The sequence below is a fragment of the Tachypleus tridentatus genome, chromosome 3 (assembly GCF_004210375.1).
Source record: "Tachypleus tridentatus isolate NWPU-2018 chromosome 3, ASM421037v1, whole genome shotgun sequence".
In the NCBI taxonomy this organism is placed as follows: Eukaryota; Metazoa; Arthropoda; class Merostomata; order Xiphosura; family Limulidae; genus Tachypleus; species Tachypleus tridentatus.
Genome location: NC_134827.1, coordinates 70,775,344 through 70,906,876, shown reverse-complemented (window position 1 = coordinate 70,906,876; position 131,533 = coordinate 70,775,344). Strand labels below are relative to the sequence as shown.

At 33.0% G+C, this 131,533-nt stretch overlaps 1 protein-coding gene across 8 annotated transcripts; it reads right to left on the bottom strand.

Moving 5' to 3' along the window:
* Positions 1-10,170: 10,170 nt before the first annotated feature.
* Positions 10,171-130,419, bottom strand: LOC143247123 (solute carrier family 12 member 9). Of its 8 annotated transcripts, none has more exons than XM_076494652.1 (13): positions 130,202-130,419; positions 93,798-94,188; positions 76,618-76,752; positions 62,975-63,109; positions 47,907-48,200; positions 47,103-47,210; positions 45,990-46,101; positions 41,008-41,165; positions 38,233-38,318; positions 30,233-30,357; positions 24,677-24,869; positions 23,004-23,246; positions 10,171-14,215 (listed from the first exon to the last, which is right to left on the bottom strand). In XM_076494652.1, exons 2-13 carry the CDS (start codon positions 94,177-94,179, stop codon positions 13,355-13,357), a joined length of 2,832 nt encoding a protein of 943 aa, XP_076350767.1. In that variant the 5' UTR covers positions 94,180-94,188; positions 130,202-130,419; the 3' UTR covers positions 10,171-13,354. The 8 variants fall into 8 exon arrangements, with proteins under 8 accessions (XP_076350767.1, XP_076350764.1, XP_076350769.1 ...); XM_076494649.1 differs by lacking the exon at positions 130,202-130,419 and adding an exon at positions 128,816-128,892; XM_076494654.1 differs by lacking the exon at positions 130,202-130,419 and adding an exon at positions 126,581-126,598.
* Between the last annotated feature and the right edge of the window lie 1,114 nt (positions 130,420-131,533).

Below are 131,533 nucleotides of genomic sequence, written 5' to 3'. Positions count from 1 at the left end.
TATTGATATACAAATAAGTAAAGTAAATGACCGCTTCACAACCTAAAGACATTAAAAACACGAGTAGTTTATATACTGCTAAAATAATTAATTAAAAGCTGATGTTTTGAATTATCGCCTTTCTTCAGACCAAAATACAGACAATTAAAGATTTGAACAAGAAATTATGAGTAGCACAAAGAACATCATTTGGTGTTAACTGTACTACACAGGTCAATTACGTTATATATTAAAACCTGTAATAAAGAAAAGAATAAAATAACATTGAACTGTATAACAAAAATACTGTGATAAGTCTCACGATCATATAAACGTGTGTCAATGCTAAAATTAAATAAAGAAAAAAAATTCATTTAATCTGTGAGGATGAGCGTCCTCATGTTATAAATTATTCTGTTTTCAATTCGTTATCTTTATACAGAAGCAGATGGTGCATATTTAAGACCCACTAAATAGAAGATATCTATGTTTTATTCCTAGCTATTGATGAAGTGACTAGAAAATGGTCTTTATCCAATCTTCAGCTGTGACTAAGATCTTCTATTTTCAGTTGTACGTTTATTTATCTGGTACCGCTACTACGCCAAACTTAAAGCTGATATTTAACTCCCTAAGATTTAAAATGTTGCATTTTTTTAAGTTTTTCAATAAAACTGTTTTGAAACAAGGTTTGTTACGCTTCACTATCATTTTAACGCACGCTTAATCTATTTAATAGCCATGCTATTTTAATGAGTATCTGTCTTCGTAAATATTTCACCTCGTGATTTTTCAACTTAACTTTCACTCACCATAGTTTGCACTTTGACTGTTGACAATAAACTTGTTAAGTGCTCAAAATGTCTTAGATGGTATACTTTGTAGAATACGTTTACGAAAGGTCAGTCATGTTAGGCTAACATAAAAAAAAATAGAATAATCTCCCAAAAAGGAAGTCAAACAATAGAAGACAAGAGATATCAAGAAAGGTTCCACTGGTCCTGCAACTTCCACTAGAAGAAAGTATACGTGTCTCTGTGGTCTAAATGAACGTGGTTCACAGAAATCCAGTTTCCAAAAGCAAAAGAGCCTTATATACAGGAGCATAAAATTTGGTGACAAGACATTTCACATTTTCCCTATTAAATGCTAAAAAAAATATATATTTTTATTTTCCCTTTTAATATTTTCATCTTTCGAAGTTCTACTCAAATAAGTGGTTGAGTCTAACAACGCAAAATGCATATTTTTCTTTGTGTTCATTGGCCTTAAGATTTTGGCTAGCAATGTATCTGAGCCCACATACTCGAGACACTGAAGGCAAAGGGGACTGAAAGGAAAAGGTGGAAGTGAAGAGAAGGACAAATAAGCTGTGGACGAAAATTAATAACTTAGCTGTTGGACAGATCAAATGCTGGTGAAAAGAGACAGATAATCCTCCTGAGGCCTAGATCTGACAGAGTCATCATTTGGTTTTTTGGCGACTAACCTCTATCTCACCATTCTGTTCTTGTTCCTAGGCCCTCTGAATCTATGTCTCGTCTTCCCATTTCAGAGGGCATAGAAAGAAGAATAGAATGGTGAGATTGAGAAAGAATACAAAAAGTTTTAAAGAACGAGAACTGAAGCTAGGGCACCTCAATCGAGGTCTACAGTAAGTCAGAAACATCCTTGAAGATCTCTAGGCGAAGAAGTGGAACCAGGCAAAGAAAATGGAGAGAAGAGAGTAGGAAACATTTATCCACTATAATAATATCCCATCCCAAGCTCAAACAATAGAGGAATAAAATAAGGAGGAGCAAAGTAGAATCAGTAGTACAGGCCAATGTGGTGACAAAAGAAAAAAAGAGAACAAACTCTCCACAAACCCCTCCTCTGTAACATGGTGAAATGCCTTAGGCATAAAATAAAGAGAAGAATGAAGAAGAAAGAGATGAAAGTGCACAGAATGGTCATTATATAGGGAAATAGAAGTAAAAATTGAGGAACGGAGATGAGAAACAGCTGTAAATCAGGACAAGTCAACCAGATGAGAATGATGAGGCACAGTAGAATGGTTGTGTAATTGTTTGAGAAATTTATCTGCATGAACTATAATATCAGGAAAGACAAAGTACTCTTGAGTATGGGATTCTTGCCTGTGGAAATGGAGTTAAAAAAGGGTGAAAAGAAAGAACATACCTTTAAAATCTTATCAAGTAAGCAATTAGAAAGTTAGGATTTTTTTAAAATAAAGCTAAACATAGAGCAAATTCTGATGATGGTGAATTTACAGTCGAATTATTATCACTCTCATCTTATTGAAGTTGAAACCAAATGGACAGGAGAAGAAGATCCTTTGTGTATACATTCAACAACGGTTATCACATCTTTCACGGAAACAACCCCAGTAACCACAATCGAGGTCTAATGTTATGCATATTAGCACTACCATGGAACAAATTCTAAGTTACCATAGCTATGGAGTTCATAATGGATAAGCAGAATTTTTCTTCAATAATAAAATAACAACAACGTAACTAATTAATATTTAAAGCACATTCGTTCTAGACAATGCTAAAGAAAAATTTTTTTCGAGCAAACTTACTTAAGGGGAGTTACTACATTTGTGTTTGTTGTCTATTTTGGAGGGCATTGTTACATGACGTCATCGTGGTCTAACACAGTTTCCATTAAGCACGTGATTTTTAGCGAAAAGCTGAAGGATCAAGCTATTCTGTGTGAAGAGGTAATGTATCGTTTTGTAAAGTATATTTTATAAAAATTATTTAAAACCTAATATATTTATTTTTCTTTATAATGTATATAACTTCACAAAAGGGATGTATTTAACAAAATATTAAGTATATTTATCGAAGTAATTAATAGTTATCTATTTTATTTTCCGAACCCGTCATGATCAGGAATTTCCTAGATAAGGTTCTGCTTAAACAGCTTACCTTCTCAGGGATTCAACCATCCAACAAAAGCCTGTGATAGGCAGCAATATATAAATGAAAGGAAATCTATATAAATAAATAGCAATGTGTGTGTTTATCTGCTCTTTATACATTTCCATATTTCTTGATCAAACAACACCGAACATGTTACAGTGATACAGGACGAGAAAGAATGTTAGGGTTGGTTGGTTGGTTTAGTGTTTTATGGCGCAAAGCAACTAGGCTATCTGCGCCAAACATCCGGTAAAAAGGTGGGCCCAGCATGGCCAGGTGGGTTAAGGCGTGCAACTCGTAATCTGAGGGTCGCGGGTTCGCATTCCCGTCGCGCCAAACATGCTCGCCCTTTCAACCGCAGGAGCGTTATAATGTGACAGTCAATCCCACTATTCGTTGGTAAAAGAGTAGCCCAAGAGTTAGCGGTGGGTGGTGATGACCAGCTGCCTTCCCTCTAGTCTTACACTGCTAAATTAGGGACGGCTAGCGCAGATAGCCCTCGAGTAGCTTTACGCAAAATTCAAAAACAAACAAACCGGTAAAAAGTTAAAGTAAAATTATAAAATTCATAAAAGGAAATTAAAGTAAAACAAAACAAAGTTTGATTTTTGAATTAAAATCATAAATAGCATTATATCCAATTTTTACATCAAGTCCACAGCGATAACAGAAAAACTACAGTAACACAAGTTGTAAAGGACATTCTATAGCATAATTGTAATTATCATAACTCGCCAGGAAGACAAACAGGTAAGTTCAAAAACCACTGTTAGTCACCTAAAGTTGGCCTTGCCAGTTCTGGTTTCGATTTATTTGACGTTATGACTATTTTCAAAAAGTAAAGTAATAAAAGTTTCAAAAGACATGCAGCAAAATTTTAATTATAACTCGACAGGATGACTAACGGGTTGTTTAAACAGCAGCGTTAGTCACCTGAAGTTGGTCTTCCAGTACCGGTTTCGAGTTATTTGACGTTATTCAAATCAAACTGGATGTACTTTGATTCTTAAAAGGGGATAACGTTACAAAAGATCTAATGTATAACTAAAAAAATTTAAATAGCATTAAAATGATTAATGGCCTTTAAAAAACTAAAAACATTTCTAAAATGGACTGTGTCACCATCGCCACTAACACTATCTAATATTATACGGATAAACCTTGAGACAGAACATGTTTAAAATGGTGCCGTTGTTGGGGGACATAACAGTGGTAAGACAGTGAAATGTGGTTTATTGCAACCTGAGTGTCACACAGACAACACATTGGTGCATCAGTTCCAGATAAAAGAAAACAATAAACTAAAAATAGTGACCAATGCGTAGTTCGAACAACATCCTCTTTCCTATCCTTACGGAAGCAAAACGACCAAAGCCAAATAGAGGGTTTTATTTGGAAAAGCTTGTTTTCACGTTGCTCACTCCAAATTGACTGTCAACTAGCACGGAGTCGAACCTTGAATATAAAACCATAATCCATGTATGGAACAGGCACAGCAATGATTGTGCCAGAGCAGAGAGACTTAGTTGCGGTGTCAGCGAGCTCTTTCCCACGAATACCAACGTGGCCCGGTATCCAGAAAAACTGGATAGAAGTAGATGTTAAAGAGAAATGGGCCAGTCGGTTTTGAATATCAGCGAGAACAGGGTGTAAACTAACGTGAAGGGCCAGTAGAGAACAAAGCGAGTCAGTATAAACAGTGAAATTTGAATACTGCTTAGCTTCTATGTGATCAATGACAAGAGAAATATCGTACAGTTCAAGAGTGAACACAGAAGATGTAGAGGAGATTCTGCATACAACCACCGAACCACAACAAACCATGGCAGAGCCAATACAATCACCCAATTTCGAACCATCTGTGTAAATAGGAATGGAAGGATGGTTCAGAAGATGTTCAGTAAATAACATACAGTATTTCCAATCGGTAGTGTCTGCTTTTCTCAAATGACTTAAAGGTAGGTCAAATTTAAGAACTGCAATACGCCATGGTGCGATGGGCTAACCAGTGGATACAGCAAAGTTATCCAGGGACCCAACTGCACCTGGATATGAAGGCCAAAAGGAGCAATGGCAGATCGTCTGTTCTGAAATAGTATGGCCCACCGTGGAAGGAAAGTAGAACCCCAGGTGGGATGCTTTGGAATGGAACAAAGTTTCGAAGCATATAGTAAAGACAGTGCAAACGGCGAAGGTGTAAAGAAGGTTCATGAGACTCTATGTATAAGCTCTGAACTAGGGAAATTCGGAAAGTCCCGATGTAGAGCCTAAGTCTCTGATGATGAATGGGGTCCAGCATCTTTAAGGCCGAGGTCCTGGCAGAACCATAGACCAGTGATCCATGGTCAAGTCCAATCAAGCAGTCCACAGTGGAGCGCTGTCGTTGGAACCCACACTGGGTGGGCTAGAGGGGGTTGTTTGATTCGAGGAACCAAACAAGACGAGCATTAACCCTCCCATCTAAGGTCTTACAGAGACAGCTCGTCAAAGCAATTGGGCGATAGTCCTAAAGAATCTTAGAATCATTCCCAGGCTCAGAGAAAGGTAGGACAATAGCCTGGCACCAGGCATCCGGAAAAGCATTCTCCTGCCAGATCTGATTAAAAACAATCAGAAGAATAGCAAGAGAAGCAGGAGATAGATGGCACAGCATTTCATAGTGTACATTTCAGCTGCGGTACTAAAAGACCGATGAAGGGCCAGTTTGATTTCCACCAGTGTAAAGGTACAATTGTAGTCACAGAGACAATCAGCTCAAAACGAAAGAGGTGATTGCTCTCTCTGAGTCTTGATGGCTAAGAAGGTGAAGGAAGAAGCAGAAGTTCTAGATACCTGACAAAAGTTTTCACCTAGAGTATCGGTGATACTCCGGGTATCAGCTACTTCTTGGCCATCAGAGAGCAAGATCGAGAGGAGGACAGAGTTATATTGCCCAATGAACTTTTGAATCTTGTCTCATAAGACTTTGCAATTGGTGGTATGAGGTATGCTGTTTGTGAACTTAATCCAAGTTTCCTTCTGGCTTTGACATCTTACCCACCGAGCATGGGCCTGCTGGAAAGCAATGTGGTGTAAGAGTGTGGGATACCTACGAAAAGATCTCAGGCCCATTTTTGAGCCTTCCATGCCATGTGGCAGGCAGGATTCCACCACTTACGAGGATATCGTGTAAAATGTGCCGAAATGTCAGGAATACAATGAGCAGCTGCTTGTATAATACAGTCAGTTACTGTTGCCACACAGTCGTTTATTGATGGCTTACAGACGATGGCAGGACCAAGTTCTACAAAAGCAGTGAAAAAGGGCCAGTTTGCTTGATCCAGCTTCCACTGGGGCACGTGGATCGAGTGGTATCGACCACAGCCAGTCTATCAAAATTATAGGAAAATGATAACTGCTTGGTGGATTATTTATTGTCAACACTCCATGAAAAGTGAGAGAATAGTGAAGGGGGCAAATTGAGAGATCAATAGCAGTAAAGAACAGACCAGGTGCATGAAAGTAAGTATAAGAACCAGTACTGAAAAGAGAAAGATTGTGATCTGAGAGTATACGCTCTATGAAGCAACCCCTCCTATCAATATCAGCACTTCCTTAGAAAGGATTATGCCCATTAAAGTCCCCCAGGACTAAAAAGGAAAGCGGAAACTGTTCAATGAGAGCATCAAGGTCTCTCCTGGAGACAGGTAGAGAGAACAAATAATGATAGTACGACCCAAGGAAACACGGATGGCTACAGCCTCCAAGGGTGTGTACAAAGTAAACCACTGAAAGTGACTGTATCAGAAGGTTTCAGAAATGTTTCCTGTAAAGAAAGACATAGAGGATGGTAGGAAACAGTCAGTGCTTTGATGTCATCCAGATCTGAACGTAAATCTTGACAGTTCCATTGTATCAAGGTGGCCATTTTTATTTATGTGTAGGCGAATTGGATGGAAAGCCCTTCTTTTTATGACCACCTCCGTGGATCCTGCCCTGGGTTGATTGGGCAGGCCTTTGCTGTTGGAAGAGGATTTCAGTAACTGAGAATGTGAATGAATGATCGTTTGGCATCTTGGGGTGGGAAAAGAAGATGTACTCGAGGAACCAAAGGAAGTAAATCTTAGGGTTTTCTGTAACATTTTTAACCATAGAGGTGAAAAGACTATTAATTTGGTTTGAGAACGATCCTTTTGAAGCACAGAGAGATTCGTCTACGCTTTCACTGTAGTAGTAGAATGAAGTGCAGCAGCATATGTCCGAGATGAAATGGTGAACAGCAACTTTCGAACTTCAGGGTAAGTAATGTTTATCGTTTTCTAATGCTGCCCCACTTTTTTCCAACCATTTATGGCAAGAATGAAAGTAAGGCGGTTGGGAACCACTGAAATTGATGCAATGAGGGTTTCTTTCACATTCATAGGCATCTTGATCCTTGTCACCACAATGAATACACATCAAGGAACCACGACACGATGTCTTCGAGTAACTGAACTGCTGACACTGGAAACATCTGAGGGTTTGGAATGTATTACTGAACCTTGCAATTAAGATAACTTGTCCTTATGGTGGCAGGTGGACGTGGTTGTGTAAATATCAGAATGAGGACATTGGTCAGCATTGTAATTCCATCTTTGCAAGTAGAGATGCACCTCACTGCACAAACTCCTTGAGTGGAGAAACCAGCGAGAATCTCTGGTTCGTAGATATTCTTCAAATTCCTCTCAACAATAACTCCTCATGATGAATTTAAAGTTGCATAAGGTTTAACCTCAACAGGTATATCCCCAATCGCCTTTGAATGCCAGAGGAGTTTACTGTGTTGAGATGTGGATGTTCCCACCAATATGTCACCATAGCAAAGCTTCTTTACTGACTTTGGAGAGCCAGCCTAAATGAAAAAGGGAGACATCTGTCCTAAGGGGTTGTCTGTTACAGATGTTGAAGATTGTTGCTTAGAATCTTCAAGATGCAGTCTTTCACCTATGGACTGTTTTTTAACTATTTAAATTATTTGGAGAATCCATAATAATAAAAAAAATATTTCAGTGCCCACTGACTCCACCCACCATGGAGCCCTACGAGGGGACCCACTACAATGCCAAACAAGGACACTGCCGAATGCCAGGGTTTTGTGAGCACTATACCCAAACACCTAGTCAAAGTGGACCAACCAACTGACCAAATTGACAGAAATTCAAGACCAAAATGGTGTGTTAGGATTGGACCCCTCAACCACCAGGATCCTCTCCTCCCCTTCACAGGCCATCACACACAACAAACACATGTGTGGATGTTTAGATCCCAGAGGGGGTAAACTGAAAGAACAGAACCTTCCCTAGGAGGTCCCCTCACCACGTACAGGAATCCACACTGAGGGGAGAATGTTAGGGAGGAATGCTAATTTAGGAAGATTATCAATGTTGTATATCTGTCAGCATTAGAATGAATGATGTTAACACTATTGTCAGTTTTTGACAATATCTTTCATTTCATTTCAATATCTGTATTTTTATATATTTTATCGTATGTTTTAATGTTTATTATGTTAAGAAAAAATAGAAACACTATTTATTATCCTTTGTTTCAGACCTTTAAATCCTGAACCCTTAAGAATGGCTTTTAAGGTGCTTTAAATCAAAAACTATTCTTTCACTTTTCCCATGTCTTATTATCTTATCCTTCTCTCAGTGTCAAAGGATCTTTTATCAAAAAGAATATTCTCTGAATTTGTTAAAAATTTTAGCCAGGGGAATTCTTGAAACATTTAATGCTAGGGAATGAAAGTTTTACTTCCACCACACTTAGATGGATCCCAGTTGAGTTCACTTTTCCATAACAGCTTGAACTTCTCTAGAGGAGTAATTATCACAGCTGGTCATTTCAGTACCTAAGAAGAAAAAATTAATTCCAAACGCACAATCAGAGTGTTGAATGACTGTCAGGCAGAAATATGTGAGTAAGAATCAGAAATATTTGACAATAATGATTCTCTTTCTTACCTTTCCTTTGTCTCCTTTTTATGCTGATATCAATGTAGGTTATATGGATTGTTCTGGGAAACACATATTCCCAATCCATTATGATGTTTCAACTGCTAATTTCAGGCCTTCTTATCCTGAATTTAAAATCTGTGATCATAACAGTAGTAAAAACCAAACTCAAAGTAAGTGATTGCTGGCAACTATCAAAGTTCACATGTCCTTCTTATTTTTGATGATGGTCCTTAAAGGAAATGAAGCATAAGATATTAAATAACATGCAAATTAGCTATGACAAATTTGCACCAAAATTATTCCACTATTACAGTTGGGATACAAACATCTCTTGCTATATTTTACCTGAAAGCATCCCTCAGATCTGTTTGCTGATAAAAAATATCTTCACAAATATAGCATCACTAAGTACTTGAGACCTGTCCAGTTTGTTACTGCTTTCTTCACACATTTTCTGTAGTCATTGCATTAGAGGTGGGTAGCTAGCTGTCTGTCTATTTGCAGGATTTTTCCATTGAGGTTTGATCAGGGGAGAAACACAAAAATAAATGAGGTAAAACATGTCACTATATATCAGTTTTGGAGGCACCCTTTTTTTTCACACCTAAGGCATTTTTGATTACATATTATGACTTTTGTCGATACACACCAACAAACCACAGCAAGTAAGAAAGTGACACACAGAAGTAGCCAACATTAGCTGTAGACTTGCAACCATGTTATTTGGAGTAGACCAAATACTTTACAGTTCTATACTTTACAGAACCAATCAGATTCTTCAAAATAGATGGTGGTAGTTTTCCCCTCTCTGAAATAGTGTTAATAACTTCCTTTATAGTAACACCATAGAATACAGATTAAAAATTTCTTGCCATCAAACACATGCATTCAGCACAACTGTACAAAGTATCATTATTTAAAATAACTGCTTAAGCCAATATCATGTGATGCTAAATGTTCTTTAATTAGGAGAATTTCATAAATATAGCAAAATTATCTTCAAAAGTTAGATAATAAATAATGGATGTTTTTGAAAACTTGAGCTAGAAACTAATAAAATGCTCTTTTGTCACTAAAAAATATATTACATATTTTTACATTCATTGTGTTATTACTTAAGGATACTTTACACACTTTTAGTGTATATTCCAAATTTGACAACAATCATAACAGGTAAAAATCTGATCACAAAAAAATGCAATATATGTGAAAGCATTTCCCAAAACAATATTAATATATATGCGTGTGTGTTTATGAAAAATAAATAAGGAAAACTATAAAACTTGAATAACAACTGAAGAATGTTTTATTCAAATTTCTTTCTATTACACTGAAGTAAAGATTAGTTTGAAAATAAACCTTGACTGTCAACAATTATCTTAAACCTTCAAATACATTTTGTGATATTACACCTTCATACATTATTAAATATAATTATATGCCTACTACAAAACATCTGCAAGAAACTAATTTACTGTTTGGCCAAAGACCCAAAAAAATATAATTTAAGCACAACTAAAATTCTCAGCAGAAAAAAGAAATTTTTATTCAAGTTCCTTAACACATTAAGAATAAATCATTAAATATAATTAATTATTTACAGTATAATATCCTCTCCATATTTCCAGAATATGAAATACAGCAGAAAGTCAGTATATAGGATCATCATGTTTTAACTGCCTACTGACTGAACATTTTCAGGTCCCTTTACCTCAGAACTAATACAAGTGTATTAAAAACAAATTATGATACAACAATAATGTAAAAACTTACTTAAACTTATGAAATATTTTACAATCTTAAATATTTATGCACAACAGATCCAGTAAGACATTTGCATGCATTTTGGTTTTTCCAAATTGAAGAGATTGCTGAACAAATGAAAATAAGCCAGTGGAGGTAACATTTGTGTTGGTATTTTGAAATTTTATCTTTTATCAATAAAACCACACACCAAACGAAATTTAAAAACAGGAATTAAAGAAACATAACCAGATCAACAAGCAAAAAGAATCAGAATATGCATATTAAAAGTTAGTTATAATATTTTAAACTTGAAGTGTATATTGTATGTTAAATATTAACTGTATTTTTTATTTCATCCAACTTCAGTAGTAGGAAAAACAAACAGAAAACTATTAATTGAAACTTAATGTGTTGCTTCAAAAATTGCATAGAAATAGCAGATCATCCTTGTTTGAATTAAGATACAACTTAAAATAAATTTACATACGTATTGTCTACATCATGTCTATTAATCCATACAAATCATTCAAATTCAAGGTTGATCAACAAAACAGAGAAACAACGTTGGGTGTAACAAGCAATATTTTAATATGATTACTAAAAATATAACAGTATAATACATCACAATAAGTTAATAAGTATCAATTTGTATACTTTCATAAGGCAGGTTTACATGTAAAATAAGTTGTACAGAACTCTTTTCATAATTAACTGAAATTACTAACATATAAAAATATTTAAAGCAAATCAAAACACAACAAACAAGTGCCACCACATACCAACCACCATAAACTTACTTCTAAGTGAAAGGTATAATTTACAACACATTACAGTACTATACATAATTCTAATAACAACAACATTCTTTCAATAATTTTAAAGAAATATCAGAAATTAACTATCAAGCACTAATGAAACAATAATTTTTCCTTACAAAATAAAATATTGCTTAATATTTCTGCATGAAAAAAAGTAGTGGAAATAACATCATATACACTATATAAAGTTCCTACAAAATATGCAAATATGTTAATAATTTTACTAATTGTTACTGTCACAAGTTGGAAGACATTATAGGAAGGAATGATATTATAATGAAAGAAACTGATTTCTTACATTATAGTCACTTTCATTCCTCTAAAGTCTTCCAAATTATTAATGTCACAAGTTGAAAGGCATTAGAGGAACAAAAGTTACTATAATGTTAGGAACTTATTGTATTTTCGGAAGAAATGGAATAGGATAAAATACTCTTACTAATAAAAAAAAAAAAAAGCTAAAACCATCTATGTAGAAAGAGTGAGTAGACAAAGTTTATTAGAAAAAGTGGATGCTTTTTGCATATTGTTACTAATGCTTGACCTCTAATGAAGGACTTGTTTAGTTTTAAATTAAAACTGGTCACAAATTTGTCCTACTCTATAAGAAGCATTATTTAGATTATTATTAGCATAAAATACTCTTCTAAACAATTTCTCAACTAATTTAACACAGTGAAAAGTCTGTGACTAGTGTTCATATCATATCACTAAACAGAAAATTATATCTTCCATAAACAAACTGACAAAAACCAGACAAATCAACTACTGCAACACTAATTATTTCATTTTTATGGGTGAGTATTTAAGGACAATCCTATTCTTTTATTACAGGCTATATGCATTCTTAGTCAGTATAACAGTCATAATTTGATAAGCTGCAGTCAATGTCAAAACCTTAAGTCTCTTACCATTCATGATATTAATGATTTCCTTGGGACAACTAACTGTTTTACATAACAAAAGAATAATTCAAAATATTATACAAAACATAACTAAATGGACTTATTCAAAGTACATCTTCTAATTGCATGCATCATAATTCAAGTAAACAAACATTTTCTATTTGTTTTCAAAAACTAATGCATGGTATAAAATCCCTAAAGTGGGGAGCAATGAGATATTTTAAGCCTAATAAGAGATCACAAATCATGACTAATAGTAGAGGTTTTTACATCAGACTTCTCTTTACTACACTTTCAGGGATTTTTTTTTTTAATCAGAACCTAGAAGTAGAATTTCAGACCTATCTTTCCTTTGACACTGAAAGCTCAGGGTGCCTTACATTCAATAGCAGAACTTATCAGCTGAGCTGGAAAATGGCAGTCTAAACTGCATTCAGTGTACTTTCTGGTGTAAAATATATCTACCTACAGTATTTGTAAATGCACTTTTAGTTGTCATTATACAATTCAGCTACAAGTTCTTAATTTTTACAAATATTTAATTTCTACTCTAAGTGTACTATGTTCAATAGTAATAAAACAAGAATAAAAAGCTGTTTCTGCATTATCCAAAGAAATAGATAATAAGCATAGGCAGGATCTTCCAATAAAAAATCTATTAAATTCACAAAATGTTTTGAAAAGAGGTTACAAAAAGATTTTAAGTAGAAAACAAAAATAACCACACACAAAGAAAATATTGCTTTAAATAACAGCAATATTTCATTTCAATCCAATTAATTTAGTAAAAGGTTATAACTGTTTTAGCAAAAGAAGGTTAAATATCTTAAAATTAAATCTCTTTGATACAACACTTACCTTATACACAAGAAATAAGCACTTCTCTATATATTTTTTATATTATTGTATTCAGAACAAACTAAATCCTAATAATTACATCTATGGAACTCCACCTATACTAAACCATCTTGCTAATATATGCTAATAAACCTTGGTCCTTAGAGAGTGGTAGAAGTAACTGGGCTGATCCCATGAACCAAGAGTGTTGGTGGGAGATTTTCTGTCAGTATATCCAATCTCTCAAGGTAAGTCTTATTATCTTCTTCTTTAGCTGGAGGAGGTGGGAGATGGACAAAAACTACTGCAGTATTTTTGCTTTGCTGTTTTATCATTGCATTAACACTACGGAGATAATCAGTGTGGAGCTCTGGATTTTGTCCGTTTTGGAAGTCCAGCAAAGCAGTTACATGATCCCACAAAATGACGCTTATTGCAGCATTAATCCTCAACATTTCCAACATGTTTTCCCATTGTCGTTGACGGGTCTGAGCACTCTCCATTTGGGCATTCATGCACATGAAAACTCTTAAAACAGTAGAACGCTTCCAGTCACTTACCATGTTCAAGATACAAGCAAGTTGCATAATAAAAAGCCAAGAGTTATCAATGGTAGTAATGGAGCAAGGATGAAAGAAATTCATTGGCCATACATCAATATAATTAACAAATTTTGCTTTCTTTACCTTATTCTTGTCCAACTTCTCAAAATGACGAGCCAGACAAATATTCTTTTGAAGTCTGAAAATACTGTCCCGAATCATCTGCACATATTCACTGGCAGTTATCATTCTGTTTCTTTCTTCTTCTCTCAATTTTAAGAAAACTTCATTTCGAATAGTCACTCTCTGTAAAGACAAAAATGCTTCATCCTTCTCAAAAAAATCAGTTGGAGTGCTTCTGTCAAAAAACCCAAATAAAATTGTGTTTGGTTTCATGGCTCCAAGTCCTGATACTCGAACCAAATGATGAAATCCTTCTTGGACTGATCTAGCTAAGGTAACTTCCACAAAGGCTTTAACCTGAAACCAAGAAGAAAACACAAAATAGTACTAAAAACTTTATTTAATAAATGGAACAGAAATACTGTATTCTCAAATATTTAAACCTAGTTACAAGCTAACTCTCAAGAACATGGATAAATTCTGTTGTGTTCATAAAATACAATTTCAGGATTTAATTAATACCAAAATATAACAACAGTAACTTTTACAGCAGACAAGTCCTGATTTTAATAAACACGATGTCATCATCAGATAGAAATTACAGGTAAATATACATATCTACACCTCCATATGTTAAAGTAGGAACAAACATAACAATGAACAACACACTTTGATGTTATACATCTCAAAAACCATCAAGTGTTGTATGTTATCCTGCCCATTACTACCTTATTTCCATAATTTTTGATACTCCCATTCCTACTTTCTAATGTTTTTATTCACACATTTGTTTACATTTGTCTCAGTTTTTTGGTATACAAAATCTTGCAGAATTTCTCAGTGCCAAGATTTTTTTTCTCTAACCAGAGCCTTTTCTTTGGTTGGATTAACAGTCGAGGTTTGTTTTGCATATTTAGCATTATTGTTTCTAACCTTATTCTTTCAGTAACACTTTCTTAACTGGGTTAAAAACTTTTCAAGTTTATCAATATAAGGTATTTCTCATTTTCTCTAATTTTGTTCCCTTTAAAGACATGTTTTAAAAATTGTACTGTTTCAACAACAACCTTAGGTCACACAGTTTGAAAACAATGCAAAAGTAAACTATACAACTTATCACTTTTATTTTTGGTCTAGACCACTAAAGCAAAACCATGTCAGTCTTTGGTAGTGGTTGCATTCATCCTCACAAAGGATTTATCATAGATACCAACTGCTATGATGGAATTACTTTGTACAACAAAATACCCTTGAGTCAGATGTACAGAACTGAACAATTTGCCTTACAGTGTTAGGACCTAGCATGCTCAATATGCATGAATGTTTTATATAGATGATGTATCTGCAGACTGATTATGTAGTACATGAGTATAGGCCACTGCAAACCCACACAATATACTAGGATGGTTTGTTACTTAGAAACTCATATGGCATGCTCATAATTGCATAAATATAGCTAGTAGTGTATTGCTAGTGGATTAGTAGTACTGCAAAATAGATAGTTATTACTTATTACCAAGGTTACAAGTAAAACTAAGAAAAATGCTTTTAGTCAAGTCCAATTTAATCATGTACATTTAGATTTGCATAAGGTAAAGATGGGACAAAGATTTGATTTTCTAACAATGTAAGCCAGCCAGACAGTCAGATTGAGAAATTTGTGATTTGTGGTTTTTTTTTTCTCTACCAACATTTTCAAGTGCTTTGGTGGCTTGTTACTCTACAGTTGGTTGGTTTACTACTTAATAGCGTGTGTAAAATGTTTATAAAGTTTTGTTTAGATGCTGTTTGTAATGTGTTTGAGAGGGTTCTCTCAGTTTAATACCTTGTATCAGGCATCCAGTTACTGACAAATCAAGCTAAAAGAAATGAGCAAGACTAATACTGCTTTCAACACAAGAAATGGTCTGTATGAATTTCACGTGATGTGTTTTAATCTATGTAACCTACTATTTTTGTGTGGTTGATGGGGCTTATACTCAAGGGATTGCAATGGAAGAGGTCTATGTTGATGAAGTTTTCACATTTGGCTGAACTTGCAAGTCAGTATCTGAAAACTTGATAATAGTATTCCAGTGCATACAAAATGCAGGCTTAAAAGTAAAATCAGAAAAGTATGTATTCATGCAAATGGAAGTGTAATTTCTCAGTCACACTTTAGGGAGAGATGGAGCATCAACAGCCCTGTCCAAGATAGCTGTGATGAAGTAAGAAACCTACAGTTCCTTTGTCTTGCATAATACTACTGATGATTTGTGGCAAGCTTTTCAAAGATAACAGTATGACGATTGGCTTTTATGAAGTGGGTAAAAAACTTTCGATGAACTGCATAATGTGATCAGGCATTCTTATTCATAAAGATTGTTTAAGTGGATGCAGTGCTGGCCTATCCCCATCAGGATTGAGATTCTCAAAGATACTAAGATTAGAAAAAAGAGAGTCCAAATGGTGTTACAGTAATTGCAGGACAGAGCAGAACATGTAATTGCATATGCCTACAAATCTTGAATGCAGATAGAGTACAATTAGGAAAGCACTGCTTGCTATAATCTTCATAAAACACTATCACCACTACTTGTATGGTAGAAAGTTCACCAACAGAGTTGAACACATTTCACTGAAGTCATTAGTAAACTTAAAAAATTCAGAAGGGATGATAGCATGTGAAATAACAATGTTGCCAGAATATAACTTTGCCACAGTTCATCACATAAAAACAAAACAGGAAATATGGTTGGATTAACACCCTACAGTAAAACTGTCTGTTTGTGGAATGTCCTGACCCTGAAAACTGAATAAAGGTTGAAACTATGACTAGTAAAGGAGTATTGAAAAGAATACAACTAGCTTGTGGCACCTCTGTGCAGGTTGTGCTGTAGTACTGTGCTCAGCCCATAAGTTGAGCTACTCTGATAGTGTTGCAGGTAGTTGTCTTCAAAGTTCAGTGGCAACAAAATACTCCAGACACTGCATAAACCAAAGACTGGAGCACACCAAATTGTAGCCTGCACCTATTCTGCTAATCAACAATGATTCTTCTGGCCATAAATTAGTGGAAATGCTAATGCAAACACTGTATACAATATGTTCCACCCAGAGAAAAAACAGGTTGTTACACAGATATGGTTGTCCATCACAAAGAGAAGTCCCTCTGTATCCCCAAGAGAATGAAGAATAGCTTCGATCAAAGACTGCCAACACACAACTTTTCCCAATAACAATTTCAGTAGTTAGTCAACTGAAACAGAAAGTGCTATGTTCAGACAGCAATCAAATGGATATTCAATGTGATGACTGGGTGTGGTACTTTATGGCTACATAAAACCATCTGAACCTGCTGAATGGATCCATACCTGATAGTCTTATAAGTTTGTCCTCTACTGCACAAACTACAGTATATGCAAGATGCAGTAAAGCATGAAATATGTCAATAACTGCATCTATGCATCACATACAAGTCCTTGGTGTACCGGATTGTTAAGGAGTCTAGAGAGGAAACCAATGAGTCAGATGAGGCAAATTGTGTACTTAACGTACACAATTTGGTAAATTGAATGAAGTTTTGTTAGAAAATGAAGTGACCTCCAGGTCTAAGAGGCAGGCAAAGCATCAAACAAGTGATGCACTCTGTAATGTATGCACTATATTTTGAGACTTCCACCTGATTATTGCCATCTATGATCATTATATTGAGAGACTAATGACTGACAAGTAACAGCATTCCTAGCTTTCTGAGCTATCAAGTAATAACTTCCACCAGAATGTATGAATTAATTTTGTGCATTTTACAAGATTACTAACAGAATACTTAAGATCTGTACAATCATGAACTGAACTTCACAAGCTGTCAATTGATACTGACGTGCAGTTTATGTAGTATGCTGTAGAACTATCTCTTGATCATTAACTGACAGGACTTTCATGTCACTGAAAGAATGTTGCCCCAACCTAGCTTTCTGAGACACAGTGAATTTTTTGGCAGGAAAAGTAGTCCAATGTTTCAAGAAAACCACTCTAAAAAACTAATTGAGTGATGAGAAATCTGCAGAGTACATCACCCAGATATTTTGAAAATAGGTTGAATTTAAAATCAATGAGGGAGTTCAGTACCCTTGAATGTGTACTGAAGTGCAGTAGTAACTGCAAAAATTTTAATTTATTGAGGCTTTTATTTCAAATCTTAATTTTTCCTAATATTCCTGGCAATTATTTATTTCACAAACTAAGTCTGTCTTTTTTGTACACAAAATATCAAATGTTTAGTATATTTAATAAAGCTTTCTCTGTGACTTTATCAAGTTTTTTTTATAGCTAGTCCAAATGCAAAATGAATTTCATGTTAATATTAAAAAGACTTTTCTTTGCCTTAAATATCTCAAATTTCATTTGGATAATCTCTAAATCCTTCTAAATAAATTTCAAACATTTATTTTCAATAAAACTTTGTATACTTTATGTTATTTTCTCTACCCTAACTCTACACAGTTGGTTAATCTGATAAACATCACAAATAAAATCAAAATAAATCTTACCTTTTTCCTTTCTACAATGGCTTAAAACTGTAACATCAAACTACACTTGATTATTCTAAATAGCTTTAAACTTTTAATAGTACTCATCTACTTATACATAAATTTTATTGTTTTATTGCCCTCTGAATCATGTTTAAATGATATTTGTGCCATACAACTTGTAAATCACATAGCAAATATGCAGCTTACATTATGATATAAAATCACATAATGCAACGTCTACTCACAAGCATAATCATGAAATATTATCATCATTATTCTTTATGTTACCTTAGTTAAATTTAAAAATTTCCAATTTTATCATTCTAGTTACTTTTATAATAATAAATAATACACACAAAAAATTATAAAAAACACTTATCTAGGTTGTTGTTTTTTTATGACATTGTTTGTTGATAACATTTAGCCATAATTTCTGTAAGCTAATGGTACAATTGCACCAAATAATTTTATATTCAATTAAACAATGCACCAAAGAACACAGAATAATCACAGGGAAAAATCAGACAATGTCCTATAATTATCATAGCTTTTCGTTTTTCTAACTATGGAACAACACCCAGTAAAAATTCAACTAAAGTAAAAAAGGTGCAGAGAAGAAAGGACATCAGTTGAAGCAGAAGGTGGAAGAAATGACACTCTAAAACCCAAGATAAGAAACTTACAGATCATGGGAGAAACATTCCATAAAATAGAGGAATGTGTTACAACGTTATGAAGTCAAAAGGAAATTGCAACAACAAGTCCAAGGTGATTAAGTACATTCCATATGTTAGTACATGGAAAAGGCAGAAGAGTATTAGGAGTATAACAGCTACATAATCAGAGAGATGTGAAAATATCACACACAGATGGCTGAAGAGGAAAGTTGAGCTGACTTAAAGCAGAAATAGATATCAGGAGGTAAGCACTGCACAACTGAACAGCTTTTACACTGAAATTCAATCAGAACCATTATCTGGAAACTACTGAAACTACAACACTATTCAATACCATCAGGCACTACTGAAATAATGGAATTATGGTGTATATATATATATTAGATATACATCAGATCTAGTCTAGGATTTCTGGATTAGACCATATTATTGGTATTAAGACCTTATATATAGGCTTACTAAGCACAGAGCCAAGTAAGCCTCCTTAGTACCTAACCTTACCATGCTTACTGTTAATTGTTAATGCCAAATTAAAACTGTTTAGTTTTATGAGTTCAACTAAGTCATTCACAAGTTTAGGTCTATTAAAGACAAAGTAAATATGGATCTAAATCGAGTTTGATTACTTTTATGACTGTGTGTGGGAATTACTTTGAAGGGATCATTGTTAAATTGGTATGTAAGTTGTGCACAACACACAAAAATCTCAAATGTTCAACAATAAACACGTGTCTGACATGATGTAATACGTCTTCACTTTGAAAAAGCATCAATCAACCATATTACTAAAATAAACCTGCTGGTTTACAGTACTGTAGAGGTTTTAAGAATTTGCATACTGGTAAATGTTTATCTGAATGTTTCAAAGTAAGCACACACTAAAAGCAGTCATTTTTCCAACAGTTTTGGGTATTGGTATTAAGAAGTTAATTTTTTATTCTTCCAATTTATGTTTCTCCAACTGATGGAAATCCATCCTGAGACAGAACTCTACCTTCCTTGTCCCACATGCAATGACAAAGGGATATCATATCCTGAAGACAGAAAATGTGTGAGGGTAGATCAGAAGGGATGAAAATTGGGAATGAGAAGATAGGACTGGGACTTGAAGAGGTGAATGAATGGAAACAAGATTGGAATACTAAAGGGATACATTAATGCATTCTGAAGCAGAGCAAGGAAGTGAACAAAGAGATGGAGAAGAGGACATACCTAATAAAAAGAGGCATAATAAACTAAAGGTATAGATAGCCAGATTTGAGGAATGAGGCATAGAAGACCAGAATTAAGGAAGTTAGCAAAGAAGGGTATGGTAAGGCAGCAAAAGGAGGAGGAATAATGACAAAGTAGAACAAAAAAAAAACAGCCTACAAGAACATGCAGCACACACAAAACATTAAAGATTAGGAACGTATCCGAATGACACAGACCCAGAACCAAGTATGAACACGATCTGTCACACATATATGTAAAGGAATAGGCAGTCACATCTAAAAATTTAATTACAGGTAACACTGTATAGAGCAAATGATTATATCTAAACCCTATCTTCTCATGGAAGATAAAGTAGTAAGTTACCAGATCAAATCATTATAGTCTATGTGGACATTACATCCAGTATCAACAACAGTCAACACTATATGAAACACAAAAATCTGTTAGTGAACAAAATGTTGGCCCAACTCCCATTATATGTACTGTGTTCACACTTAACATCATTCAAATGTAAGAGAAAACAAAACAATGTCACGTGATAAAATATTGCACATATTTTAACCGTTTCACAATAGGTAGATCAAGGTACACATATTACAACTTTATATTACTTTAAAACTTTAATTAAAATACCGTATCATCACTGTATATAAATAAATTGGCCATCAAAATATAGTTAACCCTATCACCAAAGGCATCCTTCACTGCACATGGCACATGGTTTTAGTGACTTACATTCAAAATTTAATTAAACTACCTTTTGTTTATATCAGTTAATGCAGCATAAAATAATAGCTAATAATCTATATTTTAATAGTGTATAAGATTTAAGTTCTTAATTTTATAAGGCAGTATTTCAAAAAATCTTGAAATTCCCCTTATGTAAGAAATGTAAATTTTTTCTAAACATCCACTAAAAAAATTATCTTTGCCCATACAAATCATTACTTTTTATGCCCTTCAAACCTGTTTGGTAACAGAACAATCAAATAGAAAATCAGACCCCCTCCTACCACACACACCTGTCATATCCTTTCACTTTCTTTCAGGATTTGTCAATAGTTCCCTCTTACTCTTAATATTATGTATAATTAATAAAAAAAAAAGTTTTCATCTATCAAATGATATATTATATTACTTTGTTTGCTGAATAGAAAATTGTCATTTTCTCTGTTAGTACAAGCTTTGTTCCCACAAGAAAGATAACTATCAGTTTGGATGAATTTTTATGGTTCTTGTCACATAGTTAAAAAGCCAAAAATTGTGATAGTTAAATGAAATTTTTTTTTCATGTTATTATTCTGTATCTAGTGCATTATTTAATTAAATAAAAATTATTGAGTGAATTACTACAATTAGCATAAAATAAGTAGGTTTAAGTGTCACTGACAGTCAACACAACAACAATAAAAAAAAGATGCCAGGGGTAGCTACTTTATTTCATGTTTATTCTTTATTTATAACTATAGATATACCTAAAACCTGAATATAGTTAAGATTAGGTAAAATAATATATTATAAATGGGTAATTTAACATGATAGTGTAATGTGATCTCCACATTTCCCAGGCAGGAACAGTAGTAGTTAGACAAGATTCAAAGAGCAATTAGAGGGCAATAAAGCAATAAAATTTAAGCATAAATAGATGTATATTGTTACAGCTTAACAATACCTAGGATAAACAAATGCAGTTTCATGATAAAATCTAAACTCATATTAGAAAAAAAAAAAAAAAAGAGAGAGAGAGTAATTCAGATCTATTCCAAATTTTACTTTTGGTGGTGACATGCTTAATAAAATTATCCAACCTCACACAGCAAGAGGTGGGGAAAAGAAAATAACAGATAAAATATGAAGTTTTACTGAAAAAGAAGTTTAACATATATTTAGAAGGTTTTAGAGATTATTATGCAAATGAAACTTGAGAATTCCGAGATGTAGAAAACTATTTTTAATCTTAACATGAAAATCACTTTACAGATGGACTAATAAAAAATACTTGTATATTCACAGACAAATCTTTTTTAGTTTATTAGAAATACTTCACTAAAAAATTGAATTTTGTAGGTAAAAACAAAATATTTAGAGAAAGTCTGAAAACGTTTGTAAAGATATACATACTACTTAAAAGTCAACAGTATTAAAACTATAAATACTTCAAACAAATATAAAGAAATCACACAGTTTGTCAAATCAATGAAGCCTGAACTGAGAGAGTTAACAACACTGTGAAAAGATCACCTTCCATGGTTCCCATTGGAGGGTTTTACTGCCTACATAACTTTTATTTAACAGTTTGTAATACAATATAATTGACAACAGGAAAAATGAAATTCAAAGATGAAGTGAAAATATGATTATTAATGAAAATAGATCTAACTCTATTCTTTTTAGTAATACTTAGCAAGTGATATTGACTTCAAAAATACTATATTTGTTTTCTAGTTAAGTTTAATAGATAATATTTGCTGAGAAAAATAATTTGTTTTTGTACCCAAACAAAAGACTAAAAGTTATGTCTTCAAAGTACACTAGTGATGATGCTGAAGAAAAACAAGTAAAACCCTTCTCTCTGATAAGCTACTCTTTTACCCAATTGATCACCTATGTAGGGAAATCCCTACATAGTTCTAGTGGTCCTCACCTCAAGAAGAATCCCAGACCTTTTTTTTTCATTTCTTTAATTCCATCCTACTCTATACAAATTAATGACACCATGCATAAATAGTTTTTGCTTACTTTTAACTTATCCATTAAAGAAAGCCATAGAGGATATTCTTCTGTTACAGGATCTGTATCAAGTGATGCCACATCTCCAATTTTTACATGACCAAGTACATAAAGGCCACTCTTCTTTAAATCATTAGCAAACTTGATCAGAGGAACACAGGATCGAGGATTTGCCACCATCAACAAAAACTGAGGTCGCCAAAACTTGATATGATCCTTCCGGCTGTCCAGCAGTAACAGATACTTTCTAACCTAAAACCATAACAACATCAGAAGTTAAAATCTTACTTTTCTGCATAATAAACATCATTATTTGACAAAAAATTAAAACACATTGCACCATAAAACAACCATTAGATAAAAACATTAACAAAGAGCATGCATAAAGATTCCAATAAAAACATTCCATAAGTTAGACTAACAAAAATAATCATACACATGAAATAATGAAAAAGCATACATAAACATATGAATACATAAAAATTACAACTTTTGCAAATAAACTACATACCAAAGAAATGCAATAAATATTCATATAAATTAGTTGTAACTATATTTTCAATGTTTTGATTTGGTTGCTTGCTATAGGAATCTGCTTATATTACGATAACCCTAGGTTTAAAGTTTATAAAAATAGTCTGAAAATACAGAAAATGTGTGTGAATGTCATTAACTGAGAGACTTTGCAAAATATCTAAAAACAAGAATAAGTTACAAGTTTATTCATACATTAACTATAGTACCATTAGTTATTTTGTAGGAGAAAACATAATTTGTGAACTGCACATTACAACTATGGAGAAGTGATATTAGCATTAAGGAAGAAAACTAATTCATTATCATCACATGGACTGTGAATTATTTTCATAAAGTTATTTAAAAGAACTGACCCAAAAAAAAAGAACACTTTTCAATAATAAAAATAAAAACTATATGCAAAATAATCAAACACTAGTTCTTTATGCAAGGCTTATACCCAAATAATTTAAATAAAAAAATTAGTAGCTATGTACAAAATATTTAACATTAACAAACATTACTCTCTAAATGCAAAGACACAGCATTAAGAATAAAACATTAGTAGTTATGTATTAAAAACTTCTAAAAACAACATTACCAGACACAGTATTGGAACACAAACACAACAGTCAGAATATATAAAAAAAAGAAGCACAAAACCAAATAAAAATATTAGTAGCTATCTACAAATATCTTTGAATGCACAGAAACAACCATAAAAAAACAAACACATTGAAACACATAATTCAAACAAAAATATTAATAGATTTATAAATCTATAAAAACATTTCTTTTTAAATGGACAAGAAAATATAACCAAAATAAAAACACAAGAACACAATTCAAAGATAAACAGTAGCTACATAACATAACCAGAAGGAATACTGTGTTCTGTTTTTCATACAAACAAAACACCACCAGTTCAAGTACAGAACACAAGATGAAAATTTAGTATCACTATAATAATATTAGAAACATAAAAATAGCAAGCATTATAACATTGACACATATTCAGCTTTAATTCTAGATACATAAATATAGAAAAACAACAATCTAACAATACACTCTGATGTACACAACTTTAAATTAGCTTTAAGTTAACAGTGAAAAGATAGTATTCAACCATAACTTGACTTCAACACAATTAAGTTAAGCCACTTCACCTGATGAAAAATTAAAGCCTGACTGATGGATCCCCAGCGAACTGGAGGCGAACGGAGATGAAGGACAATGACAAGTACCAAGCACATAATAACAGTAATAGCAGCATAGAGAGGACTGATGATAAACATCATTACCCCACATCCAACCAACCCAATGGCTGCAGTATACCAGGAAAAATACTTGAAAGATGGCCTATAATAAAAAAAGAAAATTATGACTAAAAAACAACAATCAAGATACATGATAGTGTGTCATACAGTCAAAACAACCAAGCTAATGTTGGTTACCATAAAGTGTCAATTTCTTACTTGCTGTGGTTTGTTGGTTTGTATTCACAAACATTCATAGTATCTAATCAACAATACCTTAGATGTGAAATAGATGAGGCCAAAAAAGGATTGAGCACAAGACTTAAAGGAATAAAATCTAAACTGGCAGTGAACCCAGACAAGTACACTTATAATATTGATAAGAATGTTACAACACATTATATTCATTACTTAATTAAGCCACATACTTTTTTATTCACCTTCGTACCTAAAGTTGAACAAAAACACACAGACTGGCTAACTAGTGAATGAATATTTGCCATAAAATTATTATCAGTGTTACAAATGTTTGGCCACACATTCCATTCCTTCAGGTTGCATGCTTTGTCCTTTTTTTGGTGTTTCTGAAAGATCAATGCATATAAAAGGTCTTTTACTGTTTGAAAGAGGAATTCTATCCAGTATCAACAAATTACAATAGTCAATGCTATGTATGAAACACAAAAATCTGTCAGTGAACAAAAATTTGACCCCACTTCCAGTACACATACTGTGTTCACATTCAATGCAATTCAAATGTAGGAGGGATAAAAAAATTGCATATACTTTAACCCTATCACAACAGATAGATCAAAGTACATATATCACAACTTTATATTATTTTAAAACTTTAATTAAAATTATTTATATATCACAATAAAGTAATTGGGTGCTAAAACATAGTCAACCCTATATCCAAAGGCATCCTTTACTACACATCACATGGTTTTAATGACTTACATTCAAAATTTAATTAAACAGTAGTTTAATTATAATATAATATAATTGTTTATATTATATCAATTAGTATTGCATAAAATCTTAGCTAATCCGCATTTTACAAAATCCTGAATTTTACCCTAATGTGAGAAACATGAATTTGAATTTTCTCTGGGTATCCACTCTTCTCAATTTTATTCACCACCCCTTAAATAACTAAGAAATTTATTATAAATTACTCCCTCCTCTGAAATCACCTTTGTTCAGACAAACCATAATTGTTATATCCTTCAAACTTATTTGGTTACAGAGCAGTCAAAAAGAAAATCAGACCCTCTCCTTGCATGTCCTCTCTTTCAGGATTTATTAGTAGTTCTTACTCTTAATATTATATTATTTATAATGAATAGAAAGCCAATGTTTTCATCTATCAAACAACATATTATTTTGCACTGTTTTCTGGACAGAAAATTGTCATTTATTCTTTTACTACAAGTTTCATTCCTATGAAAAATATAATGGCCAGTTAGATGACTTTGTAACAGCTCTTGTTGAATAGTTAGATAGCCAGAAAAATTGTGATAGTTATGGGAAAGTGTCTGATCTTTGCATATTCTTATTCTATATCCTTTGGTGCATCATTTAATTAAATAAAAATTATTTAGTGCATTACAACAATTAGCATAAAATAAGTAGGGTTAAGTAACATCGATAGTTGATAGCTAAAGAGAAAAAAAGATGGCCTGGGAAACTACTTTATTTTATATTGTTTTTATTTATTTATTATAAAATAACTAAAATGGGAATATAGGGATCTCTTTATGTTAGTTAATATTAGGTAAAATAAATAAATCAAAATAGTTCTAAGACATGCATATGAGCAGCTCAGAGTAGTTCATGGGCAATGTGATTTGATAGTGTAATATAATCTCCACATTTCCCAAATGATTTACAACTTCTAATGGCAAAAACAGTAGTAGTTAAACATGGTTCACAGAGCAATAAAAAGGCTATAAATCAATACAATTTAAACATAAAACAGATGTACACTATTAAGAGTTTAAAGCTACTCTGGATAAGTGAATGTTGTTTCATGTTACACTTTGAAGTTTTTCTAAGAAAAGAAAAGGGTTATTTGATTTATTTCAATTTTCTTTTTATAGTGGCTGTGAGTAGGTCAATCAAACTGACAAACCTTGTATAGAGTTAGGATATATATAAAACAGCAAATAAAATATTAAATCTTTTCTGAAAACAAACATCTGAAATGTATTTAGGAGGTTTTAGGGATTACACAATAAATTTTAAAATTTCTGAGAGGAAGAAAACTATTTGGAATCTTAAAATGAAAATCACTTATCATACATACTAGTAAAAATGTTTGATATATTCACAGACAAATAGCTTTTTTAGTTTACTTAAAATACTTCACTGAAAAATATTATTCTTTGTATGCAAAAAACTTCTATATTTTGTTATGATATATATATTATATTAAAGGTTAGTAGTATCAAGACTACAAAATACTTTAAATAAATACACAGAAGTCATGGCTGGTCAAATCAGCTGAGCCCATGTTGAAAGTATCAATAAATCAAATTTTAATATTATACCTGTTTTAAGTTCTTAATTTTCTAAAGTATTAAAAAAATCCCCATTCTCTCCTAGTATTAGAGTTCTGATATTTGTTATCTAGGTTTCCCTCTTCTCTAGTTTATTTACCACCCCTCTAACAAGTACAAACTTTAATGCAAAATAATCACCACAGCACAGATATTAATAAGGCAAAGCATAATCTTACAGCTGCCTTCAAACATATTTGACTATAGAGCTATCAAATATAAAATCAGACCCTTTTGCAATGCTCACCTGTCAAGTCCTCTCTTCCACAAACTGCCAGTAGTTCTTTCAGATGTTTTACACAAAATTAATTATTACCATCAAAAAGCCAACGTTTTAATCTATAAAATAATGCACATTACATTGCTTTCTGTACAGAGGATTGTCAATTTAACATTAATTTTGAATTTTTTTTCTTGTGGTATTAACACCAAAAATCTCAGCTGAATTTTTATAGCCTTTATTATACAGTTAGAAAGTCAAATAAATTATAATGGTTATAACGATACTGTTTACTTTGTGCATGATATTATTCTATGCTCTTAGGTGCATTATTTAAATAATTAATTAAAAATTATTTAGTACAATTGTTCCATTACAATATAAAATAAGCACAAGTTTCACCAACAGTTCACAGCAGAAAAATATGAGAATTCAGGTAATATATTTCTTGTATTTCATGAGTATTTTCATGTATGATTATAAAAGTAACTAAAAGAAAAAAATGAGAATCTTACTAGATTACATTAGATAAAATAATGAAAAATAAATAAATTTCTTCACAGAGTATGTTTGCGAGCAGCTTGTGTGTTACATAATTCTAAATGGTAATGTTACCTACCAAGTGATTTACAATTTGTGTTGCAGGATTATTATTCAGACAATTTTTATAGCAATAACCATAAGTATAAACTGGTGTATATTGTTATCAGCTTCAAGCTATTTAGAATAAACAAGTGTCGTGTTAAAATTTGTAGTTATTCCAGAAAGAAAAAAGGATAACTTAGATTATTTCACATTTTTATAGTGGTTATGAGATCAGTCATATTGACCGAATGCACATAATTAGTGAAGAGAAAATAACTAATAAAATACAAAGTTTTACTGAAAAATAGGATAAAAAACATCAGATATTTGTTTAGGTGGTTTTATTGATAGTGGACATAAAATTTCACAATTTTAAACAGAGAAAAGTATTCTTCATTTTAACACAAAAAGCACTTTGCACTTGGGGCAGTTCACACTGTATGTGTGTTTTCTTATAGCAAAGCCACATTGGGCTATCTGCTGAGTCCACCAAGGGAAATCAAACCTGATTTTAGTGTTGTAAATTTGTAGACTTACTTACCAATGTACCAGCAAGGAACACAGTTCACACTGATAACGTATATTCATGGATAAATGTTTAGCAAAAATAATTTTAAAAATCTTATTTATTTATTTTTTATACAAAAGGCTTGTAATATTTATCAATGGCTTGCCAAATTTTCTGAAGATACAAAGACACATGAAGTATTTTGCAAGTTACAGTACATATACTTTCATGGCTTCATGACGATGACAAGATGACAAAGTACACAAGCCTGTTGTGAAAGGCTTATTATATGTCAGAAGGTTAACTAAGTATTGGTAGTTTGAAGACAATAAAACAAATTTCTAAAACAAGTCATCCATTTACAGTTTAGATATTTGATTTACACTAACAGTAGTACTTTCACAGGTTTAGATACTTTACTTACACTAAGAGTAGTACTTTCACAGTTTCATATACTTCACTTAAACTATTAATCATCCTTTCAAAATTAAAAAAAAAATCTTACTTTAAGTAAACCATATAGTTTTAGACAACTTGTCTTGCTACAATATTAAACATGAAAGAGTGCTGTTGTAAATTTGCTAAAGAGAGGATGTAGCAGATGAGCATGGCAAGAAGAGTCTGATTTTCTACCGATGAATTTTTTACCAATTATGATTGAACACTATGACAATTATGCTTTGCCAGAGCAATGACAAGATTATACCAAGTAATTTATATTAAATGTTGTTCTTTTTGAAGGAGTGTTAAATAAGTTAGTGAAAAGAATATACCTAGAGAGCAAATGTTACAATTCTCCCACTAGGAGAAATTGAGAAATTTAAAAAAAATATTTCCTGATAAAAATAAAACCTTAAAACTTGTATACCATAAGAATTTAGATTATTAGCTGTTTTTATGCCACATGTATCCATATACAAGAAGAAAGTAGTTTAAATTTTAAAAGTAACTCACTAAAATCTCATAACACATGTAGAAAAAGATGTCCATAGCAAAGCAGTTAACCTGATTTTCAATTTCATACTTGTTTTATACTATTACTAATCCTTTCACAGTGTTAGATACATACCAATACTATTAGATACTTCACTTACAGCAAACCTTTTAGTTTAAGATATTTCAATTATACAAAGAGAAACACTTTTACTATATCAGAAACTTCACTTACATTTTTAGTAATCCTTTTACAGTGTTAGATATCTGATTTACACTGTTAGTAACCATTTAGATATTTGACTTGTGCTATTACTAATCCTTTCACAGTTTTATAGTGGAAGTATGCCATTGGTAAACGTCTGCTGTTATAGATACTTGTTTTTTTCACTATTAGTACTACTTTCATATTTTAACTAACTGACATATACTGATTGTTTCCAACTTATGAAATGTTTAATATAGAGAATAGCACACAGATGTGAGGCTTGGCTATGTTGATCATCATCAGACAAGAAAAAATAACAATAAGTATTAGGTACATTAAAAAATACAAGATCAGAAGTATGTTCTAATTATGTGAAACAAGAACAACAATAAAAATAATCAATATTATTGACTTTATTAAAACATAATCACTGGAAGCAAGGGTATAATACCTAAAGTTTGGAGCTGAAGCAACATCTAGTCCCAAGCAGGCCAGGTTTGTTGACATGTAAGACAGCAAGAAGAAAATGGAAGTTATCTGAGCAATTAAGTTGAGAGATCCCATTAGCAAAATCAGCTGTAAATAATAAAAAGCACCATTTCTTAAGAGTCTAGTCTAGTCTGTTGTGATACTTCACAAATTTCATAGCAATAATAAATGTCAACTAAAGCTAAAAATGTAAATAAAAATAAGAAAAAAAACAAGAATAAATTAGTGTTACTAGAACCACAAATGAATTGCAAGGAAAATACTGAATATTTTTAAGTCGGTGCACTTTAGTTGACAGAAACACTTGAATGCATATTATTTCTTATATACATCAAATATGAGACACAACATATCACATATAGTAAATTGCACAAGTCATCTTTCAACTCATGATGACATAAAATGTTCTACAATACTTTTCTTACTCACCACACTTCTCTATTCTTAAATTGCACAATTTTATATGCTTTCATTTCTTATATGTATTTTCCTACATAATGAAATTAGAAAAAAATGAGCATGATATGGAAATTTAAACATAAAAACATTATTAGAGTGCCATTTTCTTCATAAGCTGAACTTGTAAAAATATACATTTCTAATGTAAAATGAAATACTAAAACTTAATGATCACCACTTTCAATGCTAAACTAAGCTCATAGTAGCAGCATTTATACCTTTTATACCCTGTTAGTAGATAATTAGATTATTTCTTAACACAAACATACATACAAGCTAAGTAGCATGTACTTTTATATCCTTGCTAAGAAAAAAGTTTTCTAGCAATATGTAATTGTGGTTTCTTCAACAATATATTGCACACATTTGGTAAAACCATACCAGACAATGACAGAAGATATGAAGGACACACAATAAGTCCAGTTCTGTAACACAATTAAATAGCTTGATCTTCATGAAGCCTAGATTCCAAAACTGCTACTTATTTACATAAATTATAGATTAAATGGAAAGTGTAAAGTTCATATGCACATATTTTAATTGATGTACCTAAAAATCACATAATTACCAAAGCTACACTTTTTCAAGACCATGCATATACTATAGAAATTAAAGGAGAGTCCTAAAGCTACAGTTCTACAAATTCATGCCAAGTTGTAGACTCAAAAAGAGGGAAATCTCATGCTACACTTTTCTGAGATCATGAAACTGATAAAAAGAAGGATATTCATACTGAAGTTTCATTTTTTACAAAGTCATGTTCTGTTATGGACACTAAAGAGAAATTGATTGATTGATTGATTGATTTAGTGTTTTATGGCACAAAGCAGCTAGGATATCTGTGCCAAACGTTCGGTAAAAAGGTAAAAATAAATTAAATGTAGTAAAATACAGAAAAGGAAATGAAGGTAAAACAAAACATCATTGAAAAACAGAAAAGGCATAAAACCAATGTTGACACCTAGTTTACAATGTTAAGAGAGAAAGCAGAGTAAGAGAAGTTGTAAAGTACTTACTCTAGCAAAATGGTAATGATCATAACCCGCCAGGAAGACTAACAGGTAAGTTCAAGAACCACCATCAGTCACCTGAAGTTGGCCTTTCCAGTCCTGGTTCCAGGTTATGTGTCATAGCAGCCATTATCAAAATGTAAAATAATAGAAGTTTTAAAAGACATATAGCAAAATCGTAATAATGAGTAGCCAAATGTCCAGTGAAAAGGTAAAAGTAAAGTAAATGTAGTAAAATTTGTAAAAGTAAACGAAGGTAAAAACCAAACAGCAATTAAAAACACAAAATTGCATAAAACCAATTTTGACATCCAATCTATAAAGTTGTAAAGAACTTCTGTAGCAGAATGGTAACGATCACAACCCGCCAGGAAGACTAAAAGGCAAGTACCAGAACCACCGTCAGTCACCTGAAGTTGGTCTTTCCAGTCCTGGTTCCCGGGTTATGTGTTATTATGGCCAGTACCAAAGGGTAAAGTAATAAAAGTTTACAATACATGCAGCAAAATTGGAATGAATAACAACTCGCCAGGACGACTAATGGGTAGTTCAAATGGATAGTTTAAACAGCAGCGTTAGTCACCTGAAGTTGGCCTTTCCAGTCCTGGTGTCGAGTTATTTAAAGTTCTGGCCATTTTTCAATGTCAAATTGAACTAGAGAGAATGAAACTGTGAAAATGGAACCACAAGTAAAAAGGTGTAATGAATAAATATCAAAAACTTAAATGAGATTAAAAAGATTAATGGCCATTAAAAAACTAAAAACTTTATCAAGGTGGACAGTGTCACCATCACAAATAACACTGTCCAATGTTACAGATAAACACTGGGAAAAAACATGTTTAAAATATTGCCGTCGTTGAGAATCGTAACGATGGCAAGAAAGTAAAATGTGGCTGATAGTGATTTGAGTGTTACACAAACTACACACTGGTGCATCAGTTCCAGATAAAAGAAAACAATGAGTTAAAAAACTGTGACCAATGCATAGTCTAGTTAGAACAACTTCCTCCTTCCAAACCTTATGGAAGCTAGATGGCCAATATAGGGTTTTATTTGAAAAAGTTTGTTGTCATGTTGCTCACTCCAAGTGGACTGCCAGCTGGCACGGAGCCGAGCCTTGAATACAAGATCATAGTCCATGCACGAAATAGGAACAGTGGTGATAATGCCAGAGCAGATAGATTTAGCTGCCGTGTCTGCAAGCTCGTTCCCGCGAATACCAACAGCTCAATATATCTCATGTTCAATGACTGATACGAGATGTGAAAGTCGTCGACATATCCAGAAAAACTGGATAGAAGTAGCAGATAATGAGAAATGGGCCAGTTGGTTTTGAATATCAGCGAAAACAGGGTGTGAGCCAACGTGTAGCGATTCCAGGGCCAGTATAGAACTAAGCGAGTCAGTATAAATAGTGCAGTTGGAGTACTGCTCAGCTTCAATATGATCCAGGGCAAGGGATATGGCATACAGTTCAGCAGTGAACACAGAAGCTGTAGAGGGGATTCTGCGTGCAACCACCAAACTGCAGCAAACCATAGCAGAGCCCATTAAATTACCTGATTTGGAACCATCTGTATAAATGGGAATGGAATGACAGTGTGAAAGATGTTCATTAAATAAATGACGGTACTTCCAATCTGGAGTATCTACCTTTTTCAGATGACTGAAAGAAAGATCACATTTGGGGGCTGTAATAAGCCATGGTGGGATGGGCTGACCTGTGGAATCTGCAATGTTATCCATGAACAGACCTAAGTCATCCAATTGCACCTGGATGCGAAGGCTGAACGGAGCAATGGCAGATCGTCTGTTCTGAAAAAGTACAGCCCACTGAGGAAGGAAAACACATCCCCAGGTGGAATGCTTTGTTAAGGAATGAAGTTTCGAAGAATATATTAAAGACAGTTGCAAATGGCGAAGGTGCAGAGAAGATTCATGAGATTCAACGTATAAGCTTTGAACTGGAGAGGTGCGGAAAGCCCCAGTGCAAAGTCGAAGTCCTTGGTGATGAATGGGATCTAGCATCTTTAAGGCCGAAGGTCTGGCAGAGCCATAGACTATTGATCCATAAGCGAGTTTTGATCAAATAAGAGCACGATATACCTTTAACATAGAACATCGACCTGCTCCCCAACTGGTAGTAGAGAGGACACGGAGGATGTTCAGTGCTCTTGTGCATTTGATCCATAGCTGCTTTAAGTGTGGTATAAAGGTCAGCATACAGTCAAAGATAAGCCCCAAGAACTTGGTCTCAGGGACCACTGGCAGTGAAACTTCACCGATATGAAGTTCAGGATCAGGTTGAATACCCCGTTGGCAGCAAAAGTGCATGCAAACGGTTTTAAAGAGAGAGAAATTAAAGCCGTTCACCGTGGTCCACTTCAGTACACGATTGAGGGCAGTTTGTAGTTGCCGCTCAATATATTTCATGTTCAACGACTAACATGAGATGTGAAAGTCGTCGACATACAGCCCATTCGCAATAGTGAGAGGGAGTTGTTCAGTGATGGCATTTATCTTTATTCTGAAAAGTGTGACACTCAAAACACAGTCCTGAGGGACTCCAAGTTCCTGTACAAAAGAATGGGAAAGTGTCGAATCCACACGAACTTGGAATCTCCTGTCCATTAAAAAGTTTTTAATAAACATGGGTAAATGGCCACGTAACCCATATATATGGAGGTCTCGCAAAACGCCATACCTTCATGTTATGTCATAAGCCTTCTCAATGTCAAAGAATATTGATACAAGATGTTGGCGTTTGAGAAAGGCTTCTCTGATTGATGTTTCAAGTCGAATTAGGTGGTCTGTGGTGGAGTGCTGTCATTGGAACCCACACTGGGTGGGCGAGAGGAGGTTGTTTGATTCGAGGAACCAAACAAGACAAGCATTAACCATCCTTTCTGAGGTCTTACAGAGACAGCTCGTCAAAGCAATTGGACGATAGTTTGAAGGAATCTTGGGATCTTTCCCTGGCTTAGAGAAAGGTAAAATAATAGCCTGGTGCCAGGCATCAGGAAAAACATTCTCCTGCCAGATCCGGTTGAAAACAATCAGAAGGACATCAAGAGAAGCAGGAGATAGATGGTGCAGCATGTCATAGTGTACATCATCAGGTCCAACAGATGTACTGCCAGACCAATGAAGGGCCATTTTCAGTTCCACCAGTGTAAAGGGACAATTATAGTCAAAGAGACAGTCAGTTCGAAAGGAAAGAAGTGAACGCTTTGCCCGAGTCATGGCCAAGAAGGTTGAGGAACAAGCAGAAGTGCTAGATACCCGGCAAAAGCTTTCACCTAGAGTATTAGTGATGCTCTGGACATCAGCCACCTCCAGACCATCAGAGAGTAAGATCGAGAGAGGGACAGAATTATAGTGCCCACTGACCTTTCGAATCCTGTCCCACATGACCTTGGAATTGGTGGTAGAAGATATGGTAGTTGTGAACTTAATCCAAGATTCCTTCTGGCTTTGACATCTTACCCACCTAGCATGTGCACGGGCCCGTTGGAAAGCGACGTGGTTCGAAAGTGTGGGATATCTACGAAAAGTATCCCAGGCCCGTTTTTGAGCCTTCTGTGCTAAGTGGCAAGCAGGATTCCACCACGGACAAGGATATCGTGGAAAACATGTCGAGGTTTTAGGAATACACTGAGCAGCTGCTTGTATAATACAGCTAGTTACCGCTGCCACACAGTCGTCTATTGATGGCTGATTCACGATGGTAGGATCAAGGTCTGCGAGAGCAGTGAAAGTGGACCAGTCTGCCTGATCCAGCTTCCACCGGGGCACGTGGGTAGGGTGGCATCGACCACGGCCAGTCTCTCTCAAAAGTATAAGAAAATGATCACTGCCTAGTGGATAATTGTCAACCCTCCATGAAAAATGGGAGAATAATGAAGGGGAGCAAACTGAGAGATCAATAGCAGTAAAGGACTGACTAGGTGCATGAAAATAAGTGGAAGAACCAGTATTGAAAAGAGAAAGATTGTGATCAGAGAGCATACGCTCTACAGAGCGACCCCTCCTATCAATAACAGCACTTCCCCAGAGGAAATGATGTCCATTAAAGTCCCCCAGGAGTAGAAAGGGAGATGGAACTGTTCAACCAGAGCATCAAGGTCTGATTGATCATATGTCTCTCCAGGCGACAGGTAGAGAGAACAAACAGTGATGGTATGACCCAAGGAAACACGGATGGCTACGGCCTCCAAGGGTGTGTTGAGGACAAAGACAGGATGGGTACATGCTGATCAACCAATAGTGCCACCCCTCCATGTACTCGTCCATCACACAGCCTGTCATTTCTGTACAGAGAAAACTGCCGAACGGTGACTGTATCAGCAGGTTTTAAAAATGTTTCTTGTAAGAAAAGACATACAGGATGGTAGGGAGCAATCAGTGTTTTGATATCATCCGGATTAGAACGTAAACCTCGACAGTTCCATTGTATGAAGGTGGCCATTTTTAATGACGGGTAGGCAAAGTGGCTGGAGAACCCTTCTGTTTACGACCACTGTCCTTAGTTGGAGGAGGTCTATCAACCTCCATGGATCCTGCCCTTGGTCGATTGGGCAGGTCTTTGTTATTGGAAGGGGATTCCAGTGATGGAGGATGTGAACAAATGATTGTTTTGCATCATGGGGTTGGAGAAAAAGATGTATCAGAAGAAATGCCTGTATTTGAAACTGAAGGATGTGGATCTTGAAGTTTGTTGGAATGTATGGGAGGAACAGAGATGGGTGTGGAAGTCGATTCATCAACCTTTTTAACCATGGAAGTCAAAAGGTTTTTCATTTGTTTTGGAAACGATTCTCTTGGAGGCACAGAGAGATCTGTCTGCACTCCCACTGTAGTTGTGGAACGAAGTGCAGCAGCATATGTCCGAGATGGAGTGGTGGGCAGCAATTTCTGAGCCTCAGGATAACTAATGTTATGAGTCGTTTTCAAATGATGCACCTCTTTTTCCTCCAACCATTTTGGGGAAGAACAAAAGTAGGAAGGGGGAGAACCATTGCAGTTGATGCCATGTGGGTTCATATCACATTCATAGGCATCGGGGTCCTTGCCACCGCAACAAGCACATGTCAGGGAACCACGACATGATGTCTTTGAGTGGCCGATCCTCTGACATTGGAAACATCGGAGAGGGTTTGGAATGTATGGCCGTACCCTGCAAATTAGATAACCTGCCTTGATGATGGCAGGTGCACGTGATGATGTAAATGTCAAAACAAGGGTATCTGCTAGCAGTGTAACTCCATCTTTGCAAGTGGAGATGCGCCTCATTGCAGAAACTCCTTGAGTGGAGAGACCAGCGAGAATCACTGACTCGGGGACATTCTTCAACTCTTTCTCAACAATAACTCCTCGTGATGAATTCAAGGTAGCATGAGAGGTAACCTCAATAGGTATATCCCCAATTGCCTTTGAATTCAAGAGGAGTTCACTGTGGTGGGTTGTGAATGTTTCAACTAATATGTCTCCAGATCAAAGCTTCTTTACTGACTTTGGAGAGCCAGCAAGACCCTCTAGTCCCTTTTGAATAAAAAAGGGGGATAATTGCCCTAAAGGTTTTTCTGAAAGAGAATGTAATATAAGAAAATGAGGTACCTGTGTTACAGATGTGGAAGATTGCTGCTCAGAGTCTTCAAGACATGGTTGCTTACCTATTGACTGTTTTTTCACTAATTTATTTAAATTTTTTGAAGGAGGATCCACAGGAAAAAAGAAAAATTTCGGTACCCACTGACCCCACCCACCATGGAGCCCTACGAGGGGACGCACTACAATGTCATGCAAGGACAATGCAGCAACGCCACGGTTTTGTGAGCACTATACCCAAACACCAGCATCAGGCACAATGACCACAACACCCATTGAGAACTTCAAACACTGGTACTTGGTTGACCCTAGCCCAAGTGGACCAGCTGTTTGACCCAAGGGGGGGGGCCACCCATCTACAGGAATTCAAGGCCAAAGTGTTGTGTTAGGGTTGGACCCCTCAACCACCAGGATCCTCTCCTCCCCATCACGGGTCGCCACGCATGGCAAACACGTGGGTGGATATTTAGATCCCAGAGAAGGTAACCAGACAGAACAGAACCTTCCCTGGCAGGTCCCGAGGGGCTAAAGAGAAATACTAAATTTCATTTTCCTAAGATCATGCACCTGTTATAGACACTAAGAAAAAATACTAAAGCTACACATTCACAGGGTCATGCACCGTTATAGACATTAACAATGAATACTATAGCCACACTTTTACAAGGTTTTGCACCAATTTTAGACATTAAATGGGAATATTAAACCAAAGCAGCATTTTCTTATTCATCATGTGTTACACACACCAGGATAGAAAAAATAAATTGTGTTATAACTATCTTTGTTCAATGTCAAATAATAATGAGATTTTATTAATAACATCATCCATAAGTTAACTTCAGCAATCATTAAATGAAAGAAAATACATTAACTACTCACAAACCTCCACAAAAAACCATGCTACCAAGACAGCAGCAACTGGGTTTCCTCCTTGAGTAGTGTACTGTACAACAGGCCTCAAAAGAGCACCTAAGTCTCACAAAAATGCTGCATTATTAAAAAATATAAAAACAAATACAAAACATTTATTTTTATTGAACTGAAACAATAACTAATGTCTGTAGCTGAAACTATTGTTCTCATTCAGTTTTACATTAAAAAGTAAATATTTCTCAAATCCATGCTTATTTAACTTTCTCACTATGAAATTGGTTGATTAGACTGACATTGTAACTGTTTTGCACTCATTATAACTTTTAAAACAGCATGTGTATTTTCACAAAATATGGCAATTTTTAGTAAACATTACAAGTCTTTTATACACAAAATATTAGATTTATTTAATGAAATATTTTCTGAGATTTCTCTTTCTTTTCACTTGTCCAACTGCAAAATTATTTTAATGTTATAATTAAAAATACTTTTTTCAGCCTGAAAAACCTTACATTTTATTTGCATAATCCCTAAAAACCTCCTTAATGAATTTCAATTTATTTATTTTTTTCAGCAAATCTACATTTCATCTGATATTTTCTCTACTAACTCTATTATGAGTCTATACAAGGTTGGTCAATTAGACTGACCTAGTAACCAGCAGAAAATAAAAAATCTAAATTATTGTTTTGTTTTTTTCCAGAATAACTTCATATTGCAGCAATACATACCTATTTATACCTTTTTTTTTTTAATTTACCATTCAACCATACTTAATCATTATTCATTCAATTATAAGTTATAAATCACTTGTGAAACATGCAAGTCACATTACATTATCAAATCACATTGCACTTGGGCTACTTGCTAACATACCTCATGAAAATTGTTACTGTATTATTATTACTTATTTTACCTAAACTCACAATGAAAAATAAAAAATTAAGTACTTACCAGGAACTTCTCTTTTTTTTTTGTCAACCATTAATGACATTTAATCCTATTTTTTATATTAACAATAGTACTGCAATAAACAATTTTTTATTTAATTAAACAATGCAAAAAAGAACAAATAATAATAATGTGCAAAAAACAGACAATATACCATAACTTTCACACTTTCTCTAGTTTTCAAACTGTGAGACAAGAGCTGTTGAAACTTCATTTAAGCTCTTTGATGCATTTTATATAGGAACTGAGCTTAAAATGAAAGCAAAACTGACAATTTCCTTTAAAGAGAATGATTTAAAATAAATCATTTGATAGAGTATAACCTTGGCTTTCCACTGTTATACATGACATAGCATTGAATGTCAAAGAATTATTGGTAATTTCTGAAAAAGTAGATATAACAGGTGAGCATGGCAAATAGGGTCTGACTGTCTATTTTATGGCTTTGTAACCAAATAACAATAAAAGTTATAAAATGTATGCTTTGTTTGAGTGATGACAATGTTATATTGAGTAATTTATGTTAACTTTCTGACTTCTTGAATGGGCAGTAAATAAATTAGAAAAGAGGGGATGCTTATAGGGGAAATGTCACAATTGTTATACTAGGGGAAATTCAGAATTACTTTTCATACTGCTTCACAAAATGAAAAACTTATAACTTATGTACATTAAAATATGGATTATTAGCTATGTGTTTATGTTTAATTTATTGGAATACCATGAAAAGAAAGAAGTTTAAGTTTAATCTCATAACACATGCAGAAATAAAAGTCCATGGAGAGAGGGTTAATGTTACTTTCATTTCTATTTTGATTTTTTCTTAATCATTAGTGCATTTACAATGATAATGCACTTTCAATAACAGCCTATTTTCCTGTTCCAAACTGCAGTTTTCAGGTGGTAATGTTACTTAACGGCAAGTTGTATGCTTTCCTATCACTCCAAAAATAATTTAGGCAACACAGAACACTGCATCTGCAGGAGCTAGATTTACTATAAGTTTTTTTCATAAGGTCAGTATTACGATTCTTCACATTTCAATGCACTGGTGATGAATTACATCTGTACATAAGATCTAATTTGAGAGTTGTCTAAAATACAATACCATTTGAAATAACGGAGTATTTTTGAAGTTTTGAGATTTTCAAAAATTACATTGGATGAAAATGTAAATGTTGTCTTCTTAATATTTTAAAGTATAAAATAATCTAAATGGTTTAAAAATTATATTGAGTGATTTACATGTAAGCTACAAATAAAAAAAATTATCACAGAAGAACTGTCAAAACTGTTTAGCTGTTTTAGTTTGTGGTAGTGTAATAAAAGAAAAAAAAAGTTCAAATTCTCATCACTGAACCAAAATGCACTTGTACTTCACCTGAATAACTATGTTTAAATTACTAAAACATCCTTAATATACTTAGTACTTTTAAATGATGTTTTCTTGCACTGTTTTGGTTTGCAAACCTATCAGATAAAAACTGAAATGTTAACATTTCATTTGCACTTTTATTCATTTTTATCAATATTTAGTCAGAACTCTCTATGGTAATTAAAATATTTTTAGATCTTGTCATCTATGTTAACAAAATCACAAATAATTTATTTGAGGAAAACAATCACACTGAAATACTTCCACCAGGACACAATGATAGCCATTTCATAATGAACTCTTAAAAGTACAGAGAACAAGGAGGTGACTAATATTTTACATGAAGTACAAATCACAGTTGTTCCAAAAAGATTATAACAATATTTTGTTAAAATAGAAAGAAAAACACTAACATAATTACAGAACATAATGATATTAGTTTTAACAATAAAATCTAACCAAAAAGCTCATCTTTAGCAAGAGCCTCCAAAACTCTGGAAGAACCAATCAAATTGCTTAATGCTGCAGAAAGAGTAGCAAACACAATCCCAATAGCAACAAGAGGTGGTTGAAGGTTGATATACTGCATGTAGAGGTAATTGTTTTTCAGCAGGAAACTAGAAAATCAAATAGATCATATTTATAAAAAAAACAAAAAACATTCAAAACTGCAAGCTATTTATAATTAATAGACAAATTAAAATAACTTCATAACTCATAACTTCTCAAACTATCAAATGTTGGTAATTCGAGAAGTGCTCTTTAGTGCAACCAAAGCTGGAAATGTCTAAATGCAGAAACAAACATAAATGCATCATAAAATATTTAATTTTTATGGGAAATTTTTAAAAAATTCAAGTTCATTTTAAATTTACAACACACAAATTAGTTTATTTTAATAAGCAAAAAAATTAAACATGTCCATTAGATTTACGATATTTTATTAATTGCCCCTCAATCAATTGATAATATTCTTCTCTACAGAAACTTAATACAAAATTGTACACAGATGTTCACATCTTGTTTAGGGCAAGCTTTCAACTCCAGTTTTTGAGTTTTTATCAAATACAATTTAATTAATATTGTCTACATAAAGCAGCTTAAAGGATGAAATATGCTGTAATCTAGTTACTTGAAAAGAATTGTAATCATTGAATTTGTCTATACTTATCCAAAAAACTATTAAAGAAAAACATTTAAAATAGTGAAGTCCCTCTAAAAAGGGGTTTAGAAGTAATTATTATTGTTTACAAAACATATATATGAATTATATTTTGAACAATTCATTACTGTTTTGAATGAAGGAATATATATATAGGCAATTTAAGTTGAAGGCCATTATTTTTATTCGCCTCTTTAATGTTGAACAACAACTTCTATTATTATGCCTACATTTCCTCCACATAGCTTATTACATGCTACATATGGCAAAAGTAAACCATAACACACATGAAGCTGCTGATTTTTGTTGCTAAGTTAAAGAAACTGAAATAAAATGTGACAATAATAAACTTGTCAATCTACAACCGAAGGAAAACTCTGTTTAAATAAAATAACAAAGGTATTATAATTATTCATGCATTACACTTAAATAATTGCAATCACAAGATTTATGAATTATTAAAAAATAGTATGCACATTCTGCTAAAACACAATCTATGTTACTTAAAACATTGAAAAGGAAATTCAAATAACTAACTTCATGTTTGTCATCATAAATGAAATCATAAAAATCCAACATCTAATCTCAGTCATAATCCCAAACCACAAATTTATGTAGTATCAAAAATCCACAAAGAAATAATTCTGTGAGATTTGTTACACTGATTCTTTAACTTACATTATCTTCAAGCAGTTTGCCACTATACTAAAAGCTTTATCTGTAGAGGGAATATGCTTCATAAAGAATTCAATTTATAAAAAATATCTCAGCTGTAACTATTTATACTACGCCAATATGGTAGGTTCAACATCATTTCACTTTTCACAAAAGTTCTCTTTGTAGAGGCAAACAGTGCCACAGTTTCAAAATTAAGCAGTAATAACTATTTTCAAGCTAAATTCAATATATCTTTAGAACATTTCATGAAATGCATAGACATTTGACAAAAACTTAAATTCTTCAAATGGAAAAACAAATATTACAGAATATGGAATCTCCTCCTCCACTCATTTCTTTCAGAAATCTATAATTAATAACACAGGTATCAATGTCTTTGCAAGAATCACTGCTTTTGGACAGATATTTAAATAACGTTTTTGTTTTATATCTCTTTCATCTCAAGTCTTCACAAGTTCCTCTATCATCTCAACAATGAAGGCCAAGCTATAAAGTTCACTTTAAAAACTTACATCTACTACTCTTTACTACTACTTGGTTTAAAAATGATCAAAAATGAATCAAAAACAGCATTCACAACATCAATAAACAGAAAGAAAATAATATTAATAGATAACTAAAGTGCAAAAAGGTATTCTAGAATACACTAACCAATAAAGTCACTACAGTAATAACTTATAAACATTTTCTTGACAGATCAAGTCGAAACACAACAGTTAAAGGCTGAATCAAAAATACTATGCTCCCTTTCTTGATCAAAATTCTACCATTAAAACTACAAAATTATTTACACAAAATTACTAAAAGTGTTTAGATGCATCTTGAAGTATTCACTATACTAAATCAATGAAATAGAAGAACCTGCTATATTTGGATACTACACCATGAATATTTCTTCCAAAGAAAAATTAGAAAAAATAAATAAAGTTTATTAAAGAAATTTTCATATAGAAATTATCCTAATAAATTAAGTAAAATGTAAAATCCACTCACCTTCCTATAACTTTCAGATAAGAAAAAAATTATTGCTTTACCATAAATGGCATACTTTTGGGAAAACTTAAGATATAATACAACATACAGTTTATTTTCCAATGTCTCTATTTTCTTAAAAACATTCTTCATGCAGTTAAGAGAATCTAGTCAATGAAACATTGTGATTTATGAAATAAATCAAGATAAAAGCAATCCATTGAACATTTCTATTACTTCCTTCATTCATAATACTCATGAAAATATGTTTATTAAAAGAGCAAAACAAACAAACAAAAAAATACTTTAAGTATTTCTACAATCTAAAGTAATAACTAATGATCATTAAATTTTACCAAAAAATAAAGCCTGAAGTAAACTCTGATAAAAACAGTAATTGCATTTCATTTATAATCCCGTGCTCATTCAAGTGCTTAATTCTATCTACGTGAGATCTGTAAATTCCAACAACCTCATATTCATTTTGTACCCATTACAGTTTCCATACTATAGCTCTTAATAGATAAACATGTAAATATTACAAAACTGTTGATTTCATAAATAAATTAGTTTTTAATGAAGTATTTTACCAATAATTTGTCCATGAATATATATTGTACTTCTATATAATAATCCAAATGAAAGAAATTTTCACATTAAGATTAAAAATAGTTTCCTTGTCTCAAAATTCTCAAATGTTATTTGTGTAATCTCTAAAACCTCCTGAATAAATTTCATGTTTCTTTTTATAAACCTTTGTACTTTACCTGTTACTTTCTATACTATAACCTTACACATGATTGGTCTATTTTATTGACCTTGTAACCACCAAAACAAACAAAAAAAAGTAATAAACCTACAATATCTTGTTTTTTCTAGAATACCTTCAAATTGTAATGATACTTTTTTATCCCATATAGCTTTAAATTCATAACAGTATACGTCTATTTATACTCAAGTTTTATAGTTTACTTGCCTTATAAACCATATTTAACTACTATTCACATTACTATAAGTTGTAAATCATTTAGTAAATATGCAGCTTATGTTGCACTATCAAATTACATTACACATGACCTCCTGGTGAGCATAAGTTATGAAACAACTTTATCATATCATTTTTATCGGTTTCACATAATCTAGCCTTAACTAGCATAAAAAACTTTCACATTTTTACATTTGAGTTACTGTTACAATAGTGAATAAAAAATACACTAAACAAACAAGAAGAAGAAAAGGCACTTAATTGGGCTTCCTCTTCTTTTGTTCTTGACTGTTGATGACACTTAAACAAAAAGTTGATAAACCTACTTTTGTTTATACTTACAATATCACTGCATCACATGATTTTTATGTAATTAAATAATGTGGCACATCATTTTTGTACCACCACAATATTTATACTAAATTTATGGTTTATTCTCTATATAAGCAACTTTCACATAACATGTGGTCAAGTGGTCAAGAAACCTGCCACAATAACTTTCTTCCACCTGCTTTTGATAATTCTCTAGTAACTAACAGCTGTTCCACCTCTGAGGGTATTGCTGCAATATTGCATGCTGTTCAAAGATGTCAAAAGCTTGTCTATCAGTGACAGTTCAAAATTACAGCTTAATCTACTTTGAGTTAGAATAGTGAATAGTGTTAGTCATTTTGTGTTTCACTTTGTAACTGCTCTCTATTTCATTTGTTCTCATGGCTCACTGATGCAGAGATTCATTATTATTTCATAACATACAGCTTAACCAAATTTTCTGATAGAACTTATCTCCCTACTTCTCTGAGGTTTACTCAGTTTTATCTAAATATACCACAATCTTACAATCACCAATAAGCTGATTAAAGTGAATTGCTTGTTCACATTAAGAAAGTTTATGGCATATTATAAGTAATGCAAACTTTTTCAACTGTTGTAGTTCTGGAAAATTAAAATGATTTAATATCACTCTCACTCACACATTATATATATTTTGTATGTGTACAAAGTGTGAGAAAATATTTATTTTAAAGTGAGCTTAGTATTTGTTAAAGTTAACAATGTTGGTAAAAATAAACCACCACTTTTTATACACATATAATTCAACAGTGACTGTAATATAAAAAAATTATCACTTACACCTTTTGCTAAAAATATTTTTTGATCCTTGATCACCCAAACAGCTAAAAAAAACCAACCTAACAATCATATTGGAACATCTACATTGCATGAAAGACATCCATATTTCAAAAAACTACAGTTTACTGTTATGAATGATTATGTCCATACTTTTCACTATCAAAATATTTGGCTTCTAACCACTTTTTAAGCTCAGTTAAAATGTGTAAAGTTTTAAACTGTTTTTAATACTAATGTTATACATCTAGTAAGATTTCATTTTTATCTCATCATTTAAATAACTCTTTACATACAATTTCACTCTCAACTGCAGATTGCTTTGTAGCAAAATTTCTAGGTTTATTTAAATGAAAAGAGCTGATGTACCTTTCACCTAACTTTTTTACCCTAAAAATTCTCAATTTAGTACACTAAAAATAACACAAGTAAAAACAAAATATTAAATCCTCAAGAGTATATATATATTTTAATGTTCCTTCCAAAGTTTTTCTTTTGTAAACCTTTACTTACTTTGAACAAGTTGCAGCAGTAAGGAATGCCATAATGATGTAAGTGATGAAAGTGAATGCAGTTGCTGATAAGGTCCCACGTGGTATAGATTTACTAGGTTCTTTTAAATCTCCTGCAAAAGAAAAAGTTAAACCTGTACAAATAAAATTATTACTTTATTTAGACTTCAGATATACTAAGAACAAATAAACTTGCCTATATGATAAGTACACTTAGGGTAAATTACCTTTTTAGTTATGGTTATGAAAGTAATTACAATGTATAAATTAGAAATTTAAACATCAAATTAAGTAAAGTCATGAAAAGTAATAGTAATTCTAAAAATTCTTCACAAGGTATTCACTTGATCAGCTTGTACATTACATGAAATTATTCAATACAGTAATGTGAACTACAGGTCTGTCAAGTGATTTAGAACTTGTATGGTAAGATTATTAGTTAGACACAATTCAAAGGGCAATAAAATGATAAAATTAAACATACAGACATAACAGTCACAAGTCTTAAGCTATTTAGAATAAATAATTGTAATTTTCTGTTACAATTTATAGTAATTTCAGATAGGAAAAAACAAACTTTTTTTTTCCTGATAGTTATGTGGTTGGTCAAATTGACAGAATGCATATAGAATTACAGTAGAGAAAATAACAGATAAAATATAAAGACTTACTGAAACAAATGTTTATTGTGTGTTTAGGAGGTATTAGGGGTTATGAAAATGAAATATAAATTAATAAGACATACCAGTCTAGTCCCTTATGCATTTCTATGCTGCTGGATTGTTGAAATGAGCATTGGAAAATAATCATGTGTGTAAACTAGATGGTTTATGAAAGTTTCAGAGAAGATGGAATGTGCTCTTAACAAAAGAACTTTATTATAGAGCCTTTTGCAATGAAAATATGTTACACTGCTATTTTCATGATGCATGATAATCTGACACAAAAATGATAACCAGCTGAAGCTCAAAAACTGTTTTAATATAATGTACTCAACTTCTGTATTACAGTTACATTACATATCTGTTTCAGTACACTTCTGTGAGATGCAAATTCTTTTTTTAAGTCAAATAACATAAAACATATGAGTAAGTTAGTAAATTTTATAACTTACCAGACATATTAGCACCTGCCATAACTCCGGTAACTCCACTAAAAAAAACAGCAAACACAGCTGCAAAACTAGTGGAACTTCCCGTTGTATAATCAATGGTATAGTTACCTGTAGGCAAAATAAAATCCAAATTCACACTTACTGTTCCAAGCTAAGTAATGAACAATATTTGTGAGACCTGAAAACTCAATTCTCAATATTTTGCATGCTATAACCTATATTTCTTAAATTAAAACCCTTAGGTTTTTTTATAATAATTGCAAAAAACTGTATAATGTTTTAAAATGAAAGAAACAAATTTTTTATATAGCCTTTAAACTAAGCATTTTTAATTTATCTAGTAGACAAAAATATTTTAAATTTCAATACATGACATTAAGAATCCATGTTAATTAACTTCCAGTAAAATCTTTAATAATCATTTCATTAAAACATTTTAATAATTATTTTGGAACATAAATTTAACAGTTAAAACAAAATGATGCAAATTTCAACTTCATTTTAAGATTTAATTGATATAACTTGCAGAATACTAATGGCTGTTTGAAACTCCCAACATGCTATTGAGTGTCTAACTAATATTGCACCACTGCAAAAGTATCAGTTTTTCATATTTTCTTGTGAATACCAATGGTCCAAACATCAATAGTATACTAACTTTGAAAATACATGTTATCATATATTTTGTCAGTTGCCCTTACATGTTATAAGTTTAAAGAGGATAAGTAAAATATCCTTTTTACAGTAACAAGACATATAAATTCCATAATGGCCCTATGAAATTTTAACAAATCATTTACTCACTCCAAATATTATTTGTAAAGGTTTCCCAACTAAAGCCAGTATAATAGGCTTCAGAGATGTTCAAGTTATGCATGTACTCATTTTCTTTTGGAAGAGGAAAACTTCCAGGTTTTACTGCCAAAAAACTGACTATCACAGATACAGCACTGATGAGGACAATAATGAAGATGACCAATGATGTCCTAGCAAACATAGAAGCTCCAACCAAGCACACTACAAGATTGAAGATATTTAATACAGTGCCATACAGGAAGTTCCACCAGTAGCCAACATGCAATATGGATGCAATGCTTCCTAAAGAGATACATCAAATTATTATTTATCATCATAAAGGTGAGATTCTTTGTCTGTATTTAATGCTTGTATTTCCTGATTAAAGACACAGTTAATTAAAAAAAAACAATATCTAGAGATTACATAAAAGTTGTTTAATTTTTAATATGCAATAAGTATTTCATTAGTTACTATGTGCTTTCCTGTGAGATACCACAATTTTTTTTTTTAATCTCTGTTTCTGGGCTCTGTCATTTGGCTGACCCTGTAGCCATCATTTAATCATAAAACTATATATACTATAACTTTAAATGCAATTTGTTTTATCTCCATGAAGTTTGGCAAGCTTTTAGTATACATTACTAGTCTAATACAATAAAAACACCAGATCTTTTAATAAATTTATGAAGTTTTTACTGAGTTAGTGTAAGTGCAAGGTATTTTCATATTATGAACAAAAACAATTTATCATTTTAGTTTCCCTATTTCAATTACATAAACTCTAGAACCTCTGAACTGAACATCAGATATATCTTATGTTTCCCACTCTAACACTACCATATATGTGCTTGGTCGGTTTGACTGACTTTGTAACAATCACATAAAAAAAAATTACCCTATTTCACTTCCAGGATGAGTGCATATCGGAATAGACTTACATATTTATTCTTAAACCCAAACCTAATATGTTTTGAAATTCTTGATCATTTAGACTTGCAGCAGCATTCAAAGTATAACAAAAGCAAACCTCACATCTTTGCAGCTGTATGTAAATAGAGGAGCAAGTTGCTCACATCTACAGTCAAGTACATGCTATTAGGTATTTTTAATTGAGCTTAATAAATTTCCAACTTTTATATTTTAGTTATCTGCATTATAATAAATATAAAATATCCATAAAAAACAAGAATTTTAATATTTAAATGTATATCTTGCAGCTTTGTGCTATTGGAGCCTTGGTAAAAGTTAAACATACTTTTTGATTTAGTTGTTGTTAGTAGATTACTTTTTAATTTTAGAACACAAAATATTAATGTGCACAAAGAATACAATGTCCTATAACATTTATAATTTAACTGAATGAAAACAGAGAAGATATTTACATACTTCCTTTAAAAATTAAGAAATCACACTTAGGTGACAAAAAAGTTGAATTATAAAAATACTTTGATGCCACATTTGTTAACATACATAGATAAAGTACTATAAGCTTTGAACATAACTCTTTAAAAAGGTAATGATATGCTCAGACTGATATACTTGCATTCAGAAGGTTAATGAACTATTTATAAATGCGTAAATTTCAGAGATAAATTTCTTTTCGTTTGTCATAGTTATGATTAAATGAAATTAACCAAATGCTAAAAACCTCATTCTAATAATCTTTTACTGAGAAATACACAAGTAATTTTTGGTTATCTGTTTAGAATAATTAACCTTGCAACAGTTTCTAAATACAAGTACAGTAACAATCACCTTAATACCAATGAAATACAAAAACTTACAAAAGAACATAAAACCACTGAAATAAAGCACGTTACTAAGAATATTAAGATTTATGAAATACATCAACCAATCACCTTATACCTCTTGAAACAGATGTATGCTACCAATCACCTTTAGGTCATTCAAATACAAACAAACACCTAAGATCCGTGAAATATAAGCAAGTTACTAAACACCACAAAACCAGAAGTAGAATAGACTTCTCTCACGCCTTTCCTTATATGAAAGTCTGTAAGTATTAATAATCACATTTTAATTAGCTAAACTTATGAATGGCAAAAATTATTTCACAAAAAATATAGGCCAACTAGTAACAATTCAACAAAGGTGACAAAAGCAATATTTAAAGGTACTAAATTGAACTACAACTGTTGATAATTCTGTTTATGCTTGCAGAAATCTTGCAATAATATAATTTGGGAAAATGGATGTTTGTCTGACAAGGTTGCAGATAGCTCAACTAATTGTTTCATCTAGCCATCTCTATACAGATCTATCCAGGATATGTTCATTCAGTTAGTTAAAATACAATGTTTTTAAATGTGCAAATACTGAAAATTCTGTTTACAAGAAGATTTGTAAAAAGTTTTTCCAATATGTTTGTTTATTGTTAAACACAAAGCTATACAATGGGCTATCTGTGGTGTGGTCACCACAAATAAAAAAAACAACTCAGTCCTAGTATTAAAATTTCCAATATCAATTTGATTGTCCTTAGATTTAGACTGTGGCCTGAAATATGCTGTATATTTCGTTCAATTTTTAAAACTTCTATAAACAAAATAACATCATTTAGGAAAATAAGTCTGTATTTGTTATGTATGAATATAAAAAAAATAACACAAATCAATTATATGTACACAGCAATCTAAAGATTGAATCTCACAGATACATGTTAATTTCTGTGTACGTGCTATATTTATTATGTATGAATACGAAAAAGAACACACAAAATTATGATGTAAACATGCAAGCCAAACATTCAATCTCACAGATACATGTTAATTTCTGTGTATATGTAGTTAAAATGTAACAAAAATCTTTTTTACTGCAATATTGTAAATCATAATTTTAATGTAATGATCAAATGAATTTTAAAAGCCAAGTTTCAGAGTACTGTTTATGTTGTTTTATGCTAATAAAAATTGCATTTTTACATTTAAAAAAAATGCACATGCTATAAGTATGTTTGAACATGTCTCTATTTTGAATGGGTTTGCTGTGTAATATTATAAAATTTGTGGAATGAAAACTTCCCCACTTCATTGCTGCTTCCAAATAATGCAACATTCAAGAAACATATCCAACTAGTTTCTGCCCTTAAAAACCCAACAAAGTAAAAAACTATGACTTGCAGTAATACAAAAGAAATAGATTTATTTTTAAAGCAATTGCCAAGCATGCAGTGTCAAAACTGAAAGAAGTATTATATTTCACTTTAGAAAAATATACACATCTTTATTTAAGTACAGTTAAAAGTGTTCTCCATGGAATTTCAGAATGGGGAGTGACAAAATTAGTAATGTTAACGAAGACTGTAAAATGTTTATCTTGTTTTGAAATTATAATGTTACATTGTTAATTTTGAATCTGTTCAATGTATATACATGGCATTTAGAACTTCTTGATGGAAGTGAAAAGGAAAAAAATTGTGACACTGCAGTGTACTCCAAACAAATACTCATTTAGAGAGTGGTAAAAGACATCAGTTTTTTATCACTTTGAAAGAAGTTAAGTTTATGTAAGCTAACCTATAAAAAAATCCAATGTGTGTCATAACAATGACCTTGATTTCATAAAATAGAAGAACACATAAAAGCCAAAATACATTTATCCAGATAACGTTGTTTGATTACTTTCTGCCCATTACAATTTTAGTGAGAGGGGTGCAACAGGGTCATGATCAGAGGGCTGCACTGACAATATAGCTATTTCTCAATCTCCGGGTGTTTTCACTCCTAGCCCTTCTAAGCATTGAACACTCTTGCTCCAGTCTTTTATAACCCACTCATATATCCTTAGCAAATCTAATTTGCAAAATTTTCCACCAGTTTCAATGCACTATCTAAATACTGTATATAAGCACCTCATTCAAATAATGTAATCCCTTTTTCAGGCATAAAATTGCTCTTACTTATTTCCCTGCTGATTTCTCCAAGCCCGTTCCCTTGGTTGTGGTTTTGCTAGGTAGCAGATAGGGACAGTGGGAATGTTGTTAATCCATTCATGCACATCAATAATTAGATGACAAGGCATTTGGTTACCTTAAGAGAGGCAATGGAGGTAAGTATTATTGTAAATACATTTTCAATTTAGAAGATGTTAACTTCCAAAACATACTTACAATCTGTTGACACAATAGCTATAATCCCACGTGCAGACATGATCCATACAGAAAGAATCTCTATAGAACAGGAATGTACCAAGATAAAGATGGTACAAGAGTGGAGGAACCACACAACACCCAGAACAGGTATGTTCTATGTCTGGAACCTAGTTCCTGTATCAAATGTGAAATAGAATAAGAATAATCATCAGTATAGGTCAGGCCAAACCAAAAAGCAAAGGTTCAACAACACAAGGTTGAAATTAAGGGGTCATGGTACATACATCTTATATTGGTGGCTAAGGCTATTGGACTGCAATGTTATGTATATATTATGTTTAATTAGATCTCAACCTGTAGACAAAGTGATACATTTCAAATCATCAGAAATAATGATGAGAAAGTAAACAACTCTGAAGTAAACAAACTTTCTTCTCCACCTGAAGAAGTCCAAAAGCAACACCCCAGCTTCAAATATTGTGATCATATAAGCTGTATTCAATACAAGGAACAGAACTCATCCATTTTGAAATTATGAACATCATTCTCTCTCCTCAACCAAGTGGGCAATGAGTACAGCATTTGCCCCTGGAATTATGGAGAAGGCATGGAACCTGTGCTTAACCCTTTAGCTTTACTCATGATAGTTCATGAGTGGCAGTCCATGATAATATGGTAACACCATATGATACATATCTAAATGGTCTTATGGTACACTCCATTTCTACAGAGCCTGTCACAACCTGTAGTAATTATTGAAAAATGGTTCCTCATGCATATCCATCTGGGAAACATTACCAAAGACTGGGATTCAGTGAAAAATAGTGACCCTAGAAATAAAAGCAAGTTTATGATTGAGTAATATACTCAATTTCTAATTAAAATATAACAAATGTAATCAAAATACCTACAGTGGGTAGTTGAAAACCCTCAAAAGCAGAAACAGCCAGAAACAAGTAATGGCATAGGAAAGTATTAGAAGTAGCTCACATACCAGCCAACACAATTCCTTCCATAGGGCAATTCAACCAGGAAGCTATTGACATAGAGATATGCAAAAAATTCCTCTCATGTAACAATAATCCATTAAAGGCCATGTGAATCAATTTGCAAAGCCATCTTGTTGTATAATGGAAGATAAGCCTCAGGATATTCAAGGATCCAATGAATAAACAACTGGATCCTAGTACCTCAAAATGAGTTAGTATGAGCCACATAACACTTGAGGGCCCTGATAAGACATAACAAATGATCAGCATCAGATCAATCACAAATATTAGAAATGGCAGGCAAATGGATTGGAGAGAAGAATCTTTTCTCTTCCCTGGCTATGAAAGTGTTGGGAAGAAAAGACCTATCAGAGTAAAGTAAGACAAAAGTGGAATGATGAAACATCTGATGCACATGGATTGCAAAGAAATCCAACCAACAATGTCCACAAGCCAACAAAAAGAAAAAATACTATTTAACAGAAAAGTGAAACAAAGAACCTGAAGCTAAAGGCTCAAAAGAAGGATGTGAAAACACATGTAAAACAACTTTAAACATCCCACTGTGGTAACTGAATAGGTTGTTTGGGCCAAAGAATATGAAAGGATTCAAACAGACATGATAGTCCTGGAGAGTCAAAAAAACTTCTGATATTTGGAAATACCAAAAAATAGTGGATAAGAATACTTCATATAAATCCATCATAGATGAAGCAAGACCCCTCTCAAAAACTAAAATTATAAAACAGAATATGGTAGATAATTTAGGAAGAAGAGAGTTTAAATCACTTTTAATATACAAATGGCAATAAGTATCCCATTTTTGTTGACAAACAACCATAATTGGGCTATAGATATTTAGTTAAATAAAGAGACACCTCAGAAGTTATACCCCTTTGTCGAGGAAAGGATCACATAAATTACAGGTAAAAAGAGTGAGCTTCTGAACATACAAGTGGGAAATATCTGATCAAGGTTCTCAACAGACAGCCAAAGAAGTAAACATTCCTGCAGATATCAAAGCAGTGAAAACCATGTTTGAGTTGGACAATATGGTGCAACCAAAAGAACTGAACAGGAAGCAGATTAAACTAAAATCAGGATCTGGGGCAATAGCTGAATCAGGGTAAAGAAATACAGATGTAAATATGTCCAGTCTTGATTGAATGTGTCTACTGCTAATTCTTGACAATGAGGTATTGGAGACCAAAACAACTGCAGCTGAGAATTCCAGTGAGTCACAAAAGCATCAACTATTAGAAACCTGAAATGAGAGTAAATCCACTTAAAAACCTCTTAATGTAATATCCACTGTATTCAAAGGATCCAGTTGGGTCAAGACAAGTGATATGCAATTAAATACATCACTCCTGGATCATAACATGCTAAGAGACTGACATAATGGAAATGAGCCTGGTAGAGAAGATCTTGAATATATGTACCTACTTGACAAAAAGTCTGAGATAACACTATAGAACTGTTGGAAATGATCATGACAGTTTTGCTCTTCAAGAGAGGCAGATCTTAAACCATTGCCCAGTGAACAGGAAAAAATTAAAGAACATTATTATGAAGAGTAGAATTAACTTCTGTGCAAATACCCTGAAACTCCTGACCTGGAAGATAAGCTCCCCATTACTGAAGATATGCTTCTCTGAATAGATGGATCTCAGGAAAAGGTGGTAGAACAGGTACCCCAATGGTAATGATGTTCTGATCCAACCATCATTCACAATCAACAATGTTGCTCTTAAAACAGGATACAAAAGTTTAAAATATGTCATCCTTTGGTCACACAACAACTACTGAAAAAATATCCTATGTGCTCTTTCCAAATGAATGATATTCTTGAGGGATATCCACATCCCCATAAAAAAGAAAGAGATCCACACAGTAGGAAATGGAGACACAAGTAAAAACCTTACTGTTCTTTCAGTGGCTTGAAATTTGATGAGGTTTGGTTGAGCATGACTTCAGTATTGAAAAGCGCAACCAGAAGGATGAGCTACTGCATTGGTGATAGAATTATTTTCTCTAGTCTCAAAAGAAAGCCCAAGTTTGTGGCTTCTAAAAGGAAGATCTGAGAATGTTGTTCTACTAATTGACAAGATGGTGCTACAAGGAACAAGTCATTCATATAATGCTGTATGTTTTGGGGGATCTCCTTGATTGATTCTACTTTTTCCATGCTGGGAGAAAGGATGGTAAGTGACTACATTGGAACATATGATCGCTTTAAACACATCACAGTTTTCTTGGATTTGTCTTGCTCTCATGTTTTACCTGTAAAGCATTTTTCCTTTTTTTTTTAGTAAACCTAAAACATTTTCAAATTCATGTGTTGTTGCAAATGATTAATTTATTCTTCAGGTGGACTGTTCCTTAGCTTCTTTTCTTTTACTTCTAAAAGTTTATATTATATATGCCTGACTGAATTACAGTATTACACAATTGTGTAACCGTATTTGTATATGCTTATTTGATACATTAGATGTATTTTAAATTTTGTTTCTTAATTTAATATTAATTTTACTTTTCATATCTTTATTAATTTTCTTTGACTTATACCTCTGTCAGATTGTCTTCTTCAATTATTTCTTTGGTTTCCTGGCTGGTTTCTTGTTAGGATTTATTACGTAGAAGTGTTAATTTATCATTTTCTTTCCTCAGGGAGTTATGGGAATTCCTTTTTTTGTGTCCCATATTATTTGCTGTAGTTCCAGAGACATTAGAGTCACAAATTGGTACAACCTATTACATTCTTCTTTATCATTGTTGACTTCTTGCCTTTCTTCAGTATAAAGTAATAATTTGGGAGTGTTAGTCCATTGTGTTTCCAACATCCTAATGCAGTTCCCAGGCCTATCAATCCCCATAATAGTCTATCCTTATGCTAGAAGAGAATCTAAATTCTTCCCATCTGGTCCTGGATTATTTGTACAAGCCACCTCAGAACTTCCCAAAGAGACACCGTTGATCCACACATCTCCATCTCACAACGAATCATGTCATGGATAGCTTCAACTGAAAATGACCCCCTGATGACTTTGAGAAACATCAGATAGCAGAAGAGGTCTGGAAGGTCTCTGTAGTACAAACATTAACTCAGGAATTCATACCCATCTGTACATTTTTGTGTATGTGTGTGATTTATTAATATAAATAAAGATTTCATAGCAGAAATGCCAACCACATTCAAAATTACAATGTAAATAATGAATATTTGCAACAATCCTGTTTGTAGAAACACTTGCAGAACAATGTCAAGAAAATGTTATTACATTATCTGAATGAAGCACTTACTTGCAATAACTAGACAGAAAGCACATTGAATTTGGTGGAAATTTTTTTAAATTGGATTTTGCCAATGGCAATTTAGTAAAGTATAAAAGACTGGAAAACACATGTTCAAACCCTAGAGATCAATAAATAGCTATATTGTCATTGGAGGTATCTATGTTTTGGAAGTAAAAATATCAATTCAATTTTAAAATTAAATTGTTTCTGACTTCAGTTATTATCTGTTATGTTACCATTATTATTAATTAAAAACCCTTTTTAATCAGTGCAGACTAAATTAAGAAATCAACAAATAGTTTTCTTGTTGTCTATACATTTTATTTTATACTTTCAGTACATAGATCAGTGGTTCCCAACCTCTTTTACGCCCTGCACCCCTAAAAAAATTTTAATATGTTCTTGCACCCCTCACAGTAATTATTTATTTAAGAATAAAGGTGAAGGTGGCCAAAACAAATGTTATCTCACACCCCCTGGTTGGGAACCACTACATAGACTAACAACAGTATTAGGTTATACTTTTATTGCTAAACAACATTACATAAAAGGTATTGTTGGAACATAGTTTAACAAAAATGTACTGGTTTTTTCATAAAATCTAACTGATTTTATGAATTATTACTCTATGGAATATACCATGAATTAATTTCATAAATGAGCTTAATTTTGACTAGCTCACAAAAGAATTTACTGGCATTTGACTGCCTTAACTGTACTTTTTTGCTTCTTTGTCAGTCAAGTTGATTTCACAAAATATATATATTTCCATTAGCTATGAAATGAGAGGTTAAAGTATATTCTACAGTGGGTGTACTTGCTCTTTCATTTTTATGGACTATAGGTAGTCTTTATGAAATAATTACAAGTCCAAGCAGAAATCCCTTGTTAAATTGCAATGGATTATGATCAATTACTGAGATACCTTACAAATACATTATTTGATAATATTCTTAAAGTCATATTTGTTCTAAAAACAAACTATGTAGGTGTGGAGGTTGAATCAACAAGACATGACCAACTAACAATTAATTTGTTTGACAGTTCAATCATGAAAATGCAAGTCAGTCTAGCAGCTCATATTTCATTGACAGTTACATGACTGAAGTCTCTACACTGTCATAAAATTACATCATTGAGCTCAGCTTCTGTCAGTATGTGTTAAGTTAATTTGTAATATATAATATGTACATACTCTAAAACAAGTGTATTTGATATTAACTATTACTCTAAAGTCATTAAGAGCATTAATCCATGATTATGAGAAAACCCTCTTGTAGAGAAAAATATACATTAAAAATGGCTGGTATGGGTAAAGAAAGCTCTATGTAGAAGAGCGAACAATGTTTCGACCTTCTTTGGTCATCGTCAGGTTGAAACATTGTTTGCTCATCTACATAGAGCTTTCTCTATCTGTACCAGCCATTTTTACATATATAATAAGATCATTACTATATAAGTACATGATAATTATTACACAGTTCCAAATAATATTAGCATCCTGAATAATAGTACAGAGTGGACAAATTACAAATTTCTAATTTTACAGGGTGTATAATTTAGGGTTTGTTTTAACTCTGTACTTAATGTCATGCAATCTTCTGGATTGTTGGCAATTGAAAGGCAAGTAAAAAATTGTGCACACAGCTTTTTTATTGAACCTTCACCTTACTGAAATAAATGCATTGTAATATTAATTTTATCAACCATTTAAGCAAACTGGTTAGTTACAGACTGATAATCTGCCAGTTTCCCTTACATTCAAACAAAAATGCTTCTACTTTGAGTTTCGATTAGTCCAAAGCCTATACACTGCTTTATGACATGGCCCTCAACAGGTCACAGAGTGCTATAATTATATGGCCTAGCCTGCATCTGTTTGCCTAACATGAGCAATACCAGTAGACTTCCCTGCTTTTTGGCCAAAATTTAATAATTGTACATTCCTTAACAAGTATTGTATGGAATGGAAAGTTCCTGAAAATAAATAACTGTATATGTACAATTATCTGGAACTCTATGATAATGTGTTTTTTATTACTTTTCACCACCATAAACCAAAATCTGTGAATGTAAATATATGATGAAATTTTAGGGTAAGAAATAATCATGATTTGAGTTTATTAAGAATCCCAAGTTAAAGTAAATTTTTCTAAATACTTGTGCAGGAAACCTGCATGTAATTAACCGGTGTTCTTGTAAATGTCACATTGAAGACCATAAACTTGTGTTATTCCTCTACTTAAAAAACACAAACATACAATAATGGTTGTTGGTTGGTTGATTTAGTGTTTTATGGCACAAAGCAGCTTGGCTATCTGTGCCAAACATCCGGTAAAAAGTTAAAAATAAATTTAGTAAAACTCATAAAAGGAAATTAAGGTAAAACCAAACAAAGTTAAAAAAAAACAAATAGCATAAAACCAATATTTACATCTAGTCTACAATGTTAAGAGAAAAACTACAGTAATTCAACCTGCAAAGGACTTTCTGTAGTGTAACTGTAATTATTATAACTCCTCAGGAAGACTAACAGATAAGTACAAAAACCACCATCAGTCACCTGAAATTGGCCTTTCCAGTCCTGGTTCCGAGTTATTTGACGTTATAACCATTTTCAAAAAGAAAAGTAATAAAAAAATTTTAAAAGACGTGTAGCAAAATTATAATAATAACTCACCAGGATGACTAATGGGTAGTTCAAACAGCAGCACTAGTTACCTGAAGTTGGCCTTTCCACTACTGGTTTCGAATTATTTAATGTTACAGCCAGTTTCTAATTTCAAGTCCAACTAGATGAACCGTGAGTTTTAAAAGGGAGCCACATTAAAAAGGTGTAATGTATAAATTAAAAAAACTTAAATGGCATTAAAAAGATTAATGGTTTTTAAAAAACTAAAAACATTACCAAGGTGGTCAGTGTCACCATCACCAATAACACTGTCTAACGTTATGGACAAACCTTGGGACAGAACATATTTAAAATAGTGCCATCGTTGAGAGTCGTAACAACGGCAAGAAAGTAAAATGTGGCTTATTGTGATCCGAGTGTCACACAGACTACACATTGGTGCATCAGTTCCAGATAAAAGAAAATGATGAGTTAAAAACCTGTGACCAATGCATAGTCTAATTAGAGCAACTTCCTCTTTCTGATCATTCTGATAAGCAAGATGGCCAAAGTCCAATATAGGGTTTTAGTTGGTAAAGCTTGTTTTTGCGTTGCTCACTCCAAGTTAACCACCAGCTGGCACAGAGCCGAGCCTTGAATACAAGACCATAGTCCATGTACGAGACAAGCACAGCAGTGAAAGTGCCAGAGCAGATAGACTTAGCTGCAGTGTCAATAAGCTCATTCCTGCAAATACCAACATGGCCTGGTATCCAAAGAAACTAGATAGAAGTAGATGTTATATATATGTAAAAATGGCTCGTTTGGATTGAGAAAATATTTTACGTAGAGGAGCGAACAACGTTTCAACCTTCTTCAGCCATCATCAGGTTCACAAAGAAAGAAAGAGGTAACTGACCAGAAGCTGATCACATGTTTGAAAGGGGTTGTGTAACTGAGTGTCGGAATGTAGAGGGGGTGGCTTAGATGTTTGAATATATAATTTTATATTATTTATTATACTATTTTTAATATAGGTATAAAGGTGTTCCTTTGTATTGGTTTATTCTGGGTTTAAGTTGTTGTATAAGCAAGGCTTCTTTAATTTTGCATTTGTTTATGTTTGTTTCTTTATTTAGTAGTTGAGTGTTTTCTATGGTTATGTTGTGTTTATTTGACTTGCAGCTTTCAAAAACCTGTGAAGGTGACTTTTTATATTCTTTGAAACATACTCTTATCCACAATAAATATATTTGCTGTTTTTCTAATATTAGGAATATTAGGAACAAAAAATATTTCAGAACTCTAGTCGAAAAGATAGATTATGAAGTAATTAGAATTGATGAAAGTTGGTTAGTTTGGTTTGTTTTTTTTAACTGTGCTTAAAGCTACACAAGGGCTATCTGTGCTAGCCATCCATAATTCAGCAGTCTAAGACTAGAGGAAAGACAGCTAGTCATCACCACTCACCACCAACTCTTGGGCTACTCTTTTACCAATGAATAGTGAGATTGACTATGACATAATAATACCCCAAGGCTGAAAGGGTGAGCATGTCTGGTGTGATGGGGATTTGAACCTGCAACCCTGAAATTTTGCTATCCTTTTTTCAAAGCTGGAGTGGAGTGGCTCTTAAAATAAGGAATCAAAACTGCAAACTGAAATATTAAACTCATACAATTCAGTCTGAGTTGGTAACAATTAGAAGTTTTCACCAAAGGTGAAAAGTTTAACTGGTTATTTCTAAAGGCCACCTGTTCAAATTTTAGAATATTATTATAATACTAAGGTTAGGTACATAACATCTGAATGTCCCAGGCCTATTTATTCCAACATCATCAACCCTGCTTACTGTACTGACCATGATTACATGCTATTGTTTGATACTACAACTTTCATTATAACAAGCTTGTGCACAGAACGACAAAGTTAATTTTTGACCATATTTTAAGATATCTTTCATAGACTTTCCACCATATATGAACACTGACTCCTTTGACCTTTTAAAAAGGACAAAGACACAATAACATAATGGAGCTGCATCAGGAGCCTTAACAAATTGCAACTAAATAGAACTGCAGAAATTTGAATTTGTTCATCCACCTTTCTTATGAACACAATTACTGATTTTGAAATGTGTGATTGTAAGGTTGTGAATGTTTGGCTTCCAAGCCTTTGTAAACTTAAATTTTTTGTTTATTATATTACTGATGGTACCAGGAGAAGCTTAGCATCAATGCAAATAGATTTTTGGATTAAAGGGCTCTCTTTTCAGTTGGTATTCTTCTGAATTATTTTAGGGTGTAATTTCAGTCTGTTGGTGTTTCAAGTACTCTGTTTTGTAAATTTTTCACTTTAAAAAACACAACTGAATAACCTTTTCCTTTACATGTTCATTTTATGGCTCGATACTGCCTTAATCTTCATACATGAATATTCTTCCTTAAAAGAAACTGTGACATATGCCACCAGTAGTAAGTACATCCTGTGGCATGTATATGCACTATTAAAATGTAAGAAAATTAATATGAACTAAATATGTATGTATTAAACATGATGTCTGTGGTGCCACATCATGCATCTTCAACTACACATTACTACATTTGTATATAAAAATTTAATGAAATTACTATTATCAATTACATTTTAACTTCAAGTTTTATATTACCTAAGTTTTATTCCTTTATTTTATAAAAGAAACATTTAAAACAGTAACTAAAACTGTAGGTTTTGCTGTCACGCTGTCAATTTGCAGTAACAAGTCTAAACTTTATGAGCTATTATACATGATACTGTGAGAATACAATAAAGACTGTCAGCATACAAGGTCAAATTACAATTCCATCTGTCTTTCATTAGCATCTGAAAAATTTTCCAAGAATTTCTCAATGAGGGTTTTACATTCTAATATTTCTATGCATAAGGTCAGCCATACTCACTTGCAAAGTCAAAGCTGTGTTGCTAGGTGATAGTTTGAAGTTAAATGACATGCTTATAACCAATAAAGAGTAAATTTTGCATTATTCAGTTATAGCCTAAAGAAACAATCAGTGTATGAATCTGTAGTATGAAATAGGAAAAATATAACCAAATTCCACCGTTCTCTTGAAGTGTACCTAGTGCTTTGCAAGTGTTTCTAACCTTATACATATGTTTGCTAATCATTTAAACTGCATTTAGGTTTTATGTTTATATTTTAATTAATTACTTATTATTTGTCATTATAAATGCATATTTGAAAATTTTATGATTCTTTACATTTAACTTGATATAGTTTGATTTGGGGAAATGTCTAAGCAAGATGGCATCATTCTCATGTGCAAACATTAGTGAAGAGTTTGTGGATGATCTTTACTCTGTAATAACTATAATAACTGTAAGGTTACATTGACAGGAACACATTGCCACATCTGCATCAAGAATAAAAACAAATAAATGGAAAGGAAAATTAAACAAACTATGAGTGAAAAATAAAGGTGTGAAATTATACATATAAGAAAAAACATGTCTATTCTTCTGCATTTTTACAGAATTGAAAGGTATGTATTTCCATTTGTTATTTTCAAACATTTTATTATGCTGTATGTTGATGATAACAGATAGTTAAAGAATAAAATATACATATTTGCCTTAAAAACATTTAATATTCATGTAGGAGGTTCTAGATATTATGCAAATGAAATCTGAAAATAAGATAATAGTATTTTTATACTCAAATGAAAATCACATTGTCTATGAGCTAGTCTGAGTCTGAGAGCAAATAACTACATTAAATAACAAATATTTTATTATAAATACTACAAAAATCAAAACTTATTATTCTAAAACTACATAATCTTAGGATCATGTAAGACAAATTTAAAACTATTTCATCAACTATTTTCATTTTTATAAAGAACTTTCCTGAGATTTACATTACTTAGATTGTAAGTAGTTGTCATACTGATAAAGTATACACTAAACAGAAGTACTCTATGTGTTTGGCATTACAGAGCTTTTGTTCAAGTGAATAACTTTTATTTTAAGAGTTTTACATTCTTACAACTCAAGCCATGTATATTCTTACCAGATTCTCCAAAGTTATCAACAATTCCTTCAACACAACCAGACAAATACAAGGCACTTGAAAAAACGTTTGCAATAAAGAAGAGTGTTCCAATGCTGCCTCCGAATTCTGGACCCAATGCACGACTTATCATAACTGTTCAGTGTTAAGAAATTTTCACTTCTTGATGTTTCCAGACTACCTTAAATTACTCATTATTAACTGGTGATTTTCATCTATAATTTGTAATGAAAGAGAAACTGTAATCAAATATTATGATTTATCTTTTCTTTCATTTGATGGTGTATATATCTTACATGGTCTTCCTTAAAGATTCTTTTATTCTTTCCTATTTTCCACCTAACTAATATTCTATATCATCTAACCCTAGATAACAAACATTAAACTAAAAAAATTACTATGAACAGTTTGTAAAATGAAAGTAGATATTAGTTACAATGATTTCAATGTCAGAGACAAGTAGTTACAGATATAAAAAAAAATTAATGTAAAACCCTCAGAAAAGGAACAAGCTAACAGAATATTATATCAAAGGATGTAGAGAGGATGTTTCTCTGAATTCAACTGTTTTATATATTTAATCCAGTTACACCAACCACTTCCATTTCATTAGCATTTTACCTGTGACGAATGATATTTTTGTTTAGAGGAAAACCCACAAACTTCAAAAGAAGGATGTCAAGAGGAAATATGACAGTCACCTTGACAGTTTCTCTAACATGATAAAGGGCATGCACACTGGTTACTGATTTATTTTACGAGAAATGACCCAGCATGTACAATTTACGCCAACAAAACAAATTACATTTTCTTTAATACAGACCTTCCAAAAGATTACATTTTTTTCATATTTTCACCTCATTGTTTGATCAGAAACTACCAATATACAAATAACTTTCAAATTATAAACTTCATAATTTAAAAATGGCTTTCTAATAGGTATTCTAAAATGGTTTTCATATGAGACTCAAAATGTAAATACTTTTGAAAAGCACTATTCAAATGCACTCGAGTTTTGGATCTTGTTTGAAAACCATTACAACTTTTGTATGCGATCCTGTGTGATAACTTTTTTAATCAGTTATTCTAAAAAGTATTTATATGACCCATTTATATTATTTGACCCAGTGAATCAACTGGAACAAGGTCAAGACTAGGAAACAAGCAGACACTAAACAAACTAGCAGTCTACAAATACAGTCTGCACCAATTCCACAAGTAAACTATAACCAAACATGCACCCACTACCAGAAGAACATCTTGGTTGACAAGTTCACTGAGGGACTCCCAGTGAGCTTATACAACAGCATCTGAAAGTGAAAGACATCATCACTTTCACAAGAGCTATATCTCTAACAACAAGCTTTACTTTACTTTACTTATCAGTCATGAAAGTCATCTAATGCTGTCCAGACTGAGCTCAGTAACAATGGACTGCATGACAGTATGCAGTGAAGGAAATAACAGTACCTCCACATACAAAAATAGTATTCTCTAGGTTAATCCAGACCAACTACAATGCATTTGTGTCATATAGAAGCCACATATGATAAACTGTTTCTTGTCCAAAAAATGCACTTAGCATTAACTTTGGCAGTACTCTGCCTGATAACAGAAGAAGTTCCAGTATTGCTTTATGATTATTACTATCAGATATCAAGCAGGATCATATAATGATCAAATCCATGTTAAGTGGAAGTAACCTATGAAATCTTTAACACTAGGCTTACGTTCATCAAATGGTGGCAAAAGGCAAACAGAGAGCTACCAACATACCCGAAGCATTTTTAATGATTATCTAGTCCTATGCAGTGATAGCAACTCAATAACTTGTCATATAAATATGAGAACTTCTGTGTGACCATATAGCTGATTTGATAGAGAAATAATGACTCAGCACCATATAGACAGATTATGCACGTCTAATAAAGAAATTGCTGCAAAAGCTTTCCTGAAGTACTAGGGAAGTCACCAGACATGAAATACAACAAATGCTACATGATAGTCATATTAATGATTGTCAAGAAGAAGAAAGGTAAGCCAAGGTTCTTCATGGACACTGGTTAGGTAAAAATGGTAATTTGCACTGCTTTTCTTTTCACATGGATAGATAAACATTTGAACACATTAAAAAGCTTCCACTGATTCAGTACCTTTCTGCACTCCAACAAGTGGCAAGCTGAACTGATCAAGGCTGCTTTTAGTACAGGATATACGAGGGCTGTTCAAAAAATACGCGGACTGACGTCAAAAACAAAATGTACTTTATTTAGAAGTTACAGGTCTGGGACCCCTTCAAAGTACTCTCCTCCCCAACACACACACTTATCCCAATGGTGTTTCCACTTGTTGAAACAGTCCTGGTATGCTTCTTTTGTAATGTCCTCCAGCTCCTTCATCGCATTTGCCTTAATCTCGGGAATCGTCTCAAATCTTCTTCCTTTCAAGGGTCTTTTGAGTTTGGGGAACAAGAAAAAATCACAAGGAGCAAGGTCAGGTGAGTAGTGGGGGTGAGGAAGAACAGTGATTGAGTGTTTGGCCAAAAACTCACGAGTTCTGAGGCACAAATTTCGCAGCAACGTGGTGCATCTTCAATTTTTTGGTCAAAATCTCATAACAAGATCCAACTGATATCCCACACTCTTCAGCAAGCTCCCTGACAGTCAGACGTCGATTTGCCCGCACCAGGATGTTGATTTTGTCGACGTGTGGGTCGTCAGTTGACGTGGAAGGACATCCAGGACGCTCATCATCTTCAATGGACTGTCGACCATCCTTAAAACGTTCATGCCACTTGAAACATGCCATACGCTTCATAGCAACATCACCGTAAGCCGTGTTAAGCATAGCAAAAGTTTCAGTTGCAGATTTTCCAAGCTTAACACAAAATTTCACAGCAAGTCGTTGCTCCTTCAGGCCATTCATTCTGAAATCCGCCAAACGAAAAAATCGCACTTCACTTAAAACCACGTAGCTAATACATAAATGAAGATATCTGCAATCGGGAAATGGCGTCGTAATCAGCTGATCTGTGTGAACCTAGCGACACCAAGCGGATTCCCCTGGAACCAACTGGAGCAATTCAAACAGTCCACGTATTTTTTGAACAGACCTCTTATGTATGTATCTTGATTGGCATATTTTATTTCTATAATGACAAGTCTTGGCTCTTTCAAACACGAAAGTGTGCATTAAAAGATCGGGTCTTTTGAAGTTTTCTTATGTTCATCTTTCTTTCCATTGATTTCAAATAATTTATACATGTTTAACATCTTATTATTCTTTTCACAAATGAGTGTAATTCTTGGCAAGCAATCAGGTATTTTCATTTTTTTAATGTCAAAAGCTTTTCAACTTAAGTTTTCTGTTAGTGTTATTGACTTTTTTTCTTTTTATGTGTCAAAGGCTTATTTTGTGTATTTTAATTTTATATACATACTTTTGGGTAAGTACTGTGCTAGGCAAAGAGGGCAGCTCAGATTCATTGTTAAAGTGTAAAATCAAATATGCTAAATCAAGGATAAAGGTTTTTATTCTATTTCCTCTTCCTCTATTATCTTTTTTGTTTAGTTATCAGTTTTCTTTTTGTCTCTTTAGTTTTCTTTCTTTATCTACTTTGGTTTTACTTTTATTTATATAAATACATATTTGTGCATTACATTTTCTTCTCAAAGTTAGAGGGCATTTTTATGTATTCTATGTCAAAAAATTACCAAATATGTTCTGTATTAGCCCTATTTATATGGAATCAGTCCCTTAGACTGAGCCCATACTAGAGAAATAATGTTTACTATAATCCCAAATTTACTTGATGCATCCTTGTAAAAATTGATAATTTTTTTTAGTAACGTTAAATGCAAGTTCTACACAAAGAAAATTGGATTTTTTAATGTGATATTTATACAAAAGATATTTATCAGAATTTATTTCAGTCAGTCTGACTCAAACTGACTGGTCAAGGTGATTTTCATGTTAATACTGCCTTTTTCCACCTTACAATTTTCAAATTTCATTTCCATAGCCTCAAAAACCTTCTAAATGAATATCACGTTTTTCAATAAAACTTTATATTTTGTTTAATATTTTCTCTACTCTGACATCATATGAGCTCAATCTGTTTGACCAAGCTGTAAATGACCACAAAAATATAAAAATATACTTATATTACCCTTCCTTCTTTCTAGAATGACTGCAGACTGGAATATAAAATTACTTTTATATATATTAAAATCTCCAGTCCTACATTCTTTCCACATTTAATTTTACTGTTGTATTATTCTGTGAACTGTGTATATCAGGTCTGCATAAAAAGGCTAGATTACAAAGCAGATCTCACTGAAAACCTTTTTACTTTTGTTGTTTTTAACTAACCTATCAAGTTTCTGATTTTTAAGTTGTTACTTTTATAACAATAAATAAAAAATTTACACAAAACTCTGTACTTGCATCTAGCCTCTTGTTTTGTTTTTTTCTGTGGTTCCAATAAAATTTAACTTTACATTTTTATGATAAAAGAAGTACACAATTTTTTTATTTATTTTAAATACACACTTTACAACACAATGCCCTACAACTAGCATAATCTATTTGGCTTTTTAACTAAGACAGAAATGCCTTAAGATGCCTGGTTAATGTGAACTCAGCAACAATGAAACTGTGGACAGAATAATTTAAACACTGTCAACAGAACAAGAGAGCCTGATTATCAGCAATCCAACAACAAATATCAGGTACAATTACTAATAATTAGTGAATGAGAGAAAATAATAGGAGGGCATGGCAAGTGGTTTTTGACTTTACACTTTATATCTCCATAAAAAAAAATAAGATTGGAAGCTGTAAAATTGGACTAATAATGCCTTAATTGTGTGATATATATTAACATCAGGATCTCATATACCAATGATGAAAAAATAATAATAACATGAGCAATTTGAAAAGAACAAGTATCATGTAATGTACACAAGCAGGTGAGGTTTGTGATTATTTTAAATATTTCCCTTTTGAAGTTAAAGACTTAAAACTTATACAAGGTTAAAGTTCAATTCATTATCAGTATTCTAATGCCAAGTTTACTGATACACAGTGATGGTAGTTTGATTGAATTTTAATTGCATCAGCACACACAGGGTTACAGAAAGAATTTTTTGGTTATTTCATATTGTTTATTTATCATTTAGTTCTTACAAAGGATCTTTCTTCTCATGTGTCATTATTATGAGGTAAGTGGTTGCATTATACAAGTTTAATTGTAGTTCACTGTTAACTGGGTCAAAGACATGTCATGGTGTTTCTTTACTCACATTCAAAAATTTATTCAACTACAATTTTATGAACTAATTCAGTAAATTTGACACCAAATTGAAAATTATAATTTACATTTAGTATTATAAATTAGTTAATTTCTTAATTTAAGTAAATATTTAAAAATAAACCAAAATATCAATTTTAGTGTGTCACTTCATATGTTTGTAACATCCAAATACAAAGTAAATAGCTTCTTATAAATAATGAACTTGTATTATCTGTATTGACAAGCTAGAATATGAAATCAGAACCTCCCATCTTTTCTATTTGCTGAGATATTGCTATGTTTACTAACTCAGAGTGGTCATTCAAACTCTTTCCATTTTTGGAAATACTTGATTACTTACATATAAACCAATCAAAAGCTCAGAATGACCCTGTAGTGGCTTTCTCAGCCTTTTTCAAATATACTGATATGGAACTTTTTTTTTTATGCAGGATTCTAACTGATAGTTAAAATGTTAGTGAACTGAAAATTTCATATTTTTTAGAACCAAACATAGCTGTTACTAAGCTTGATAAATTAGCAGAATTTTGTGGTTCTCATATAATGATTTGATTTTGGTTATTTCAAAATATATGCATGAAACCTAAAAAAACATTGTTTCACACTCTCCACATGCAAAATTTGATAAGGCTTAGCAACCTACAGTAACCAGAAAACAAGTACAAATTTCATAACTAGAAGACATAATTGTTTGCTATACTTTTCAATTTACCATTCTATGTTTTAAAAAAACAAGTTTAAGAACTTATTTGTAAATAACAACAATGTATATACATAATGTGTAACTGAAATGTGACTGTTTTACAAAATGTTAGTCCACTAAAAAATAGCCAAAATAGATCATTTTGTGAAGGCATTTTATATTCTTGGATACAGTAATATGAGTACACGTGCTGCATTATTGCAATTTCTGTAATGAAAATAACCTTTATTTCAGAGAATAGTTTGTGACAACTTGTTGTGTTACCATTTTGATTATGTAAAGCATATGTTACATCTCAATAACTAATAATGTGGACTCTCCCTTTCTGAATTATCCTGAAACATTGCATTTATCTTCTTCGATTACATAATCACACATGAGAAGACTTTTGATAATTCTTATGATGAGTTACAGACCCATATAATATTGACTCTCAAGAACTGGCTAAACTCAAAAAACATGCAGGAAACAAGAGGATTTCTTGGAGAATACATTTACTATTGCTGTTTTATAAAATAAGTATCTTACATAGCTTGTACTCTTTATAAATCCCTTAAATATCAAACATGTTTTGATGGACTACTGACTGTGAACAAGAATCAGACACACTCCCAAACAAATTACGTACTTGTCCTGTATTAGCATACTTAACTCTTGAAGAACCACTCATTTGGTAAACAGATGCTAATGATTTTACAGTAAGAGGAGAGTTATCACAAATACAACATGAAAAACAAAAATGGGGAACATAGTAAAGCAATGAATATGACAGAGAAGAAACATTGTATCACTTGAAAAAAAGAACCATTAAATATTGTTCGAGCCATAAGTTATTTCCATTATCTATATGGAAGAAAGTTTACATTCTGGATAGATCACTCAACAAAATTACTGGTAAATGTATGCAATCCAGTATACCAGACAGCAAGCAGAGAGACTTGTCAATAGAAAGAATTAAACAAACTCAAAAACTTAAGCTTAACCAATGAAAACCAACAATGTCAGAATCACTGGAAACTGTCCTCCCCATCTTTATGAACTGTTTCGGACCCACAAACCAAGTATCTCCCTGATGCACTTCAATGCCATACACTCAACTTACTTCTTTAGTTCCTATCTTGTCACTACACTACTAAAAAGGTAATACTGAATATTATGACACAAATAAGAATATTCCACAAAACAACCAAAGACCTACAAATCAGATCCCAGGATTTCATCAGTTCTGATGTAACAGAGCTGTCAATAACATTACAACTGCAGAAACCCTCCATATCACTAAACAACAGCTGATGAATAATACTTCTCTTACATATAGAACTGACATGAAGATACAAGATATCACAGAACAACAATGCTTTTATTAAATTCTACCTTAATGCAACAGTGATTAAAATATTTTTTTTTAATAAACAGATGATATTACCATGAGATAATAACACACTCTAATTTTAAGACATTTTATAAAAACATCTGAAGAAAGATTCCTCTCCTATACAGACAAGAAACACAAATTTTACAAACACCATGTTGATGATACATTGGTTATCAGACCTCATAATTATGTAATTTTGTGATCTTACAATACCTTAATCCCACAGAAAACAGAACCCATTTCATCATGGAAATAAATAGTAACAGCCTGTTATTTTTTGATGCCTTTCATTACAGGCATCATTTTCAGTGCATCTCATAAAGTTTAAATGAGTTACTTTTATAACATCCAATTAAAGTACCTTATTATCATGGTATACAAATAAACTTGCCACCAAAAAGCATCTAATAATCCAAATATCAATGTTATTCAAGTTTTTAGTTTTTAACCTTATAATACATTATTGTAAAGAAAAAATCATAAATTTCCACTAGTATGAAAATTGTCACATTTGCACTACAGACATCTCTCCTCTTCTCTAATTTATTTACCATCCCTCTAAAAAGTACAAAAGTTATTGTAAGTTACTCATTATAATGTTGCCATCATCCAGACAAAGCATAATTTTTATAATATTTAATATTATTTGGTTACAGAGCCATAAACTAAACAAATCAGCCCCCTTTCACCACACCCACCTGTCACATCCTCTCTTACACAAATTGTCAATGTTTCTCACTGACATTTAATACTAGATTTTTCATAACCAACAGAAAACCAAGGTTTTAAGATATTACATGATGTTGGGTTTTGTGCAAAGAATTGTCTATTTCACTATCAGGTAAAGCTTTAATCTCACAGAGAAATCATCAATGAGCTTAGCTAAATTTTTAATGGCTCTTGTCACATAGCAAGAAAGCCAAAAATCTGTGATAGTACTTATGGGGCATAGTATGTTTTTAACATGTTATTATTGTGTTCTTTAATGCATTATTTAATTAATTAAAAACTATTTAGTGCAACAGTACCATTAATATAACAAAAAGGGCTAAGTTTTATCAACAATCAACAGCGTGAAGAAAATAACCACATAAGCTTAGCTTAAGTAAATTAAATAAGAAAAAAATTTCATTACGTATGCTTGCAAGTAGTCTATGCATTATGTAATTCAACAGGATAACACAAGCTGCATACTCTCAAGTGATTTACAACTTCTATGGATGGAATATCAGTTAAACATGGTTTAAAGGACAATAAAACTAGAAACTTAAGTATAAACAGATATTTAACGTTGGAAGTTTTAAGTTATTTAGGATAAACAAATGTAGCTTCATGTTGCAACTTGAAGTCATTTTAGAAAGTGAAAAAGAGTAATTTAGACCTATTTAGATATTTTGGGGGGAGTTACACAGTAAGTCAAATTAACCAACCTTATATAGAGTTAGAATAAATTGTAGATTTATTTAGGTGGTTTTAGATATTATGTAAGTGAGATTTGAAATTTTTCAGATGAAGAAAAGTATTTTTACTCTTAGCATGAAGATCACTTTGTACTTAGAGTAGTCAACACTTTGATTCCATATATTCATGAAGACTTTTTGTGAAAATAATTCATTAAAAAGTATATTTTTGTCTACATACAACTTTTAATCAATTATTGCTGAAAGCATGCAGAATTTGTGAAGATGCACAAAATATAACAGAAGTTATAGTACAAAAACATGAGGTCACAAACTCAGCTGAGCCAATAGCAATAAAGTTATCCAACTCCTTCTGATAGATACTTGCATTCCTTGGTTTATCACCACCTTATATTAAACACAGTATTAAACAATGCTTAAGAACAGAAATTGAGATACCTGCAATGAAAAACTCAATTAAAACTGAATACCAACACATCATACATTACTTCACACAGAATGGCACATACACCATCTGAGAAAACTAGAATAATTATAAAGTTATTGTATATCAACACAATAAAACCATCAATAAACAAAGTTTCAGGCCTGGTAATCAGCAGTTTGTGGCTTCTACTGGTTGAATCTTTATTAATTCCACCAACCACATTACAAGAATCACCAGCCAATCAAATTTCACCTTATTCAATACTTCTTAATACTATATAATCCCCTAAAATCACTGGTGAAAGAAGAATAAAATAAAAGACTGAAGTCTTCAAAAATGCTGTCCCTTCTACCTGAGCTACTTTTATAGATCAATTCTTCAACATTTTCTCTAAAAATATCACTATATCCTTGAATAAGAAAATCATCAAAAAGACTTGGTATATGGAAAAGTTAGTATACTGTTTTATTTGTATATCAGGATTGATTAAAGAGCTTTACAATGCAGGAAAAGGTAAGTGTTGTAAGTTGTACTTTTATTAAATTATTTTTGGTAATTGTTTGTTAGAAATTTTGTCACTACGTAATGACAATGACATTACAATCAAAAAGTAAAAAAAGTATGATATGAACACAAAAATCAGTGTAGCATTGAGCTAATGACTAAGTGAGTTATATATAGCCCATTAGACACATTAAAGTTATTGTGCCTATAATTCAGTTAGTTATATAATAAGAGTTAGTGCATCTGTGATTTAAATTCTGCAATTAGCTTTATATAAGTAAATTAGGCATATGTACCATTAGAGTCGAAACGTCTATTTAAAGCTTATTTCTGAAACCAGGCCTTCTAGGTAAACATTTCTTGTACTACAAGTCCTGATAAAGCTTTAATGATGAAATATTGACTAAAATAAAAACATTTTTTACTTTTACCTGCAGAGTATGCTTTCCATAAATTAATTTACAATATGTCTAAACCCCTTCTTGTAAAAATTCTGAAAACAATAAAATGTTACTTCACTTAAGGTTTAATTTGTAGATTAATGTACAGGTGCAACAAAACTAACATATTCAGACTCAAAATTATATAACTACAAAACACACTATATAAAATACATCAGTCTAAATTTTATATTCTCCTCCTCCATCATCCAAAAAACATTCTTCCCAAGCTTTCTGGATATGTACTTATATGTGTGTGTTTTTCCATGTAAGTACATATCACATTACAAAATAGATTTAATCAAGAAATTAATAGTAAAGTAATATATCAAGTCTCATATATGCCTCATGATTAATTAGTAAATTAGATTTGATTTGTATTAATATATATTTGCAGGGATCGAAATTTTCTATTTAAAGCCAGACATGTCCGATAAAAAAATCAAGTTTCACTGACAATTTCCCATCTACCACTGGACATCGTGAGAGGTGGTTATATTCCTAACATATCGGACACAAATACATTGTCCCCTCAAAAATAAGTGAAGCAAAAGCTGTATGCACAGCCCAAAGATTTTGCTTAAAAGTTTATTCTATAATGAGTGGAAAATAACTTGCAAAATTTAAGATTTACTTTACGACAAAAAAACGTAAGTTTTAAAAAACAATCGTGAACTCTCACAAAATACGCTTTTTATGTTGCCTTATCCGTGCCATCCCAAATTGCCACATGACAACCAAACATTCACGACGATCTGATCATGGCGTCTGATAGTAAAAAAACCGGGAAAGTCTCATGATCTATTTCAGTTTGACTTCACAAGCAAGACTAATGAATCAAGAAGACAATACTATGGAACCCAGAGTGAAAAAACCCAAGCTTGTTGATCCAAGCCCAAGTGTTAAAGCAAAAACTGTTACTGTTAGTACTGGAACTAAGCCTACTCGTCATTTCCAGGATGAATGGAATAGAGGCCAACCATGGCTGGAGTATAATAACACTACCGGACTGATGTTTTGCTCAATTTGTCAGGAATATGACCAAAGTAGTGGAAGGCAGAAAAACACCTTGATAACAGGATCTTCCAACCTGAGAGCAAGTGCTGTTAAGGAGCATGAAAACAGTTGCACCCACAGTCTAAGTTTTTAATCTAAGACAGCAAAAGAAACACCTGATTTAACTCCCATGATGAAAGAATTGAGCAAACTTAACCAGACTGAGAAAGATCATTTGCTTGTGCTGTTCAGGACTGCCATTTATATGGCTTTGAATGCCAAACCATTCAGCAATTTTCAAGAGCTTCTGTAGCTGCAGGAGCACAACTTTGGTATGAGACTTAACAGAACATTATGCCAATGACAAACAAGCAGTTATCTTTATGCAGTATATTGCAGAAACAATTAGAATTAAGATCAGATCTCATCTGCACACCTCATTATTTTTTGGCATTATGACTGACAGCTCAACAGATTGACAGCCTGTGAAAGATACTTGGACAGTGACTGTTACCCAGTAACCCACTTCCTGTGTCTGCAGTCAGTTGAGAAGGCTAATTCTGAACACTTGCTACAGGCACTTAGTTCAGGTAAAGGTTTCTTAATTACATAGGATGAGAATTTTCTGGATTTATCCTGAATTTCTAATTAAGGAAAATTAAAATGGACAATATTTCATGTACATTTGTGTTTTAATTCAGGTTTACATAGTCATTCCATTACTAATATACATCAGTGAAAACTCAAGCATTTTTCAATTGATTTAAACCAAGAAGAACCATGTATTTACCACTGACAGAATTGGAGCTTAACCTAGCACAACTAGAGTAATAGAACGGAGCAATAAAATTTTCCAAAGTACAAATTTACTTTTTTTTAACAGAAAGTAACTAATATTGGGTACTAATGTTTTGTACTTGCAACAAATATATGGCAAATTTCCCGACTGGCTTGAATCAATTGTATGCCTGACAGCTGATGGGGTGCTGTCAATTTTGGCACAAATAAAGGACTTGTCAACAGATTGAAGGTGCAAAAACCTTATTTGATAGGGATCCACTGTGTTAGTCACAGATTAGAACTTGCAATTAAGAAGACCATCAAGGACATCCCTTACCTTGATAGTATCCAAACCTTTTCAGAAAACCTATGGAAGTTTTATGACAATTTGCCACAGAACTGGGCTGGCTTCAAAGAAACTGGTAAAGCCAACAAAAAAAACAGGAACCCAGTGGGTGGCCTACAATGAGCGTGCTCTGGAGTCAGTTTCTTATAACTGGCCAGCTTTAGCAGAACATTTGTATCAAGTAAAGTTGCATGACAAAAAGCTGCAGGATTATACAGTACTTTGACAAGCCTTAAATTCATCCTGTACATGGACATACTCTTGGCAGTTCTGCCTGTTTTGACATCTCTTAGTCTCAAAATGCAAGACAATTCTGCTACTGTGAACATTGTTTCTGACAAACTCACTGTTTGCAAAGAGAAGCTGGGCAATCTGAAGCTGTTGAGAGATCCCAGAAAATTGTTAAAGAGCTCACAATATGTGAACAAACTGGCAAGTGGTTACTTAGAGGAAAGGTGATTGCTATTAGTGGTCATACAAGGGCCAGGGGCTCAAAAAGTGCCACAAAAGAGACAGTTGCTCAATCCATGGCTGAAGAAACTGCCATCTTCAAAGGTAAAATTGTCACATATCTGAATGAGAGATTTGAAGAATTTAATAAGGATGTTATTGGTGCCTTTCAAATTTTTGAACCAAGCAACTGGCCTAAAAGCAAGGAAGCATTGTCATCTTATGGCCATAATGAACTCCAGACACTATTGGACCACTTTGGTATGCCTTATGCAGGTGATTTCTGTGTCATCTGCTGAACCAGAATGCAGATGGCAGTTATTAAGGATGACTGGCAGTCCAAACTAATAAATGATTCTCTTAATGACCTGATAGCAATAAAATTAGCTAAGAATAAGACCTGTGATCTTGCAAGCACAGAATTACTGTGCAAGTCTGTAGAATCCTGGTGAAAGGACAGTAAAAAAACCAGACGATTTGTGAGTCTACATGGAACTCACACACGTAGAGACAATAGAGATAGTCTACATCAGCTGTCTTAGTGCTGGATGACTAAATCTACCAGTTTGATTAATGTGTCATTTTTAATGGATACAAGGCTTGTTGCCACTTGCTTTGAAATAATGTTTCAGTGCCATAAATAAAATGATTCTGTATTATATTATAATTGTTTCTACTTGATTTCGGTAATGTCAGGTGACAATTTTGAGGTGTCCTGCTAAAATTTCAAATGTCTGGCAACTTTCACTGTCCAGCAAGACGTGTCCTGCTGAAAATTTAGAATATTTCTACCCCTGTATTTGTACTAAATTATTTAATACATTTTAGGCATTTTTCTAGCAGTAATATTAAACTATAAGCCAAGTTACACATGAATAAAAGGATACAATAAGCACCCCCTCCTTCCACAGCTCCATTGGTAGAAATTGCACAAATTGACAAGACAGTTGAAACCAGGATCACATAAGCAAGAGTCATCTGTGCCAAACACTCCAAAATGCCAGCATAACCCACTACATAACCTATAAGGAAGAGAAAAATATACTACCACTAGTAGACTGATTCTCTCAACTATTATACTTGAAAAACAAAATTAGTATAGCTGAGTCATTAGCAATTTAATATGCAGCTAATTAACAAGCTCATTAGTTGATTAAATTTAAGTAGTCAATCAGTATATTTCCTCTATTCAAATAAAAAAAAAAAGGGTATGAGCTAGCTTTGTAACTTTTTCAACTGTTGCACTTGGTTTCTTATGAAAGACCCCTTCTGAAGATTGCTTTATTAGGATTTTGTACAAACAATTTTTTTTCTTCTAAAAACAAATTCTATCATAAAAGTTTACAAAAATTACAAGGGGCTCTCCTAATTGGCAAATGACTCCCTAATGTCAACCAAATTACAGCATGAAGTAGCCATTATTTTTTATTTTGAAATTATGCAGTAATCTCACTCTTATTTTCTGCTTATCAGATGTATTGACAATTAAATAATGAAATCATGTTTTATTATCACACTGATGAGAGCAGTAATGTATTTAAAATATATCATAATAGTATTTAGAAACAATTACATAACCCATTAACCAGTTTACTTTATTACATTGTTTGAATAACATTCATATAAAAATATTAAAGAATTGAGTCATAAGAATATTTTGCAGTAGCCCACCACACCTGCTAAACAGTAAACTAAACTTATTTGATTTGATGAAAATTTATTTTATTGGTGAACAAAATAAGCAAAAGGAAATCCTCAACAGCTGCAGCACTTGAAACTATTTAAGGCAGGATCAGAGCAAGTTAATCTACAAGACCTTTGTTTCCCTTTATAATTTACTATATTTTTGTGCACCAGCAATACAAAGCATTGGCTGGGGTATAACTGATTTGATTTTATTATTCATCAGGATCTCTACCAGCCTATCCTGAAACTGAAATTCTTTTAGGCATGATTAGAATAAGTTAAAATAGGAGGGTCACATACATCAAAAGAGTCTGACATCCCAAATTGAAAACTATAATTAAATCTCATATCAATCAAGATATGATAAGCTGTAAGATAAGAGTTTGTACTTGAGAAAAAAATACTCAGAGCCATTCTACAAGCCACTTATATGGAGCTAAAAACCATGTTTACAAACACAAACTCAATGAAACTATAGCATATCTATCAACAAAGTAAACAGCAAATTTGAACAGAGAACCAAAAATTAATAAAATACCTTTATTAAATCTTAAGTAATCTCCAGACTATAAATTTTTCTGTAGCTTTCAAAAACATATAATTTAACATTTTCCTAAACTGAAAATGTATTTACAATAAAACTTACCTCTGCTGACACTATAGCTGTTCTTTGATATTGATTTTGCCTTGGACTCGCATGCTGCAGTCTTTTATACCCCACCTAACTGCAATTGGCAATATCTAATTCACAAATTTCTCCACCCCCATCAATGCACCCTCTATCCTGATACTGTGTAAAAGCACCTCACCAAAATACTGTAATCACTTTCTCAAGACTTACACTGGTTCTTACTGGAAAGTCAAGATTGGAGTGTTAGTGGAAGCAAGTATCACTAAATTACATTTTCAGTTTAGGAAATTGTTAAATTCAAAAATATACTTACTATCTATTCACACTATAGCAAAATGCCACACTAAGAAGGTGGGGAGACTGGTGCAGGCATGATCCATATCAAAAGCATCTACATAGAACAGGGGTGTACTAAGATAAGAATGATACATAAGTGGGATAACCACACTACATTCAGAACAGGCACAATCTTCACTTAAAACCTAGTTCTTGTATAAAGGGGGGAACGATACATGTATAATTATCATTACAGACCAGCCACAACCAGACAGCCAAGGTTCAACAACTCGTGGTTGGAATTAAGGTCTAGGCCCCTATATCTCCCACTGGTGGCTAGGGCTACAGAACTGCAATGTTATAAACAAATATACTTTTGACTGGATCCAAACCTGTAGTGACAGAGTAATGCATTCCAAAGCACCAGAATCAAAGAAAAAGTAGGCAATGCCAAAGTGCACAAACTTTCTCCTCCACCTGAAGAATGTTGAAAGGCAAAACTCCAGAGTTGGAAAGATGGGATCATATATGCTTTACTCAACCAAAAGAACAGAACTCATCCAGTCTGGAATTATGAAAACTTATCCTCCCTCCTAAACCAAGTGAACAAAATTATGGAATTGTAAAGAGAATGTGAAACACTGTACTCAACCACGGACACAGGATGGGACTACTTCAAATTCAAAATTATGAAAAGATATTGAGCCTCTTTCCATGAACAATATATGAAATTAATATTGATTAAAGAGAAGGGCCATGCACACTCCAACTGAATAGTTTAGTGTCAAATCTGAACTTTTACTATAAATAGGCTCCTGCCACTCCTACTGACTTCTGGTGAAAGCATCCAGGGACTCCAAGTAAGAGGGCCTCCAACTTCATCTTCTCCTCCAAGAGCAGAGGAACATACTATAACACTAGAGGAAAAGTCTTTGTCCATCACCCCAGTACTGGAAAATGGGTGTAGTGAGGACTCCATAGCTCCACTATTAGAATCTGCCAAGTAATTTGTATTGGCAAGTCCTGAGAAAGTGTTCTGGTAACAGTGCAATAAGTGAACCAAATTCCCTAAATTTTTAAAAGCAAACTGACCCTAATGTTGAAGAATAGCTATAACATTAACAAATGATAAATGTTTTGGAAACATACATTTATTATTACTTGTTCAATTCAGTTATATGTAAACTTTCTTTATAGCTATTTTCAAAATTGTGATTCATTAGTAAGTGATCAAATCACTTGACATGGAATCATAACAAGGTTTCAACCAAGGCCTGCATAAAAACTAAGAAAAATACTAGAATACCAAAAAATAGATAATATATTCAAGTTGTGAGAGGCTCTTAGGGATAGCAAAACTATTCTTCAGCATGGACAGAAGCATTCTAAAAATAAATCGATAAGTTAACTGTTTTGTTTATCAACAAAACTCTGTACCTCTATGAAGACACAAAAATATTAACTTATTTTATTACTCTTCAGAAAATAACAAAAATATCAATTCTAAAATTATTCTGAGTTAAAGTTGTTGAAATACAGTTAGAAGTAGTACATAAAACTAAACCTAAAATTTGTGCCTGAAAGAATGAAGTATCAAAAAATATGAAAATCCACAGGAAACCCCATTTTCAGTCTTTAAGCACAATATTTTAGAATTAATTTGCTTTTGTACATAAAATGTATGATACATTTCACATTTAAAATCAATGAAAGATTTATCATCTTTTTAGTCATGTGTTGTGACAATAGTGTACTTTTTCACATAATGTTTAAGACCTTTTAATTCTCCACTAAGTAACATGGATATGTAAAGGTTATGTATTATAAATTATCTTGGACAAATCTCCAATTTATTATGTTATGTGCATTATGTATTAAGATTTATAATAGCTGGAAATTTTGATTTTAATTTAGAAGTTAATTAAATATTAAACTGTGTCAAATTTATTATATTTGCCAACAAGATTGATACACAATTTTCTTTCTTAACACAAATATATTTTAATATATAAACAACAATACAATTTATAATAATGCTTATTACAAACAATTATTACAAATAACTATTATAAGAATCTTTTATTGACATTCATGAAGAGCAAATTAATTCTTTGGAATTAATTGCACCTGTACAATTCTCTTGATGACTAACTAGCTTGAAGCATCCATAAATTTTTCACCAATGACAACACCTAATGTCCTCATAAAAATAATAATGTCCAAAGTAATTCACCGACAATAAATGATTTGCAATGTTCAAAATCTAAAATGTTCTTGGTCAAATTCCAGTTTTCCCAATCAATAAAAGTAAATCACAATTATGGCTTCCAAGACTTATAGTATACTCACTGTAACTAACCAATTCTAATATTTGTCTCTTGGTGAAACTGTTTTATATACCAATAAGGCAAGATTCTTAAACTTTCAATGTTCGAAAATACACTAGCATTTTCATAAAATAAATATTGTTGATCCTTACTCTCAAGAATCTTCTACAAATTTAGAGAACAGGTGGGACTTTCACAATACACATCCAACAATATATTTCACATGCATAAAACTGACATAAATGTAGGTATTAAACATATACCAGTAAATCCATTACATGACTAACACTGTAGTTTTGCCCTAAATTTATTATTCAGTATCATACAATGAAACAATTGTTTTGTAACATTGCAGATTTATTTTCTTTAGAATACTAAATGGTGAACTAAAAAATACTCAAAACTGTGTAAATGTTATTTAAAACCACCTTTATATGAAGTCTTAGTTTATATCTTCAGTTTGCTGAATAAAGCTGAGCTGATAAACTTTGATTAAGCAAAAGTTTAGTATAAGTAAAGGGTACAGCAAATCAAGGAATATCTATAGGCACCTATATCATAGGCTGTATTTTAAATTTTATTTTATTTTACAGTACTGTTTTAAATGTTTTATAAGTGTTTAATTATTATTCAAGTGTTGAACATTATGAATTTTGCTTAAAATATTAAGAAATGACTACTCAGAGATTTTCATTGTTTACTTTCTATTTTTGTCATATGGTACTACTGTCAAATAGTGAGATTTATGTGTAATATAACCTTGCATTTGAAAAATAGTTCATAGTGCCTCTTGAATTAAAGCAAGCTAAAGTCAAACCAATCAAATTATGGCATTGTAGTTTTCAGCAGCTCAAATAAGTAGTATTTTTTAGATATATTTTAACATGCAGATCAAAAAATAAAATGTTGGCTGCACTCTACAGAGTTTAGTAACATGTGCAGTATGAAAACAATGTCAAACTATATCAAAATGAAGCATCCTGCTGGATCTAAAGCAGGTGGCCCAGACAAAATTATTCAAGTATATGCTAGCAGTGCTAGTGTACCATTTCTGTAATAATATGAATAATGATCCTTGTAATCAAAATACACCATTACTGTGTGTTGTAGATGGAATTATCTTCAATGCTGCTTCATTATTTTTGTATATTTACAAAACTTACAGAAATATACAACTTAAACATACATACACACTTCTCCTCTATTTATAATAACTTCACTTTCAATTTTCCTTACACTCTCCATGTTTCCTGTCTTTTTTTAATTGCTCTATAAACTACATTTCCTTTTGGAGAAGTTTGAAAACTGAAAATTAATCAAATTCTGAAAAAATGCTATCCAATTAAACCCCTCTATATACCTTTCAAATTAAAACAAAAAAACATTAATGAATCTATCGAATGAAAAATGTAAAATTAAAAACAAAATTAAAAATCAAAAAAGTTGAGGACTAAAACTGACACTCAAAAGTTAAAATGAAAAATCAAAAAATGTTTGAGGAAACTGAATGTAAAATTTGTAATTTATTCAATGAAACAACAGAGAATAGGGATATTTGAGGCACTAAAAGAATATATTAGAGTGATTAACATAAAATGGAAGAAAGCAGAAATGATGAAAAGCAGAAACCTGACCTTGTACACTTTTGCTTGAGCTTTATATTGTATGTAGCTACTATATATATAGTCATTAAAAATAGCTCATTTCATGTTACAGTTTTGAAATTGTCATGCAGTTCTCATCACCTATTAGATCTAATTATCTCTTATATTGTTGGCTACTTGATCCATGATAGAATTTAGTTGTTTTTTTAGCTAAGTATGTTATTGTTAGAGAGACAGTTAAACTGTATTTAGGTACTACTTTTACATCTTAAGTAATAATGATAATGCATAACTGAAAGATCTAAACAATTTGTAAATACAAAGTATACTTGAAAAAAGTTATCAGTGCTTATGATCTTGCATGAGGGGAAGATAATTTTGTAAATGGTTTGTGTATCTCTGCTGAGAATACTTCAATTATGCCCCGAGGGTATTGCTGAAATTTGCTAAGATGAGTAATAAAAAGGTAAAAGACAGAAAAGGGAAAGGAAATAATAATTTACTTATTTACTGAAAGAAATAACCTGAAATTATGAATATAACAAAAAAATTAAAAAGATTAAAAGGTATATACTATACATTTTTCTATTTCTTACTTTTGTACATTTCACTGTACTCTGTGTTAATGGTAATATATACTGTTTCTGTTACAGAAGAAAAAAATTTAAAATAAAATAAACAGTACTTTAAAAGTACTTCTGATATTTAAGTTCTAGACATTATGCAAATGAAGTATAAAAACCCCAAAAAGTATTTTTATACTCAAAATGAAAATTACCTTTCCCTAAACCTATTAGGAATTTGAGTGCAAATAACTAAAGCAGACTAATATCATTTTTAGTAGAAACAATTAAAACAATGTTATTTTTCATGTACAAGATATTATTATAAATTTTGATATTATTTGCATATGAAAATATTTTTCGATTACAAAAGAAAACAGAGTATCAATCTTATTGGCAAATATAATAAATTTAATACATAAACTGTTAATTAACTTTCAAATTTAATTTACAATTTGACTCAGGTTTAGGCTACATGACATTGTTACAGGTAACATAATAAATTGAAGGCTCATTTGATGTTTTATGGCACAAAGCAGCTTGGCTATCTGCACAAAACATCAGGCAAAAGGCTAAAATTAAAGTATATTTAGTAAAATTCATAAAAGAAAATTAAGGTAAAACAAAACAAAACAAAGTGCCAGAGCAGATGGATTTAGCTGTTGTATTGACGAGTTCTTTCCCACAAATACCAACATGGCCTGGTATCCAGAAAAACTGGATAGAAGTAGATGTTAAAAAGAAATGGGCCAGTCAGTTTTGAATATTGACGAGAACAGGATGTGAACTAACGTGAAGCAATTCCAGGACCAGTAGAGAATTATATGAGTCAGTATAAATAGTGCAGTTTGAGTAATGCTTAACTTCTATGTAATCCAGGGCAAGAAAAATACTGTACAGTTCAGCAGTAAACACAGAAGCTGTAGAGGGGATTCTGCATGCAACCACTAAACCACAACAAACCATGGCAAAGCCCACACAGTCACCTGATTTCGAACTATCTATATAAATAGGAATGGAAGGATAGTTCAAAAGATGTTCAGCAAACAACAGACAGTATTCTCGATCGAAGTCTCTGCTTTTCTAAGATGACTTAAAGATAAGTCACATTTCAGGACTGTAATAAGCCATGGTGGGATGGGCTGACCAGTGGATACAGCAATGTTATCAAACAACAGACCCAATTCATCCAATTGCACCTGAATATGATGGCAAAAAGAAGCAATGACAGATCGTCTGTTCTGAAAAAGTATGGCCCACCGAGGAAGGAAAACACAACCCCAGATGGGATGCTTTGGTAAGGAATGAAGTTTTGAAGCAAAAAGTAAAGAGAGTTGCAAACGGCAAAGATATAAAGAAGGTTCATAAGACTATGTATAAGCTCTAAACTAGGGAAGTGAGAAAAGCCCCAGTGCAGAGCCAAAGTCCTTGATGATGAATGGGGTCCAACATCTTCAAGGCCAAGGTCTTGGCAGAGCCATAAACCAGTGATCCATAGTCAAGCACAATATATCTTTAGCATAGAACACCGATCCACTCCCCGAGTGGTGGAAGAGAGGACACAGAGGATGTTCAGTCCTCTTGTATATATAACCCATAGCTGCTTGATGTGTGGTATAAAGGTCAGCTTATGGTCAAAGATAAGCCCCAAGAACTTTGTCTCAGGGACCACAGGCAGCACAACTTCACCAATACAGAGTTCAGAATCAGAGTGAATACCCCATCAGAGAGAGAAGTTAAAGCCATTTGCTGTGGTCCACTTCAGTAAACACTTGAGAGTAGTCTGTAGCTGCCGCTCAATGTTTGACAACTGTCATGAGATGTAAAAGTCATCGACACAGAGCCCATTTACAACAGTAAGGGACAGTTGTTCAGTGATGGCATTAATCTTTATATTGAAAAGTGCGACACTCAAAACACAGCCCTGAAGGACTCCAAGTTCCTGTAGAAAAGAATTGGAAAGTGTCGAACCCACATGAACTTGGAATGACCTGTCCATTAAAAAATTTTTAATAAAAATGGGCAAATGGCCATGTAACCCATATATATGGAGATCTTGCAAAATGCCATACCTTCATGTTGTATCATAAACCTTCAAAGAATATTGATACAAGATGTTGTCATTGGAGAAAGGCTTCTCTGATTGACATTTCAAGTCAAATCCAGTGGTCCACAGTGGAACGCTGTGTTTGGAACCCACACTGGGTGGGTATGAGAAGGTTGTTTGTTTAGTTCCTTGAACCAAACAAGATGAGCATTAACCATCCTCTCTAAGGTCTTACAAAGACAGCTCAAAGCAATTGGGTGATACTTTGAAGGAATCTTTCCCAGGCTTAGAGAAAGGCAGGCCCACAGCCTGGCACTAGGCATCAGGACAAAACATTCTCCTGCCAGATCTGGTTAAAAACAATCAGAAGAATATCAAGAGAAGCAGGATATAGATGGTACAGCATTTCATAATGTGCATCATCAGGTCCAACCAACATACTGCCAGACTGATGAAGGGCCCAGTTTGACTTCCACCAGTGTAAAGGTACAATTTTAGTCATAGAGACAATCAGCTCAAAACGAAAGAGGTGATCGCTCTGCCTGAGTCTTGATGGCTAAGAAGTTGGAGGAAGAAGCAGAAGTTCTAGATACCTGACAAAATCTTTCAGTATTGGCAATGATCCAGGTATCAGCTACTTCCTGGCCATCAGAAAGCAAGATTGAGAGGAGGACAGAATTATATTGCCCTCTGACCTTTTGAATCTTGTCCCATATGACTTTGGAACTGGTGGTAGAAGGTATGCTGATTGTGAATTTAATCCAAGATTCGTTCTGGCTTTGACATCTTACCCACAGAGGATGTGCACAAGCCTGCTAGAAAGCAATGTGGTGTGAGAGTATGGAATATCTACGAAAAGTATCCCAGGCCAGTTTTTGAGCCTTCATTGCCATGTGGCAGGCAGGATTCCACCACGGATGAGGATATGATGGAAAACGTGTCGAGGTTTTAAGAATACATTAAGCAGCTGCTTGTATAACACAGCTGGTTACTGCTGCCACACAGTCATCTATTGATGGCAGGATAAAGCTCTGCAAAAGCAGTGAAAGAGGGCCAGTTTGCTTGATCCAGCTTCTACTGGGGCACATGAGTTGGGTGGCACCAACCACAGCCAGTTTCTCTCAAAATTACAGGAAAATGGTCACTGCCTTGTGGATAATTGTCAACCCTCCATGAAAAGTGAGAGAATAGTGAATAGGTTGGTTGGTTGGTTGATTTAGTGTTTTATGGCACAAAGCAGCTAGGCTATCTGCCAAATGTCCGATAAAAGGTAAAAGTAAGTTCAGTAAAATTCATAAAAGGAAATTATGGTGAAACAAAACAAAGTTAAAAGATAAATAAATAGCATAAAACCAATGTTTACATCTAGTCTACAACATCAAGAGAAAAACTACAGTGATTCAAGGTGTAAAGGACTTTCTGTAGCGTGACTGTAATAATCATAATGTGTAGTGAAGGGAAGCAAATTGAGAGATCAATAGCAGTAAAGGACTGGCTAGGTGCATGAAAATAAGTATAAGAAGCAGTATTAAAAAGAGAAAAGTTGTGATCAGAGTATACACTCTACAGAGCAACCCCTCCTATCAATATCAGCACTTCCCCAGAGGGGATGATGTCCATTAAAGTCCCCCAGGGTGAAAAAGGGAGATGGCAACTATTCAATGAGAGCATCAAGGTCTGACAGATCATAGGTCTCTCCAGGCAACAGGTAGAAAGAACAAACAGTGATGGTACAAGAAACACAGATAGTTACAGCCTCCAAAGGTGTGTCAAGTGGCAAATACAGGGTAGGCACATGCTGATCAGTGATCAGCCAACAGTGCCACCCCTCCATGCACTCGTCCATCACACAGCCTGTCATTTCTGTATAAAGAAAACTGCCGAAAGGTGACTGTATCAGCAGATTTCAGAAATGTTTCCTGTAAGGAAAGACATACAGGATGGTACAAAGCAATCAATGTCTTGATGTCATCCAGATTACAATGTAAACCTCAACAGTTCCATTGTATTAAGGTGGCTATTTTTTTTATGTGTAGGCAAATTGGGTGGAGAACCCTTCTGTTTACAACCACATCTTTTTTCTTTATTATCTTTATTCAAGGGAGGTCTGTTCACATAAATGGATTCTGCCCTGGGTTGATTGGACATGTCTTTGCTGTTGGAAGAGGATTCCAGCAACTGAGGACATGAAAAAATGATCGTTTTGCATCTTGGGGTGGGAGAAGATGTACTCGAGGAAATGCCTGTACATGAAACCAAAGGAAGTGTATCTTGGGATTTGCTGGAATGTATAAAAGGGACAGAGATGGGTGTTGAAGTTGATTCATTGATTTTTTTAACCATAGAGGTCAAAACACTTCATTTGGATTGAGAACGATTCTTTTTTGGAGGCAGAGCAATATCCGTCTGCACTCCCACTGTAGTAGTGGAACAAAGTGCAGTAGCATATGCCCGAGATGAAGTAGTGGACAGCAACTTTTGAGCCTCAGGGTAAGTAATGTTATGAATCATTTTCAAATGCTGGACCTCTTTTCCTTCCAACCATTTAGAGCAAGAACAAAAGTAAGACAGGTGAGAGCCATTGCAATTGATGCAATGAGGGTCTGTTTCACATTCATATGCATCGTGGTCCTTGCCACCACAACAAGCACACATCAAGGAACCCAGACATGACGTCTTCGAGTGACCAAACCGCTGTCCCTCTAGCCCCTTCTGAATGAAAAAGAGAGACATTTGCCCTAAAGGTTTGTCTGAAAGAAAATGTAGTATAAGAAAATGAGTTACAACAGGTGCATGTCAAAGATTGCTGCTCAGAATCTTCAAGATGTGGTCTTTTACTTGTGGATTGTTTTTTCAATATTTTATTTAAGTTTTTATTTGGAGGATCCATAATAAAAAAGGAATATTTCACTGCCCACTGACCCCACCCACCATGGAGCCCTATGGGGACACACTGCAATGGCAAACAAGGACACTGCAGCAACACCAGTGTTTTGTGAGCACTATACCCAAACACCAGCATCAGATACAATACCCACAACACCTGCTGAGAACATTAAACACTGGTACTTGGTTGACCCTAGCCCAAGTGGACCAGCTGTTTGACCCAAGGGGGGGCCACCCATCTACAGGAATTCAAGGCCAAAGTGGTGTGTCAGGGTTGGACCCTTCAACCATCAGGATCCTCTCCTCCCCTTTGCGAGTCACCAAGCACATCAAACATGTGGATGGATGTTTAAATTCCAGATGAGGTAAACTGAAAAAAACAGAACCTTCCCTGGGAAGTACCCTCACCACTTACAGGAATCCACACTGAGGGGGGCTCATCTATGATAAATTATAATATGTAATGATAATCTTCAACAAAATATTACCAATTCTGTGAAGATACCTTAAAAACATCTGTTACATTATGTATTGTTACACAAATGATAACTCGTATATGGTCCCCACAAATTACAGATGGCCATACTGAAAGAGCAAACTGAATAATCATAATTTCTATTAACTGATAAGTTTCCAAGAGATTAACTAATGTAACTGCTTCTTATAGATAATTAATTTATTAATTGATAAAATTGTCCATCTATTTTGATTATAGTACATACACTGAATAAAGTATTAAAAGAAGTGGTTCTCAACTTTCGAAAGAGATCAAGAGCTTAGCAGTTGGACAAACTTGTAATGTTGGGATCTTACTTCATCCTGAATAACATCTGGATATCCATTTAATGAAGAATGGTTGTGAATAAGTTGTTTTTGGTTATGCTTGCTTGTCAATTGGGAAGATTTGTAAAACACACACACTACTAACTTGTATCATTCACTATAGAAAAAATTAACTTTATCTTTAAACAAACTCAGTATTTGAATGAAAGCTTGCAGCTATGTGCAAAGTTTTAAGAACAGTATGAAACAAAGTGAGAATTAGGAGAATTAAGATAAGTTTTTAATCTGTGTTGAACTATAAGCATTATGGTTATCTTTGGGACTCTGTTTGTAGAGCTTAACAAACACAGTGTAGTAGCTGTCCAAATTGCAGAAGTCACATAAATTAATTTAGTAATATGGTCTATATGCATACATGTTTGACTGAGTAATGTGTCTATGTAGATGAGTGGGAATGTATTCTAGACATGAGATACGCTTACAAACTTAACAAAAAAGTTTATATGTAAGTAATAATTTAAATTTATCTGTACCAATTTTGGGTCATTACATGATTATACTAACAACACCAGTTCCTGCTAACCTGCTTAATTTATAGCTCTGGAGTTGGTTGATACTGTAACTTTCAGGATGAAAATTACCCATTTGGGACTTTAATCCTGTCACAGATAACACAGGTAGTTAAGATGGTAATGTACTGGATAACCAAATCATAGTAGGACTTCATTGTAATCAAGATCATTATAGGTTTATTTGAAAACTGATAATAAATATTTATTACCAATTTCAATAGTAACAAAGTACTAAATGCTTTATAAATGTAATAAATTTCCACTTTGTTAAGATTGAGATACTAAGATTCCAGACTAAATATAATAGTAAATGAAAAATCATGTTAAAAATTGTTCCACATCATTTTTAATATGAACATGTTAAAGTTGTAGCTTATAATTTAAAATTTATAATAAACCATATGCTTTCTCACCAGTCTGAATTCCTCTGGCCAAAATCTTTAACTTATCATGTATCATGATAGTGGTTTATAATAATGATCATAAGAAGCTGCATAAAATCTTAATGAAACAATTGGGCAAAAAGCACCTTAAAAGGTAAAGATTAAGTTAAAAAACTCTTTAAAACCTTGACTGCTGAAGCTGTACAAGGTAAAAATGTAAAAAAAGCACACATTAGACTTTCAAAGAAAAGAAAATCCAATCAAAAATGGCTCATAAGTAATTATTTTTATTACAATTCTCTTGCTAACCTGTAGTGAAAACTGGCTTGGTATATTGCACTCAAACTTTCTGTATAATACTAAATCAGGTACAGCAAAGATCATATGGGTTCTTATAAGACAATTTATTGCTTCCCTATTTTACACAAGCTAAAATCCATCATAACTGTAGTATAAATGACGTTATCAATACTCCTTGGAGTTAGCTTTCTTATAAATTATCTCATGTTCCTTTAAAAAGCTTATGTACAGAGTGAAACAAGAATTACCAGCCAATAATAGAGAAGCATTAGATGACTAACTTGTAGATACTCAAAGCTTTGTATACACTTTACAATTGTTATCTTTAAACAGTCAACCCCTATATTACATATGAAGTGGAGTAACAAAAAATAAATAAATAAATACATATAATATTAAATTTTATTACTTCAAAAGACAAAGGTTTATTTACAGTGTTATTTTGGATTACGTTTTGTTTGAAAAGGACTTCTACTCACAAAACTTTATATATGGAAGTAAGTGAGGGGTGTGTTTAGTCAAAGCACAGATTTGCCCATTGCTATGTATTATATACAGAGAATTTAGTCATATAGACATTACAAAACCTCACTACATTCTCAAACAAATCTACATGGTAATCTCCAGCTGCAGCTTAACATTTTACATCAAATTAATGTGGTCAAATAATGAATAGCTATAGTTAATCAGCATGCACCATATCCATTAGCTATGTTTATTATCATTACAATGTTTTGCTATCACCACATGAAGTAACCCTTTGCCCATAGATAAACATACATCAAGCCATCAAACATGATAAATAAAAAACTGAGAAGTTACATGCTTACAAAGGAAGATCATTAAAAAAGGAAATAAGGCTAGAGATACTGTAGACATTACTTATCCAAATTACAAATCTCTGTTTATGACTCCACCAAATATAATTCTAAGTAACAGTATGAAGTTAGCAGTTTTGTAGTTTAAGTAAATAACAGGCAGAGTATATAGTCTTGTTTGCTTACTTTTTTTTTTTACAATCCCCATCTGCAGGTTTTCAATTCCAAATTTATTTATCTTGTGTACTATATGCATTAGCATGCCAATTACTTTTAAAATCTGTTTTAAAACCCTTACATCTTCAAAAATCACTCACATGGAACCCCATCATGTTTTCACTAACAGATTTAACTCCTTCCTGATTTTGAATGTTAATGAATAGTGCATCAGAAGATGAAAACCTTGAACCTTCTTTAGACTGGATCTTTATTGTGAAACCACCACTTCAGTATCATGATATTTCCTATAAGAACATGCTGGATAAGAACACAACCACAAAATGTTGTGGGATGGTCAAGGCATTTCTCCAGAAGGATATGTTGGGCTCTCTCTATGCAAGTGATATTGTCTGTTTCTACAATAAAGGAATCTTCCAATGTCATTTTCTTCCATTATCTCACACTGCTTGTCTGCTATGCATTTGTCCAAGTATCTATGACTAGAGATGGAAATCAGTGCTTTTTGTCAAATGATTAAACAACAGCCCCATTAATCAAATACATTCAACAAACTGATTAGTACAGTTATCTTAATCCATGGTCAGAAAGCAAAAGAAACAACTGAAAAGAGGCTCTGGCAGCCAGTAGCCTTCCTTCTAGTAAAAATTTGAAATGGAAAGAAAAAGCCAGTAAGTACTGCCATACGTTTCTTTCCTTTAATCAGCAGTTCAAAACTGAAGACAGTGGCAGACAGCTCTAGCAGCTTTGTCAATAACAAAGCAGTGTTCCATAGCACTATCAGATCAACATAAAATATGCATAATGTTTTTGAAGTATTGTCATTTATTAATGTACATGTATAGAATAAGTACTATAATCAATATACAACATAATGAATTGGTGTGTCTATAATGAATTTTTCGACAGATACTTGTACCATACTTGAAATTAAAGCAAACCACAACTATGAGTGAAAAGATACATTGAACTATCAAAAGAATGTGATTATGAAAGTCCCAACAGCAGTACACTAACAGTAAATTTCATGATTGATAATAAATACTGATAGTAACTATAACTATAGATGTTTTCAGCATTTACAAACTTATTTATTTTCCTAATTTTGTTTGTTTTATTTAAGCTATTTCTAGATAAATTTACTTTGTTTTAGACTGGTTTTGCATCTCTACTCACTTACACACCTAAAAGAATACATATCACATCTGACATTGGAAGTATTTCTCCCACATTAGACAGAAACCAAACTGGAGAATTAACAATTATAATAAATTTCACACTTACAAGCTATTTCCTCAGGAAAATTGACAGTATTTTAATAAATGTTAAATGTATGTTGTATACAAAAAAAAATTGTTTTTTTAACAAAGTATTTGTGTTAAATGTGAATTTCAGGAACAGAATAATGTATTTATTTCAAAATTTTCATAATTTGTTTATGCAATCTCTAGAACCTCCTAAATTAACATGAAGATCTTTTTTCAGTAACATTTTATATCTTATCTGTAGATTTATTTACACAGACAACAAATACTTGAGCCTACTGTATTTTGATTAAGGTCTAACAGATAAGGCTATTACTTATCTTGCAGACTTATGGACCCAATAAACTCAATAAAATTTTAAATGATTCTGGAAATAGCACTGAAACTGAAGTTATGTCAGTGATTAACACAAATGATTTCACATAAAACGTATAACCTCAGTTTAAAGGTATATTGAAAAACACAGAAACTCAAAACTAAATATTTATGCAAAAGTTCTATTAAACTGCATTATGATCTATTTCCTAACATATCAAATATGTGTTCAAGCAACTTTATGCTTTTGTGTCACAAGCAATGATTGTGAGAGAACCCTTTCTGTACAAAACAGATTCAAGACAAAATTAAGATGCACTACAATGGATGAAAATATAGTGTTTAATGAGAATTATATGGTTAGACATAGAAATTTTATCACATGATACCAGTCTGGAAATTAAAATATGGTACAGTGCTAAAAGCAGAAGAAAACAGCCAAGTTTTTCACAGCCATACAGAGAGATAATTCAGAAAATTAAAAATATCTAAATTGTGAATATGTGTTTTTCTAGTACTTTCTTGAGGCCAAATTCACGATAATACTAACTCATTCAAATTTTTATAAATTGTTCAACTGCCATATAAACCAGAAAACATACTGGGTTGCTGACTAAATTTAGCAGATACTGATAAAATTTGATTAGTATCACAGTGGTCACAGAAAACTTATCCAGTTCACTGACAGATGGGGCAAACAAGTTTTGTAGCAACAGGAATCAAACCTGAACTAAAGCCAAACTAGCTTAAAGTAAAAAACTAATTATAAAGTTAAAATCAAGTAGAAATTAAATAACTCATCATATTGCTTTGTGTTTAACCAGAAATAAACATTATAACAATATTTGTATGACTTGGAAATGTGAAATCATCAAAAACAGTAAATATCAGAAATAATTTCAGTTAGTTGATTATTTTCATGACAATTGTTGGAATACTAGAGATTAATAATTACAAACTAATTTTGATTAATTATTTTTATGATAATCAATTTAATCATAATTTTGATTAATGGATTAGCAAACTTTAGCCATAACTCTATAAATGTACACTCAAATTAAGAATATTTCTATGACAGCAAAAATAAAAAACAACAGCATAAACTAACCTATCATTATACTTAGTTTTTCAACTCACATTTAAAACAATACTAAATTTGTTATTCTATCTGAAACTAATATAACCACATACTGAATACATAATATTCAACCTGACTGAAGATGACATAAGAATATTGAAACTTTGTTTTGTACTTTATTTTAATTAAAGTGCTAATACACATACGAACCATCTTGAGAATACAAATAAAAAATATTTAGTACTAAAGATTGCAACATCACAACAAAGATGAACTTCACAGTTCATATTTGTTTTTATATTTATTTCAACTTTAACTCTATGGCTATTAACCATAATTATCCATAGCTTACTCACCTACTCGAAGAAAGAGCACTGCACTGAACATTGACAAACAGACAGGTGTGAAAACTCCTGAAAATGTTTTCAACCGTCGGGTACTGCCATTAGGAGTATTAATACCATTCATTTCAGAAAATGAATGAGGTCCTCCAGTAGCTCCACTGAGACTACGAAAGAGGCGAGAATGCCTGAGCAAAGGTGTTCGATCATTAGCTGCAGTTGCATTAGATCCACTTGAAGTGACTGAACTTACTGAAGATGATTTGCGGGGCATCTCCAAGTTCTGACTATTTGCAGCTGTAGCTCGCACTGAATCTTTCATTTGCAAAACTCCTGATGAAATTTCATCATTCTTTTTCAGCAATACTATTGATGACAAATCACTTTTCAGTGGCATCAAGAAGTGCTAAATGAAAAACATGTAAACATAATTTAAAGCTTCAAAAGATAATTTAACACTAAAAATTCTGCAATACTTTGAACATCTAACATTTTTCAACAATTTTTAAAGCTCTCCTCTAGACCTGAAAACATGTTACCAATCTTTTTTCATGCATGAGCTTTGTAATAAAATTGTAGCAATTTCTGCAACACTCCACACAAAAACTGCAGATCCTTTATGCTGTTTTCTGTTAATGACTTTTCCTAAAGCCATATATTAAATATCCTTACAGTTTCAAGGTTAGAATCACAAAAATAAAACATACATAAAATATATAATCACTTTTACCTTAAACTGTCAATGGCCATCTATTTGTTATTTACAATGTATGCTTTTTACTCATAACATACAATTCATTTTTTTCTTGTGTTCAAAGCAGTTTTTTGTGTAGATGCCCATTGTTATTTCTATCTTCAACTGATTTCTCAACTCTTTGATAACATTAATCCTTGACTAAATTTTAGTTCTTGATGTCAAAAAAAGTATTTGTTGGCTGATGTGAATTAATTTTTGTACAGTCCACCTATAATTTTGGCAATTCATGTGAGCAGTAGCATTTGCTTGTCTGTTGATTTGAGTTTATATAGTAACAGGGAAACCGACAGACTCAGAATCTCAAAAATGACTCAGAGAAAATTAATGTCTACTCAACCAATGATAAAAATGCTCACAGCTTTGTCACAAAATAATTCTGACCAGGAGAGTATGAGCAATCATAAATGCAATGAGTCTTGATATTGTGAAACACAACCATGCAAATAAAGTGACAAAAGGACCACCACCACCAAAACAGCTCTTCAGACACAGAAAATGTTGTAGCAGAAGCAGCAGTCCTAGAGAATCCTCTGCATTACCAAGTACTTCACCTGTTTCATCTCCTGCAGCTGCTCCAGCTGTGCCAATCACTTGGCTTCATACTTAACTAACCACAGTGACTCTAGCTGCATCACTAAGAAGGATGGAACTAAGGAAATTATGAATTCTAGTGTTGAGGCTGCAGGAATATAGGCTGCATGAAATGTTTTGAAACAAACTCAGGACCCACACAGTATGCAAAATGTAACACTGACAGTCCTCTCAGAGCTTTCCACTTACTGAGTGATACGTAAACACTACATCACATCCAACAATGTTCTAATGCAGAGGCATGCAGGATGCAAAATGATTTCTGGAAAACATCTCTGCACTGCTATATATTCCTGAGATCTATGGTGGCAAATGGGGAAATTCCTTTCTCTTTTTTTACAGAGACAAAGCCACAGAATTGATTTAGAGAAATATTGAAATATTTGTTCTTTGACTTGAGAGCAATTAAAGATGCCCAAATCCAAACAGGCAAATTGCCCTAGTATTATAAATTTGGAATGACTTCACTGAAAACAGCATTGTCTACTAGAAGCCAGAAGATAATATTACTATAGATGAGCAGCTGTTTGTCACAAAAGCAGTGTTGCTGGACACAATACATGGCAAACAAACTGAACAAATTTGAAATAAAATTTTAGCTCCCGGTGAATGTTGCCTCAAAATAAATTTTGAATAAATTCCTTTAACTCCAGAAAGACAAACATGCCCAGCTGATCAGAGACTGGCAGACACTAAATGACAAATGTTGGCACTGACACTAATGAAAAGAAAAACTCAGAGACTGCTTTTCTACAACCAGAAAAAGTACAAAGTACATGTACAGACCAAATGGCACTTTATTACTCTGATTCTCATAAGAGTCTAGTTGCTGTATTTTATAACTTTTTGGGTCTGGCAACCATCAATTTCCTTATTTTGTAGAAAAAATGCACTGGATGAAATATAAGTAGGGAAGATTTCATCTTAAAGCTAGCCTTTGAACTGAGACAAAAAACAGGTGAGAAAACTGCAAGGCACCAAGAATCTTAGCCTAAATCCACTGAAACATGTAAAAAAATTCCAGGAAGCTAAATGCAATAAAAACAGAACTTCAGATACATGTAACCAGTGTAAAAGACTTGTGTGTGCTCAGCTGCATGAACTGTGCCATTTAGCCTACTTTGTAATAGAAGTTATGTAATTTTCTTCATGACTTTTAAAAACACAAGTTGTTTAGAACAATGTACCCACAAGTTTACACTAAAAGAAATTTTGTATGTACATACAACTGTTTATACTCGCTTACCAACATGTTTTATGTTTATTTTATTATAGTATTTAAATTATTGTATTTTTCCCAAAAATATGTCCATTTTAATACCATTTTGGCCATAATTACATTTGACATTGAAAGATAAATCTATTGAGTTTTGTCCAATTATTTATCTTTCATTTAAAACTGATATTTTAACACGTAGTTGTGAAAAGGATGACTGTATGGTGATTCTTGATATATGCAAGTATATGTTGTGAAAACTTTGACAGTTCTAGTGCTAATGAGAATTTGCATCTATATATTTTCCATTAAAATGTATTTCCAGTCTTTATAAATCTAAAGTCCTCAAACATATTAATTTTATCATTAATACTTAAATTCCAAATTAAATTAACTAATTATTCCAACACATCAAAAATAATACAAAATATACTTCTTTAATGAAATTATTTTAAAGCACCTTAATGTTGTAAAAATTAAAACATTTGATGTATATAATAAAGATTAATTTAACTTTTCTGCAAAGGCAATAAAAACATCACAAAACAAGACAGCTTGTCACCAACTCACTCCCCAAACAAATTGCAAAAACTAACAACTAAAGACATGCACATTACAAATATTATAATTTTCCTACATTAAAAATGTGGTTCCAACAGACACCTATCCACACAATAGCTTTTATCTTTCAATACTGTCCCTCAATATGCACAGTTTTTGCTCACCACTAGCCTTGATATTACCACCTACCCCAATGTGTTTACACATGGTACAGCTACAATGTAGTATTCAAATAAGTATGCAACAACCTTCCATCAATAAGAGAGAAACATGATCTCCTGATACTCCTGACTCCTCTTATACTGTATGGCCAAAGCTTTACTTTGAAATTATGCAAAAAAAAGAAACACCAAAAATGGAGAGAATAGGTGGGGAGCATTAGGGCAAGTAATAGCTACCATATACACATTTCATGTTGGAAAATTATAACTTTTGATACAATACTTTACCTCTCTTCACATAAAAGCTAGAACCCCACACAGTACTAATGCAAAAGTTGCCTTGATAATCACCCTTCAATAAAGACACATGTAGCATGAAAATCTCAATAGATGATCACATTTATACCAAGTATACTCTTTGCATACAGAGAAAGTATATGTTGCAAATACAGACCAAAAAAGACATATCCAATATTTATGCAATTTGATACAATAAATGGTATAGAAAGGCAAGAGCGCATCTGACCATAATTAGTAAAAATGGGAATAAAGCATCTGGGCCATAGTAAGAGGAGGGCCCCTACTGTCTTCACCTTTAGCCCAGGAATCAGAAACTAAATTCCATTTTTTGTTACAAAAACCCAGGCACTGTAGACTTGTGCAGACCAATGTACACCAGGCCACTCAGGAACCTCACTTTTAGGTGATAACAGAAAGGTTTTAATTTGGTTTGTTTTGAATTTCATGCAAAACTACATGAGGGTTATCTGCACTAGCTGTCCCTAATTAAGCAGTGTAAAACTAAAGACAAGGCAGGTAGTCATCATCACTCACTGCCAACTCTTGGGCTACTCTTTTACCAACAAATAGTGGGATTGACTGTCATATTATAATGCCCCCACAGCTGAAAGGACAAGCATGTTTGGTGCAACAGGAATTTGAACCCATGATCCTCAGATTACTACTCAAGTGCCTTAACCATCTGGCCATGCTGGGCCAGATGACGAAGAGGAGGAATACAACATGATGCAATTTATCATCCAGTCCATGGTAGGAGGAGATAAGAGGACTTAAGCTGGATAACTGGTCCTATTGCAATCCAACACCAGACCATCAGAAGGATGAAAGATCCCAAAAGGTCAGCTCAAATTAATTCACTAATTTGAACTGTTGATAAAATATCAAGTTCCAGATCAGGTAGAAGACTCAACGTTGTTTGTAAGTTTGTATAACTTTGGAATATAAATTATTATTTCTAACAACTGTTATTATCAATTGTATTATTGTTTGTGTATTAAAATATATCTGTGTGAAGAAAAAAAACTATGACACAATCCTGATGGCAAATACATAAACTTAATAAATGTTGCCATTTAATTAACTACTAAATCCAATTTACAATTTAATTCAGTTTTAGGCTATTTCTGATTGTAATATTTAACAAGAAAAATTATCTATGAGCAATGCTCATAGCCAGTAGTCAAGTGATTAAGGATAAACAAAATGTTAGGATAGAAGTAGAGCCTTTGACAGATGATAACAGAAGGCCCACATCTGATCATGATGTAGATGGGTTATTAAATTCTGTTTTGTTTTGTTTTTCAGTTTTGCTAATAACAATTTCAGCAATATTCCTCATCCTTAACAGTACATATATCTAACAATTTGATCATGTTAAGTTTCAACTTAAGACAAAACACAGTTAACACAGTTCCACTATAAGAAAATCTTGACAAACAAATCTTCTGACATTTTTTGAAAAAACACCACTTACGTAGAGGAGAGTAAGGGTGTAGATTTGGTGTATGTGAATTTTAAGTAAGTATCTGACAAGGTTCCACATAAAAGGCTTGTAAAAAATTTATCTCTGTAATTAACTGGATAAAAGATAGGCTGGATGGAAGAAAACAAAGAGCAGGGAATAAACTATCCAGATTTGAATCATAATTTGTGAATCAAAACAACCCCACTGGTTAGTAGCTTGCCTCTTTGCTTAGTATAACATGCAAATCATTAATTTCCCTTGTATAGTCTTTAAAACCAACAACATAGTGATACACCAAAGCTGATGTTCACTTCTTTAAAACTCCCAAAAAAATGGTGCATACAGTATTTTACCACTTTGTCATGCATACATCACATCACATACATTTGGTATAGTCTGTTGACCATGTCTGGAATACACCCACAGCCTAATTAACTGCATTAGACTATATATGTACAGTAAATACATTGCACATTTAGTAGCGAGTCAGTTACAAACTTTCAATATGGATTCAGTCCAAAGTATCAATAATATACTACTGTATCTTCATAAAATTAGAAAGACTTTTAGTAAACATTACAAGTCATTTGTACACATAAAACTAGGTTTCTAATGAAGAACTATCACTAAAACTTTTTCTGTGAAAATATCAATTTTTTTACTGGTCCAAGTACAAAATTGTTTGTTAAAATTAAAAATATTTTAATCTCAAAATTATCAAATGTTAGTTATATTATCTCTTAAAACCTCCTAAATACAGTTCAATTTTTTTTTTAGTTAAACATATTTTCTGTTTTTTCCTTAAGTTTACTCCATATAAAAAGTTGATTAATTTGATCAACCTCATAACCACCAAAACATAAATACTGAAATGATTCTAAATTATCTTTCTTTTTTTAACTACAACATGAAAGTACATTTGTTTATTCTAACTTCAAAATCATTACAGTATACAATATTTGTTAATACTTAAATTTTATTGCTTTATTGTCCTTTGAACCATTTCTAACTGCTAGTACAATTCACACCATTATAAACTGTAAATCTTTGGAGAATGTGAAGCTCTTGTTATACTACTGAATTATATAACCCAAGAGTTACTCACATGCATGCATGTCTGGTGAGGAGTATTTTCATGTAATTTAATTATTTTAATTACTTTACTAAATAAAGAAATACACATGAAAACCAAGAAACAAAGTACTTACATTTGTTTTTGTTTTGTTTTCTGCAGTAACTGAATGACACTTAACTCTTTTTTCTTTTATACCAAATCATTTTATTTAATTAAATAATGAACCAAAGAATATAAAATAGCATGTAAAAAGTATACAATGTCCTATAACTATCAAAATGTGACAAGAGCTACTAAATATTCATCCTGACTAGTCGATGCACTACCCTCTCGAATGAAGCTTGTAATGTAATGGTTTTCTGTACACAAAACAATGCAATATAATATACTTTACATATGAAAATCTTGGCTTTCTATTGGTTAAAAATAACATAGAATCAAAAATAATAGACAGAGGTATTTGTAACTCATGAAACTGAGGACATAAAAGGTGTGTGGCAAGGTCCATAGTCTGATTTTCTATTTGAAGGCTTTGTAACCAAACAATTTTAAAGGCTATAAATATTATGCTTTATCTGAACAATGACAATATTTTAATAAGTAATTTATCATAAAATCTGTACTTCTTGAAGGAATGGTAAACAAGTTAGAGAATAGGATGTATAGAGAAAAAGGACATTTCTTACACTAGGAGAAATTCAAAATGTTTTTCTGATGTTGCATTATAAAATTAAGAACTTAACATTCATATAATATTAAAATATTGATTACTAGCTATGACTTTACCATACTAATCGGTTTAACATGAACAAACAAAAAAAGTATAATTAAATTCTAAATGCTAATCACTAAAAACCTTCTGAAATGCAGAGTAATGACACAAGGGATAAATTGCTGCTGAAAAGTCCCTAGACATTTTCTTCTTGAAAAGCCAAGACCACATTGTGAAAAGAATGAGGTCTTACCAAAAATTAGAAATAAACTAGATTAACTGGAAAAATGATTTGTGGCATTCTTTTTCAGTTGAAATATCTTCAAGTAACTTCCTTCTCTGATTAATTGATTGTTGTAATATTTTGTAACAAATGAATCATTTAATATTTCTCAAAGTTTAAGTTTTACTTTATATACCAGGTACTGTTTTGTTCATGAAATTTCATGTATGGTACAATTACATATTAGGGTTTGAAGCTGAATACAAGTATTGTTAGAATAAAAACAAATCATTTCCATCTTTTTTTTTTTCCATTCATGGATGTCTTTACAAAGAGTTAGGACCTATAGTGCTGGGTTTAATTGTCATAATGTGTTAAAACTTGCTAAGCAATATTTGCTAAGTGCTAATCAAATCCACAAAACTATTTTGTGCCATGGAAGAATGTTATAAATGGATTTCAGTCAAACTGGATTAATGTCACAAGGAGAGTACCTCAGGGGTCATTATTATGACCTTTGCTTTTTTTTTTCTTTCTTTTTTTATTTACAAATCCACAAAACTATTTTGTGCCATAGAAGAATGTTATAAATGGATTTCAGTCAAACTGGATTAATGTCACAAGGGGGAGTACCTCAGGGGTTAGTATTATCACCTTTGCTTTTTTTTTTTTATTTACATCAATGACATATATGAAGGAAAGGTCAATAACTTACTTGAATTTGCAGATGATATTAAGGTATTGGATGTTGCTAGCTTCAAAGCGAATAATGCTGCTTTACAAAATGATTTAGACCATTTAGTGAGTTAGGCAAATAAATGGCTGATGGATTTTAATTATAACAAATGCAAGGTAATGTATACAGGTTACAGTAATTTGAATTATAAGTATAAATTGAGTAGGAACACATTTAACAGCATTATCTTGGTGTAATGTTTGATCAGTCTCTTAAACTATACAAGTAGTGGCATAACAAATAGGATTTTGGGTAGTATCTATAAAAATATTGAATACAAATCTATAGAGGTTATAATTTCATTGTATAGATCACTGGATAGGCCACATTTCAAATAATATGCTCAGTCTAATGCTTCTTACCTTAGGAATTGTTGGAAAAGCTTCAAAAAAGGGCTACTAAAATGATATCCAAGATGAAAAACTTGCTATACAAGAATAGATTACAAGTTGTTGAAACTGTATTCTTTTGAAAAAAAAAAGAATTACAGGAAATGAGATTAAAGTGTTTAAGATTATTAAGAAAAATAATAGTGTTGATGCATCATCTTTTTTCATACTTGATGAGAATGACAGGACTAGTAGGAAAATACAGTTTTGGCAGCATAGTCATCTTCAGCTCAGTTTTTGTTTCTAACTGGATGGTTCACCTTTGGATGTGGTAAAGACAATAAATTTAACTGAATTTTTAAGTGAAGGACTAATAAATATAGGAATGATAAAAGCTGGCTTTGAAGGGTTTTTTTTTCCAGTTTTAGTTTAGTTTTGTGGATGAGTCAGTCTGGATGGACCAACAAATCCCTTGTTTTCCCTAGATATTACGTTATTGTATTAGCAGACTACATATGGACCGTTCAATATTTTATTTTACACTTAAAATAGGAAATGTTTATTTTACCTTTCCTCACTGTACTGAAGTATTAACTCTACTACAGTTACTTTAAGTTTCACAAGGTTGTTGATTAAAATATCTCTACCATAATTAATATATTATTGTACAACTTTTTTCAATAGTATTAGATGTTGACCAATACATTTACAACAATAATTAATGAATCTGAGTTGTGAAATCATACATTTCATAAGAGGCAAATTCATGATGTTGCAACTGTCAATATGATTTGTATAAACAAATAAAATATATACAAACAGCACACCTGCTATATTAAGAAGCTAATAGACATCAATGCAACTTTACCACACAATATTCATTGTTTTTTAAGCTAAGATGTAAAAGTATAGTAATAGTATTTGTAAATGAAACTAAGCATATAATGATATATATACACATAAATTCAAATGCATAAAAAGTAGAAATAAAAGAATAAAGTGGTTGAATTGGATGAATATAATCAGATAGAATTTGACATACTAATGATTTACTTCATTACATAATGAATGAGATTATCTAACAAGTTATACTAAAGTTGCAGTTTACATGTTACAACGTAAAACTAAAAGTAGTAGTAATGCTACTACTAGTAGCAATAGCCTGGTCAATAATTATTTACTTTGCACTGAATCAGTTTCTCCATCATTGTTATAACTACATATACGTACATATAACTGTTAATGTTAAACTTAAAAATAAAATTCAACATGACCCAGCAAAAGTCTAACATAACTATAAGTCGAAAACAAGTTGAAAATTGAAGTTAACACATCAAAATTAATTTATTAACACACATTACTCACTAGACTACTATACATTTGCCATCACAATTTAAAGTTGATTCCTCAATTTATTAAACTTACTTTAGTGAAAGCGTATTCAATTAATGATACACAGGTTCACTACGTCAGCTTCCCTTTATTTAAAAATTATTAATATCACTTCTTTACACTTCTTACTCGGCTATTAAAAACACTACTTTTGTCTACCACCAGAACAACTATTACTTTTTCATTGCAACTGCAATGGGCCGATAGGTGTAAAGCTTTATAGTTTATATAAGCACTTAATTAATTAATATTATTACATCTACACACCGATATTAAAGTATATAAGCTGAAAATATTTATGCTATTGTTGTTTTCTTAGTGTAAAACTACACAAAAGACAATCTGCAATATATGCACCATGGAGAATCGAACTCCGAATTGTAATGTTGATAATACGTTTATTTACCGTTGAGTCAGAGAACTATTTTATTTTATATAAAAATACACACGTCTGCCTACAAGTAGCAATAATAATAATAACAAAACAAATGTAGTACATGCAGGGCTTTTCAATCCTATAAACTTTACAACAGGATTTTAAAAATTCAAGCATGTTATTAAATTTTAGTATAAAATAGACAACAGAAATATAGAATGATACGATAAAGTTTTTAATTTATAGACAGAATGGATACTGCAGATTGTTTGTTTGTTTATTTTTTAATTTCGCCCAAAACTACACGAGAGTTATCTGCGCTATCCGTCCCTAATTTAGCATTGTAAGGCTAGAAGGAAGACAAATGGTCATCATCAATCACCGCCAACTCTTGGGCTACTCTTTTGTTAACGCATAGTGAGATTGACTATCACATTATAATGCTCCCAAGGCTGAAGAGGCGAGCATTTTTGGTGTGAGGGAGATTCGAACACGTTACCTTCAGATTACGAGTAGATCGCCCTAACCACCTGGCCACGCCGGACCACTACAAGTTGTGCAAGGTCGTCGACAGCACTGTTTTTCAGGGATTGTTTAGTTAGTTCCTATATGTTATAGCCTTCCCTATGTTGCGAAAAAGTTATAATGTCATTGCAAGTCATTAATTAAACCACTTTTGGAATATTATATTTAGTTTGGGTTCCTTACCTTAAAAAAAAAAGAACATTATCAAAATATCATCCTTTCTCAGGTGGATTAGTGCCCGAGCTAGTGCTGCATGATCTTTGAACAATATAGGACCTTGTCGTGTTTAGTATGCAGAAAGGTACCATGCACATAGAGGAACTATCGCTTTAGTCGCCGCATACACTTGTGTAGTCTGCTGCCTATGTCTTGGAAAGATAGCTCATCTATCGAAAGGGAAACTGCATGCTGACAAACTCTACAATATATCCTTCCCGAGGGTGCCTATTCCAGACCTAAAATCAGAACAATGATTTTCATTCTATGAGCAACATCTCCCAGACTAAGGAAGAAATCTAAATCTCCTTTGACGCACAGCTTACTTTCATTTGCTAAAATAAAATTCTTGTTCACTGGGTATAGTAATAACTCCACTTAAAGGGCTTAGAAGATTTCAAGGTCCACTAAAATTCTTGCTACTCTGAAATCTACCAGAAACTCAACTTCCCCTCCTTGCACAGTTACAAATCTATTTAATACCCCACCCTACTCTGACAGACCTAGATTAACCTCTACACTCCTTATTGTAAACCAGCCACTGTCCTCCCACATACACACACACACAGACTGATGTCCAAGCCCAGTTTGAATTTTGTTAGTTTTGTTGGGCATTTGTCACGCCATTCACCTCTCATTGTAAGTTATGCCAAACGTGTTGATCCACTGAATGATATTAACACCTCCAATAATTTTGTCGCTCAGTAGAATGAGGACATTGAGAAGTTAGAATGGCTACTGTTTTTTCATGGACTCATGAAGAAATTTATCTCCAAATTTTATTTTACGAAAAATCAGCAAAGGTTAATAAATAGAATGATATTACTGACCCTGGATTATGAGCTGACTTTCGACACCCTTGGATGTATGGGTGGATTAAGGAAGGAATTACTAGGGCTGAAGATCGGGCTTAAAACAAGGCTCGTTATGAAAAAGAAATATTTGTCTTCGTTTTTATTTTCACGCTGGGAGGGTAATACCATTTGATTCGTGTATGTCCGTGTTTCAGGGCGTATATCTCAGATACTCGCAGACAGATATACACGAAAATGTTACACAGGATGGGAAGTCGTTGTTGTTGTTTTTGGAATTTCGCACAAAGCTACTCGAGGGCTATCTGTGCTAGCCGTCCCTAATTTAGCAGTGTAAGACTAGAGGGAAGGCAGCTAGTCATCACCACCCACCGCCAACTCTTGGGCTACTCTTTTACCAACGAATAGTGGGATTGACCGTAACATTATAACGCCCCCCACGGCTGGGAGGGCGAGCATGTTTGGCACGACTCAGGCGCGAACCCGCGACCCTCAGATTACGAAGCGCACGCCTTAACGCGCTAGGCCATGCCAGGCCCAATGGGAAGTCAATATGGGATAGACCTCTCAACATTTGGTTCGTATCCGGATTCTTGATTACTTTAATTTGCTTTTATAATGAACATCTTCGTGGTTTCCTGTTAATAACTGTAAAATGTGATAGGATTTATATTATAATTTATGGGCATATTGAGGTTGGGACTCTTCATCATACTACAATAAAAGATCTGGATCGTTGATAATTCTGGATATGAGAATGATTTTCTGGGTTTTCAAAGGTGAAATTTTACGTTACGCAATATAAACGCATGCTATCTCGAAAAGGAGTAGAGAGGCGAGGGTATGCAATCTCTGATAGAAATGTTAAATGCCTCAAATGAACAACGTGTGCGGCAGGGCCAGGTGATTAAGGTACTCGAATCGTAATCCGAGGGTCGCGGATTCAAATCTCTGTCACACCAAACATGTCCATCCTTTCAGCCGTGGGGGCGTTATAATGGAACGTCAATCCCACAATTCATTGGTAAAAAAGTAGCCCAAGAGTTGGCGGTGGGTAGTGATGAATAGCTGCCTTCCCTCTAGTCTTACACTACTAAATTAGGGACAGCTAATAGTATTCCACTGAGTCTACTTATTTTGGAAAAGAGAAAGAGAAAACTATATATGTGATATGAAGTGAACAATTTGATTAATAGTGTGACTCTGTATAATTTCATTCTGACCTAGAACATTTGTACACGAGAGTGAGACTATCTAGCCACGCTAATCGTATAATAGGTTTTGGTCGATTAAAATATCTTTACTCCATATTTTCATGATGCTGTCAGCTAAGCTCCTCGCGATTTAAGCTGAACAAATCATTTCTTAGAGTAGGCCTAAGGTGTAAAAAACTGAAATTGCCAGGCTAGATTGAAGATATCCATCTTTTGAATTTTCTTTTTCAAAGGCTTTGGATTTTCTTCAAAAATAGATTTAATGCATCACTAAAAGATATTTACCAGCATTTTAAGCTTTCAGGATACAGCTTATCATTTTTTTATGTTTCTTGAACAGAATTAGGAAATTGTTATCCCGTGAAAAATATAATAAAAAACTATCATTATTTCTTGACCTATATTAGCTGACGTAGCAGCTATAAAAATATTGTTGGCAACTTGGCAAACATCATTAACTGGAAAGTATATAAATACAAGTCATCCAAGTACAAAATTTGATTATTTTTTTTAGTTAAGTACACAAAATATGTAACAATTGTTATGAACTATTAGGTAGCTTGTTCTAAAATATCTCTTTCCCGCAAATGTGCAAATATGCTTCTACGTTAAACACTATTATTCGTTCAGTATTCATCTCACCTAATTTACAGATGTACAAACATAAGAGCAGTTGGGAAAAGCTAAGATCAGAAAATTGAGATAATATTAGCTAAAACCAGGAAGCTAAAAGATTTATGGGATTTGTCCACTTATGCTGAAACATTTTACAACCAAGACAATGGAAACAATATTAGCACTGAATCTCTGAATGCTGATAACCATCAACCTCATCACGTTAAATCAAGCTTTTGCCCTCTATAAGAAAGCGCCAAAAGTGTAACCGCCAAAATAGTGAAAACAATCATGTATAGATTACAACTCTCAATAACGATGACCATTAACCTCATCAAATTAAATTAAGGCATGACCAACATGAAGAAACTAATTATTGATGAAGATATTATTGTGCAAGTATTTGATGTTGGAACATGAACACAAGTTTCTGATGAAATTATAAATTACCTATTATCAGTATATGGATGCAGAGTGATCCAAAATTGATTTCAGGTGATAAGTAGAACGCCAATGCTACAATATTTTTTATGCTAGCAATCGATTTGCAGAAAAGGTTAAACTGTTTCACTTTTCACCTTTGAAGTGAACATCTGTGTCACATGCAAATTGTTTTCAACAACAACGGAAACTTTTTTGTTATCACATTTGGTCACTTTCGATGGAAACACGCTATAAGGGACTTTAGTCGACATGAAAATAAGCTCGCTGCATCAAACTGCATCACCAACTTTCTTATGTATAAAACCAGAGCCAAGTGAATCAAGAAGATTTTACCAGAGCAGATGAAGTCCGAGAAAAAATACTAGCATCAAGTTCTAGAGAATATTCCCTCAATTATAAGATTTCCATGACCCAGGGGATTAGCATTCAGAGGAATCAATGAAATAATTAGTTCAGTGTATAATAGTAATTACATGGCAAACTGTGGCTACTGACTGAGTATAATTAATTAATATGTTTCGTACTAAACAGTTTCAAAAATGCACAAATAAGGAAAAAGATCATGTTTCATATTTATCTTCAACTGTATGTGATAAATTCATAGAAATCCTACACAAAGAAGTTCTCACAATAATTATCCTTGAAACTGAATCATGTAAGTGTTACTCAGTGTCTGTTAATTGTATACCAAACATATTACTTATGGATCAACTGACAATAATCTTTAGATACGTTCTTGATGATGACTATGTACAGAGATTTGTTACATGCTTACCAATAAGCAGTAACACATGAGCAGAACTTTTTAAGAGTTCTCATTAATTTCATTGAAAAGAATAATAATTCAATTATCATTTTCAGCCATACAACGATATGGATGACAAATATGTTGGAATGTGAGCCTTGATCAAAGAGAAGAACCCCTAGCAGACTGTCTTCCTTGCTATGCTCATTCACTCAGTTTGGTTGGACAATGTGTTGTGGACTACTGTACTGAAGCTAATTTTTATTCATTGCCTTTGTGCAGAAATTTTATGCGTTTTTCTCAGGTTTAACCCATTTATGGAAGAGCCTACACAATGTGCTTGAAAAGCTAGGATTACCAATGATAAGAAGTTATCAGACACAAGATGGAGTGTGCATTCAGATGCAATACAAAATATTTAAATAGTGTATAAAGCCAAAGTGCAAATCCTTGCTTCCATTATAGATGATAACCTTGAAAAGCTACAAATGCACTTAAGAGTCAAGAGTCCCTGCTTCCATTATAGATGATAACCTTGAAAAGCTACAAATGCACTTAAGAGTCAAGAGTCCTTGCTTCCATTATAGATAATAACCTTGAAAAGCTACAAATGCACTTAAGAGTCAACATGCTGTATACTACAACTGTAACAACTCGAAACAGGTATAATAACAGAATTATGGAACATTCTCCTGGTAAGACTTCATGTGTCATTTCCATTACATAACTTCCAAATAGATGTAAGTGCAACTTCTCATCTGCAAATATTTCTAAAGTAATTCATGCAGGAATTACAAGATTCATTTCCTGAATATGAGGAAAAGGGTAAACAGCTGTCTAAATGTCAGACGTATAATGACAGATCAAAGAAAATGAAGATAAATATGCAATGGTACAAAGGAAATGCTGAGAACAGCAATTTTTTGCCCTCATTACTCAGTATAAAGTTCAGGCTTCCTTAACAATAACTGGGAAATTTTTACCTGTACTAGACAACAGAAAGTGGCATATGAAAACATCAGTTTGCAAATCTGGGTTTCTACAAAACTTAGAGTCCATGTCTAAAGAGGACATTCATAATACAACCAAAAGTTGATTAGTACATACCCTATTGACTTGGAGAATTGCACGGAAGAGCTGTTGATTTTGTTATCCTATACAAGATGGGGATTATTGAAAATCCGTTAGAATCCAAAGAATAAAGTATGCTAATAATAATATGTGACCAGTTTCTAAAATCAAATTTCCTAAGCATCCTGATAATCTTAAGGATGTGCCTGTGCTTCATGTCAAGGTTAAAGAAAATCAGGTTAAATGCACTGACACTTTTATGCATAGAAAATGACTTGATAGAATTGCTTGACAGCAAATTAGGAAATCATAAATGCCTTTGATATAAACAGAGCCAGAAAGACAACAGATATAAGTATTAACAGATGACATGATGCTAAGCATAATATGTGAGAACTCATGCGATCTAAGCATTTGTGTGTGTGGTATGTTATTCGTTAAGTTTATGTGTATTTGGTTTCTTTGTGTCTCTAGGCTTTGATTCCCAAATGCAAAATTTGTCTGTGTTAAAACATCATTTTTCCTATTCAAGAAACATCTAACATTCTTCATTAATTTATAGATGAGTTCTACAAACCCGTGGGTGTTATTTTATCCTTATCTTCAAAAGTAAAACATATCTTAAGGTTTCTTTTTTCACCTTAGTCTTCAGCTGTGATCATAACCATATGAACCTTTATCCATCCTTGACAGGATGGCATTCTTTGTGCTTATAACTAATGTGCCCATCTAGATTTTAGTCAAAATTTTTAGATCGAAATCCAAACTTTAAAAATATAATGTACAAATATATTGTTGTAGCATATTCTGTTATTGAACTTATTGTGGATTATTTGGTAAATATAATGCAAAATCCAATTCACATGTTCATAATAAATTGATTCATTTATAGGCTACAGGCTACCTTCAGTGGTTGGCCTAACTTTACAAACTAAGTTTCGACAAAAAATTCTAAATATTATGTACACATGGTTTAGGTGCAAAATGTTCTCATTAATTAACCAGCAACAAATACTTACTAATTCACTATCTTGAATTTTGATAAACATATTCATTACCTTTCATTTTTAATTCCATGCAGCTTTATGACTGACACTAAGTTGACTAATTAAATTTAAGCCACTCAATCTAATATCTATTGTATTTTGGTTATAAGGGATGAATTTGTTTAGTTGTAATTTGTTACAGACCACTAACTTGATAAAATTCATGGGAAACTACTGAAATAAATAATTCAACTGTTATTGAGGTTATAACAAGGGAGTTTTAGCCATATAGATTGGGAAATGTTAGGATCAAATCATGAGGGATATGGGTTTTAGAAACTATTTAGGATGGTTTTCTTCAGTAATTGGTTAAGGAAGCTACTATGTACAATGATAGTTTCAATTCATTGTTAACTTCTAATATAGAAAGAATTGATAGGATAGAGACTGGTGAACATCTGGATGCAAGTTATTATTACACAGTCAGGCTTAATGTTTTCCTGAATATAGAGGTAAGGAAAGATAAAATTTTGGTTCCAAACTTTAAAAAAAATTGAAGAGATAAAATGGGAATTGTCTCTTGTGACTTCAGCAACTGAATTAAAGGGAGGAAATATTCTGAAAATAAATTTGTAAATATTGAAGATTTGCATGTTCCTTATAGTAAAAAAAAAAAGAGGGTTGCAAGTGAAAAAATAAGATTGGCTCACAACTGGTATAAAAGACAAAATTAAAGAAACTTTATAAAAAAAACAGAAATGCTTAAATTAACGTCACTGATAACAGATTAGAAGGATTATAGACGTTCAAGAGAGTTGATCCATGGAACATTAGGAAATCAAAAATATATCAAGAAAGTTTGGTTAACAATATAAAGATCTGATGATTTTGGAGTGGCTGGGTTATGATATTCTGCTCTTCTTTAGTTTCTACTACTAAATATTTAAGTAATACTCTTCACCAAGAACAGTTGTTGGACAGAAACAAAGTGATTAATTATGAGTATCTTAAGAAAAATGTGGAAGTTTTAATATTTATAATATCCACATCTGTAGTACAGTGTTTAATCTTGGGCTCCTTACCTTGGAAAAGACATTTAATTTTTGGAAAGATTTGAGAGGAGATCTACTAGGCTGATACCTGGAATGAAGAAATAAGATTTAAATGGGAGCTAATTAAGGTTTTTAAGAGTATCAATGGAATTGATATCATTGATGCACCATTTTTGTGCCCATTTATTAGTTAGAATGGTAAAACTTGAGGGCAGATTTATTTTTCTAATAGCATGGTTGACCTTTGGAATAAGTTGCCTTTGGTTGTGGCAGAGACACTGAATTTAAGTGAGTTTAAAAGGAGGATTCATAACTATATGAATGATAAGAACTGGCTTGGTGTTTGTTTGTTTTTAATAATTTCACTTCAGTGAATGGGACAGCCTAGATGGACAAATAGCATGTTACTGTATTAACATATTATGTGCATATTATATAATACTTTAACATTTATTTCACACTTATACATAAAATAGTTATTTTACCATTTTTTGCTATATTGAAATATTAGCTCTTCTACAATTATTTTACATTTCAAAAGGTTATCGATTAATATATCTCATCCATAATTAATATATTATTGTGCAAGTAAGTTATCAATAGTATAAGATTTTGTGTCATACATTTAGAACAAGAATTAAAGAACTTGAGTTTTGAAATACATACATTTCATAAGACCAATGGATAGTTTCATGTTCAAATTGTTACTCTAATGTACCACTGATGTTGATATTACTAATATGATTTGTACAGAGAACTAAAATATACAGAAATAGGATATTATGCTAGATGCAGGAGCCAATACAAATCAGTGTGACTTTGACACCACAGAACATTCACTCTAATTTACTCTAAAATCTAAAAAATAAAACAATAAAGGTGCATGTAAGTGAAATTAAGCATACTAGCTGAAATACCCACCCTCCAAAGCAAGTATAACTGCTGGTATGGGTGTTAACATTTATAATAATAAAGCAGATAACAATATTTCGACCTTCTTAGATCATTTTCAGGTTAACAAGTTTCAAGTTAACCTGAAGATGAACTAAGAAAGTTGAAACAACTGAATCTGCTTCCATGGGAGTAGCAATGATGTAAAAGTAGAAATTATTGGAGTAATTTGTACATTAAAATGTTACATAATTTTATTGTCAAAATAAACAACTCTAGTAGTTGTGTTCACTTCATTTGTCTATAGTTAAATTAAGTTTGAAAGGTTTGTTGTTACTAATAAAGAAATTCAGTGCAATTTGTGGATATCTTGTCAATAATAACAATACATAAATAATACAATGTTCAAAATTAAACCTATTGCAGCAGTTACATTCATATTTGCATTAATCCTAACACTGAGAGTGTTTGATTACCAATTAGTAATGAAATTACAAAACTCATTTTAGCCATAAAGATTATAAAGTTTGTTTCAAGTTAGTCTTTACATTGAATTTAATTTTAGTGTATGACAAACTAAAGCCTCGTATTGATTTCTTTTTTTTTTACAAGGATGTACTATAAAAATCACTGTATATCAAACCTAAAATTAGCATCAGAAATAATTCTAATAACTTTTTATACGTTTCATTTATAAAAAAAAATTGCTTAAGTTTCCAATAACACAAATGAAAGATGGTCAATAAACTATTTAATTCCCCTGCTCATACAGCGGTAAGTCTACGGATTTACAATGCTAAAATCAGGGGTTCTATTCCTCTTGGTGGACTGAGCAGATAGCCCAATGTGGCTTTGCTGTAAGAAAAACACACAAACACTAAATTATTTAAATTTGCTAATGAAATTAAGGTCTTGGATGTTGCTAGTTGTGATGAGGATGTTGCTACTTTGTATAAGGAATTAGATCATTCAGTGAGTAGGGCAAACAAATGGAAAATGGGTTTTAATCACAATAAATACAAGTAAGTATAATCTGAATGAGAAAAATTGTAACATTGTTACGGAAGAAAAAGATCTTAGTGATGGAAATTAAAACTAATGAACAGTCAGTAGAGGTAGAGACCGATTCAAACTCTCAAGAAATCAGTCTAACTGACCCAGTTTTGACAAAAGTCGAAAGTACTGGTTCAAAAGAAGCTCACGATTTTCAGGACGAAACTCTTAGAAGAATTGAAATATCTCATAGCAAATTCTAAGTTATCCAGTGAAGATTCAGAAGATGATCAAAATAGAACTATTCAGAAAGAGCAGTCTACGGAAGAAGTTAGTGGTTTTGAATTTGCTTATCCACAACAACCATAATTTTCCGAATTCCCATCTCGGATTATCTTCGGGATTCGCCGATCATTTTATGCTAAGTGGGATAAAGAATTTCCTTGGGTGTCTTACCATGCAAGATTCTGATTCTGCAACTTGTTACCCTTGTGAAAGATTTGCTCCAGAATCTTGTAAGACATTCACATTTGTTAAATGGTCAAAACCAGAAAGATTGCAAAAACACGCTAAAAATATGACATCAAAATTCAATTATAGCATGTATCTATTCAAAAGCAACAGAAGTTCGTCACAGCTCTGGACTAGTTCAAGCCAAAAAAAACAAAGGAGAGATAAAATACAACTGAACAGATTTTATCTTTCAAAAGTGATAGAAGCACTCGTTTTTCTTGCTAAGCAAAACATTGCAATTACTTGGCCATGAAGGTCGTCTTAATGTATATGATTCTTCTTATGTGAATCGAGGGGATTTGTTTTAAATTTTGCACTTGTGGAGTAAGGATCTTCCATGGTTTAAGGAAAAGTTCACAGACCGTGTTGGCCGACATAAACAGTGGTTGAGTTGGAATATTGAAAATGAAATTTTTAATCTGGTTGTAATGAACGTGAGAAAATTAATAGCTGATGAAGTGAAATCCAATCGTTTTTATTCCTTCATCGCAGATGAAACCATAGATGTCAGTCGCGACGAGCAACTTTTTCTCTACCTTCGCTACATTTCAGGTGTCATTAAACAAAAGTTTTTACGCTTCCTCTTGGTGAAATTAACAAAAGCCCAATCCGTCATTGAATTGACTACAGAAACTTTAGTGCAACAGGGTCTCGATCTTTGATAGTTGGCTAAGGATACAACGTTGCCAGTAACATGAAAGATGAACATGCTGGGCTTCAAAATCAATTTCTGTCCATTGTTTTGGTTAATTGCTTAATGTTGCCTTCAAAAATCCTTAAAGAAAACTCAACGACTGAGAAAGACTCTAGGAACAATACAATCAATTTATTCTTTTGTCGAGAAAAGTTACAAGCACCAGAAATGTTTCAGGAAATTCAAAAAAGTCGCGGAGAGAAAGTCATTGTGCTTTAATCTCAGAGTGAGAGCCGCTGGGCCTTAAGACATGTAGCAGCGGCGGCCTTTAAGAAACGCATTGAAGCTACAATTCTCGCCCTTCTTAAAATTGTTTCAAACGATACCACCACTTCGGCCACAGGTAAAAGACTTTTAGTTGCAATCTGTGACTTAGCATTCACCTTAGTCTTGAAAAACTTTAAGTGAAACTTCATCTTTGTCAACTTGCCTTCAATCAAAAAAATTGGATGTCTTTTCAGTGAAAAATAATCTGCTGATGCGACAGTCAGCAACCTTAAATCACTAAAGAGAAACGAAATTTTTGAAGCTATGGGACGAAGCCACAAATTTGATAAAAGACATAAAAGAAAAAGAAAGAACAAGATATCAGTTTCAAAGAACTAACCATTCCTCGCTGCATGATACCGACAGAGTGTGCCTCATAAGCTGGATTTGCATTTGCTACTGCAAATTTTAATAGTCCAAACTTTTATGTAAGAGATGCCATCTTCTTTCCCACTGTTCAAGCTTATAAAGGCAAATTCAATCTTGTTTCAATGAAAATGATCAAAATATTATTTGATATTTCTCTTCAGTCAAACTGCAACCACAAAAAGAAGATGCTACAAATGATGTCTCATTACTTTGTAACTTTTATGGACTGAATGAGAATTAAATGAGAAAGATTGTGGCTAGTCTTCTCGATCAAGAAAAACAAAATCCCATTTGTCTTCGGGATACAATTTATCAAAATGGATTTATAAGACTGGCATATCTCAACTCCTTCCAACTTATTCTCAGTTGGCGCAAATATTCAGCATTGCTCCAGTCACATTCTGTTCTGCTGAAAGATCATTCTCTGCTTTATGTCGAATCAAAACTTACTTACGTTCAACCACTGGACACGTTGGACTGTTTGTCTGGAATTAAGCACATAGCATCACAGAAGGCTATCTGTGCTCTGCCCACCATGGGTATCGAAACCCGGTTTTTAGCAGTGTGAATCTGCAGACATACCGCTGTGCCAATGGGAAGTTTATTGGACAAGAAAGACTGTCTCATGTCGCTATTTTGAATACTAAACGGAAAATAACAAATTTTGTGATGGAGAACAAAATGGAAAAAAATTATCAATGCTCATCAGAAGAATTGTGAAAACGTATTGCTTATTTGAATTTTATTTGGTCTTATGTTATATATGTTAGAAAAGTAAAGACACTAGCTGTTTACTGTTTTTGATTCTTAAAAGCAAATATGTGCTGTTACTTTTTCGGAGGGGTCAGGATACTGACCTCTCAGTTGGGAAATCTGCTCTACAGGTCTGATATCAACATTGACCAAACACAAATAAACATAAGGAAAATTCTGAGGGAGAAGAAAGCATTGATGTTGAATTACTTATACTGACACGATCGGGTGAAAATAATATTGATCTGGGTCAGTACAGAGCTAATCAAGTCGGTATAAATAGTACAATTGTTGTACTACATGTCATCTACGTGATCCAGGGCAAGGAATATGGTATACAACTCAGCAGTGAACACAGAAACTTCAGAGGTGATCTTGTGTGCAACCACTAAACCATGGCAGAGCCCACAGAGTCACCTAATTTCGAACTTTCCCTGTAAATGGAACAGAAAAATGGTTCGAAAGATGTTTGGCAAATAGAAGACGATACTTCCAATAAGGAGTATCTATCTTCCTCATATGATTCAAAGAAAGGTCACAGGTGGGAATGGTATTAAGACATGGTGGGATAGTCTGACCAGTGGAGACAGCAACGTCATCCAAGTAGAGATCCAATTCAGCCAGCTACAAATAGACAAACCGAGAATGGCAGACTGTTTATTCTGAAAAACATAGTTCACTAAGGAAGGAAGACACAACCCCAGGTAGGATTCTGAAGTAAGAATCAAAGTCTGTAAGCATACAGTAAAGATAGAGGTGAAGAGGAGGTTTGTGAGACTCAGTGTACTGGAGAAGTGTGGAAAGTCACAGCCCGAGATGGTGAATGGGGTGCAGTGTCTCCAAGGCTGAGGTGCTGGCAGAAACAAAGACCCATAGTCCTGTTTGGATCAAATGAAAGCACAATAAATATTTAGCACAGAACATTGCTCCACTCACTAAAGAAAGAACACAGAGGATGTTCAATGCCCTCATACACTTGACATGTACTTGTATGATGTGATTAAAGGAACCAAACAATACAAGCACTAATCATCCTCTGTACCTTACAGAGACAACTCTTCAAAACAACTGGATGATAGTTTGAAGGAATTTTGATATTCTTCCCAGACTTAGATAAAGGGAGGACAATAGCCTGGCGCCAAGCATCAAGGAAAACATTCTCGTGCCAGATCCGGTTAAAAACCAAAATAATTGCAAGAGAGGCAGGAGAGAGATGATGTAGCATCTTGTAGTGAATATCATCAGGTCTGACTGAGGTACTGCCACATCAATGAAGAGCAAGCTTAAGTTCCACCAGTGTAAAGGGGCGGTTATAGTCCTTGAGATGATCGATCCAAAAGGAAAAAGTCGATTGCTTTGTCTCGGGCTTGATGGCCAAGAAAGTGGGATATGAAACAGAAGTGCTAGATGCATGAAAACGCTTTCATTGGCAGTATCGGCAATACACTTGGTATCAACATCTTCTTGGCTATTGGATAGTAGGATTGAAAGGAAAAGGGAAGTATACTTCTCACCGACTTTCCAAATCTTGTCCCATATTATTTCGGAATGATGGTAAAAGGAATGTTAGTTGTGAACTTAATCCAATATTCCTTCTGTCTTTGATGTCTTACTTGCTTAACATGAGCACGGGTCTGTTAAAAAGGAATGTAATTTAAAAATATGGAATACCTATAAAAGTATCCCATACTTGTTTTTCAGCATTCCATGCTATTTGGCAGGCAGGCCTCCACCACGGGCGAGAATGTAGTGAAAAACATGTCTAGGTTTTAATAATAAATTGAGCAGCTACCACAGTTATCTATCGACTGCATACAGACGATGGCAGGATCAAGTTCTAAAAAAACAGTGAAAGAGGGCCAGTTGGTCAAGTCCATCTTCCGCCAAGGTGATACACATTAATGTGATACACATTAAAATGGAAACTTCGACAGCTCCACTTTATCAATGTGGCGATTTTTATTGAGGTGGAGGAGAACTGGGTGAAAAACTCTTTAGTTTATAACCACGTCGTTTTTCTTTATTAGAATGAGGTTTTCAATTTCATGGATTCTGCCCTGGATTGATTAAGCAGGTCTTTATCAGTAGATGTAGATTCCAGTGATTGAGAGTGAGAACGAATAATCCTTCTACATCTTGGGACCAAATAAGATGGACCTGAGCATACACTAGGAGCCATGTCAATAAAAAGTGGACCCAAGCAGTCAATGGAAGGAACGGTGAAACAGAGACAATAATAGACGTGGACTTGTCAACACAGTTATCGAAAGAGAGCAAAAGACTGTACATACTTTAAAACGACTCTGTTGGAAGCATGGAAATATCTGTCTGCACTCCCAGTGAAGCAGCAGAGTGTAGTGCAGCAACATATGTCCAAGATGGAGGTGGGTACAATGACTTTCAAGCCTGAGGTAAGAAATGTTGTGAACCATTTACAAAAGCTGTAGCTCTTTCTTCTCCATCCACCTAGGGCAAGAACAAAAGTAAGAGGGTTGATAGCTAATACAATTAACACAGTGAGGGTTTAGTTTGCACTCATAGGCACCATGGTCTTTGCCACTGCACAAGCACATTAAAGAACTACACGATGATGTTTTAAAGTGACTAAAGCACTAACACTGGAAACATTTTGAGAGGGTTGGTAATATATGACCATACCTTACAGTTCAACTAACTAATCGTAACAGCAGCGGGTGGACGCAGTAATGCAGAGATCAAAATTAGTAGGCAGTATAATTCTGCCCATACGAGTGGAGATACACCTCACTGCAGAAAGCCTTTGGTTGGAGAAACCAGTGAGAGACTCTGAACTGGGGATGTTCTTCAAATCTCTTTAAACAATAACTCCCTGGGAGGAATTCAAAGAGGCATGGGGAGTAACTTCAACGTATATATATTCCTAATGGCCTTCAAACGCAAAAAGGAGCTTAATGTGTTTTGGGGTGGACGTTTCACTCAAGATGTACCCAGAAAGTAGCTTTTTAATTGGCTTAGGAAAGTCAGCAAGCCCCCTAATTCCTTCTGAATAAAAGAGGGAAACATGTGCACTGAAGATTTGTCTGAAAAATAATGTAGTATGAGAAAATAAGATACATGTGTAGAAGGAGGTGGAGACTACTGTCCAGAGTCTTCAAGACATGATCATGTAGCAAATCCTCTTTATCTGTTTTTATTATTTTATTCTTATGTGGATTTGGGAGATTTATAACAAATAAAGAAAGATTCGGTGCCCATCTACCGTGAAACCTTATGAGGGGACGCACTACAATGCCAAATAATGGTAGTGCAGCAATGCCATGGTTTTGTAAGCACTATACTCAAACACAAACAGCGTCGGACACAATGTCCACAACACCCGTTGAGAACGTCCAACACTCGTACTCAGTTGACCTTAACTTAACAGGACCAACCTATTGACTCCGGCTACAGACATTTAAGGCAAAAGTGGATTGGATCCCTCAATCATCAGGATCCTCATCTCCTTTCACGAATTGCTATGCACGGCAAACACGTGGTTTAATATTGAGTCGCACCAAACATGTTTGACCTTTCAGCTGTGGGGGCGTTATAATGTTACGGTCAATCCTACTATTCGTTGGCAGTGGGTGGTGATGACTAGCTGCCTTCCCTCTAGTCTTACACTGCTAAATAAGGGACGGCTAGCGCAGATAGCCCTCGAGTAGCTTTGCGCGAAATTCGAAAAACAAACAAACAATATTGAAATCCCAGATGAGGTAAACTAAAAGTACAGAACATTCTTTCAGAGGTCCCCTCACCACCTACACGAATCCACCTCGAGTAGATAGCACCTTTGTAATAGAGAAAATATCAATGTAACTTGGATATAACACCAGAAATTACTCTCACGTCTTGGTTTTGGAGGTAGTAATGATACCATATAAGTCAGATAATGTTAACTCTTTGAGTTGTTGATTAACTTCAATAATGTGTTAACAGATCATATATGAAGAATCCAAACCAAAGCAGTTCACAATCACTGTTCAGGAAAAGAGACTGCAAATGAACTGATTCCTCTAGAAGTTAGAGCACATATTACAAAACTGTTGAAAATTAACAGTTGCTGCTCAGTAATTATTGAATGTAACCCAGATGTCAGCATATGTCTGTAATTATTCATTTTATGTCAATTAAGCATGTATCAACTAAAGTGGAAGTTAGCAATTGGAAACTATTCCTCATTCGCTAGTGCAGGGCTAACAGAGATAATTTTAGACGTTATAAAGAAATTACAAATTCTAATTTGTGATATAAAAAGATGGGTATGTAAGTGAGTCCATCATCAAAAGAAAACATTCAGGTGTTAAAAGAGAGAATTTTTTAGTTGAATCAAAAGGTAATCTTCCTTCCATTTAGTGTTTATTCTTTAAATTTAGTAGCAAATGATGCTACTTTGTCATTCAAAGAGCAATTCTAATTTTGGACTAATTTTGATCTGGCTGTTCAAATCGATGTCATGCATTGAAAGAAAGTATTGATAGCCTCACTTTGTTGCCATTATGTGAGACAAGACAGCCAAGTAGAACTAATGCCGAATGGTCTTTCAGGCGCTATAATGGATAGATCTATGACACGCTAATTGGAACTTCAGATAGCAATTCTTTAGATCCTTTTACTAGACAGGAAGTCTGAATTCTAGCAAAAGAATTGAAAACTAGATTTATACATAGCATTGTAATCTGGTTCAATATTAAATCAAATTAGTATTGTGAGCAAGTTTCTTCACAGTAAAACTTTATATTTTTTTCAAGCTATCGAAATTATGAAAATGCAAAAAATGCATTGGAGGAATTTTGTTTTGATGAGTTTTCAAAATGCTATATATAAAACAAAGGTTTGACTTAAGATGTTGAAACAGAACACAAGTATTTTCATGGAACACCTTGATTAATTTAGAGAAAAGAAACAAACTTTTGCTGATGTAAGATGACGATTAATCCATTCAAAATCCACAAGCATAATTTAAAATTATATTTTTCTACGTTTTATTAGTTGTGACATTTTAACATATGAGCAAATGATTTTTCTTACTTAAAATCAAAAGCATACTTTCAAGTTTCTTCATTACATCAACAGAATCAATAAGTTATCCGCAGAAGAGCTTAGTACAAATTGTGTGAAGCTAGAGACCAGTTTGATAAATAAAAATTTCAAAGAGGTGCATACTTACGAACTGACACTTTGTAATAAGTTGATGGCATTGGCACTTTTTGTAAGTGTACTCCTCAACTAGGTACCAAAGTTTAAGGTTTTTGGTTTGACAGTTCAAAATTATTGTCAGCTTGAAGAAAAGCCTAAATTAGTGTAGAGAGGAAAGTGTGGTATATGAATATACCATGCATATGTATTTTCTTGTATTATTATAGTATTTATTCTGATATTGTCATTCATTCTATATATGTGCAAGTTCCATACAACATATAATAAAAAAGCAGTTAAATTGATTTTATTCCAGTTGCTCCTTTTATAATTTGTTCCTCTCTAACAGATAATGCTTATTCTGAGGAAACTTTGTAGAATGGACTCTGCCTAAACAATCTATCAAAGAATGCTTGTTCTGTCTAACTTAAGTAGCAGCAATACTCCATGTTATGCAAGATCGTCAACAGTAGTGGTCTTTCATTGGTTGTTCAAGTGATATTTATAGGTTAAGATCTTACCTTTATTATAACGAGAATGACAAATCACGTGAAGTATTAGTTTCTCTAAGTAAATGTGATCTTTCTTATGACCTAGTGAACACTGGATTTAGAGAGTCCGGAAATAATTGCTTTGAGGGGAAATCAAAACATGAATACAATGGCATAAACGACAATCAGAATACAGTCATTAGGGGCAAAAAAGTCCTAATACCTTGGCCTAATGATTATAGTTAATGATTATAATTAACATATTTAATATTTTTAGGTAACTCTATATACTCTTGCTTCAAGATTTAGAACTAACACTGTGATTTTATTTCTATTTGTATCTATTGCAATCTCTGCTTTTTAGTTGATTCAAAATTAATACATTTATTTATTTACAGAATTAAGGTGGAAAACCCATCAAGTAGTTATAATTTATTTTTTTAAAGATTACCCTAGTTCCTTGTTTTTTATGTGTTTTAATCCTGTGAATCTGGTTATTCTTTTTTATTGCTTTCTGCTATTGGGCCCGGCATGGCCAGACGGGTTAAGGCGTGCGACTCTTAATCTGACGGTCGCGGGTTCGCATCCCCGTCGCGCCAAACATGCTCGCCCTTTCTGCCGTGGCGACGTTATAATGTGACGGTCAATCCCACTATTCGTTGGTAAAAGAGTAGCCCAAGAGTTGGCGGTGGGTGGTGATGACTAGCTACCTTCCCTCTAGTATTACACTGCAAAATTAGGGACGGCTAGCGCAGATAGTCCTCGTGTAGCTTTGCGCGAAATTCAAAAACAAAAACAACAAAGAGTGGAATGAACAGAACTAGAAATGTATGCTATTTACAGAAAATCTAAGTTCGAATTGTTGTCAACAATTAAGGATAGTTTGACGATGGAGGAAAGGACAGTATCTTAGTTCATGTAGAACATTTACAGTGAACCATGGTGGAGAATCAGTGCAAGTTTGAGCCTGATTTTCAGCTAGCTGAGATCTACATAAAATTGTTACTACTGACAAGCGCAAAATACTCATCGGCACTGCTATTCCATCAAACAGAAATGTGATACAATAGGTGGGAGTTTATCTTCTAGCAAGGCAGTGATCCTGAGCTCAATGTAAATAGGATAAAGTGATATTTTGGTATCAAAGATTCAACTGAATACTCAGAACCATGAATTGAACTGTACAAAGATCTATTATGAACATTCTTGAGACAGTATAGGTTTATATAACATTTTTGAAAGGCAGTAGGTGACCAATGAACTTCATTAAATTGTTTAGAGTAATTAAGAGCAGTTGGAACCACAATTAACAAACCACACCAGCTGTGGTAAACTGTGTATCAACAAGAAAAAAGCAGAGGCCGGTATACGTTACCGATACTTGATTGGAGAAGACATTAACGACATATTTGGTTTCTGATAACACTATGTAACAAAATTTTTACTTTTTCTTGTTCCTGGCCAGAAAGTGTTATTTCCCAATTGCTTATGCCTAAAGTAAATGGAAAAGACCTATTTTTCTCTTCAAACTTTGCTTTTGTGACCTGGGAGCATATAACGAAAACATGACAGGTGACGATATTTGGGGGCTGATGAAAGTGATTTACATTACAGTCACAAATCTCGAAAAACTACTCACTTCTAAACATTTTTGCTCATTTTTGTATAACTTTAGTATAAATACATATAAATCTTGATTCATATATTGTTTTATTCAGACCATATGTAAATAGAAATGTGCAAATTTGCCCGTTTTTAGAAAATAGGTTAATTTCTAAATTTCATAATCCAGGCCACAAAAGCAAAGTTTGAAGGGGATAATGGCCATTTTCTGTACTTTTACAACATAAGCAATTAAAAAATAACATACACTATCCACGAACAAAATTTGTGTTACATAGTTTTATTTAGGTTTGCTTGGTTGTACATCCGTTAGCACTAAGTTAATCAAATGCTTGACTTAAAATAATACATTTTAGCCTCTGTTAGCATGCCTTTACCTCTTAGTACATATTAAAAGCAGACTAATAACCACTCTGGCATTACTTGAAGAACACTGTTTTACTTGAAAAAATAATCATAATAACAAATTATTGATAGTGAAGTTAAACCTTTAATGTTCAAACATATGCCCACCTTAATTTTAAAAAGTAATAGCAAGAGTTAGATTAGCGTAACATTTTAATTCAGAATACTTAGATATATATATTAATCTGTTTTTATCATAACTTGGATACTTTCACTATATTTGATTATATTTACATTTGATGAAGTGAAATCCAGTTAAAAAAAATAAAAACTTTGTAGACGACTTTAATGGATAGCGAAGAAAAAAATTTGTTACAAATGTACAACTTTTCGACAGAATTACCTCATTTTACAGAAACGTTGTACACTTATACTAGTTATTCTTTACTTATTCAAGCCGCGTCCAGACTTTAACTGCATTGTCGCAGACTATCATTTTCTTTTAAAGTTAAATGTGTATAGTTTGTCTTTTAAGACGTTTTTAACATTACATAATAAGCGCATGACAAATAGTGACTATCATGTTTCTGAATGTGTGATAAATTACCTGAATGATATAACAACGTAAACTATGCCAAAAGTTGTTTGATTTATGAGTCTATTACAAAAATGAAGTAATGATGGAATAAGCGAGTTTGTCAGTTTTTGTTTTTGTTAATTCATTGCTGTAAATTTCTAATTTATATTTCGATTTTTTTATATCAAGCAATACCTTAGATACGAGAAATTAACAAGCGACTGTTTATTATTTGTGAGGTTAGTGTTTGTTTGTTCGTTTTTGAATTTCGTGCAAAGCTACAGTTAGTGATATCTTTAGCTATTGTTTCCCTTTCTGCTTCTGATGTCTTCGGGCTTATAACAATAAAAAAAATCTGGTTTTAAACAAAAACAGTCTTTAGTTGTTTCTCGATTAGAAACTAGCATATTAAAAGTGAGATATACTACTCGCGAAGAAGATTCAGATTTTTTTTTGCGATATTAACTCTTATCTCTCATTGATTGTCTAAATATGTTAAGTATTTCTAGTTCAAATTAAAAATATAGAGTAAGTTTGTAAATTTGAAAAAGAAACGAGAATACAAATAATTAAACTATATTTTATGCACTGTCAACTTGCCTTGTGATTCAGTTAAAATGCAGCATGGACGAGTAAAACAATAAATAACTTTAAATTCCACTTTACAGTAATTTTGTTTGAAGCCATTATTTGTAATAACATAAACATTTTTTTTCAATGTGTGTATGTGTGTGTACTTTGTGGATTTGGATTTTAATTAAACGTTTATGTCTGTTTGCTTGATTGTAATTTCGCATGAAGCTACCCAACGAGCTACCTATAGTCTTACCACCTCGGATATCGAAAATCGTTTAAAAAATTTAAAAAATAAAATATCGCGCTTGCTTGCTTAATCTCGAATTAGGCCCGGCATGGCCAAGCGTGTTAAGGCGTGCGACTCGTAATCTGAGAGTCGCGGGTTCGCATCCCGATCGCACCAAACATGCTCGCCCTTTCAGCCGTGGGGGCGTTATAAAGTGACGGTCAATCCCACTATTCGTTGGTAAAAGAGTAGCCCGAGAGTTGGCGATGGGTGGTGATGACTAGCTGCCTTACCTCTAGTTTTACACTGCTAAATTAGGGACGGCTAGCACAGATAGCCCTCGAGTAGCTTTGTGCGAAATTCCAAAAACAAAAAAATCTCGAATTGTTAAAATCATTAATAATAAGCTAACCAATGACGTCATTCTACCTTGTTACAGTGAACGGGCTTAGTCCTGTGGTGAAGTTCTAGGTTTTGGAGCTGTCGAGCCTGGTCAGAATTCGTGTAACATCAAAAAATAATACGTTCACTTTAAGCAACGGATTCGCTATGTTTGTTACACACAATCTCATATGGTGTATTTTTCGTGCTAGTTGCTGCTAACTAGTTGTCTTTCCTTGTGATTAGTAGTTCAAAATCAGGGATGCTGATGTGACAGTTTTAGTAGCTTTGCTACAAATATGTTGTTGTTGTTGATTTAAGCACAAAGCTACACAATGGGCTATCTGTGCTCTGCCTACCACGGGTATCGAAACCCGGTTTTTAGCGTTGTAAGTCCGCAGACATACCGCTGAGCCACTGGAGGGCTGCTACAAATACAAACACACAATTACATTTTTTTTAAAATATGTGACATTATCTCACACTTTTAAATAGCTTAAAAATTATTAATGCACATCATAAGCAACATATTGTTAAATGTTGTTCCAGTATATAGTTCAATAAAAAAATTTGAAAGACAAATGACACAAAAAATATATACAACAACAAAAATTAAGATCGTGTTCGAATCTCATCACAAATCAAACACATCTTAGAAATTATTTTTCAACACACACTTTCGTGTGTGTATTCGTGACCAGTGTAGTATGAGAAGGTTTTATGTATTAGCTCCTGCATTAATTAACATGATGTCGTTTTTAATTATTATATTTATCATTTGTCCCCATTTGGACGAATAAGACATTCAAGGAAATTACTGTACTGAACTTTTCCTATCGCTCGTACACATGATAAGTGTGTTCATAATCGGTTCTTATGGTGTATTCTCTATGAAAAGATGAATTGTAGAGACCTAATTTTTTTCGGCAAATCGGTTGATAGTCCAGGGCGTTTTTATATATTTTGTATACGCTGTGCTATAACACAGATTGCTTACTGAATGTAGAGCACGTAGAAATTTGACTTTACATATATATATTGTAACGTTTATGTATATTAATGCCACGTCTTCTCTGAGAATTTTGCAGGTGTATCATTCTATTGTACGTCTTTAAGGCTCTATGTGACAGTAGATCTGTAAGACAAGTACATCAGCTATGCACTATACTAAGTTTGCAAATGAAATGTTACCTATATTTTTATCACTCCAATGGGATCTCCAGTTTCTGTCTTTCGCTCTTCTGTTTCTTGAACACTTTTACGATGACATGTTAAGGAAGTCTCACATCTTAAAAACAATAGTGTGTGTGTATATATATATATATATATATATATATATATGAACATAAAATATTAGAATTTACTTACCACAATGTTACACTGTAAATATAGCAGTGTAAAAAGATCAACTGGTTAACTTTTCGGTTTTCTCTCACCACTAATACCTGTTATCAATGACCATGACACAAAGCTAAATACAAAATATTGTCATATGTTTTACGCATAACTCAGTGTAAACTCTGAAACCAGAAACTGCAATTCTTCTGATAACTGTTCGTTAACTTATCAGCCACCATTAGGACTGTCATCACCACATGCACACACATGTATGTACAGGGTGTTCGGAAAGTCACTGTGCAGTTTTAAAAGCAGCGATAACAGCATTCATTTAGTCTATTTCAAGCCAGCAACTGATAGCGGTGTTTAGAAACAAAATAAGAAGGATCCAAGCCTGTATTGATGCCAACGGGGGTCACTTTCAACATTGTTTATAATTGTCATTCATATTTACCTCCTGTATTCTATATTGGAACATGTCTGTTAATAAATATATAAGTGCACAGTGACTTTCCGAACACCCTGTATATATAGCCTTCGTCGTATATTTCACATAATCTATTAAATAATACACTTGTACATTTTATATTACTTGATACAGAAGTTTAGTGAAGTTAACTCTTAATTATCGTTAAAATTCTGATAAACTCGGTTATTAAACAATTTTTCAAAAATACGCATGACATATTCCAATCTATTTTATTTCAGGAATTTTTGACGACAAGAAATTATTGATTGATGTCAAGTTCAGAATGCACTAGTAGCTAACAAGAACGTTATATCCCAGTCAAAACATTACAGTATGTAAGCAAGTAACAATTTATAAGCATAAAAAAGTCTTTGTAACTATACATAAAACACGTATTTCTTGATATTGATCATACCTGAAAAAGACAGACCAATGTTCTGTTGAAGCATGTAACATATCCTACCATCACTAAAACTCTTCCTTATAGTTATACGTCGTTGTTGTATTAGGACAATGTGATTCCTTATTCAAAGTATAAACACTAATTGTAAAGTGTAAGCTGGTGACTCTCGAACCATAATACTGAAATTGTCGTTCTGGGGGCGAGAAAGCCTTAATACCATGTCGTAACCACTACAGTTTCTGGTGGTTTGTCATATACTATAGCGTAATATATATACTATTAAAGATATTTTGTGGTAAAGGTGATGAATAGTATGAACAGCAAGCACTACAGGAATGTCCTCCAGTATCCCGAGCACTATCGGTTTGTTTTGAATTCCGCGCAAAGCTACTCGAGAGCTATCTGCACTAGCCGTCCCTAATTTAGTAGTGTAAGACTAGATGGAAGGCAGCTAGTCTTCACCATCCACCATCAACTTTTGAGCTATTCTTTTACCAACAAATAGTGAGATTGACCGTCACATTATAACGCCCCCACGGCTGAGAGGGCGAGCACATGTGGTGTCACGGTGATTCGAACCCGCGAATTATGAGTCAAGTGCTTTAACCTCTGGCCATACCGGGCCAGCGCTATTGGTAAGTAAATATTTCTTTTTCAAGGATTAATTAGATATTAATTGTAAGTGATTTTTCACAGGCTTACTTAATATTTATTTAGTGCTAGAAAAAGTGATCCAACTATGTTATAGTAATCTCTTAAATGATAAACTCTCAAACTATAGAGCTATTTCAAATGTAACACCAGACTTAAAATGTTTTTTCCAACCTTAATCGGTTACATTCATTTAACATAAAACTCGACTGAAAATTTCAATATCTGCAGAAACACCATGAGCACAATTAATGTTACCACACTAACACAGGCTCATATATGAAACAATTTGTTTCCATACCTCTAATGTTAAACGAAACACAGCAAAAATGAGAAAAAAGTAAACAACGTTATCTTGAGAAACATGAAACAATATCTCCTCCTAATAACTCATTTAGCGTATAATTAACCTAACGTTGCATATCAACTGTGATATACCAATGAAAATGAAAGGATTAAAAATGTTAGAGCGTTAAAGGGGTATCATAAGTTTTTAATTCACAATCATAAACATAAACGAATACTTTAATGTATTAAAGCACACCTTGATGAAAATTAATAAAGTATACTTTGATGAATAGGCTTAATATGGGTTGATTTCTTTCATGAAACCGAAAACTGCTAGTCACAATCAAGAAAATAGTTTTTATGATAAAAAGTATTATAATACAATTCAAAATTAAAAGACTTGTAAAAAAGGAATATTTACATATTACACTAACTAATTAAACACACGACTTACCTCATCTTTATTTTCAGTTGTTGTTCCCACTTTCTCAGTTTTATCACAAAGAGAGCACATGATTCATTATCACTCCGCTACACCATGCAGTCTGAACTGCTTTACTCTGACATCATTGTTGCTAACGGAACATTTCGGGTGATATTTCTTAAGATTAGTTTTAAACACTTGCATTCTTGCTATCTAGCTACCTATTCCATGAATAGCTTTTAGGTCAAGCTATAACATCATAAAAATGTTTGTCTTCCAATTTTTGCTTTAAATTTTACCTTAGCTAGGTACACATTTACCTTGTTTTAATCATTATATTAGAAAATATGCTAGACCTAGCTCTTCCTTTTTTTCAGTTTAATTTTACAGTTCTTAAAACTGACTATCTTTAGAATATTGGTTAAAATAACAATTTTAAATTATATTTTTAAGGCGATTTATATATAGAAGCTGCATTAAACAGCATCCCCCAGTAAGCTTTTCTTTTTCAGGGACGAATTAAATGTTAATGGGAAGTGACATAAGAGGCAATTATATATGTAAAAACAGCTGGTATGGGTAGAGAAAGCACTATGTAGAGAAGTGAAATACATACTGCTTTCTCTACCCATATCAGCCGTTTTTACATATATAATTTTCTCAACAAGTGAGTTTTCTCGTCATCACGGAAGACTTTCAGAGGCTTACTAGAAATTTATGTTCTGTCAGAAAAAGTGCTCCAATCTCTGTGTCCACTGCGAGGAATTGAATCATGGATTTTAGTTTTGCAAGTTCATCCCACCACAGGACCATTTACTGTTTCCTCAGAGCCGTATCTCAACTCTCATAACTTAATTTGAAAATATAATGTCTCTGAAGTTTTGATTTTCTTCCAGGGGCCTCCCAAATTTCCAATTATAAGGAATATCCTTCCGACTTGATTTTGCAGCACAAGTAAAAATAAGAAATATGAAAGGACCAAAATAAAACTACTCTATACATTAATATTGATATCTAAAATGATATTAAACAAATAAAAATATAACTAATAATATAAGTGAAAATTTTGTGGGATTTATGACTTTGTGGTATTTTAAATTAAAAATCACGTTTTATCAAAGAGAATTTTTGCGATAGCTGTTGGGATCGCTCGGGAGAAATTAAGAGTTGTGTGTGTGTACAAGATATGATGTAACCATAGGCTGGGCAAACTACAAGTAAACAAACAGAATCTTTACTTAGACGAAACAAGAAAAAAAAAAAAAAAAAACAGTGCGAGTACCCGCAGACTGCAGTAGACTCTCCTTTCTACTCTTAAATCAGAATATTACAGTCCTAAACACGAAAACAGGTCTTCACTGGAAGCTAGTATGGGAAATAACTGGATAAATAAAGTGACCTGGATTTTGAACTTACATTTTATTTCGTTTTCCAGCGGACGGCGTCACGTCAGTCATTTGTTCTTTAATAGCACTTGTTAGTCATCAAATTTAACTGACTTCAAATTTCTGCGAGAAAGAGTCATTCATAATACAGTTCTAACTATTTAAATCCATGTTCAAAATGTTGACTAAAATATTCCAGCAGGCAGAATGTGTCATTTGAACACAAAACAAAGGGTTAATGCGACTAGAATTACAAAATAGTAGACACCTTGGATCATGTATTGCCGCCGTAACAGTGCCTATCATATCATCATAGATAGCAGGATGGCATGATATGTTTTCGTATCACAGCTTTACTTCTTCAATTAATAGTACAGGTCATGTCACAATACTCCTATTGTTTCCAAAGCCAGAGGATTATATTTGCACAATCGTATCTAAAAACACGCAGTTTGTATCTTAACAATCGAAATTTGTTTTTATTATTCGACCTTCCATAGAATACATGTATGTCTTCAGACATACAATGCTAGAAACTGGGTTTCGATATCCGTTGTGGGCAGAGCAAAGATAGCTCATTGTGTAGCTATGCGCTTAGTTAGAAACAAATTTTACTGTGCGATCTCTAGTCGCATGATTGCAGAAAAGTGATTTTTGATATTTTTATTTTAGTTTGTTTTTTGAAATTCGCGCAAAGCTACTCGAGGGCTATCTGCGCTAGCCGTCCCTAATTTAGCAGTGTTAGACTAGAGGGAAGGCAGTTAGTCATCACCACCCACTGCCAACTCTTGAGCTACTCTTTTACAAACAAATAGCGGGATTGATCTTCACATTATAACGCCAACACGGCTGAAAGGGCGAGCATGTTTGGCGTGATGGGGATTCGAACCCGCGACCCTCAGATTACGAGTCGAACGCCTTAACCCACCTGGCCATGCCGGGCCTTATTTAAGTTCAAAATGTTTTTTTAGAGTTTCAAATGCTTGTTATGTCGACAGCTTGAATTAAATAAAAAGAAGTGAAATAAGTTATAAAAACACTTCCATTAAACACAGAGTTACTATTTCTCTTGAAATGACGATATTAGGTGAAATGAAATGAAATATTTTGAGTTGATTCTTATCAATATTGTAACAAATGAGAGTTCCAGTTAATAAGATATTTTATAAAATTTTTTTGTAATTCAAGTAATGGGGAATCAGTATGTTATATGAGTGGAGATAACTTTGATTGGGTTACAATTAAATGATTTTGTACGCAAATAAAATATACATGTATATATAACTAATCAGAAACTGTACAACTAACTGCACGTGCATGAACACCCCATTATAAAAATGTGGAGATTTATGGGATCTTAATA

What these genes read in the sequence shown, in the direction of transcription:
- LOC143247123 (XM_076494649.1), bottom strand. Translation starts at nt 128,875, where the DNA reads ATGTGCTCTCTTTGTGATAAAACTGAGAAAGTGGGAACAACAACTGAA. An exon ending in CTTTACAAATAATATTTGGA is followed by an intron (nt 47,211 to 47,906) that starts GTGAGTAAATGA and finishes TTTTGCCTACAG; the next exon opens with GTAACTATACCATTGATTAT. An exon ending in TGCTAAAGATGAGCTTTTTG is followed by an intron (nt 38,319 to 41,007) that starts GTTAGATTTTAT and finishes TGTGAGACTTAG; the next exon opens with GTGCTCTTTTGAGGCCTGTT.